At 44.8% G+C, this 144,179-nt stretch overlaps 1 long non-coding RNA gene across 1 annotated transcript; it reads left to right on the forward strand.

Moving 5' to 3' along the window:
• The first annotated feature begins 29,087 nt into the window (after positions 1-29,087).
• Positions 29,088-119,500, forward strand: LOC138266555 (uncharacterized). Its single transcript, XR_011199563.1, has 2 exons — positions 29,088-31,016; positions 117,901-119,500. It is a non-coding gene; the product is annotated as an uncharacterized lncRNA (long non-coding RNA).
• Positions 119,501-144,179: the final 24,679 nt, after the last annotated feature.

Here is a 144,179-nt window from a genome sequence, read left to right on the forward strand (position 1 = left end):
CAAGACAACAATAATACAAGCTATAAGGATGGAAACACATGGACCCTCTTGGAGCCACTTAGTGGATGCTGAGGTGGTGAGATTCTGGCTTCACCTAACAACAGGTGATAGACAAATGGTAGCAACACACTTTAAAATGAGATCACATGCAGTAAACTAAATTGGGCCAAGGGAGTTAGAGAAAATTTGGGAAACATATGTAGGAGTTTAGGACAGAATTTAGACAGGCAAGCTTTGATAATCAAGACTGCAAAGAATGAAGTTTGCACTTTAACAATAAGTGTAACCAGAGAACAAGGAATGGGGTATTTAAGGGGTAAGACAGCCACCCAGTTTTTATGACTCAAGGCAAAATGAAGAATGGTTGCCGTATATGGAGGCATTACCCAAACCTAAGCTTAGATATGAGGTGCTAAGCTGTAGTAAAAATAGATGTGTTTGACCACTGACTTTGTGTTCCACCACTGTGAATATTAGTTGTTCAGTGTTCACCAGTTACAGATTACATTTTGTATTCAGTTTAGCTGCCTATTGGCTTTATCGTGGCGTTAGACATTGAAGTTGAGACATTGCAGTTGCATACCTGTAACAACATCTCTGTATGTCCTGGATTCCACTGAATTCCCAGAAACTGCACATTTTGCGACAGTACCTGTGTCTTGTCTGAATTAATTATACACATCGTACTCTGCAAAGTGGTCTGAATATACCGGTAACATAGTCAACTTCTTGCTCAGTGTAATCTTTTAAAGAATGCATTATAACTCCTTCCAAAAACTGTGGGCTGCTCTGCGCACAAAGATCTACTCTCTGTTCATGAGGCTCACACTGGCCCCCACCTTTTTTAACCTCCTCATTACTGGAATGTGAAAGGCCAGATTCTCCTGTACCAGCTTGGTAGATTTCAGCTTTATCTTGCAATAATTTGTTCTGGCTAATTTGTTCACATAAATTCTTATTTTCATGTTCTAACTGTTTACAAGAGCTGTTGTGTGCTTTTGATTTGGCAAATGAAATAATTCAACAGACTTCAGACTTGTGTACAGTGCAAGAGGTAAACATTGATTTACATGTAAGTGTTCAGGCACAATATGCAAACTGGAATATGTGGCAGAAAGAGGGGAGGACGAGGGTGCCCCTGGGGCTTTGAATTCGAAAATTACCTGACTCTGGGGGGCGCTATACTCCTTTTGAAAAACAGCTTTTGGCTTGTTACTGGGCTCTAGTGGATACTGAGCAAATTACACTAGGTTATAATGTAATTCTGAAATCTGAACTACCAATCACGCAGTGGATAATGAGTTCACCTAAATCTCACCGTATAGGACATGCACAAGAGATTAGTATCATACACTGGATCTCGTACATACAAGACTGGGCTTGAGTGGGACTGACAGGCCCTGCAGCCCTACAATGAACAGGTGTCACAAGCCCCTGTTCAGGATGATGAGAGAGTGCAGGAGGTACCACAGGTAAAAGAGTCACCAGTGAAATGGAGTGCACCATTTGAATTCTTGTCCCCTGAGGATAGAAAGCATATTTGTTTTACTAAAGATTCATTCAAATACGTGGGTACTAAAAGACATTGGAAAGCAGTGTCATACAGTCCAGTTACTGAAAAGTCATTGTCTACCACAGGAGAAGGAAAAAGTAGCCAATCTACAGAGTTGTACAGTGTGTATCAGACTTTAAAGCAAGAGCTACCTGGGACTTGTCATTTTCACACTGATTCTTGGTTCACTATCAATGGATTAGCCATTTGGCTTTCACATAGCATGCACATAACTAGTTCATTCATTCAAAGGAGGTGAGGAGCAAAGAGTTGTGGTCGGAAATTTGGGAAATGTTAAAACAGAGTAAAGTCATAGATGCTCATTGTCCCATTGACTCATTAGAACGCTGGTTCAATTCCCTTGCAGACGTCAAAGACAAAAGTTCAGAGGCAGAAGTGTCAACCAAGAATTCTGACTTGGTGGGGATGGCTAAGTGGGCGCACCAGAAATTTGGACACCTGGGAGAAAAAGCCACTTACAGGTGGGAAGGGATTAAAAGGATGCACATTCCCCTAGATTTGATAAAAACTGTGATTTTGCAATGTCCTATTTGTCGGCACACTCAACAGAGATCTGTCCCACAAACAGTCAAAGATCAATTGGGGAGAGGAAAGTTACCAGGACAGATATGGCAAATTGATTACATTGGACCACTACCGATTAATACCGTAGTGGACACTTATTCTGGATACTTGATTGCTGTCCCTTGCAAACGTGCTACTCAGCACAATACTATTAGAATTCTGTACTTGTTAATGTTATACTATGAAGTACCACTCCAGATCCAGAGTGACAATGGGTCACACTTCAAAGGCAAATTGGTACAGGACTACTGTTCTCAGCACAATATTGAGTGGATATATCTTATTCCTTATTATCCACAGGCCTCAGGACTGATTGAGAGAATGAATGGTTTACTGAAAGCTCAATTGCGAACATTATCTGATGGAACTTTGAAAAATTGGAGAGAGCATTTAAATGAAGCCCTCCAGATTCTGAACAACAGACCAATAACAAATACTGAAACACCTTTGATGTGAATGTTAACTCCAGCTCTGCAAATATACCCACATGTGGCCACCTATACCATCACATACTGGGAAATAAAACCTGGAGCGTTAGCTCCTTACAGAGCTGCACCCGAATCTGCAGATCTTGACTTAAATGCTTCACAAGCTTACAGACTAAAACTCCTAGACATAGCGTTGTGTGAAACAAGTCTTGGATTAAAGATTCCCCCAGAGCATTTTGGATTGATTGCTCCCAGATATGTGTTGGCCCTTAAAGGTATTCAGGTTTTAGGGGGGGGGTGACTAATGCAGATTACCAAGGAGAAATCAAAGTTATTCTGTTAAATAGTGGAGAAGTTGACTTATTTATTTAAATTGGAGACAGAATTGCCCAACTTGTCATAAGTGCAGTGTATGGAGGTTTGGTAAGGAAGGGGGCTGCCCCAGCCCTCTGACAGTGCAAGGAAAGGGAAGTTCAGCAGATAAAAACCTCAGTGCTAAGGTGTGGGTTGAATCCCCAAATGGCCCTCCAGAATCTGCAGAGATTATAGCAAAGGGCCCTAATAACGTCCTGCTGATTATAAAACAAGGAAAGGAAAAAGGAGAGCACATTTCAGATGACAAATGTTATTTGCAAGAAAAGTCACACTTGTTTCTTTTGCAGATCTTACAGTGATGATTTTTTTTACTTTATTCTTTGCTTTGCAGTTATGCTATAATATAATCACATATATTTGCTGTGTGCATTGTAGTTGACAATCATTTTGATATATTTTCCTTTCATTGCTGTGACTATTTTTAAACGTGTGCTTTCGACTTACTAATCGCCTTCATTTTTTAGGAACTTCATTGTGAAGTATTAATAAATGTCTTCTTTGAACTAGGGAGTGCATTCCAGAGATTTTTTTTGTCAGCTCGGTCATTAGTGAAAGCAAAACATAAGGTTAAGAACTGGCCTAAATCCCAGCTATATAAACAATAAGGTAAAAATTGCAATGGTAGATGCACAGAGAAACTGCACTTGTGGGCTAAATGTGAGTGTCTGCATATCCTTTTTGACTGTTTAAAGGTGATGCTGATACGAAAAAATGTTTTCAAGCCACTCTTTAAAGCATGACATCCGGGATTGCACACAAGCAGCTGTTTTTCTCACTGACATGAGATTCCTGGATGTAACTTGTGCTTAGGGAGATTTGTGGCAGCTGTGAGGGGATTTTTATCTCAGTTTTAGGATGTATACTAAGGTATTTAGGGGTAGCATTTTTAGGAATCCTTGGTATTTGTGGCACAATTGTATTTATTGTTATATGAAGTAACTTTTATCATTTTTAAAGTATTTTATAAAGTATTTTTCAGAATTGTGGTATTACGTACTTATGGTGCATTTGGCATTGTCTCTATTTTAATGTAAGCAAATCATCGTTTTTATAATTTAATATTGCGTACACTGCTAAATATTATGTTTTGATTGATTGACTGATTGACTGACTGGAACCTTATTCACTTCAGCAGAATTTCAGAATCAATTAAAACAAACTCCAGGATCAAACAAAACCCTACCAGTTGACCTTGTAACAGTACTCTGTGAGGACTAGGGGCTTGGCTACAACCTTGGTGGAGGGGATTACTCCATCACAAACGTGACCGACATCGCTTCCATCGTATTACAAGCCCCATAGGATTTAATGGAACTTGTAATACAGCGGATGGGATATCCGTCATGTTTATGATGGAATAGTCCCACCCACCAACGTCGTAGTCAGGCCCAATATGTTGAGGGAGCCACGCATAATAGAATGCGTGTATACCGGGAAACAATTTCAAACCCTGAGACATGCACACTAGTAGTACAGCCATCATATTTTCATGTTGAATCATATTATGCATACACCCATGTAGAACAAGCACATTAGGTGCCTTAGAGGGAGCCATAATCATAGGACTCACTCCAGGATCCCCTTTCATAACCTGGTGTTCTAACAGCGCTTTGTTTGCGAAGACCTTGCAAGTGTTCACAATGTTTAATCCATCTTTATTCACAAAGGGAATGCCATCCACCGGACCTCTGCATTTAAACCTGCAGCTGGATCATAAATTCCCATGGTTTCCAAAGTCAAATCCCAGGTGATCAGAAAGTGCATGTGATTCTATACATATGTGCTTGCTAATAGAATTTTGTTCAGGTTTTGCAGGTGCATGGTTTACATATGGATTATCACACCTAGGCTATTTATGAGTACTACAAGCACATGTCTGGTTTAGGTTTGATGGTTGATATAAAACATGATGCAAGGTCTAACATGTTGACAGCAGTAGTTGGTAGCTGGCAGGTTTGAAGAAGGCTGAGAAAACAACTGGTAAAAGTGCTGATGTCAACAAATAGTCCCTCTAGGACTTGTTTGTTCAAAGTGCTTCTAAAACACCTCTCTAAACAGTTCTCTTGACTGAATACACTGTGATTAAAACTTCTTTGTATGGTATTTAAACAATATATTTGACAGTATATAGTTTCTGATTTGTAATTACCCAAAACAGGCCTTGACTTGTGAATTTAACAAAAATAGGAACTCTTAGGGGACCCTGGTTGGAACAGTTCCTAAAATGTATTTTATATGTTGTGCATATCTCTATTATTTTTTACCTGCTTAACCCGCAGCTGGACTAATATATTTATCCTCTTACCCCTGCATCCTTCTATACCAGTAAATTGTCGATTGCTCATATGCTTCATTAATGCACACTAATTATGACAAACTTTAACCTTGCATTTTTAAATTACGTCGGTGACACAAAATGTGTCAGGTATCCTTCTCGTTTAAGAAGACAATCAAGTCTAATTAATAATCACATTTTGAATGTTGTTATGTAGGGGTTCCAAAAGCTATTGGTTGAGTTTAGGATGGTTCCTCAGTATTCTGATGTACAGCCTGATCTAGGCAGGCCTCTGTGAATAAACCAGTTTTTTTTTTCCTAGAGATTGTTAGTGATCTGTTTTTCACAAATAAATGAATCAATTTGTTCATCCAATTAGCTAAAAAGGCCATAGGGAATGTAAAGTGGAGCATATTGAAAGGTTGATGACATTTCGGCAAGATAGCCTTCGGGACTCATTTTTGGGCTCCTGCTTTTATTTCTCCTCAACAAACTTTGATGCAGGGCAAGAGAGAGAAAAAGACAACAGGCAGAAAGAAAGAGGAAGACAAAAAAACCTCAACAAAGGGAGAAAGCAGAGATAAAGAAACATACATCCGTTAGATAAAGACACAGGGAGTTTCTGGTGGTGGATTAAACAGACATGAGGTGGAATAACGAGTATGCGGCCTTGGTATTCGCCACCCTGACCTTTCATAGCTTCTACCACGGCTTCTGAGCAAAACCTAGGACCCCCGCACTTATTCTTTTACAAATAGCCATGAAAAGTATTTCTCAAACCCATGAGAGTCCTTTAGCTGCCAATCACTATCGCCCCATGGAAATATAAGTACCGCCAAAAGGCTGGGTATTTTTGCCATCTCTGTTCAATAAAGAAGGGGCCCAAGATCATGGTGTTGAAGATAAGTTGAAAAAAGAAGCAGTATCAAGAGAGGGAGGAAGCACTCTCCGTTGCAATCCTGCCCCTCCCGAAAAGCTTGTTGCATAGGCACTGTGGCAGGACCACGATTCCTGATTAGGTGCATGTTATGGGAGGGCATTAATGCCCTCCTGAAAGGATTCCTTCGAAAGGATCAGAGATCTGCCGCAATCTTAGACCTGGAATCCTTCTGAGAGGGACACTGTTGGAAATGGGGAGCAGATTAGAGGTGTTACCTGTGAGGTGGAATATTCAGTGTTGCCTTGATAAATTCCCTGCCCTACTCTAGCACTGAGGAGACCAGGAGCCTGTGTGTGATTATCGCCCACCCACTATTTTGGAGGTCAGGGCACTCTGCACTTTATCAGCATTGTGCGATAAATTGTTGACAATTTGGAACAAATCAACATTGATTGGCTTTCTTGGGGAGTGACCAGCTAGTGGCCACCACTGGAAACAGTCTATATCAGCATCTTCCTGTACCTTTTACAAGGAAGTGTCCTAGAAAACAGCAGCCACCGCATCTTGTCTGTAGCCTGTGCAACAATATCTGCTTGTGGGTGTTGCACAAAGATCACATTGCTAGTGAGAAACGCCACGTGGAGTTCACACTTCAGATGCTTCCTCAAGAAGAAGTTCAGAGCTCTAATCAACAGGTAGAGCAGCAGTTGTGGACGCTCCTTCTCTCACCTCGCTACAAAGTCCTGGAACAACCTCCCCCTACATCTCAGGGCCTCTCTTCAAGAATTCAGTAAAGGACTCAAGACCTGGCTGTTCAACAGAACCAACCCCTTCTCCCCTCAAGCAGCATAGCTCTCAGTGCCTGGATGCCCTTAAGGTTGATTTGCTCCACTTTACAAATCCTGATTGATTGAATCTTCTTAGCGAACCCATTTATGATTTTCACATAATGCCCGCAGGGAGTATCAGCGGGCAAGTCCCTATTTCATTACGCATCATGCCGTGTCACACAAATATAAAATGCTGCATTGTCGTCCAACATTGTCTAATTAAATGCCAATTTGTATTGTTTTCTCTTTCGAAGAAATATCTTTTTTACCTCGATTAGCTCTGACTGGAGATGCTAAACTTTTTTTCACAACCTTAATTGTTTTGCTTTCAGCGCCACGCGAACAAAGGGAGTTTTCATTAAAGCTTATCGGACCCGCGGCTTCCTTCCCGGCATGCATCGGTGGTGGCACGAGGCGGCCCTCGCGATGAGTATCAGGCGAAGCACGTGCTTTCTGTGCCGCCCGTGGCAAGCTGCAAAGATAGGAAATGTGATGCTCTATCGGTCGATCTGTCTCTACAGCAGAACGGACACCGCGGGCTTCACACAGAGAAATGAGACGGAGAGAAAACAGAGCCATCTTTTTTTTTATGTAAAGCCTGGCCTTGGGTCAATATCTGAGTTTCACATAGAGAGGGGAGTGATAAAAACACTGGAGTCGCATGCTTGGGGCAAACTATTTTCCTGTGCTTTTCAATAAAGGCTTATAAAATACATATTGTGGTGTGTGCACGCGTGCGTTTGTGTGCAGACGCAGAGAGTGCTTTAAATGGCAGGTACTGTCCAGTACTGAGTACCTGTAATTCTTTAATTTGAAGGGAAGTGTACCTACAATCAGTGCTTTAAATGGTAAAATAGAAGTGCAGGTACTCTGTACCAGTGTACCTGCTTGTTTCTGAGAAGTGCCGGTACTCTCCAATTAAAAGTATTACGTTTTTCTTGAGATGTGCCGGTACTCTCCCTCTCAAAATAAAAAAGTGCCGGTACTCAGTACCGGAGAGTACCGGCCCATTTAAAGCACTGCCTACAATTCACACCACTGCTGCGTTACCCTTAATGGGAGAGTACTGGCACTTCTTTGTAGCAAATAGGTACTCCAGTAGTGAGTACCTGCACTTCTATATTTCCATTTGAAGCACTGTACATAGATGTACACAAAAGAATCTCTTGCAGCAGAAAGTTTTTATTGAGTATTTTGTTTACGGAGATGTAGTGAAGATTATATCCTCTCTCCTTATTACAATATGCAATAAATAGCGCATAGAATAATAGATTAAATCCACTATACTGCGTGCGTCTATCTATAGCAATATCAAATACAATTTATTAATCACAATACATAGTTAAAAGAAGAGTCATAAACAAATTGCACTTTCCTGCTGTCAACCCGGATTACCAAACTGAGTTACCAAAATAAATCTTTAAAGTCCAAATAGTGATGCGAGGCAGTGCGTGGACCATCCAATTATAGTCAGGGCTGAACTGGGAATTTAAAACAGCCCTGGCAAAATTATAGATTCAATCCCCATGTGCAGATGCTATATTGCGCGTTAGAACTAGAGCAACTCTTTCAAGTTGCCGGCGGGCTTGTGTAAGGTGCACAACCACTCCTGGAGGCCGAAACCAGCCTCCAAGTGTCAAAAACCGCCACCCACGGCTCCAGCCTCCGCGGGGATTGCCCGGCTGGCCAGTCCGGCCATGTATATAGTCCTCCTTATAATTCATGAAATATTGCCTTGAAGCAAGGTACTTGCGACTCCTTTAGATTTAGTAATTGTGTTGATCACTATGTCGACGTTTCAGTCTTCATTCATCTAATAAGTACACAAGACCTTCCTCAGGACAAAGTGTCTGACTTTTGTACAGGTGTGTAAACCATTGTAAAGGAATAAAACAATGAGTATCACATATGCAGTGAGAGCAGCAAATCCTAGAAGGGTCAGTAGATTGGAAGCATACCAGTCACAATGATTGCTCCAATTAGTCCAGAGAGCAGCAAATCATGAAATACGAAACAAAACAGAAAAACCAGCACAAGGATGCATCAATGAGATACTTCTCCGTGTAAGAAATACACACGGGAGAGGTGCAGGTGTCACCAAGCTCAATCCACCACATACAAAGAGCACGGGTTACTATGATCTTATATTGCCATCAAGAGATTTTAGTCATATATAAATCCTTGAAGTCCAGTACCAAGTGGTTGGTACATGTGAATAAAACTGAAAGATGCCAATACAAGACCATATCATCCATGTTCCCTGTTATGTTTTCTATTACAATACATTTTTTTAATTCTTTTTTTTAGAAACTTGGCAAGAATACATGGTACGGTGCAAATATTTTTCGGCACAGAGCAGTATAAACAGGACACCACCATGGCCCTCACCCCCACCTCCCTCCCTGGAAGTCCCAAACCCAGTCCTGGCTCTTTGGAGGTTTTCTTCAGGAGCATGATGTCCATGCAAGGTGGGCACATAGTTGGATCGTGTGGGGGGTAGAGTGCACAATTCACCCCTATATTCATTTTATCTCCCCCACACCTTTCCCCATTTCTTTGGGCACCCGACTAACATAAGTTACCTTCTCTGCTAGCATACAGCAGTCCATGTCCTTTTTCCTGTCTCTCAACGCTGGTGCCACCGGGGAGCCCCATAATCTGGTGATATTTCTCTTTGTGACCACCATGCCCAAATGTTTTTTTTTATAAACAATTTTTTATTAATTTAAAGGCATTACATTACATTAAAAAATCCTGAAATGACGCACCTGTCGTAGGATAGGTTATGCATAAATGCAATCAATGGTATTGATCAAGTATATACAAAAGTTGCATTGGCACATTTACGACTGCCCATCACAAAATCATTTCTAATATTTCACCCTGCCATTTCCCCCAGATCTTAGCAAACTTATGGGGGCAACCCTGTGCCTCGTAAACAGTTTTCTCTTGCCTAGCACACCAGTCCACCCCTCTCCTCGAAGCTCGAGAGGGTCGGCGGGACTGCAGCCTTCCACTTCACTGTTATGTCTCTTCAGGGTACTATAAGAGCAGCGCCCAGGAAGTTCCGATCCAGTCTGGTACCTCCTATACCTTCCATGACTCCCAACAGCACAGCCAAACGGGATAGTGGAACCTCCCAACGCAGGAGATCAGACAGCTCCTTCAGCAGCTTGGTCCAGTAACTTTTTATGTGGGGACATGACCAAATCATATGGTAGAAGTCTGCTCACTTTGCATCGCATTTGGGACAGGCTGGGTTGCTCAGAGATCTAACTCAGTGCAGCCTTGTGGGGGAGGGATATACTCCATATAGATAGTATGTTTGAATAATTCTCAGCCAGGATGATATGGAGATAAGCCGCGGTTCCATTAGGGCATCCTGCCAGTCTTCCTCCGCTAATGGTCCCAGCCAGCCCTCCCATCTCGCCCAAAAATGGATCAGATCCCCTAGAGCATTGTTGATCAGCATTTTATATAACTGAGACACTCCACCCTTCCCCAGGGGTAATTTAGCCTCAAGCGGGCTATGTTCTGGTAGTGGGATGGTGTCCGTGATGTGTACCTGGAGTGCATGGGGAAGCTGCAGATATTTATAGAATTGTGTTTGTGAAAGCTGATCGGTCGTCTGTAACTCTTAGAAGGAACACATATGTATCCCCGGCCATACATCTACCAGTTGTGAAATTCCTATTTGATTCCATTTAGTGAACCCTTGTAGTGCTGTCGTATCCCTTAGCCAAGTATCTCTCCATAGAGGGGTTTGCTGAGTCAGAGTGGCCACCTACGGATTGTGCCTCAAAGCCACCCACCATGCCAGGAACACCCACCATGCCCAATGTTACCAGCAGTCTTTCTGATGTTCCAGGATCCATGGGTTCCCATATATTTAGTAGACACCATTTCATTGATGGAAACAGTTATTCCTCCAGAACATCACTGAGGCATGGAAGCACTGAGGACCAGTAGTGTCTTATTTCCAGGCACTCCCAGAAAATATGTATGAAGGACCCTTCCAGCCCGCATCTCCTTAGGCACAAGCCATCTGGTGCGCTGCTCATTTTGAACCCAAGTCTGCATGGTAGGTATGCTCTAAGAAGTATTTTCAACTGAATCAAACAGAACTTGGAGCGAATTCCCACCTCCCTCTGGGACATCAGTGCCTCCTCCCATTCATCATCCACCAGATCCTGCTCCCACTCCCACTGGTGTTTCAGGTGTTTGAGTGTATCTTGCAAATTATTCATACATAACATTTTTATATTGCATCTACATTTGCCTGATAACGTGCATATTCGTCTTAAAAGAATTGCAGTTCAGTGCCATGGTTGGTAGGCCAATACTTTACTTTGTTAATGCCTTTTTTCTTATCATTTTTTTAATGCTTTTTTCTTATATTTTGTTATTGTTTTAAAATCATTATGTTTAAACGATACCTGCATCTTACAGTAGTCCAAACTTCTTTGTACTTTTGCTTTGCATCAATTATAATCATATTTTTTCAGTGGTGTGCATTAACACTAAAAAAACTGTTTCTATATCTGTTCTTAGTACATCTGCCTTCTAAGAAGCATCCATACTGTTATATTGAAGTTATCCGCCATGGTTATTTTTCCAATACAAATTGTTCATTGCATGCATATGGCCACCAAAGTGTTTGAAAAACATGATTAAAATTTATCAGCTTGCCAAGGTCAAACCTATTGGCTTCACCATTGCTTTTTTTTTTTTTTAAATAGGAAGGTATTTATTGAAATGTCTGTGGTACAAATGAGAGAAAATATTTCTGTAAATTTGACTGCAAAGTAGGCCTTTAAGAGCATTTGTGGTCTAATTCTGATATTGCACCCTCAGCTAATCAGACACCATTCTGACTTGCAGAGAAATACCAGGAGCTGGTGCTTCAGAAATGTTGCATGCTCATGGTTTTTCTTAATTTGAATTTCTAGTGATAACTGGCAGAATTTTGGATTAATGGAATGAGAGGGGGTGCCTGTGTGAAAATCAAGATGTGAAAACTAAGATTCCTCATTTTGAAGAGGAAACCTCAGAATTGTACATCACTTTGACCCCAGAGAAAGGGTGCTATAACATGATTTTCCAAATGTGTAATTACAACACATTAAATGCAACCTACTCAGGATGAGGTCCTTTCTCACTAAGCATCACAATTGATTTACACAACGAAAACTCGACTGGCTTCGCTGAGCTTTAATATTGTCCACACATCATGGAAGGTAAAAATAAATCTAAGCTTTCCATTTGCAACCAGGGCCAATTTTTAGAGGACCCTTGCAGAGAGCAGCTTCAAAATCTCTCAGTATAGACAGGATATGTTTTTAAAACAGCACAACATGTTTTCAGAAAACTCAGTCAAAAACAAATAGAAGAGTCTAGTTGTCAAGCACCAGATGCAGGGCTGCTGCATAGATCATAAAGGGTTCTGGACCTGATTTAGATTTATGACTAGAATAAGAACGGAGCACACCCCAAATAGTGTTCTTGTATTATTAGTTGTATCCATGGATCCTTCAATTCTACTGAAGAGTTACAAAAGTAAATATAATATATTCAAATGTGATATCAATGGTGTATGATAGTTCCAAGACTATAATATTCAATTAACAAATGTAATACAAATAATACCAATATACCATAAATACATACATACAAATTATTAGAAGAAAGATTGATCCAAAACAAAATCAAATTACAAACATAAGTAACAGAAGTTTGACACAGATCATATAGTTCAATCAAAAACAATTCATCTCCAAAACAATCAAAGTCAATACACCCTAGTCCAATTAATCCATGGAACGAGTGTGCAATGTCCAATTTGTTGACTTGGGGCAATGAAAGTTCTTGTCATCCAATGCGAAAATTGATTGCAAGATCCAGACCAGATTCAGCCGACACGTGTTTCGTCCTATAAAGGACTTTATCAAGGCTTATCTTTCTGTATTTGATGTAAGCTGTTCAGGCTATAATTTGCCAATTTTGTACGAGATCAGGACACATCTGTACTTGTTTATCTCCAATAGAACAATTCCAAATTGAATATACGTTTTAAAGTCGCAAAGCGACCTATATCTCCCAAAAGTTGCTCAAAAATCCAAAAAATGTGTTTTGTCTTATTAATGATGGCCTCAACGCAAAAAACGCCCTTCCATGTCAACATCGAGAAAAGTAGATTTAGATCTAGGCAGGAGAGTTACTCCATCACAACGGTTACGCATATCCCATCCTCTGAAATATCAATTCCATTATATCCTATGGAATTTATATTTTGACGGACGGGATATCTGTCACCGTTGTGACGGAGTTACTTGTCCACCAAGATCTAAATCAGACCCTCTGTCTTCTGCCATTAGCAGCCAGGGCGTGCTCCAGAGAGGTGCAACACGTGCCACCCTACCGGGCGTTGACGTCGGGTGGGGGCGTCGTGTTTGCAAGTATATTAAGGTTTTAAAAGCACCTGCTGCTGTTCCTTGCTTCCAGCAATTTTCAGACAACAATAAAAGCATCAAGATAACTGCAGTGTTTAATGTTCTTCTTGGAGAGAGATGAGTTTTGTCCAGGGGAAGTTTTGACTCATTGCAAGGTAGCGCAGACATTTAATATGGCTGCTGCAAAGAATGTGTACCATGCAGATCACAAAAATGCATATATCATAAATAGATCAGTTGCTTATTTCTTTTGTCAGATAAATCCTTTTGTTACTTGCAGTTTCTAAGTTAAAATCCTATATAGAACAGTGAGCTATTAACTGTCATCAAAGAGCTGCATGCAAACAGCAAGGTAAGGATTGGAGCATTATGATTTTCCAGTCTTTCATTATTGTAAAGTTGCAAAAGGGTTAATTTCGGTAAAAATGAGTTTTTATTATTAAGGAGAACCCTCAACCATGTTGTTATGTTTTACATTCTGAGTTTGTGCTTCTCCAGAGCAAGCACTCTTGAACTATACAGTCTATCAGTATGGCTACACCTTGCAGTCCTCTATCTTAAGTAACATTTCCTATACACTGATTCACATATGATTGATTGTCTCTGTGTAATGTGTGTGACGTAAGGCGCTCGGCACCCTACACTTGTATGAGTGGCGCTATAAAAATATTCAAATGCATCCATTAGAAAGTGGTTATGGAGACTTGAGGAGCACTGTTAAAGGGTGGTAGTGAGGGAGTCCGTGGCAGAGGTGGTCAGTGAGGTGCGCCAACAGACATTCTCGCACAGGGCACCACCAGCGCTAAAACCGGCCCTGTGAGCAGCTGAACGTGGCATTTGGCTTTGCCCGTCTACTGCATGAACCTTGATTGTGACAGAGGGTCCTGGGCCAGGCAATGTCAGCAATCCTTTATTTACAGTGTCAGCAGCCAAATTGTTTGTGGCTTTATTGATATCATTGATTATGTGAATGGATATTTAATATCGCATGTCACCAGTGATATCACTGCAGATAGCATACCTAGTGTCAATAGTCAGTCTACAAATCTTTATTCAGCTTAAAAGAAAACCATAAAAGAACACATAACAAAGATTACACCTATACAGATGACAATTACACATACCTGGTGTCAATACTGCATACGTGAAGAGGCTTCTGTACATACACTCTGTACCAATACATGTACATAGTCACATGAATAGCTGCATGCCACTTTGGGCATCGGATGTTTTCATTTTGAGAAAACCGGTGTGAAAAAGGAGAGTCATTTGTGGCTTTTGGTGATGTAATTGATGATGCAAGGGGTGTAATGCCACTGTGCTGTTACTATGGGCTGCTGCAATTACAATCACTGTTAACATATATACTCATTTGTAACTGTGACGTTGTGGAGATTTACGAAGGCACAGATTGTCACCTTGCATGAAGTTTGGAAGTTTACAGTTTTTCTATATTTGCTAAATCAAAAATTATTTTCTTTGGGTCTCAATTTGATTTGCAACATGACTTTTGCTTTGCAGTGAGGTGATGTCCCTAAAGGTTTTATCTCGGCATTCCCTGAAAACAGATGTATGTGAATATATTGTCATGGAATATGTGCAGAATAAGTCAATTGCTGCATGAAGTCTGACTGACACAAGATTAAGCATCACAGAGCACTATTTTACATTTTTGTCCTTTTGAATGTTCTCCAGTTTCCTTTCCCTTTAGATTTGTAGGCCCACCTTCTCACCAGGGGTGAGTGAATGTACCTGCAGGGAGTGGAGTGACTGCAAGAAGTGCTTTGGCAGCTGAACACAATCGAGTCACCTATTAGGAGACCTTGTTAGAGCTGCCTTTTTATCTCCTACGAGAAGGACCAATGAGGAAGATGGTACAAATGTAAAGATTTGCTGCAGGAGTGACAGGCACCACCGATGTCTGATTGACCTGATGGTGTGAGCTTTGGATTGTATAAGTGGTACTTTTCAGAAGGAAAAGGAGTGAAGAGCTGGTTCTCTGAGGAGAGAGGAATAGTGCTGAGGGGCACTCCCATTGGGCAGCGCTGAAGGACCCCTGCCCTGCCACCCTCACTTGAGCAGCAGGGCACCGGAGGGATGGATAACCAGGTATTAGTTTAATGGTGGGCAGATTCTGTGGCGCTCTCCATGTCATGAACCCACGCTGGCACGACACAGAGAACAGCGAGGCGTTACTTGACCCAGCCACACCAATTTCTCCTGAAGATGGCAAGAGGACAGTGCGCAGCGAGTCACCCTGAAGAGCTACCAACCCTTTCGGTGATTCACATGGCTTCAGGTGGGAGAGTAAGATGTTCCTTTCCACAGCCATTTTCAAGTACCAAACAGGGATTTGAGGGTTAACCCGTCATGTAGATGGTTCTTCTGAAAGGGACATATCATGGACCCGACCTCGCACCTGATCACTCAGTGGCATCTTTACCTTCCTATTTATAGAGCTACCTCTCATCAGGTTTAGGATACTTCTGGGCACCATACCCTCAAGGATGGAAGATGTGGCCCAGTCCATCATGAGGTTGAGATAAGGGATGTTTTCTTCAATGTGAGCCACTTAAGACGATACCAAAAGGTGAAGAGAGAATGTTTATATGGATTTCTACCAGGGAAAGGAGAGTCGGATATCGATTTGTCAATAAACCATGACCAAAATGTCAGCAACCAGAATAATGCAAAGGTAGGAGTTGCATATCAGGCAGAGTAGCTCAGTGGTGTGGAAGCGCAGTCTCAAACTGTTTATTTCCTCATTCAGACCTTCATTGCAATGGTTTCCTTTGGCCAAGCTGGCTAGGGGTTCAACGGACAACATAAATACCAGCTTTAATATCAGGCATCTCCAATGAGTACATCTAAGTTCCATAAACCTGTGTATTGGGTATGTCAGAATCTTGGAGCACCTTGTCAATTGACTTCACAAACTCATCGAGTTCTTTGTGTCTAATCACTGAATGCTTTATCTAATGTTGAGGTTGCTCCTTCAGGAAGGGTGTTCGAAGACTTCCTGTCTACCAGATCCCTGTGTTTATTGAACCTGATTGCTCCATATTCCATCCTGCTCAAGCACTTGCTTTTTGGAATTGACCTCTAGGTCATCCAAGCTGGATGTTGTTGAATAGTTTGGCTACCAAGTCAGAGATGCCTTATTTTAAAGGGCTAGATCGCTTTTCCATTTTTCCAGCAGTGCTTCCCAGTTGCTTTTAGTCACATTGTTGCCCAGATCAGTGGCCTGTGTCACACCCACCAGCTTGTAGTGGTAGTGGATGAAACTTTGAATTAGCTTGTTGGGTGTTCTTATCATACAAGAAATGTGCCTTGCGCTAAACAACCAGCGGCAACAAAAAACACATAACATTTGAAGCCTGACGCAGTATCACACCACCGCCTGTAGAGCTATTTTACACCCAATATGGCACACAAGTCCCCAACTGATTAGGAAGAGCCATGGGCTTGGTCCTCGGCCAATAGTTTATTTCGGTGGCCACTCCAGATGTTCAGCTACTCCTTTGGCTGTTTACTATACCCTTATGTCGATCTGTAGTTGCCAAGCATATGACATCTGCATGAGGTCAGCAGCTCTTGGCACATATGTTCTTCTGCATTGCTGCATGCTGGACTCCAAAATGTACATACATTTTTTATAGAGATTTTTATATAGCCATAATCATTTTGGGCCACAGGACTCAAGTTATACCATATTGACGAGGCTTAAGTAGATTGTAGCTGGTATGGGGTTACTGTTCAGAGGAGAGCATGTTTGGTTGTTTGGGCTGAACTATCTCTTTCAGAACAGGGCCGTGGTTGAGTTGCATAGAGCTGGATGCTGTTTGCGGTGCCTCAAGCAATCCATCCACCACTTTTTGTTTTCTCAATGTGGGACGCCCTAAGTGCGAGGGTGATGCCACACATGGGGTCTTGTGTGCACTGTGCCACAGAACTCAAGGTATACCTCACTGACAAGGCCAACATAGGCCAAAAGTGGTCTGGGGTTGTGTGAATTCCCCAGTTCAGGCTGGACTGTTCTGACTGCAGCGGGACCAGGGCTGATTTGAAAATGACTGACTATAGTCTGAGGTGGCATGATGAGCAAAAAAACAATGGACTGGAATACATCCCAAGTAATTACCACTGACGGCCAAGTATTCCACCCATCACTTTTTTGCTTATTGTAATAATTATGAAGGCATTATCACTTTAATATATAGGTATACAATATATATATATATATATATATATATATATATATATATATATATATATATATATAGAGAGAGAGAGATAGATAGATAGATAGATAGATAGATAGATAGATAGATAGATAGATAGATAGATAGATAGATAGATAGATAGATAGAAATGTAGTATATAGGTGCTCAGCCCCTAGAGATTGGAATGTGCACCCACTCCTATGCAGGTTAGAGCCAATCAGGCCTGTGTATCATCAGTGTCATCTGAAGGGAGGTGTATCGTGCACCAGCGGGGAATCAAGGACTACAAACTTCCTGTCAGTGTGTCTGCTCACCCTTTAGTTGCCACATGCCTGGTAACTAGTCATCAGATGCCAGGAAAACAAATGGAGAGGCACACAGCTGCTAGATGACCGCTCCACCCTGAGACTGCTCTGCACCCGTAGTCAGCCCATCACGAGACTACTGCAAGAGCAGCTCATTTAAGGACTTCCACTGAAGGCCACACCCAGTGCTCCACAATGCGTTCCTTTGTAGCTGCATATTACGTCACATCAGTGTTGTGATGTCACTGTCCCTTGTTCGGCCATGTCTTCTCAATGCCTTGCGCCCACTTCTCATATCACACTCCCATTCCCTGCTTGCACAAAACTTGCTTGTAGGTTTTACTTGTAGCATGTCACCTTCTCTAAATATATTTGATTGACAACGCCTGTTACAATTCTACACAGCTGCAAAAAGTGAAAAATCTGCATTAAAAAATTATGGTGACTATTTAGGTGGCTTCTGGGGTAAAGAAAACCAACAAATGATTTGCTATTTAGCCATCCAAATAGTAAGGATACCGTATTATTTGATTGTAGGTGTTAGAAGTGGGGTCTCTAGTTGGCAGTGGTTTGCACCCTTCCCAAGTAGGGATCCTCACTCTAACCAGGGTAAGGGAATCACACAGCTAAGTTAACCCCTGCTCACCCCGTTGGTAGCTTTTCATGAGCAGTCTGGCTTATCTCAGAAGCAATGTATAAAGTATTTGTACACAAACACAGTAACACAGTGAAAACACCACAAATGTACTCCACACAAGTTTAGAAACATAGCCTGTATTTATGAGTAAAACAAGACCAAAACAACAAAAATCATATATAAGCAAAGATACAAATATTAAATCTTAGAAAAGCGTATAGAAACACAATGGGGGTCATTACAACATTGGCGGTAAAAGCCGCTTACCGCCGTGCAGAAGACCGCCAACATACCGCCACGGCCGCGGAATTCCGCCACAGCTATTATGACACACATCTTGGAATCCGCCGAAATTCAGACACCCACACAAGTCCGCCACACCAAAGGTCAGTGATAAACTGGCAAAAACAAATCCTCCACGTCACGCCAACAGAAACACGCCCATGCTATCACGACCCACGAATCCACGCAGCGGTCTTTCAACCACGGTATTCAATTGGCGGTACACACCGCCGCGCTCAAAATACACACACATCTCCAAAACACCACCACATTGGACACTTCAAAATACCCACACCTGATACACATACAAACCCCACTCCCACACACCCAACACAATATAAAACACACACCCACATCACCCACAAACCCCTACGACCAAAAATTAGAGACGAAGGCCAGAGAGAGAGGACAGCACCCCCACCACACAGAGGCACACAACACCATCACCCACACAACATCCACGCACAAAACACCACACACCACTACACATCACCACACTCATCACCACATACACCACCCCACACATCACCTACACCACCCAATGGCACGCCAAAGACAGCCCAGGTTTTCGGAGGAGGAGCTCAGGGTCATGGTGAAGGAAATCGTATGGGTAGAGCCACAGCTATTTGGATCACAGGTGCAGCACACCTCCATAGCTAGGAAGATGGAGCTATAGCGAAGAATCGTGGACAGGGTCAACGCAGTGGGACAGCACCCAAGAAAATGGGAGGACATCAGGTAGAGGTGGAACGACCTACGGGGGAAGGTGCGTTCCGTGGTCTCCAGGCACAACATCGCGGTTCAGCGGACTGGTGGCGGACCCCCACCTCCTCCCCCACAACTAACAACATGGGAGGAGCAGGTCTTGACCATCATGCATCCGGAGGGCCTCAGAGGAGTCAGTGGAGGAATGGACACTGGTAAGTCAAATCCTAACTATCATATCCCCCACCCTGCCTGCATGCTATCACACACCCCCACCCTCGCCCCATCCCCTATCACTCCAACTCCTCACTAATGTACTAATAACACAAACCACCCATTCCCAACACCAAGCCCTGCATGACACAACAAAGCATGGACACCCATCACTAAATCATGCCCACTGCACATACCCATAACAACCCCTAACCATCATCACACAAGCCCCCACACAGGAATGCTAGCACTGGGGTACACGCTCACCCACCCATTGCACACCATGACACACACAGATGCAATAATCATGCTTTTATACCCCTGCAGGACCACTACCTAACGTCACCAGACAGGAGGGTCCAGACATCTCTACCCCACCCACAGAAGAGGCCCACAGTGATGACAGCAGCTCTGGCCAACTGGATCCAGATGACCAGCCCGGACCATCGTGGGCCTCGGGACAGTCGGTTCCCCTCGCACAGGCACAGCCCAACACTGACCTTCCACCCTCTGGAAACACCAGTTCAGCACCCACCCGGCGGGTCCATGCCTCTGTACCCAGGACATGTCAATCAGCTGTGTGTCCACCACTACAGGGAACCCAGGATAACCCACCACCCCAACAACAATAGGGACCTGGGGGCAGTGGTAGTGGGCACACGGTCCAGGGGACGGAAACACAGAAACACAGGGGACCTGGGAGGGCTGCTGTGCGACGGGCGGACAGGCCAAAGGAACCCACTCTCCACGATGCCCTCTCCTCCATCATGGGAGCATACCACCACTCCCAGGAGACGATGGCTACGGTCCGGGCCAAGTTTCAGGAGACCCAGCGCCTGCAGGAGGACCAGTATTTGGGCTTCAGGGAGGAACTCAGAACCATCAGCTCTGCCCTGGGCACCATCGTAGGGGTGCTGAAAGACATACAGAACACCATGAGGGACACCGTGGCACTCCAAGGGGCCCATGACACTAGCCTGGACGATGAACTGCCCACCACCTCCGCCAGAGCTAGTGGACAGGACGCCCCGCCACAGGACCACCACACCAGCACCCCACCCCCTGCAGACGGAGAACCACCCCGCAAGCGGTCCCTGAGATCCAGTAACAGGACAGAGCACAATGGCAAGACCCCCACCAAGAAATGAGACCATCCTGATTGTCATCCCACTGTCCCACTTTGTAACCCTGTCCATATTGGAACTGTCCCAACTCCACTTCCTATGCCCATATGGGCAGTGCACCTGTGAGACTAATAGACTGGACTCTGCCATGGACATTCCTCCATCACCCATCCCCATTTTACCACCCCCTCCAATAATTAGCACTTCAATAAACACCCTTGAACCACAAAACAATCTGGAGTCAGTCTGTGATTTTGAAAATGTGTATTAGCTATAACAATGACAAAATCCGTTCACAATAGTAATGTCAACATACCTATGTCACACAGCACAAGTCCATGAAGGATGCAAGCAGATGACACACGTTGGTAACCACACCTGTGAAACCGTAATGGAAATGTACAACTCAGTTACCAAATACCGCTTGAAATTGACAGACAGGATAGAGGTAGAAGTGTGAAAGTAAAAGTATTAGTAAAGAAAGTGTTCTGTCCTGTGTGTCACTGAAAATATTGCTGTATGACTGAGTCCCTGTTGTCAATGACTTCTTTCTCTGCTTCCTCCTCATCACTGTCCACAGGCTCCACAGCTGCCACAACACCGTCATCTGGACCATCCTCCTGCAGAAAAGGCACCTGGCGTCTCAAAGCAAGACTGTGAAGCATAGAGCAGGCGATGATGATCTGGCACACCTTCCTTGGTGAGTAGAATAGGGAACCACCTGTCATATGGAGGCACTTGAACCTGGCCTTCAGGAGGCCGAAGGTGCGTTCGATCACCCTCCTAGTCCGCCCATGGGCATCATTGTAGCGTTCCTCTGCCCTGGTCCTGGGATTCGTCACTGGGGTCAGTAGACAGGTTGGGGTAACCAGAGTCCCCTAATAGCCCCACCCGGTGCCTTTGGAGTTGACCCATCACATAAGGGATGCTGCTATTCTGCAGGATGTAAGCGTCATGCACAGAGCCAGGGAACATAGCATTTACCTGGGAGATGTACTGGTTGGCCAAACATACCATCTATACATTCATGGAATGATAACTCTTCCGGTTCCTGTACACCTGTTCACTCCTGTGGTGGGGGACCAGAGCTACATGGGTCCCATCAATGGCACCTATGATGTTAGGGATATGTCTCAGGGCATAGAAGTCACCTTTAACTGTAGCCAAATCCTCCACCTGAGGGAAAACGATGTAGCTCCTCTTGATGATACGCACCCCTGCGGACGTCACCGCCGCAGACGTGACTGCCATTTTCTATCTGTGCAATCACTCGATACCTGATCTTCAACAGGAGAGGACCTACACTGCAAGTGCTGCTGTGACCTCGGTCTGGAGGAGACAATGGCACGTGCGTCTGGGGAAAGGGCTCCTGCCTTCACTGCACAGGAGTTGGAGAAGCTTGTGGACGGGGTCCTCCCCCAGTACACGCTACTCTACGGTCCTCCAGACCAACAGGTGAGTACATAGGGTGCAAGTTGTATGGGCTATGCCTGGGTGGAGAGGGCTGGATGTAAGAAAGAAGGGGGCAGAGTTCTGCGACCATGAATGAGTGTGAATGCATGTGCCACATGGCAAGGGCAGGGATGTGGGCCACTCACTTCGACGGTGCAGCTGGTAATAACTTCTCTTCTTCCCCTGTACATGTCATGTAGGTCAGCGCCCACCAGAAGAAGGATATTTGGCGTGCCATCGCCAAGGACATCCGGACCCTGGGGGTCCACCAGAGACGGAGCACCCACTGCCGTAAAAGATGGGAGGACATTCGCCGCTGGAGCAAGAGGACGGCGGAGGCTCAGCTGGGGATGGCCTCCCAACGTGGGAGGGGTGCCCTTCGCACCATGACCCCCCTGATGTTCCGGATCCTGGCGGTGGCCTACCCTGAGTTGGATGGGCGCATGAGGGCATCACAGCAGACACAAGGGGGTGAGTACAGACTCATTCTGCTGACTTTGCGTGCTGTGGAGGGGTTTGGGTGGGGGAGGAGGGCTGTGGGTTTCCCTAGGCCAGGGCGAGTTCCGTAGGCTAGGCCCCTCTGTAATGCAGGCCATGTGCCACTCCACCCCACCTCTGTAGAGTGCCAAGTACAGGTATACATGCCCCTGTGTCATCTATGTGTGCAGATGTCCACCATAGCCATGTCGGCCATATCCCAGGAACTGCGTCTGTAGAGGCCAAGAGAGCGGCGTAGTGCAGGGGGCTGCTGTGTCTGTATTGTCCACCAACGGTAGCGGTAAGTGGTAAGCCATGCACTCAACCTGTCTTTCTTCTGTTTCCCACCCCCTTTTTGTGCTCTCCTTGTTCTTTTGTGCATCAGCATCATCAGGCGGAGGTACAGTGGCACCGGAGCATGAGGGGGCTGCATCCCACATGGCCATGGAGGGCCACACCACGGACTCTGAGTACACCAGTGGGACGGAGGGCGAGAGGAGCTTCACGGCGGTCACCGGATCAGCAAACAGCGACACGGACTCGTCCTCTGATGGGAGCTCCCTTGTGGTGGCGGCACCATCTGTGCCCCCCACTTCAACAGGTACAGCCGCCACCCCCCCTACCAGCACCGCCTTCCCAGCAGCCCCTCAGCCTTCGCCCCGTGCCCGCTCACCCAGGAGGGTGGGCATCACCTTCGCCCCAGGCACCTCAGCCCCTTCCACTGTCACCTCTGCTGCCCTCAGTGAGGAGGCCATTGACCTCCTCAGTTCACTCACTGTTGGGCAGTCTACCATTGTGAATGCCATCCAGGGTGTAGAGAGGGAGTTGCAACACACTAATGCATTCCTGGAGGGCATTCATTCTGGTCAGGCTGCCAATCATCGAACCCTGCAATCTCTGGCCTCAGCACTGATGGCAGCCATTGTCCCTGTGTCTAGCCTCCCCCCTCCAACTTCCTCCACCCAGACCCAATCCCCTGTACCTCTGCCTATCCCAAGCATATCATCAGACCAGCCTGCACACACCTCAACACACAAGGGAAGCTCAGGCAAACATAGGCACCACACATCCCACGGGCACTCACACAAGCATCACTCACATACAGACACAGCAACATCCACTGCCTCCACTGTGTCCCCCTCCTCGTCGTCTCCCTCCTCCCTCCCAGTGTCGTCTACACTCTCACCTGCATGCACTACCACTACAGCCACTAGGACTCGCACCAGAACACCCAGCACCACACCCCGCTCACCTGCACTCACCACCCCCACTACCATTTACACGTCCCCTGTGTCCTCTCCCAGTGTGTCGGTGATGCCCCCTCCCAAAGTACACAAACGCGGGCACACACACACCAAACATCCATCCACCTCCTCTTCCTCCACTCCCAGACCCCCTCCAGCTACCCGTCCCAGTGTTCGTCAGAAACTTTTCCTGAGCAACGTTGACCTCTTTCCCACCACCCCCCCTCCAATTCATAGGTCCCGTAGTAGCACCTCAGCCAAAAAAAGTCTGCTAACAGTGGTGCCTGTTAGAGGTATGTGGAGTGCACCGCTCACAAGGGTCCCGGGGGGAGTGTTGAGTCAGCTGTGACTCCTCCCAAGGTGGGGAAGGGGCAGAAGAAAGCGCCAAAGTCTGGGAAGAGCAGCACGGCGGAGAAGGCTGCCATCATCCCCGCTGCCCAGGACGCCACCGCCAGCCCCATCGTCACTGGTCAGGAGACCACCGCCAGAGTCAGTGCCCAGGAGGGCAGCACAATTGTCACTGGTCAGGAGACCACCGCCAGATTCGGTGCCCAGGAGGGCAGCACAATCGTCACCGGTCAGGAGACCACTGCCAGAGTCAGTGCCCAGGAGGGCCCCGGCAGCCACAGCCCCGCTGGGCAATGAGGGACCGCCATGGCACACACCGCTGCACAGGTCAGAGACAGCAAAGTCAAGCACCGCTGAACAGGGCAAGCACCGCTGATCAGGGCAAAAACCGCCAAATCAAGCACCGCTGAACAGGGCAAGCACCGCTGAACAGGGCAAAGACCGCCATGGCAAGCACCGCTGAACAGGGCAAAGACCGCCATGGCAAGCACTGCTGAACAGGTCAGAAACTGCAAAGTCAAGCACCGCTGAACAGGGCAAAGACCGCCATGGCAGGCACCGCTGAACAGGTCAGAAACTGCAAAGTCAAGCACTGCTGAACAGGGCAAAGACCGCCATGGCAAGCACTGCTAAACAGGGCAAGCACCGCTGAACAGGGCAAAGACCGCCATGGCAGGCACCGCTGAACAGGGCAAGCACCGCTGAACAGGGCAAAGACCGCCATGGCAAGCACGTCAGAAACTGCAAAGTCAAGCACCGCTGAACAGGGCAAAGACCGCTGAACAGGGCAAAAACCGCCATGGCAAGCACCGCTGAACAGGGCAAGCACCGCCAACTCAAGCATCGCTAGCCCATGTGCGGCAGGGGCAGTGACGGAACTGGGACCTTCACGGGGAGAGTGATGCACTCTGGGCACCAGTCCCCCTCCAGAACCAGTGGAGAACAGCATCCACTACCTCAGTCCTTAACAGGATGAAGCACTCTGGGCACCAGTCCCCCTCCAGAACCAGTGGAGAAAGGCATCCACTTGAGAGACTGTGGCTTTGCACTCCCCAGGATGGTACAGTGGGCAAACCACCCACTGGAGAGACTTGAGAGACTGTGGATTTGCACTCCCCAGGATGGTACAGTGGGAAAACCACCCACTGTAGAGACTTGTGAGACTGTGGCTTTGCACTCCCCAGGATGGTACAGGGGCAAACCACCCACTGTAGAGACTTGTGAGACTGTGGCTTTGCAAACTACCCACTGGAGAGACTTGAGAGACTGTGGCTTTGCACTCCCCAGGATGGTACAGTGGGCAAACCACCCACTGTAGAGACTTGTGAGACTGTGGCTTTGCACTCCCCAGGATGGTACAGTGGACAAACCACCCACTGGAGAGACTTGTGAGACTGTGGCTTTGCACTCCCCAGGATGGTACAGTGGGCAAACCACCCACTGGAGAGACTTGAGAGACTGTGGCTTTGCACTCCCCAGGATGCTACAGTGGGCAAACCACCCACTGTAGAGACTTGAGAGACTGTGGCTTTGCACTCCCCAGGATACATCAATGGGCATGGAGCCCCGTTGTGGATCTGGCGTGGTGCTGTCATCCGGCTGAGTTGCCCCCCCCTTCCCTTTCCCCTGAGGTGCCTGTTGTATTTCGATCTGATGCCCCTGCAGTGTTCTCTCCGTTTCAGGACAGGTATCGTGTGAGGGCCTCGCCCATGCATTTTGGACCCAGTGGTCCACGGACATTGGATGGTGCATACCTGCACTAATGATTGTGATGTATATTTTTGGCATTTGTATATATTTCTGTATATTATAGCTTACTGTATTGTGCTACATTACAATGGTTGTACTCATTTCCTTTTGTCTTTGCTTTCTTCCGGGGGGGTTGGGGTTTGTTACTGTGATGTTTCGAAATGCATTGGTGTGTGTGTTGTAGTGTGCGAGGGTCGGGTGGGGGTGGGGGTGTTGCGTGTGTGTGTCCCTGACTTTTGCCTCCCCTATGTCGTAGGTGCAGTATTCACCTTTGTCTTCGGCGCCGCCGTTGCTGATGTTCGTAGAGGAGCAGGAACACTATCGCAGGGAGTATTTGGAGTTCTGGCTCCATGGGGCTCCCTCCTTCCTCGTGGAGTGTGTTAAGGTGAGCGTTTTCCCATTGAAATGGCTGTTTCCGCCGTGTTTTTATCCACAGTGAATCCGCCCAAGAAAAGGTGGCGGATTGGCCTGTTGTAATACTGTGGGTGGTACTTTGTCTTCCGCCTGTCTGTTGGCGGTGACCGCCGCGCTGTTTGTCTGTACCGCCGTGGCGGTTGGTGTGTTAAAGTGGCTGTCTATGTTGGCAGTTTCCGCCACGGTCATAATTCCCTTTTTTTGCCACCGGCCTGTTTGCGGTATTACCGCCGCTTTAACACCGTCCGCCAGGGTTGTAATGACCCCCAATAGGTCTAACTGAGGCTATCACAACGTCTTGATGGAGTTGTTTCCCACAGTCTGATGTCACTCACGGGGAGTGCGGGTCGGTCATGGAGTCGTATGGACCCCAGGTACAGTAGCTTGGAAAACGATTTGAAAACAGACGTTGCATGGGGAGGTGAGGTATTGCTGGAGCCAGTGTGGCATTGGTTCCTTACTGCTACCGGGGAGGTGAGGCTTCAGTTCCTTAAAGCTAGGCAGGGGAGTGAAAGTGTCAGTTTCTTGTGGTTGCAGGGGAAGGGATGCGGTATTGGCGACGAGGCATCGGTCCCTTACGACAAGGTGGGGTTGATTCATCCACCAGGTCAAGATGCGAGCTTGCTGTGTTGCAATTACACCAAGGGCTGTGGCAGAGTCAGAGTTAGGTGTCACGGATGTTGGTAACACAGCACTCTGGACTCACGTTGTGGCAGGACTTAGAATGGGCGGCATTGGGTGTCAGTTGTGGTTGTTGCACTCAGCGGGGACCACTGCTTTGGTGCAGGCAGCAGCGCAAAGACGGACAGTGGCAATGGTTCTGAAGTCGCTATGGAGTTGATGTACTTACCTCTTCGTTGGTACACTAGACTTCACTCCCAAGGGCCCAGGAACTGGATTTGGCACCACTTGGGAAATCAGGATTCTCAGCAAGAGAGCCCAAGTGCTGGCAGATGAAGTCTTTAATGTCCCTTGGGTACCTTGGAAAGCAGGATGTAGAAAGCAAACTCCACTCCTTTCCCTCCCAAAACAGAAGCAGCAGGCCAGCACAAGCAAGTAACAGGCAGCTCTTCTTCCTAGCAGAATGGCCTCAGTCCAGAAGTGTTCTATCTCTGTGGGGTCAGATGTCCAGTACTTATTCTCCTTTATGTCATTGAAGTAGGCAAACTTCAAAGAGTATTATTTGTAGTGCAAAAGACCCTGCCTTTCCCTGCCCTGGCCCCAGACACACTCTAGGGATTGGAGATGATTTGTGTGAGGACAGGCACAACCCTATTCAGGTGCAAGTGTCAGCTCCTCCCACCACTCTAGCTCAGGAAGATCCATCAGCATGGTGATGGGCCATCAGGATATGCAGGGGACACTTCAGCTTCTTTTTGTGAGATTGTCTAGAGTGAATGCACAAACATCCCAACTGTCATCCTGACCCAGACGTGTATTCAGCAGACAGGCAGAGGCACAGAATGGTTAAGCAAGAAAATGCCCACTTTCTAAAAGTCCCATTTTCAAACTTACAATTCAAAAACCAACTTCACCAAGTGATGTAATTTTAAATTTTGAGTTCAGAGACACCAAACTCCAAACCTCTACCTGCTTCCAATGGGAAATTACACTTAAAATATTTTTCAAGGCAATCCACATGTTACCCTATGTGAGAGATAGGCCTTCCAATAGTGAAAAACTAAATTAGCAGTGCTTCACTATCAGGATTTATAAAACACGCCGTTACATGTCCAACCTTTTAAATACCCAGGGCCCTGTCCAAGGGGCTACTTTGATCCTAATTTAGGGGTAACTTACAGGTAATAAAAGGGAAGGTTAGGGCTTGGCAAGTGGGTGCACTTGCCAGATCGAAATGGCAGTTTAAAACTGCACCCGCAGACACTGCAGTGGCAGGTCTGAGACATGTTTTAAGGGATAATCATATGTGGCACAATCTGTGCTGCAGGCCCTCTAGTAGCATTTGATTTACAGTCCCTGGGCACACATGGTGCACTTTACTAGGGACTTACTAGTAAATCAAATATGCCAATCATGGATAAGACAATCACCAGTACAATTTAAACAGGGAGCACTTGCACTTTAGCACTGGTCAGCAGAGTCCTAAAGCCAACAAAACAGGTAAAAAAATAGGAGGAAGCAGGTAAAAATTTGAGGATGAGCCTGCAAAAAAAGGCCATTTGCAACAGTCGACTAGGCGTGCTGCAAATAAATCGCTATTGATACAGCATCTACCCAAGAGCTGAGATTTACAGCACAGCAGGCAGTCACTCAATGACTAGAAACTTCAATAAAACTAGTATTTAAATCTATAGGCATTTCAGTAACGTGGCCATATTATGGGCCCTGGGCGGCAGGTGGCAGCGAAGCTGTGGGAGAGGCTGACTGTAGACAGCTCGATCTGCGGCCACTACCTTGGCAGCATGGTCTGAAAAACAGCAGTCTGTGAGGATGAGATGACCAGCCGGGAAGAGCCAATCCGGGCCAAGGGGGCGGGGCTTTATGCGAGCTAAGGCAGGAGCATGCTTCTGCATTCTGGCAGTGTGTGCGAGCGCCTTGACAGCCTGCACGGTGTCTCCATCGCAGACCAGACCAGCAGCGGGCAGGAGGCAGCTCAGACCACCACAGCAGGGAGCGCGGACCAGCAGCAGGAAAGGTGCAGCTCAGATCACCACAGCAGGGAGCGCGGACCAGCAGCAGGAAAGGTGCAGCTCAGATCCCCACAGCAGGGAGCGCGGACCAGCAGCAGGAAAGGTGCAGCTCAGATCCCCACAGCAGGGAGCGCGGACCAGCAGCGGGAAGGAGGCAGCTCAGATCCCCACAGCAGGGAGCGCGGACCAGCAGCAGGAAAGGTGCAGCTCAGATCACCACAGCAGGGAGCGCGGACCAGCAGCAGGAAAGGTGCAGCTCAGATCACCACAGCAGGGAGCGCGGACCAGCAGCAGGAAAGGTGCAGCTCAGATCACCACAACAGGTGGACGGTTACCTCCAGACGCTGAATTATTGAGGTGCTGCGACACACGAGCCTTTAAATAACTTTATACTCACCTGCTGGAGTAACCGGAGGTTCCTGCGAGCGGAGGTAGCGCACTCATCTGCAGCAGGCAGGGCCCTGGCACTGGGCAGAGCAGGGAGAATGGGAACATGGTGCTTAGTTTAGGGGCTTCTTTTTCATCCATCCTTGGAGCCGAGTGGACCAGAAGACGAGAAATAAATAGAGTTTTCTCATCCGGGCTCTGCCCCTCGTGGCTGCAGCTCGCCCTGAGAAGGGGGCGGGTAAAGTTAGTGTTCAGGCTTGTTTTGTGTTGCAACTGTACAAAAACGAGGAGATGGACCCGGGGAGGGCGCTGGTTCCGACCCGTCCCTTCAATAAACGTCCAGCCGAGCAATCTCAGCGGCCGAACCCAGAGTTCTGAAGACCAGGACACCGGACCGAACGGCGCCCGGCTGCGCGCAAAGACGCATTTTGCGCAAGACATGTACACCAGCGCCGGACCGTTCTCCCAGGGCAGCTCACAGACATCCCAAAGTGCACAGAATTAACTGGGAGAAACACAGCGTTGGGTAGCCGGGATTTAATCACAAAAGAAACAACGAAACACAAAATTCGCTACAACCCGAAACATCTAAGCAACTTTTAGTGGGTCTTTTTATACAGCCCATAGGGTTGCTTTCAGACTGTCTGCCAAGAGATGCCACAAAATAATCTCGGGGACATTTTGGCGCAGCAGTTTATTGGGTTTCTGTGATCCTGCGCACATGTTCCTGGTGCGGTGAGGGTGTGTGAGGGCACACAGCTGCCCAGGCGGGCAGGGCTCCCCCGGAGAGAGAGAGGGTGGGCACAGCTGGGGGATGTTGTCAACTCAGTGCCCAAGGTCCCTGCAGATCTCCCAGGGGAGGGAGAGCAGGCTGTACACCACCTTGACGGTTCTCCGACCCCCTCTAGGCTTTCATGAAGTGCACGTCTAGTAACACTCCGATGTCGGGCAGATGCCGTATCTGAGACTCGGGGAGGCGCAGCGAATTGTCCACGATCACACAATGCTCTCTAATGTGGAAAACCATAGGATCTCTGGTCTCAGGCTTCCAAGCTGACAACTTAACTGGGGAGGCGGTGATGTAGGAGGGGCGCAGTGCTCCACACTAGGGGTGTGTCCCCTGGCCCAGGGAGCCTGGGAAACTCTCCATCCTCTCTCCGGCATCCGTGTTGCTCGGCCCTCCCTCGTCCCCTGGGCCTGTTTACAAGTTTCAGACGGAGACACGCGGCCCTGAGCCAGGGCAGCTCTGGCTTCACTTGGGCCGTGTGTGCTGACGTCAGGGGCCGGATACTACTTTCACGAAGCACTATCCTGGTGTGGAGGAAAGGCCTCGAGGGATCACCGACGGGATAAGATGGAGGGTGGACACCGCCAGCAGCATCACAAGCTATCTGTGCACCGATGTTTACTCTTCACGGCGTCCTTAAAAAGGTAACTGGAATGCTTTCCATTTAAAGAACACAAAAGCTGGTTATTTTTATTTTTTAGGGCGTTACTTGCAGTTATTTTAATTTTGTGTGTTAGGGAAAAAACTAACATTCTACATCCCTTCCTTTCACGCTCCTTGTGCACCAGCAAATATTTTACTTTACAAAAACCTCTCACTTTGCAGCCAGAGAAAAAAACAATAAAACCAATCACCATGTTATAAGAATAAACTGCAGTTTGTCAGAAAGCCTTGCCTGATATTTGACCTCTATCTTTGAAGGTCTAGCAAATGTGCCTACTTAAATACACAATTTAAAGGCGTTTATTGCTCATTCACGTTCTGAACTCTAGCCTGGATATTTTGGGGGTGCTGTTCTCTCCCCCCTCCCCCCCCCCCCCCGGCGAACCTCTACTTCCAGCACCTGTGAGCCAGTAGATACAGTTTGTGCAAATCTCCAATTCTCTCTGTTTAGTGCTTAATAGTGCAGTCACTATTCCCCCTCATCGAAGTTTTGCTGGAGTTGCCAGGAGCACACGTTTTATTTGGTAGTAGCCGGGATCTCAGACGAGTTTGGATGAACGCGTCTGCTTTTATAACTCATGCTGCGAACCCCGTCAGCTCTTGGCACTCTAAAATTTGATAGATGAAAGGAAACTCGGGCCACAAGGAGCCGAAATGAATTGCGCAGGATCACAATGATTAGCCTAATGGGGAAGCCGGGATCCGAAATCTGCCACTGGCGCACATCGCCTGATGCATTTACAACCTGGCTCCACGAAGCTCCTAGGAGTTTCTGAAACACAAGCCTGCTCCTGTGTTCGATGTCCCTGCTGGGGGGCAGGAAGCGCCCCGCCCCCATCAGCCCTCAGCTGAGCCCAAAGATGCAATACCCATGTTTGCACGGACCTCTGTTCCCCACTCAAACCCCCAAACCAGGACGATTCTCTAATAAGAACAAAACCATCTATTTTTATCTTATGGAGATTTGTCTTGAAGCAGAAAAGTGGCCACAAAGTGTTTACATTGTGTGTATCAGGGGTGGCTGCACATAGGGACCCCCCCTCCACGTGAAGTATGGAGCATATATGTATCACAATAACAGAATGTTTCTCAGTACAAATCTAAAGATAACGCACTCATTTAGATGTCTGACATACCCTGGACTGCGAAATATGATAGTAAACTACTGTAGCGCTTAGAGGCTATCACAGAAGCACATGAGTCAGACAAAACACCGATGCTCAACTCTGCAATTTTTTCTTCATAATTTTCGTGGAAGGTTAATGAAAGGCTTTACTGCTTGTAGATGCATTTTTTACATTTAATAACTCACAGACACCCCATGCGCACCACAGCAGTGCAGCTGTACCGCTGAGTAACAACAAGCAGTTGGCATGCAGCGCCAAGGTGTCCCAATGGGTGAGCACGCTGTAGAGCACATCCCACCCCTCAGGAAGCATCCCTCACAGGGCCAGCACAACGTGCCAATCAGATCAGACCACCAGCCTCACATGCACAGCACTGCACCAAAGCCAATTCGTGGGCAATTAGATCAATGCAACAAAACACAACTGCCTGGGCAGGTAATATCCTGTTGTGCACAAGGTCTCGCGGGATTCTACGCAGGCAAACTATGAAGGTCACGTGACAGGCTCCGTCACTGTGATTTACTCAGCAGAGAGGACACTGTAGCGCCTCACCCACACACACGTGCATCTGGGCTGCAGGTGGCAATGGCCCACTCGCCAAAACACAGGAAAAGCCCAGTACCACAAACAGCATCTCTCTGTACCATACTGACACGGTGATGAGCGCCTCCTGCACTTACTGTGAAGAAAAGCGCTATGGGCCAAGTTACTTGTGGAAATGTGCGGAAAAGGCCCATCGTTACACAGGCCAGGCACAACGACTCTAGCTCATCTCTACTCTGATCAGAGAGACTGTACTGTGCAGAGGGCCTCCCTTGGAAAGCCCCCCCCCCACGCACCACGGGGGCCTTTGTTATGCCACTGCATAGGACATCGTGATGGGACTGTAACTGGCGAAAGGTATGAAGTCAGAAGCTAGGGAGTGGCCACAAAAATAAAATACCCCTCCCCCCACCCACACTGAACTGTACCCCACATTACACTGAGTGAGCACGTGAGGCGAGAGAGGTCAGCACTCATCTGGGGCCTTGCTCCTTCTGTGGTAATTCTGAAGTTTGAACATTCCCTCCTTTCTCCTCCATCATTATTTCTGCCCTTTTCCATCTTCCTTTCCTTCCGTCTTATTTGCTTTCTGTATTATTTGCTTTCGTTCTAACACCCATCCACCCTTCTCTTATCCATCTTTTGTAGTCATCTACCTTCCTTCTCTCTATCCTCGTATTTTCCTTCTTTCCCTCCTTTATCCATCCACCCATCTTTTTGAGGACCCGTTCCTCCATCTATCCAACCACCCACCCATCCATCCACGATCCATCCTTTCACCCAACCATCTTTCCTCTCAATCACTAATCTTTGCATCTATCCCACATCCATCCTATGTTCCATCCATTAATCCCTCTATTCATCCATCACCCACCATCCATCCTTCTCTCCATTCATTCCTCCTTTCTGTCCATTGCAAGAGTTGGCATTATGAACTTCTGGTCAAAGGAACCATAAACGCCAATGTAAATGTTTCATGTTACACAAAACTACACAGTAGCATTGACCACAACTCAAGCAGATAAACAGGGGGTGCGGGGGGTGCTCATGACACCCCTGATCAGCAGCTGAAACTGTCACGGACAAGGGAGATGTCGGTGGGGAAAGCAGCGCATCTCTGTGGTGCATGGCATCAGCCCTGTGCGGTGCATGGCATCAGCCCCGTGCTGTAGATGGCATCAGCCCTGTGCGGTGCATGGCATCAGCCCCGTGCTGTAGATGGCATCAGCCCTCTGCGGTGCATGGCATCAGCCCTCTGCGGTGCATGGCATCAGCGCCGTGCTGTAGATGGCATCAGACCTGTGCGGTGCATGGCATCAGCGCCGTGCTGTAGATGGCATCAGACCTGTGCGGTGCATGGCATCAGCCCCGTGCTGTAGATGGCATCAGCCCTCTGCGGTGCATGGCATCAGCCCTCTGCGGTGCATGGCATCAGCCCTCTGCGGTGCATGGCATCAGCGCCGTGCTGTAGATGGCATCAGACCTGTGCGGTGGCTGAGAGGGTAGTTGATTGGTTCCAGTGTGCCCTGCAGCAGGACCCCTGACCATGGGGGCACAGGATGGAGCTTCAGGTGGCCTCTTGCCTTGTGAAAACTGCGCGAGATTTCCGCCACTGACACCTACGGTAAACCATGTTTATCAGCCACTCAATGTTTGTAAATAGCTTCTTGTTTTCATTGTTTTCAAAAGAAAGCCACCTCTCCCAGGATGGTTGTAAAATCCTCCTGCTCTTCACTAGCCTGTTCCTGTCTGTGCTGGAAGAGGGATTCTTGAGGCCGGAGTGTTCAGGAACAAACTCACGTAAGCCTGCTTTGGCCAAGGGCCTTGCAGTGATAGGACAGACACACTGCTCAATGTGTATAGGGGCCTGCTTTCCCCACTGGCCTTGACAGAATAAGGCAGATACACTGCTGATTGTGTATAGGGGCTCGCCTTCTCCACCGCCTTACCAGGATAGGGCAGATACACTGCTCAGTGTCTATAGGGGCTCGCCTTCTCCACCGGCCTTACCAGGATAGGGCAGATACACTGCTCAATGTCTATAGGGGCTCGCCTTCTCCACTGGCCTTACTAGGATAGGGCAGACACACTGCTCAGTGTCTATAGGGGCTCGCCTTCTCCTCCGCTTTACCAGGATAGGGCAGAAACACTGCTCAATGTGTATAGGGGGCTGCTTTCCCCGCTTGCCTTGACAGGATAAGGCAGACACACTGCTGATTGTGTATAGGGGCTCAACTTCTCCACCGCCTTACCAGGATAGGGCAGATACACTGCTCAATGTCTATAGGGGCTCGCCTTCTCCACCGGCCTTACCAGGATAGGGCAGATACACTGCTCAATGTCTATAGGGGCTCGCCTTCTCCACTGGCCTTGACAGAGCAGGGCAGATAAACTGCTCAGTGTCTATAGGGGCTCGCCTTCTCCCCTGACCTTACCAGGATAGGGCAGATACACTGCTCAATGTCTATAGGGGCTCGCCTTCTCCACTGGCCTTGACAGAGCAGGGCAGATACACTGCTCAGTGTCTATAGGGGCTCGCCTTCTCCCCTGACCTTACCAGGATAGGGCAGGCACACTGCTCAATGTCTATAGGGGCTCGCCTTCTCCACTGGCCTTGAGACAGCAGGGAAGACACACTGCTCAATGTGTATAGGGGCCTGCTTTCCCCACTGGCCTTGACAGAATAAGGCAGATACACTGCTCAGTGTCTATAGGGGCTCGCCTTCTCCACCGCCTTACCAGCATAGGGCAGACACACTGCTCAATGTCTATAGGGGCTCGCCTTCTCCACCGCCTTACCATGATAGGGCAGGCACACTACTCAGTGTCTATAGGGGCTCGCCTTCTCCACCGCCTTACCATGATAGGGCAGGCACACTACTCAGTGTCTATAGGGGCTCGCCTTCTCCACCGCCTTACCAGGATAGGGCAGACACACTGCTCAGTGTGTATGAGGACTCGTCTTCTCCACTGGCCTTGAGACAGCAGGGAAGACACACTGCTCAATGTGTATAGGGGGCTCGCCTTCTCCACTGTTTGCTTGTTGAGCATTAGGTTTAAGTCACCCAAGATCAAGATGTTGTAGGCTGTAGTCTGTAGATGGAATATTATTTCCAGGAACTTGCTCCATGAAGGTGAGCGTGTGTCCAGTAGGTGGTAAACCACTGCGCTGATGAGAAAACTGCTGGTGTTGACGGAACCGTAGGCAGGTATGCACTTGAATAATGAATAACATATCTCAGGGATATTTTTTACAGGATACGTCTTTGAGTATAATAGTGCTGCAACTAGGGGTGGGCAGAACTCATGGAATTGGACTTTTGCAGAATTCCCCGGAGTTACGAAAAACTCAGCAAGATTCCGCGGAGTTCCACCAACGGGGAGGAATAGTTAGGTGTGATATATCTCTGGGAACTCATTCTGCGCTAACAAATCAATGCAAATCTCACCATGCTGTGCACAAGAGGGCACGCCTACTCAAGTTGATTTTGCTGTCACTAGAGTAGATTTTTTACTTGAGCAGCAGCCTTCTGACCACAAATGGTCACAACCGCCTGTGTTAGAAAAATCTCTCCTGATGTCCTCCTAGTGACGGAAATCATGCTAGGAGACACCAAATCATACTCATGGTCGTCAACTTACTGTCATGGACTTTCACATGAGAAAAAATTCCACCATGCAGTGATAAACAGAATTTAGCCGGAACGGTACTCCATGTTACAAGAGTAACACTGGGTCACCGAAATTCCACCTGAGGGATGGGATATTTGGTCCTCCCATTGCTACAACATCCTCTCTTGTGCCAGCTCTCTTCTCTTAGCAACATTTATGATTCAGGTTTTGGGGTGGTCAGAAGGTCATAAAGCTCACCGATAGGGGTGTCTACTAACCTGTTTCAATGAGACCAACTATATTGTAATTGTAATAGGCTTTCTATAGCGCTTACTACCCCCGACGAGGCATTGAAGCACTTTAAGGCAACTAGCACGCTACTCTGGAAACCAAGGTTAGTGATTAATCTAGTGGCTATTGTTGGTTATTGTAATTAGTTTCATGCTCTGAAGACAGAAAGTACGTCAAGTTTACTGGGTTTTAGGATTATAGTGGCTGGAAGAAGGCTTTCTGAGATAGCAAGCAATTGGAGAATGTAAGCTGTAGAAAGAAATAACTTTATACATAGTGCTCTATATCAAGGGCAAACTGCCTAAACATATAATCTAGAGTGCACACATTATGTAAACATTAACAGCCCTGGCCTGTTGTGTACCAAGTCTAGAACAGCTCTTTTAAACCTAGGTTAGAGTATCCCAACCTTAGTACAGGGACTGTTTGCTGCACAAGGGGAGATGATGCAGAAAAAAGAAAGGTCTCATTTAAAGATCTTACCTCACTATTTTTTAAATTAAAGGTTTTTTTTCCTCACTGACTAAACATGAGTTGCTTAGCGCAGGCTGAGTGTCTCGCCAATGCGGAGTCAGATTAATACCCCGTGCTACGACCTATTCCAAACCAAGTGTATGTTTTGTGTGTTTGTGTATATGACTTTTGAAGTACATGCATTGTATGTATAAGTGAAGCAGAGTGATGCTGGCCTGTTTGTTCCGTTTTGAACATCCTGGGCCTCGCCCTGTGCGTGGTTGTGGGTGGTGCTGTTCTCCCGGACGGTGGGGGTGTATCACGATGCAGGAGGATGAAACTTAGACAGTGAAGTGAGGTCAAGAGAGATAAGGCTCCTATTAGGCCCTTCCTGAGGCACTGCCAATTGGAAAATGGTGAAGTGAAGGGGCTCTCTTGTTCAGAGGGAGAAGGGTCTTATAGGTAAAACTCCAGTTTGTCTCTTTCCTGATCACTGTCTTTGGGGCTGTTCATAGCCAGGTGCAAATAGTTCACGCCTCTGTTGTGGGTGCTCCAGGCTAGAGACTGCCCTGCTGTGAGAAGCGGGAAACATCCTGAAACCCTAGGTCCTAAACAACTACTTGCCTAAACCACCACTGCCAAACAACTAAAAAGTCTCTACAACGAAGTACTGAAGAACTGCTGTCTAAACAACGATTTTGCCTGAATAACGATTGCCTGAACAGCAAATTTTGAGGTAAGTATTTCTTTTTAATGGTTTATTACTTCTTTAGAATTTGTATATATATATATATATATATATATATATATATATATATATATATATATAAATTATAAACAAGTAATAAACCTTTAGAATAGATATATAAATTCTAAATAACTAATAAACAACTAATAAACAACGATTTTGCCTGAATAACGATTGCCTGAACAACAAATTTTAGGGTATTTCTTTTTTTAAATGGTTTATTAGTTTTTTAGAATTTATATATATACATAAACATATATATATATATATATATATATATATATATATATATATTGTTTAGAATTATATATATATATATATATATATATATATATATATATATATATATATATATATATATATATATAAATTCTAAACAACTAATAAACCATAAAAAAAAGAAAAACTTACCTTAATTAGTTGTTCAGGCAATTGCTATTCTGGCAAAATCGTTGTTTAGAGAGTAGCTGTTCAGTACTTCGTTGTACACACTTTTTAGTTGCTTAGCAGTAGTGGTTTAGGCAAGTAGTTGTTAGGACCTATTTGTTCTATCACATATTCGTGAGGAGCAACACCTCACACAAAGGCTGTGTCTACAAAACTGCACGAAGAGGTGTTTGAAAATGAGGTCATACCAAACCAGTTCTCCTGCCTGCAGAATTCTGGAAATGAATTGCTTTCCTACATAATGCCATATGCAATCTGAAAATCTAAACTGCAAAGATTTCCTTGTGAAATTTAAAAAATCCCCTCTACAACCAATTTCTCTTGCTATTGATTTTGGAGCACATATTGAGGCCTATTAAGGAAGGATTCCCACCACAATCCTTATATTAGTAACTTCAGTCACTGGGAGAGGGACTGCGCACCGCAGGAAGCTGTACGTGGTTGCTATGAAGATCATTATTTTGGTCAGAGCATATTACTTAAGCCCTCCATGACCTCCTCCTCAGATTCCCTCACTACCACCTGGCAAAGTGGCTCTCATCTCTCCATAGCCCGTCTCCACATACATTGCATTTGTTTTAAAGCACTGGTAAAGGCTGGTTTATTAATAATAATGTACTTCTACCCAAACACACCCTTTCTAACAACATTAGGAATAGATAATGAAAGACTGGGGGGAAACATTTATGCAGTTAGCATGCAGCTCTTTCATGATAGTTGGTAACAGTCTCTCTTCTATATCAGAGTTGTATCTTATGAACTGCTGTGAGTAGAGGATCTCTGTGACAAAAGCAGAAATCTGCTCAGCTAGCCACATAAAGTACAGATTTGTGATCTGCACGGTATGCATTCTTTGCAGCAGGCATGTTAACCCCCTGCGCTACTTTATGGCAGGCAACAATGCCACTCGACAAAACTGATCTTTCTCTAGCACGAACATTAAGCACAAGAGTTGTCTCGGCATTTTTATTGCTGCCTGAAAGCTGGAGACACAAGGAACTCTGCAGCAAGTGTTTCTAAATCGTAAGTTATTGGTAAACACAGAGGTCAGCGCCCCTTTCCTCAGGTCAGCGCCGAGTGTAGCCGCACCAGTCCAGTTGCCCTGCATCTGGTAGGTCCCGTTGACACCACAGTTCTCAGCAGTGACCCTTTGCCCTCTCATTTCACCGGTCTGCAGCCCTCCCGGTCCTGGGTTACCACAGCCCCAGAACAGCGCACTCCCCACCTCTCCACGGGCACAACGCAGGCGCTCGCCAGATGCTGATGCTGTGTTGTGCGCTGTGGCGACGCTCTGTTGTGCGCTGTGGCGTTGCTCATCCTACCCTGGAAATGTTTTCCTGTTTGTCTGTGACATGTTTCTGTGGAAAACGCTAGAGACATTTGCACGCGAAAGACAAATGACCTCAACCCCGGATTCTGCTCTGTTCTTCATACTGTGAAGCCTCCAGCGCAGAGACGTTTTAAGACATGGCCAAAGTGGGCTCTGGCCCAGGGCGCCAGCCTATCAGGGGGCCCTTGCAAGATCCGGCCCGTCCTGCCCTGATGACCTTGAATGATTCTTAAATATAGATACCGTTTTCCTTTAATTTACGTTTAATCGTGTGGAAGTCTGTTGCAGACATTTTGCAGAGAAATGTTGCTTGTTTTTCCAGACCATGCAACATCCCTAAAAAAGTTAATTTTAGATCAAAACCGGAACTCATATATGAGAAATGGCTGTGGGTGTCAGAGGTTATTTACAATAATATCAGTGAGCTGCTGCCCTGTTACACTTTTGAAAATATGCATGGCAATCCCTGAAAAGTCGACAGAAACACATTCCGAATTTGGACCAGTGTCTCTGTGCACGATCGGTCACCTGGCCAAAGAGGGCATGAAAAAGCTGAAATTGGATCATAAATTCAAACTTTTCTGAACAAGGGGCCCATAAGGATGTTTGGCCCAGAGCCCCCAAAAATCCTTAAGATGTCCCTGGGCTCTTGCCTCCCTTCAATTTCCTGGAATACCATAGTTTTTAAGTGAAAGACTTGCTTAAGGGGCTAATGGCACAGGGAGGGTGCATACCCTGTGGGGTGGCATCGGGTACTGCTTTTCAGGGGGGTTGTTGCTCTTCAGGACATTGGGTCAGGGTCTTATGACAATCAGAGTTATTAGGGAGCAGGCTGACCCCTGCATGCTTCAAGCCCGACTTGGAGGCTACATTTTATGAAAGGACAGAGAGGATGGGGGGGGGGTGGAGGTCCAGATTAGCTAAAACGCCAGGAGGTTGCTGGAGGTGGTCCTGGGCTTTAGGGCTTTTGTGATGGGTGGCATGATGGGATACACTGGTGCCCGAAGTGTATTGAGAAAGGGTCCTTCACAGATGGACGGGTTTACAAAGGCCTGTGGACTTGTGGTCTGTGAAGGCTGAGCCTCGCCTGCAACGACATGGAGTTGCAGGGGTCCCTCTACCCCACTATACTGATGCGTAAACTTGCATTACACATGCCATTCTTTTATTTTATTTGTATACTTCAAATGCTCGTGAACTGAAAAGTAATCCAAGTATGTAAATACACTTTTATATATAAAAAGTTAAACAGTTACTTAATGTATGTGTGCCAAGAAATAGTAAATGTGAACTGCATTATATATGTACCCCTAGTGTTGCACATTAGGACATTGCAAGCCATTGAGGAATTCCAGGACATTTCGAAGGTCACAGACCCCCGAGGTGTCTTGTACCATCCTTTGTAATGGTACACTTAGGGGTACGGTGCTCCCGATCATGCTCTGCAGGGGGGAGCAAGCGAAACTGAAAGGTAGCAGGACTTTAACGAATGGCATTGCTACCCCGATGCCATATTTCACATTATTTATATTCAGGTAAACATCCGATGAAGAGGGAAATCGAACTGAAAATATCCAGTGTCACAGAAAAATAGGGCACTGCAGCACTGATGAAGTCGAAAAAACACCCTCAGATGCAGCAGCTTGCATCCTGGACAGTGGCCGAGCAAGGGTGCCAGGGGCCATTGCTCAGGGTAGAAGATGGGCCTCACACCCTAGCTCAGAAAAGTAAGATAACTGTGTTTGGGGCGCAGCCTACATCCCTGTGCACCTGACCTGCAATTGACAGCTCAGACCCGCAGCACACTGCTGCAGTAATCTGAAGGCCGACACCCGAGTCCTTCCTGTTTTTTGTTTTCTTGTATGCTGGACTGAGAGCTAAAAGCAGCCATGAAAATGTGCTCATAAAAGCCCCATAGTAACTTAGCCTGATTATGTCCAGGAGAAGTTATGGGGATGGAGGGGGTCAAGATTACGCACGTGTGCAAGAATATTCTGTGTCCTCTCAAGGCCATTTGACGTGATATTAACCCTCCCCTAAAAGCAGCCCCCGGTCCTCAGCCTAGCACAGGGTTTCCCTGGATCCCAGATAGTTAATCAAGCCCTATTTTTGCTGCCAGGGCTTACAGGCCAGGCTCCTGCATGGCCTTGAGAAGGGAGGTGCACACAGGCCCCACCGTGGGCCGGGTGCTCTTGGCCCACTATAGGCAGGGTGTTCTTAACCTGTTGTAGGTGGGTGCTTTGGACCCCTTGTGGGCGGGGTGCTCTCAAGCCCAGCTGTAGGTGGGGTGGTCACAGCCCACTGTAGGCAGGGTGCTCTTTGCCCCACTGTAGGCAGGGTGTTGGCGGCCCCACTATAGGCGGGGTGCTGTCATCCTGCTGTTGGCGGGGTATCTCTAGGCCCGCTGTGACCAGGGTGCTTTCAGCCCGCGATAGGCGTGGTGATCTCAGCCCACTGTAGGCGTGGTGATCACAGCCCGCTGTAGGCGTGGTGATCACAGCCCGCTGTAGGCGTGGTGATCTCAGCCCGCTGTAGGCGTGGTGATCTCAGCCCGCTGTAGGTGGGGTGCTCTTGGCCCGCAGTGAGCAGGGTGTTCTCAACCTGTTGTAGGTGGGTGCTTTGGGCCCCTTATTGGCGGAGCTCTCTCAGACCCAGCTGTAGGTGGGGGGTTCTCAGCCCACTGTAGGCAGGGTGCTGTCGGCCCCACTGTTTATTATCATTTGATTTTTCTGCTGCCCTGCTTCCTTTTTTCAGCTGGCGGGGGCGACACTCCTCCGCCATAGTGAAGGAGCCACCCCTGGACTGCTGCGCCTTTTCTCGCCATCTATTGAATTGATGAGGACAGTGCCACCCTAACAGGCCCCCCAGCTACCACTTTGGTATCCCTAAAAGCAGTCTTTCACTCCACAGCCCACTAATCACAGAGGAAGGAACGTACAACCACATCTCCCCATTCCTGAGGGGCCTTCAATGCTCCCTCTACAGGCGTCAACACAAACTATGCTGCCCCTCATACAAATCCCTCCACACAGGCAGACTTAACAACCTAGCTGAACTATCTCTGCTAGGTCTGGAGAATCTTGTAGCAATAATTCTCTCATCCTCAAACCCTGAAATTCAGAACATCGCAAACCTTCTCAGGATCCACCCCTGCCATTTGGTACACTCGTCCGACTCAACAAAGAATAACCCCCAAATTCTGTTCTTCTGAAAAAGGATCAAGATTTTCCTGTTCACAAGATATATTACTGATGGAAACCCTGGATCATTCAAAACCTCCTCTAGAACTAATATCACTTACAACTCTCGCCCACTCCATCTAATGTCAAGTTTTGTGCTTTGTGCAGAACTCTTCTTCCCACCTCCTAACCCTGCACCCTCCCCTTCGCTCAATTGTTTTCTAGTTTGCATTTTTATGTAAGCATATCTTGCTTATGTTGCCAAAGTGCATTTTACATCAGTCTCAATACCTTCTGTTGATGTGGCCCTATAGAAAAAGTAAATGCGTACATAAATAAGTTTATATGATGAGGACAGAACACATTGGGCCTGATTACAACTTTGGAGGAGGTGTTAATCCGTCCCAAATGTGACGGATTTACCACCAGCCGTATTACGAGTTCCATAGGATATAATGGACTCGTAATACGGCTGATGGTATATCCGTCACATTTGGGACGGATTAACACCTTCCTCCAAAGTTGTAATCAGGCCCTTTATCTTAGCGGAGGAACCGGGTGGCTGAGAAGATGCTGTAGATGTAAATGTAATTTCAAAGAAAGACTGAAGAAACTATACAAATGGGGGGGGGGGGATATCCCAAATACTCTCGTATTTAGTAGGACTGTAAGGAGAAACATGTCTGTACTTTGAAAATATTGCTGTGTGGGGAAAATAAAAACAATAGTTGATGTTCAAAAGCACACTCCTGCCCCACGTCCAGCAGTGGGTGATGTTCAGAAGCACACTCCTGCCCCACGTCCAGCAGTGGGTGATGTTCAGATGCACACTCCTGCCCCACGTCCAGCAGTGGGTGATGTTCAGAAGCACACTCCTGCCCCACGTCCAGCAGTGGGTGATGTTCAGATGCACACTCCTGCCCCACGTCCAGCAGTGGGTGATGTTCAGATGCACACTCCTGCCCCACGTCCAGCAGTGGGTGATGTTCAGAAGCACACTCCTGCCCCACGTCCAGCAGTGGGTGATGTTCAGAAGCACACTCCTGCCCCACGTCCAGCAGCGGGTGATGTTCAGAAGCACACCCTTGCCCCACGTCCAGCAGCGGGTGATGTTCAGAAGCACACTCCTGCCCCACGTCCAGCAGCGGGTGATGTTCAGAAGCACACTCCTGCCCCACGTCCAGCAGCGGGTGATGTTCAGAAGCACACTCCTGCCCCACGTCCAGCAGTGGCTGGTGTTCAGAAGCACACTCCTGCCCCACGTCCAGCAGTGGGTGATGTTCAGATGCACACTCCTGCCCCACGTCCAGCAGTGGGTGATGTTCAGAAGCACACTCCTGCCCCACGTCCAGCAGTGGGTGATGTTCAGATGCACACTCCTGCCCCACGTCCAGCAGTGGGTGATGTTCAGAAGCACACTCCTGCCCCACGTACAGCAACGGGTGATGTTCAGATGCACACTCCTGCCCCACGTCCAGCAGTGGGTGATGTTCAGAAGCACACTCCTGCCCCACGTACAGCAACGGGTGATGTTCAGATGCACACTCCTGCCCCACGTCCAGCAGTGGGTGATGTTCAGATGCACACTCCTGCCCCACGTCCAGCAGCGGGTGATGTTCAGAAGCACACCCTTGCCCCACGTCCAGCAGTGGCTGGTGTTCAGAAGCACACTCCTGCCCCACGTCCAGCAGCGGGTGATGTTCAGAAGCACACTCCTGCCCCACGTCCAGCAGTGGGTGATGTTCAGATGCACACTCCTGCCCCACGTCCAGCAGTGGGTGATGTTCAGATGCACACTCCTGCCCCACGTCCAGCAGTGGGTGATGTTCAGAAGCACACTCCTGCCCCACGTCCAGCAGCGGGTGATGTTCAGATGCACACTCCTGCCCCACGTACAGCAACGGGTGATGTTCAGAAGCACACTCCTGCCCCACGTCCAGCAGTGGCTGGTGTTCAGAAGCACACTCCTGCCCCACGTCCAGCAGTGGGTGATGTTCAGAAGCACACTCCTGCCCCACGTCCAGCAGTGGGTGATGTTCAGAAGCACACTCCTGCCCCACGTCCAGCAGTGGGTGATGTTCAGAAGCACACTCCTGCCCCACGTACAGCAACGGGTGATGTTCAGAAGCACACTCCTGCCCCACGTCCAGCAGCGGGTGATGTTCAGAAGCACACTCCTGCCCCACGTACAGCAACGGGTGATGTTCAGAAGCACACTCCTGCCCCACGTCCAGCAGCGGGTGATGTTCAGAAGCACACCCTTGCCCCACGTCCAGCAGTGGGTGATGTTCAGATGCACACTCCTGCCCCACGTCCAGCAGTGGGTGATGTTCAGAAGCACACTCCTGCCCCACGTCCAGCAGTGGCTGGTGTTCAGAAGCACACTCCTGCCCCACGTCCAGCAGTGGGTGATGTTCAGAAGCACACTCCTGCCCCACGCCCAAAAGTGGACAATGGGGCCAGAAACATAAATGCAATGGGTGAGGAGTTTGCACAGATGTCCATGAAGGGCCTGCATCTAGATTTGGGGGTAGGTTTGTAGTTCACCGGTGATCAGCAGCAAGTTCTTCATTGCACTTATGTATATATAACGTCTTGAAAGAGATTAGTTTGCTAAGAGTGTAAATATCAAGTGGAAAATGTACCCAAATCATAAGTTTAAAACTACGAGGAGTAGATTTCAAACTTTTAATACAGAGTTGTGTGGTTGTGTGGCCCATAAAATGTCTTTACTTGTGCTGCCACATTTAATGCAAATACTTAGAGTTGAAATTTGCTGATTATCAAAGTCCATTGGCCTCTCTGGATAGGAGGAAATATGAACTTCCTCATTCTGCATTTTTTCTACATTAAGTATTACAGAGTTTGAATATGCTTTGCATTTGCTTCACATACATTGTCTAAAACCCTGAAGGTAATTTGGCACTCAATATTGTCACTCATTTCAAAGTACAAGGATGCTGTCAGTCTATTTTTTCATTGGTCTACGCAGTCTTAGGTACAATGAGCTCTATCAAAGGTGTGAGTGTCTATGTTCCCACTAATCAGGGGATTGGCTAGGTGGCATAAGGTTTATCTGGGGTATAAAACTCATAGATGAAATAAAGATGTGACTCTTTGCCTTTCATAAATGCACAGCACTTTAATAGTATCCCAAGGCATATACAAATACATTTTTAGGAGAAATGGTAATCAAGCAGTAAAAAACAAGCAGAACATTATGCATTGTAAATCAGACAGCTGTACACTACCAAAAATACTACTTTTTTAATTGGCTCCGGGCTGCTCAATGTCTGCCGAGGAGATTGATAGCTACTATCTGAGACAAACCTCATTAGAGTTCCAATCCACATATCACCACACCTTCTTCTCAAAACAGCTGCCTGTGAACATCACAGAGTTCTAATAAAAAACTAGTGTTCACCTCACAGAATGTTCCTGTACTGAGAAGACAGCTTTAGATTCATTCAACTTCCTGTGCTGAAGGCTAAATATATACATGAAAATGTTTCTCATCTCTGCTGCTATAATTTACCAGAATAACCCGGTACCCAAAAATGTCAGTTTCCATTTGTTTATATTACATACTTAAATTTGTCTGAGTTTATATTACCTATTCAAATTGGTCAGAGTCTGTGAAAATTGTGTAGCCCAAAAAAGTTTTCACTATGTTTTTAAATAGGAGCCTCATATTTGTGTCTGATTTGCAATGTTACCTTTAAAAAAAATATGTTTTAATTAATTAAAATTTAATTCAGTAATTTATAAGTTATAGAGATCATTAGTTTTCATAGACAATACATATTAATTTTGAAGGTGTTTTATAATTTCCTCATATGCAGCTCATAATAATTATCATTTTGTATATAGTGCATATTCATGCAAGTAGGTGCAACTACTGACAAGAGGAAGTGGGAAGAACTAAAAAAAGGCGTGGCTCCCTACCCATTGAAGCATAAATCTACATATTTTAAATATGAGATCTGTTGGTAAATAGCTTACCGCACCTCTAAACAAAAATCTATTCACATACATTTAAATGGAAGATTTAAAAAAAAAAACTTTGTCTACCAAAAAATGTAAAATTATGGAGAAAATAAGTGACAGAAGATGGGCACCCTGAGTAAGGAGAAGTGGAAATTGACCATAATGTCTATGACAAAATGAGCAATTTTGTTCAATTGCTGCAGTCTCCGCTATATGAAATGCTTTGAGTTCTGCAGCTCTAAATCCAGCAACATGGTGTTCATGAGTGTCTCATGTCTGTCAGGGAATCAATGGACAGGCTGCTACTGGTGTTGGAAGTGCATGTTTTACTCAGCATGTTTAACATTTTTCTTGTATGGCTAAGGAAGATAGTTAGAAGATATTTGTGAATTTATAGAAAGAGTGCCCTCATTTTAGCTTCTGGATCACCTTTCATAATTTCAATGAGAGCACCCTCAGAGAAAACAGTTTTTTCTGAAACATGGTTCACAAAATCCCAACAGAGGATCAGCATTTTTCACAGGTTAAAATTCACCTTAGAACCCATCACAATTCCTAAAATGTATATGGTACCATCAACAAATGATTCATAGTGTGTCTAAAATCTGTTGTCACCCTTTCTGTATGCTCCTTTTTGTAAATCCAGGCATTCACTACAATGCATTTCAATTGGCCTAAACTGGCCGAGTCCTATCACCCAAAAAATCCAGGAGGTATGCTTTTTGTAACCTTCCACCTAAATGGTCCCATGAAAAACACACCTTCTAAAAACGATAGTGTGAATTTCACCCCAAATGTTAAGGCTATGATTTGCAATAGCAAAATATTCCAAGGGGAGAGCATTCTTAGGTAGTTATGAATTGGTGTGGAGTAGAGCCAGATGTGAAGAGTCCACTCAGTCCAATATGTAGCTGGGCATGCCCTCCCCTTTGAGCCATATTGGTTAATTATAAAAAAAGTAATTCTATAAACCCTACACACTGCAAACACTGGGCCACTCCTCAAAATGAGGAAAGTCAACATAATACCAATGCAGTTACTATAATTATGAAATCGGTCAAGCAGGTTTTGCAAACATATACCACTTAGACTCTCTCCTTGGGACAGTAAAATGAAGGTTCACAATCCTACCACCAAAAACAAGCTTCAAACAAAGGTAAACACAGTCCCAATCAAAATACAATGCAACTGTAAGCTCAGGAAAACGAGTTACAATGTCTGTGAAAATATGCCTGTCGCCTGATTTGGAGACTAAGGGGGTCATTCTGACCCTGGCGGCCGGTGACCGCCAGGGTCACCGACCACGGGAGAACCGCCAACAGGCTGGCGGTGCTCCCTCGAGTATTCTGACCACGGCGGTTCAGCCGCGGTCAGAAACGGAAAGTCGGCGGTCTCCCGCCGACTTTCCGCTGCTCGGGAGAATCCTCCATGGCGGCGGAGCACGCTCCGCCGCCATGGGGATTCTGACACCCCCTACCGCCATCCTGTTCCTGGCGGGTCTCCCGCCAGGAACAGGATGGCGGTAGGGGGTGCCGCGGGGCCCCTGGGGGCCCCTGCAGTGCCCATGCCAATGGCATGGGCACTGCAGGGGCCCCCGTAAGAGGGCCCCACAAAGTATTTCAGTGTCTGCAAAGCAGACACTGAAATACCTGACGGGTGCAACTGCACCCGTCGCACCCCTGCAACTCCGCCGGCTCAATTCTGAGCCGGCATCCTCGTTGCAGGGGCATTTCCGCTGGGCCGGCGGGCGCTCTTTTGGAGAGCGCCCGCCGGCCCAGCGGAAATGTGTGAATGGCCGCCGCGGTCTTTTGACCGCGGTGCGGTCATTTGTCGGCGGGACCTTGGCGGATGGCCTCCGCCGCCCGCCAAGGTCTGAATCAGGCCCTAAGTGATGATGGCCCCTTAGGTAAGGAATACCTTATAACCAGAGGAACAAGGTGCTCTGGGTAGGTGGCTCCTTACTCCTGGGCGACCAACCTTGATCTGTGGGTAGCATCCATCTTCCATCTCTCAAACATCATCTTTCGAAATATACAGATGTATTAGAGCAGCTAAGACTAACTCTAACAGGTGGTGCACAGTTAGTGATCACAACATGTCTTTCATGCTCACGGCTGGTCCCCTGCCCCACAGGCAATGCTGGTTCTTCCAGCCATCCCAGGTGCAGACTTTTTTCCTCCACAACATCATTCTCATCCTCTGTGTGCTCACCAGCCTCCCTGGCTGCCAACCAGGCCCTCAGTGCCCTTTTCAGCACCTCCTTCCTAGTGGGGCCTTTAAAAGGACATTTGAACTTCTTGCTGAACTTTTTTATGTTGAGGCACCGTATAGGTTTCCAACCTCACCTGCTCAAACACCAGATCTGCTGCTTCAGATAATGGCTCACCCGACTTGGACTTGATTGTGGCCAAAACTCAAGAGTTGCAAAAACAGAAAGAGAATAACAATATGCTGGTATGTAATGGTCTGTGATATGGAAGTAGTGTACACCAATCATTGTATGTAAAGTACAAATACAAGTCATATCCCACCGCTGCCACCAATGTTAGAAATGGTGTCTCTAGATGGAGGTGGTTTGCACCCTGTCCAAGTAGGGACCCTCACTCTAGTCAGGGTAAGGGAGTTACACAGCTAAGATAACCCCTGCTCTCCCCTTTGGTAGTTTGGCTTATCTCAGAGGCAATGTATAAAGTATTTATACATTCACACACTCTAACACAGTGAAAACATCACAAAAGTACCCCACACCAATTTAAAAAAATAGCCAATATTTATCTGAGTGAACAACAAAAATCCAACATACACAAGCAAATATATCACTTAGTCTTAGTCTTTAGGAATCAATGGTTGTATCTTTTTAGCACAAAGTACCTGGGATGTGAAAAAACAAAGATGATGCAGGCTGCAGGGAGGTGGGGTGCCGAAAAAGCAAATCAATGCATTGGTTCCTTAATGTGCAGGGGAGGTGATGGTGTTGATTCTTTCGTTCATCAGCTCCTTACTGGCAGGGGAGGTGATGTGTCAATTCTTTCCATACAGGAAAGGCAATGCGTTGATTCTGGACATGCAGCCTCAGTTCCTTATTGCAGTGCGAGGTCAATGAAAAATTGAAGCCCAGGGACGATGTGTGGAAAATTCAGATGCGCTGTGATGATGGAACCACGGTTAAACAGGCGTGGCGTTGATTCTGCAGGAGCTGCATCAGTTTTTCAACTGTGAGACAGGCGCTGTGTTGATTCTGCAGGTGTTGTGTTGATTTTCCAGCCGCAGCACATTGGTGTGTACATTTTTTCCTTCAGGTCACCAGCTTATGTTTCCAAAGGCCAAAGGCCCAGGGACTGGAGTTGGCACTACTTGGCAAGTCAGGACTCTCAACAGAAGTGTCCCAGCACTGGCAGATGATGCCTTTGATGGCCCTGAACTTCTTAACAGGAGGAAAGCTCAGTTCAAGCCCTTGGAGAACCTTGGAAAGCAGGAGTAGAAAGCAAAGTCCAGTCCTTTCACTCCTAGGACAGAAGCTGCAAGCAGCAGGCCAGCACAGCAACACCTGCCTGTGCAGAGTGGCAGTCCCTCCTACAGTATCCAGCTCTTCTTCCTGGCAGAATGTCCTCAGTCCAGCAGTGTTCTAACTATATCGTGAAACAAAAGAATTGGCAACACTAGGAAAAACAAACAATGCACAGTCCCATAATTCTCTACATGTGATGATAATTGAAGGTGCTCATACACTAAAGCACATTGTTGCCATAATGTGCATCCTGGAATTCCATAATAGAAGACCAGTAACATAGACAAAACAAAAGAGATTAGTGGAGCACACACAATATTCAGTAATATAAAAGTAGTAAGGGCCAATTAAGGCTTGGGAGAAATGCTATAAACACTCAAATTGTTCCTAAGATAATGTTCTTACATTGATAGCAATGGATTGGGTTCTCTTATTGACATATATATATATATCAATTTCTTTATTCATATAAAATTATATTGAAAACAAAATATACAATAAAAGACAAATTATAACATGACAAACTCATACAATGAAAATGTGCTACATTATGACTATCAGAAAAGACATTGTGTATTCTTATTGCATTGACTCCATTCCAAAATATAATGGGCCCAAAGATCATGCGTTAAGCCCACATGTAGAATCAGCCGACACGTGTTTCGTCCAAAGCTGGACTTCTTCAAGGCTGATAAATTATAATATAAAAATATTGTATTACTACTTTAAAATATTTAATATGCAAATCGCAATAATAATTAAACACTATAAATAGATGAAAAACACACATCCAATCTCCAAAAGTGTGTATAATAATAAAAAGTGTGAAAAAGAGAACCAACACCAGATGTCAAGTATCCTGAATATTCCAAAAGTATCTACTGATTAGCCAGAGGTGTACTCAAGTGCTCAAGTAATGAAAGTACAGTTTTTTTTAAATATAAAACAACCATACAAGAATTATAAATTTAAAGGAATTTTAGTAGTTCCTGAGATGAAGTAAACTCTATGTAACATGCCATCACCAGAGTGATCATGTTCACTGACCCCAAAAGAAAAGGTACCTTAATGATCCATATGTTAATGGGGTCCAAAGAATGTTGTCTATTGCTATACATATAAATTGGGACCTGGTCATAAACTTAGGCTTGAAACTTTGTAAATATATTGATTCTGGAAGTGATTGGATCTCGTACTAACCTTCATGTCAGTAGCCTCAATGCCAATATATTACGCTGGTCCTACCAAAGGTTTGCTTGTTGTAAAATTCTATCTTGTTTTGCCAGTCTCAACTAGAAAATGATAATATTTATACACACCTCATATGTAGGGAAAAACAAACGGTCACAAAAGCCTATTCTTCAAAACTCCTATCTGAAAATAAACTACACACATTATTACTGTGTGTCAGTTATGAATTGAAAAATATTGCTTCAAAGTGTTCACTAAAATGCAGTTTGAACTGTTAGACGGCAAGGTGAAGTCCATTTTAAACATATACAAGTATATGTATAGTTAGTGAAAATTATCCATAACTAAAATGAACTCGCTCCTACTTAGATAATTAGTCAATATCAGTGTGTAACCATAAGTATAAAGCAATACTATACAGCCAAAAGCTGGATAGCATATTACATAGGAAATTCTTATATGTCAAGCATTCTTTTTATACAGAAAACGAGTGTCAAAAGATTGTTAAAATTGTGGTGGCACTAGCCTAAACAAACGGAAAACAACAGAGTACAAGTCGATGTCCAGAAGTACCTGTGTGTTCGTATATCGAGCCTCGTAAAACCGTCTCCTGCTTGCCCCCGTCCAAAACAACGTCTAACCCACGCAATAAGGTAACTGTATTATAAAACCATTGCACGAGCCGGCATGTATCCAGTGCCGATATAGGATGTTAATACGTCCGCAAAGGGACGGAAACGAAATGCTGTAGAAAGCGATGAAGTCCTTGAAAATATTGAAAAAGCGTGGCGGCCATCTTAGAGTGTATTGTATTTGGCTATATATTAAACAACAATATAAAGAGTGAATCGTGACCTACCTAATTAGAGGGTCAATTTAATAAATTACTCTGATGTATGCCTACTGGCCCATATCAATTCAGAAATGGTTTGTCTCTAATGTGATATACCACTGTGGCAGTGGACCATCCATAGATAAATTATGATAGGTACAATAATAATCAAAAAAAGCGATGAAGTCCTTAAAAATAATGAAAAAGCGTGGCGGCCATCTTAGAGTGTATTGTATTTGGCTATATATTGAACAACAATATGAAGAGTGAATCATTACCTACCTAATTGGAGGGTCGATTTAATAAATTACTATAATGTATGCCTACTGGCCCATATCAATTCAGAAATGGTCTGTCTCTAATGCAATATACCACTGTGGCAATGGACCATCTATAGATAAGTTATGGTAGGTACAATAGAAAACCAATTCATCTACAAAAACTCCCAAAGATGTCCATGTAAGAGGAATAGGTTTAGAATAAGTGAGGGGGCAAAGCCAGAAGATGTTAAGGGTGTCAAGAAAGACAGACCCCATAATGGAAGAGCAAAGCTACAAGATGTTAAAAGTGTCTCGAAAAGACAATCCCCATATTAGAAGAGCAGAAGAGAAAGTTGTTAAAAGTATCTCGAAAAGGGACAGTCCCCACAATAAAAAAGATGTGTGTCATGCCCACATTGAATCACAGTATCCAATACATCTTGATCGAAAAATATTATTTACATATAGACCACAGTTCTAACCATATACAAAGCAATATAGTCTGTAACATTGATAAGTGACCTCCTTTTGAATGCACATCAATACAAACACAATTATAGAAAATGATACAGTTCATCATCCAGATTCATCCCCAGTTCTGTAGTCCTTAACTTAATAATCCACTTTGCCTCATTCCTTCTTAGATCCAAAGTCCTGTTTCCACCCCTCGGATTTACTGGAGTGTGGCTAATGCCCATATATTTTATTATTGAAACTTCTGTGCCTGGATGTCTTTTATTCATATGACGTACCACTGGTGATGCCATATTATTATTTCTAATTGCACAACTGTGCTCCTGAATATGTTCCTTCAAGGGCCTGATGGAAATGCCCACATAGATTTGGCCACATTCACATTCCAAAATGTATACAATAAATTTAGTAATGCAATTAATGAAAGTTGTGATTTTATATATTTCACTTCCATTGAAGCTAAATTCTAAAGTCCTGTGCAATGCTAAATTACACACATTACAGTGACCACACCTGTAAAAGCCATTAATTTTTTCGGGAAGCCATGTGAATTTATTTTCCTTTAAGGGAGGCAAAAAGCTTTTACATACAAAATCTTTAATGTTTTTTCCTCTTTTGTGAAACATTTTCGGCCTTTTAGGTAGTATTGCTGCAAGCGTGCAGTCTGTCTGTAATATATTCCAATGTTTGCATAAGATGCGATGTATGTTCTGAGTATTCTGGCTATAAGCCGTCCAGAAATTGACAGTTGTGCGTGGCGAACGGTCTCGAGATTTGATATGTTCATTCAGTAGGGTAGTTCTACATGTTTGATTGATCTTGTTCCTTGCTGCCCCTATAATGCGTTTGGAATAACCTCTTTGTAGAAATCTTTTTTCCAGACCATCTAATTCCACATCATATGTGTTTGGTTCACTACAATTCCTTTTAAGTTTAGTCATTTCCCCGAAGGGAATGGCTGAAATCTGATTTTGGGGATGAGCACTTTCAGCATGCAATATTGCATTGCAGGCTGTCGGTTTATGATAAATTGTGGTATGGATCATATTATTTTTGATGAATATATTAAGATCTAAAAAGCAAATGCTGTTTTTGCTATATTCGTAAGTCATTTTTATATTATACGTGTTCAAATTAATGTAGTCATAGAAGTCAACCAATAATTGTTCAGACCCTATCCAAATCATAATCACATCATCAATGTATCTCCCCCCGAAAAAGATGTTTTCATTCAAATGGGGGGACCTTCTTTCCAAATATGCATTGCCTCAAATAGAGCCATATACAAATTTGCATAAGATGGTGAGAACCGTGAGCCCACAGCTACTCCTTGTGCTTGTTTAAACCACTGGCCCTCATGCATGAAAACATTGTTATCTAATGTAAATTCCATCATGTATAATAACATTTCCGTATGCTCATAATGTGATGTAGAACTTCCAGATAGAAAGTGCCGTACCGCTTGTAGGCCCTTGTCTTTAGGTATACAAGTATATAAAGAGGATACATATAATGTAACCCAGATCACTTCTGGTGTCCATGTTATGTCCTCTAATTTTGCAAGGACATCTTTTGTATCCTGTAAATTTGAAGGTATGTTCTTAACAATGGGTTGTAAATAGCTATCAACAAAGTCAGAAAGCCTTTCAGTAGGTGCTCCTATCCCTAATATAATAGGTCTACTAGGTGGTGATGTCTTACTCTTATGTAATTTAGGCAAAATGTATATACATGGTGATGTGGGATACGGGTTGAAATATATTTGAATTCTAAATCAGAAATCAGACAATTTTCCTGCCAAAGTAGTAACAATTTTTTCCAGATTATTGACAATTTTTTCTATAGGATTGGTTTGTAATCTTATATATGCAACACTATCCTTTAATTGTCTATTAATTTCCCTGACATAATCCGTTCTGTTTAAGATGACAATATTGCCTTCCTGATCAGCCTCCTTGATGACTATATCTTGATTATCACCTAGGGCCAAATGTAGCAAAGGGTTTTTCCCATTCTGTGTCAATGGGAAAATGTGTTTGTACATATGGCCCCTAGTTCTTTCAGGGCTAATTTCTGTTTAGAGGTTATATTATATGATTTACAGAAGTAACCCCTCTTAATCTGGTTCTCCAATTTGTAAAGATCTTCTTTAACCATTTTTCCAAAAATGTCTGTTATGTTATTACTTAGTAAATTGGGAATAAACCAAGACCTGGGTTTGAGGCCCCTGTCTAATGTTAAATCCTGGATGATTTTTAGATCATCTAACAATTTCTGTCTATCAAAATTATTTTGATCCATATCATCTAAGGTTAACAGGAGTTCAATATCCATAATGTCTTTTATCGTATAGGCACTTAATGCAGTCTCTGTTGTAACTACGGTTTGTATGTCAGTCCTCTCTGCAAAATACTTTTTAAGTTTGTGTTGTGGTAAAAACTTAAACAGATCTATATGTACTTGTGTCATGTTACAGAGATTAGACACACAAAAACCTGGTCCTTTGCTCAACCCATTTATTTGTTCATCAGTAAGTATGCAGTCAGATAGTTTAACAATGGAAATGTTATTATTGCATTCTGTATTTTCAATTGCCTTTCCATTCTGCAGATCAATATTTTTATATTATAATTTATCAGCCTTGAAGAAGTACAACTTTGGACGAAACAGGTGTCGGCTGCTTCTAACTATATTGTGTCAGAGGTCCAGTACTTATACCCATTTCTGTCTTTGAAGTAGGCAAACTTCATAGAGAAGTCTTTACAGTGCACAAGACCCTGTCTTTTCCTACCCTGGCCCCAGACGCTGTCAAGGGTGTTGGAGACTGCATTGTGTGAGAACAGGCGCAGCCCTGTTCAGGTGCAAGTGTCAGCTCCTCCCACCATTCTAGCTCGGGAAGACCCATCAGGAAATGGATGGCTCACCTCAGCTCCCTTTTTGTGACTGTCTAGAGTGAATTCACAAACAGCCAACTGTCATCCTGACCCAGACATGTATTCCACGGACAGGTAGGAGCACAGAATGGTTAAGCAGGAAAATGCCCACTTTTCTAAAAAGTGGCATTTTTAAATGTACAATTCAAAAAACAACTTCACCAAAAGTTGTATTTTTAAATTGTGAGTTCAGAGACCCCAATTTCCATATCTAGGTCTGCTGCTAATGGGAAATTGCACTTAAAATATATTTCAAGGCAATTCCCATGTTACTCTATGGGAGAGATAGTCCTTGCATTGTGAAAACCGAATTTAGTGGGATTTCACTATCAGGACATGTAAACCACACCAATACATGTCCTACCTTTTAAATACACTGCACCCTGCCCAGGGGGGCTGCCTTGGGCCTACCTGAGGGGTGACTTAATTCTAATAAGATGGAAGGTTTGGGCCTGGCAAGTGGGTGCACTTGCCAGGTCAAAACGGCAGTTTAAAACTGCCCACACATACACTGCAGTGGCAGGTCCGAGACATGTTTACAGGGCTTCTCGTGGGTGGCACAATCACTGCTGCAGGGCCCCTAGTAGCATTTGATTTAAAGACCTTGGGTACACATAGTGTACTGTACTAGGGACTTACTAGCAAATCAAATAAGCCAATCATGAAGAAGCCAATTACCAGTATATTTTAGACAGAGAGCATATGTCCTAAAGTCAACAAAATCAGGTCAGAAAAAATAGGAGAAAGAGGGCAAATGTTTGTGGATAACCCTTCAAAAAGGGACAGGTCTAACCATTATCATTAGTGAAAAACCCACAGACCTGTAGGCATCACTTCTGGATGCAGCTTCTGCACCTCAGGAACTCCAATACCGCCACCTGCTGGGGCCTGCGTTAGTGGCTTAACAAAGACTCCCAAAGCCCCAGCGGTGATGGGGGGGCTCGAGCTCCAGGGGGCCCCTCAGCACAGTACCCTGGGCTGAGAGCTCCTGAGTGAGTCCGGTGGGGGAGGGGGGCCTCCATGTACTCTGCAGAGGTGACCCCTCAAGTTTTCGTTACGCCACTGGCCTGAGTGTAGCGGGTAGAGGGCTCCTGGAGACTACCATAGGGCACCTGAGAGTATCTTTGAGGAGCAGGTCTGCTATTACATTCTGCCTTTGTGGACCTCCTCCACTACAGATGCATTCATTAAAATACCTCAAGCAGCACTTGTCTGTGCCTCTAACGCGTATACTTTAGCAGTAAAATGTAAGCACAGTAATTGCACCCATAGCAAGGCTTCCTTCCACAGCAGTGCCTCTCACCTTCCCCCAGGAGGAAACATTTTCTAGCAGCTTCCTAAATATTTAAATGCATGCAAATTGGGCTTGGAAATTCAACTTCCTTGTTTTCATGAGTTCTTCCTTCTTTATTTGTGTCGCCACTGTTGGCTTTTATATTTGAATGTTCAGTCTCCGTTGCTTTTACATCAGTGTGTGCTTCTTGTTTTAAAAAGATTAGGCCTTCTGCCCCTCCCACTGTTAGGAGTAAAACAAAAAGAATTGCGGAGGCGTACAACAGACCAGGAGACACATGTTAGTGAACACTGATGTCTTTGTAGATTGTCTCCCTCTGGAGACAATGGGGCGTATTTACAGGAAATTGGCGCATCAGCACCAGGGATGTGGCGTATTTACAATACAGCGCACCATGGTGGTTTCTAGGACAATAGTGTCAGAATGTTTCACGGTATTGTGGCACTTTGCTGCACAAGTGTCAAAAATGTTGACGCTAGTGCAGAAGTGCAAGGGGCCCCATAGGTTTGTATGGGTGCATCATTTAAACGCCTGATTCGAGTAGGCATTAAAAATGACACCAAAAAAGACACAGTGAAATGTTTTAAATTTCACTGTGCCATTTTTGCAGTCCTCGAACCGCTGGAACGCCCCCTTGCAAACAGTATGCCTGACGCAGGCATAATGTGGTGCAACGGGGTGAAAAGTGGCACAATGCATGCTTTGCACCACTTTGTAAATACAGTGCGGCAAAAATGCCTCCTTAACGCCACATTAGCGTAAAAACATTATTACGCTAATGTGGCACAAGGAGGCGCTAGGGGCTTGTATGCTGAAATGTGTTACATGCTGGCTGCACCTGCTCCCGCAGCAAACCACAGGCCGTGTGAATTGTGGAGGCTGATCTGTGGGAATTCTGCTGGTGGGAATGCCAATGAAATATTCAAGCTGAGGACTGATGGTAAACATTGCTGGGGACTTGGGTCTCTGCACCCTAAGCGCGAGGGGGGCACCCTAGCAATCAGGGAGACCCTCCCATACACTTGCCCCAAACTGTTTCACGCCGGTAAGGTGGCTGAGTGTGCTCTTTACAGAGGCGGTTGTGCAATGAACCACATGTGCAAGTAACACTACATGTGTGCTGCATGCCGCCGGGCAATCAGAAGAGCTATGCAGCTGGGCATTAACATACAGTTCAGAAGTTACAACCTGTGTGCATGCAGGCTTCGACTGAATGCACATTGACGGTGCAGTTGAGCAGATACAGCACTAGTCAGTACTTACCAGGGGTCATTGGCACATGTTACAGAGGGGGCCCTATTCTCGTGGACCCCCCCTCCCCCCCGGGCAGTGTTCTGCTGTTCAGGCTGATACTCCCAGCATCCTCAGAAAGACATCTTTGAGAGCCAGAAGCTGGTACCGAGGCTCGAGCCGGTCACCGCGGCCCTCCGCTGCGCCCGCTCACAAAAGGGCATATTTTCAATGCATCCCACGATAGACCCCCCTTTGTACGAGCTGCGATCAAGAGCTGGGCTGTAATGCAGCTGTTGTGCTGTCTTTCAACATTCAGGCTCTTTTTCTGCCAAGTGGATAAAAATCCTGCCAGGGAAACGCGGGAAGCTGCCAGTTTTAATCCCCAGACACAAGCACTGGCTGTCCATAAATTGGCGTAAGGCGGACTCCGTGGAAACCCTCGCAGGCCTCGGAAGAATGCTGTGTAGTGAGACTTTTAACACCAATTTCAGCCTCGCTAATGGGCATTCTTACTTAGTTATTGATTTTTAGAAATGTGATGGCCTTTCTCTCCAGCCCTCGTACCTGCTTCATTCGTGCGATGATTACTGAAGAATTGTGGGGTCTTCTTTTGTCCCCTTGTGCCAACAGTTGTGAGGGCATCTTTCAGGAAGTGACGCTTGTGTACTTTGTGCATTGGTGTTTGGGGACCTTGAAAGCGGAGGACTATAGCACCTTTCCCAAATCGGTGGCAAGACCGACCATTTTCTGAAGACAGTTATCCATACTAACAAAAAGTGTGAAAAACAGAGTTGGACCGTGTATGTTACAGCACATTTTCACATACATTTGCTAACAAAGCCAGAGGGCACTCATGAAATATTATTTCCTGTACTTTTATGTAGTGGCACCTAGGCCTGACAATTTCCAGGGGTGTTGCTTTAAGACAATTTTAATAAAATGGTGCATGTTTCAGAAACATCTCCCTGAAAAAAAGTCTAAAATGCCATAGGTGATACAGGCAGTTCAGAAAATGCAATTTCCTATGGGATATTAGTTAGTTTACTATATATCCACACTTCACTTCCATTCTGCATCTTCCATTTATTAATGAGTCAGAGTGTAAAAATGAAAGAAACACACAAATCTCATAGTCTCAGGCTGTGCCTACCAGGCCTTGGCGAAGTTCAAATCAGCAAAATTTACACACAAAAAAATAGATTATGCCATTACATCGTGTAATTTTGGGGAGAAATGTTTAGATATAGCATTCTGGTCATTTTGAATGCAAGCAGCATTTCAGGTATATTTTTAATCCGAGCGGATTTTAGCGTGCATAACTACAAATCCGAATTTGAGCAGCAATGTTTTGAACCTGAGATGACTAGTTCATTTAAAATATTCAGTCAACAAACATATCAGGTAGATCTGTTGCTCAAGAAGACTACCTTATATTTTTTAACGTAAAACTATAAATCTAAACGCCAGTGGTAGTGATTTCAATGTGTGCAACTAGAAATCAACTTGAAATTACATTTTTATGTTGAATTTTGACCTGAACGGACCATTTAGGTAATTTTTTGTGTGCAAGATGCATTTCACATAATTATGTGTAATTTTGTGGTAATTTTGCATAATTACACTACAGCAAATCACATATGTTTTGCACATAGCAAGACCAGGCATATTTTATAGATTTGTACAGCAGTTATATAAATCAAGTTACTGAGACCTTTAAGGTCCTGCCTTAAATATGAACTGGGAAATATTTTTCATATGAAATATCAATTTATTGTTTTCAGAAAATACTCCCATTTTGCTGTCAAATGCAAGCTTTTCATTTTGAAACAGTGAACTTGATTCCCCAAATCAAAGGCTTATAAATATCCTGAAACAGAACATAATATTTGTCTGAAATACCACCATATATATTTTTAGTAAACAGGTTTTTTATCCAAACATCAGTTTATCGGATTTATCAAGCGTTCACATGTCCTACTGCCACACACGGCTTGAATTCCCCCAAAGTACAATGAATCACATCTGATATGAAATGGCTCACATTATACCAAAGGTGCACATACCATGCAATGGATGGCACCAGTATGCAGAGCATCACTGTTAGAAATTGGTTCTCTAGTTGGCAAAGGTATGTACCCTGTCCAAGTAGGGACCGCAATCCTAGTCAGTATAAGTCAGATACACCATAAATTAACCTGTGAACAAATAAACAGGTAGTAGTGGTGTAGTTATCGCACGTCTATTCTCAGAGAAACAATAGCAATGGGTAGAGTAAATAATAGTATACTGTAAGTCAATATGGTGCATGTCAGTATTATTGACCTGCTACCAAAGGCATAGGAGTCTGTGGCACCAATAAGTTCTACTGAGGCTTATTAGTCCCAAGGATATCAGACACACTCTAGCCTTATATCGAACCGTAAATTTTATAATCCAGATAGTAAGGGTGCATAGGAACTGACTGAAGTCCACATCTTTTAATGGCGTGTAGCAAAATCAATTCTTGAAATACACGTATTTTCCACAAAAGCCAATACGTAGTGAATCTTTTGAGGCCGCTATATGAACATGGATTTGACCTGTATTTGGAAATCTTTTTAGTCTTGAAAAAGTCATGTTGGTGACGAAACATGTGTCGGCTGTTGTGGAAAGAACATGAGTAGTTCAAGAATTGATTTTGCTACATGCCAGTAAAAGATCTGGGCTCCCCTGCAGCCACCAGTGTATTGTTTGGTCAGTTTCTCTGGTCAGGCACGGGGGCACCCACTCAAAAGGTGCCCGCACTTTTAAAAATGTTTTTTCTCTGATTCGCTGATCCTCCACAAATTTGCCGCAACATTCTCTGAAACCCCACTACCAGGTCTAGGGGATCCGGGTATTCCTACCTGCCCCTTAAGTTGTTTTATCTTTTTTACTAGAACTAGGAACTGAGTCACAAGACCTAAGAATGCTGCAGTCACTTTCTTGTTGATGTGATGGCAGCCAATCACATGCCTGACAGGTCACCTCAAAACTTTCCAGGAAGGAGCTCAGGTAGATGAACTTTTTTTTAAGGAAAGTTTTGTGAAGATTTGTCAATTGATGCCAAAGTTATTAGTAAACCAAACGATCAATCTCCTATGGAAACCTGGAGCTATCTATAACTATGCAGTGGTGACCGCCACTCACTTTTATATCTCTCCCTCTCTCTCTCTCTCTCTCTTTCTCCCTCTCTATATATATATATATCAGATCTCACCATAAGATCTGTCAGTCCGCAGATCCTCTGTGGTGTGATTTATACAAAGGTGCAGAGGCCCCGGAAGATGGAGTCCACTGGGCCTATTAAGGCACGGGGGCTACACACCTCTCGCCCCTTTAATAATTCATTCGATCCTGGGGATGGGGTCCCCATGCCATGTTAAAACTCAGAGAGGGAGGCTGCCTGGTCCCCTCCCAAATGGAAATTGGCCTGGGAATGCCTCCAACTGTATACCACGCACAGATCCTGGCTGCATTCAGGTAGACTTACTGACTTTGCCAAAGAATCACAACTCCAAAATATAAACAGGTACCAGATTATCATCTTTCTCCAAAGATCACCAATAATTTTAATCTAGTGTACAAGTCCTAAAATAACTGCAGCCACATCCTTTTTGATGTGATGGCAGTCAATCAGATCCTCAGCGGCATGATGAATTCAAAGCTTTTGAGCATGAATTGCTCAACAACTTCTGAATGAATTTACAGTGAATCACAAAAACACTCTATGAATGACTATAACTGTTAAATAATTTGTGTGTATTTGTGAATCTAACTATAATGTACCTGAAACCTTTGATTTTCTCAGTGAATATATATATGTATGTATCAGCAGTAATTCTTTTTTAAAAGTTGGCTGCCGTCCTCTTTGAAAAAAAAAAAACAAGGGTGGACCAGGGGCTTGGGGGTATGCCTTAACTTAATCCTTAAGGTAGGGGGCATGTGCCCCCCCTTCCCGAACCCATCCCCTGGGACCGCTTTCAGTTTTATGGGAGGGGGATGCACAGCCCCCTCTCCTAGCCTTTTGGAAGCCCCAGGGGCCCCATCCACCAGGGCCGCATTCATTTTTAGGGGAGGAAGGGGACCTCATGGCTGCCAAACATTAAACTATTGCTGTGGGGGTCCCCATGCCGTAAAACAATTGCGGGCCCTGGGGATGGAGGAAGAGACCTTTGGTCCCATATGATGATTGCACCCTTTGTGGTGCAGCGGGAGCCGGCTTCATCTGTTTGCTCCCACCTGGTGGGAGCAGATTTTCTCTGCACCTGCTAGGTGGGACCAAACGTGTGTTCCCTACCTGCAAGGGCACGGGCAAGGAGTTTTAGTTATCCCTGCCTGCGGTATTGCAGTCAGGCAATAGCAGTGTCCCACAACTCTCCTAAAAATAAATTGGTCCCTGGGGATGTGGCTCAGATACAGTGGCACTATGCCCCCTCCCCTTTAAAAAAAACAAAAACAGGAGAGGTTACCATATTTTATTAAAGCACTCTGAGATGAAGCTATGTGCTCTTCAGCTGGAGTGCCGGACCTCTTGTGGATGATTATATGACTGTACTTTGTGGCCTGAAAAATGTGAAAAAAGACTCAAATATATGATCCTTTTTAAAAAAAAGATTCATTGAAAAATTTAAAATATTTTATGACGATCACTTATTAAAATTAGCTATATGTGAATTTATAAAATATACATTTGATTGTGGTTATTGGTGACTACTTGTCAAAGACAAAAGTCTGCTTTATATATGTTGATGTGCTGACCCCTTGATAAAGCCAGTAGGCCCGCTTTTCATATATTAATGCTCTCATTCTTTGACAAAGTCAGTAGGTCTGCCTTACTTAAAATGACACCCTCTATAATGTTACATCATACAATCAGCCGCTCATGTCCAGCCCCACACCGCTCATGGCTGTAGGCGGTGTGCAGCAGGATATAGGGCACCCAACCCCACACTGTGCACTACCCAAGGCGATTAACATGTTACTTTACATTACAAAGGACAGATGTTAGAACCAATTCCGTGCTGCAACCTGGCTTGAAATCCAGCGGCTTCTCCTCCACTATGGCGAAGGACTGTCGTCCCCTCACCAGCAGCTACAAAACTTTTACAATAAGATCATTATATACTGTGTTTATTATGGTTTTACCATAAAAGGGGTGGGGCCATGGACGGTCACAGGGATGGAGGGGGAGTGCACCATACTCCCTCAGTGCGCATGTATGTTTGGACGGCCGTCTCGGACGGCAGACTTTTAACACCAATTTCAGCCTCGCTAATGGGCATTCTTACTTAGTTATTGATTTTTAGAAATGTGATGGCCTTTCTCTCCAGCCCTCGTACCTGCTTCATTCGTGCGATGATTACTGTGGGATGATTACTAGTGGGAGCCTATGGCTGCTGTCTCCAACCCCTTGATGATTTGCATATGATATTTATTATATGCAAATCATTGAGGACAGATGTTAGAAGACGAAGGGGTCCTAACCTTATTTGACCTCACCGCTGCTTTTGATATTACTGACATCAAACTGCACTTGCAGAGGCTCAAGCAGACTGCTGTGAGAGGAACAATCTCAGGCTCAAGTTGTCCAAATGGGCAATTTCCATTCTCAAGTCAAACCCCTTTAACCAGGTCTGCCCTATGAAGGCTTCTTTGCACCACTCATGTTTGTTATTCCTGAGCCCTTTAGCACACATGCTGCTTAATTGTCTTCTTTTATTTACATTTCTTTATTGGGGATTTGGTGGTATGAAACAACAGTACATTCCAAGAACAAGATTGGTGCATTAATAACACTTAGCAAAGAACATTCCCATTTCGCCCTTGGTGAAAAGCAGAACAGAATATGATGTGCATGGGGCCAAGAGCAAAGGCCAGAACTCTAAGGACGGAAGAGAGAGCCAGCCACGAATCCCACGGGGTATACACCCACAGGCACACTCGTATGTGCAATTGTTCATCTGAAAACTTTGTGGAGTCCAGTATTAGTCTTGGACAATCTTAAAGAGTCAAAGTTTCATCTAGGATTCGTGGGTCCCCTTGTCCGGTTTCCCTTTCAGTTCCACCCAATCCTGCTTCTCGTACAATGCGGAAAGTAGTCTCAGCCACTTTGTGCGCAGAAGAGTCAGGAGGGGGGCGCAAATGCAGATGTTGGACAATAAGGTTTTAGAAGTCAGAAGCGGCCACCTTGAAGGAGCAAAAGCATGCCACTACTAGAGTGGGTGAGGGACTAACAAACTTAAAGGAATCTTTTCCTTTTCTCTAATACCAACAAGGTACTGTTTACAATGAAAGCCTTATATTCAGGCAGGGGATTCCCATTTGTATTTTTTGTGGTTGTAATAGGGAGGCTGTATCCTTTGGCCTGCTGTTTCAAGGTCTCTCTTCCCTCCCTTAGAACAGGGCCCTGATGGGGGCCCTACTTCAGGTCTCTTGTTTTGGGAAAACCCCTTGAAGGAGCCTCAGATCTTCAGATATTGTATGATAGGTGAGGCAGGGAGGTGCATTGGCCGGGCCACAACGATGCCACATAAACAATGATGTAGTTGCACATATCTCCCTTTCTAGGACTAGGCAAGGTGAATTTCCTCCCAGAGGGCCTTAAACATTTTCATCTCACCTGCCGATTGAAGTCATTCAGAGAGTGACACCGGTGGTTTACCATGTGCCACAGGGCAATGTTTCACCACTTATCAGTCTGGCAGTTTTGTTACAGAGGGGGACATGGAAGTGAAGTCATGCAGGACACTGCAGCAGATTCCAGAGTCTCACCATAGTCTGAATAATGGGGTTGGAGGTAAACATGGAGGGAGCATTGTAGTGATAGAGGAGATCAAGGCCAGAGCCACAGTGGGCAATGTCACATTCCAGTTTCACAGACAGAGGAGGATCAGCCGCACTAGGCCACATGAAGGACAACTGGGACGGTGTAGGGCCATGTGGTAGTGTTCAATGCAAGGTAGGCCCAGGCCCTCACTCTGGGGGAGAGTGTTCAATTTAGAGGCGTTCGGGAGGGGTCATAGAGTGCCTGAAACAAAGTATCGTATGCCCCTGGAGTGGAGAACAGTGAGCCACACTAGGATGGGTAACATGCCCAGAACATAAGAGAAACAGGGAGCCCCTACCATTTTTAGGTATACTTCTTATTGCTTAAAGCGATTTCATTTGTTGGTTGCCGTGTCCTTTAAAAATTCTTGCTCACTAGTGGTCAATTCTGCCTTTTTCTCCCTTCTTTTTCTGTTTCAGAGCAGCGACCAACTACTGTATCATTCCACTTTGGTTTCTTTATCTGTTGCCTTGACAGACTATTTTTGTTATTTCTTTGCTGCTCCCCTTTCACTGCAGGTGTTTTAGGCTGGTAGCTGCCTGCGTTTTATTGCAGCATTCTGTTCCTCCCATCGCCTCCCATATAGCTGACATATGTTTTGGCTTTATTCCAGTGCTGTCCTTGTTTACCTCTGGCTCCTAAAATAAGCTTATTTTACAAAATAAACACCTGGTTGATTAGCTCACCAGAGCCACAATATTCCCTTTCTGGTAGCCTGTAGCTAAACCTAGAAGCAATGATGTGAAACTTGCTTAGCCTTGCATTGCATCTTGAGTCTCTCTCTCCAGGGCCCCTCCCTGCCAGCACTCACGACATCGCACAGAGGGCAGTGCTTATCTCTTTTACTGGGGCCATAAACTTCTCAGGCTGCTCTGCTTGTTGAAATGCAAGGCAAGAATGCTTGCAAGACTTTTCATTCTGTTCTAATTCTAATTTTTGTTTAGCTGTTTCCACAATGCGAGGTAGTGCGAGCATCTTCTCGTCTCTACAAAATGGCCTGTGATTTCTGAAGTCACTAGCCGTCAGTGACCACCAAAACTTGGCAGGAAACGATAAAATTATGAGACAGCGTTGACCAATTTATTTGGCAAGAAAAGTTTATTTCTGAATTTACAATGCCAATAGCTCTAGCTCAAGAAAATGCGAGACCTATCGAATTGCAAATGCTTGTTACCACCCGGAGGCACCCCCACAATGATAGATTGTGATGGTTCCATTTTATGTAGCCAACAACAGTCTTAGCTATTAGCAAATCAAGATTAAGTGAGACTATTCGTCTAGGCCTCTGGACACTAGTGTGACCAAGTCCTTCGGGTGTTGTGGAGCCCATCAGAAGGGGAAGTCAGCTATCACCTCTCTGGTCGTGAGCTGTGACATAGATAAAGCTTCTCTCTTGTCCATATTGATTTTATATCCTGAGACCCCTGAGAAGTCTGCAGTGAGTTACAAAAGGATAAAAGAAAGTTGTCTAGGTCAGTAAGGGGGAGCAGGATATCATCTACATACAGAAAAAGTGTGGATGTACTAGTGGTGATGAGGATATCTGTGATGTGCGAAGTGTAGCAGATGGCTGCTACTAAAGATGCCACCACCAGAAAGAACAACAGCGGAGAGAGGGGGTAGCCCTATGAAGTACATCTATGAACCGGGAACGTGTCCGATAGAAAACCCCTGCAGTTGACTTCAGCTGTTGGTGTAGTATACAGCCACCTAACGTTTTCAATGACGTACTCACCCATTCTCACATATTCCATGTTGTTGCAGGGTACGGAACATATAGTCCCATTCAATGTGGTCAGACATTTTTTTGCCACCTAGTAAGAGGGCCAGAGCTGCCTCCGGTGAATCCTCTGACAACCAAAGAAGCTGTATGACAGATCATAGGTACTCTTGGGATGAACGCCGTAGAACAAACCCTACTTGAGAATGGTGAATCAGAGTGGGAATGACTTGCAAGTATCTTCATGTTGGAGTTAAGGAGGGAAATAGGGTGAAAGATACTGCAGAGTAGGACATCCCTGCCTGGTTTTGGGAGTAAAATAATCACTGCTTTATTAGACAGGCATAAAAGAGGTCCAGTGCTGCCAGCCTTCTGAAAGGCCACATGGAAGCAGTTCAGTCTCCTTCTTGAGCAATGGGTAAAATTCTTCTGGGAAGCTATCCTCCCCTGGTGCCCCATTATACAGAAGTCAGGTAAGGGCTTGCACTATTTCCTTCTTAGAAATCCTGCTTTCTAGCAGTGCCCTGCCATCCTTATTGAGGCTTGGCAGGGCATCCAGGTAGGAATTCACCCTGTCTGCATAAGGGTTTGAGTCAGAGCTGTACAGTCATGTGAAGTAGGTCTCGAAGGCCTCTGCAATCTGATGTGGGGTGTGTTTCATCTCTGATAGTTGGGATGACCGTGTGTCTGCTCGCTGCCTAAGTTGGGCATCTAAGAGACTCTCCCTTTTCTCCCCATGCTCATAGTGGTGGGAGTTCAGCTTACAATGCATTTATTCTGCTTGAGATGTATAAAGTTAATTGATCTCCATTTTTGCCTTCCCCCACCATGTCTCTATTCTCAGGGGAGGGTACTCTGGTAAATGTTTAAGGGTTGGTGCGCCCCCCACTTTCTAGGGCTGTCTGCTGTTGCACCCTGAGCTTGTGTGCCAGTGCAGCATCTTGCATTAACTGACTCAGAGGTTGGCTTTGTCCTCCTACCAGAGAGGCTGTATCAAATGTATGGAACTTCATTGTCAGAGAGATAAGTGGCCTTATAGGACTTCATTTGTGCCTTCTCCTGGGGGAGCTTGTAACCTTATCAAAGGCTTTGGGTCATCATTGCACCATGCAAGGGGACAAAGAGCAGTGCAAAACCTAGAATTTGATTTACTAAGCCATGCAAGTCCACCTTGCTTAGTCCTGCTTGGATTGTTAAATCTGGTGTAGTGCCTTGTGTTACTCTGCCCCAGGGAGATGTTCGATGGGTGGAAGGTTGGTGTTCCCACGCATTCACCTATGGATTTTGGCACATTCCCAGATTTACCATTAGTGGTAGACCTGGGAATGGTACCACAATGCTCATCCTTACCATGGTAGGTGTAACAAGGAGAAATATATTTATTTCAGTTTTTTCCTCTTTCTATGTTCCTTCTGTAGCACAGTAGAAAGAGGAAAAGTCCTTAGAGAAATGTTTTTGTTCAAGACAATTGTATTTGTCCCTTCCTGCAGAAAAACAATCCTGCCTGCAATGCTGACACCCTTGTACCACGGTGCAGGAGTGCCTGTGATAGCGCTAGGCAGCCAAAGGTGCATGTGCAAGGAGAGACCAGGAAGAGATGTGGTGCATTCCTGCCATCTCCTTTTCATACAGCGGAGCAAGAGCTAGATATCTTGTTGCATTGTGTTAAAAAATGAGAAATATAGCCCACAGTGTTTAGTCATCAGGGTTTTCAAATGGACTTCCAGAGGTTCCAGTCAATAGCTAGGCAAACTGATGCATGGTCTTACAGCAAAGGAGCCGGGGAGAATTTTTCAGTCCCGAATTATAGGGGTTCCTGGATGAGAAAGGAGGAAGTAATCCAGGAGGTAATGTGTGCCATTAACTGCGGAGAGGAATAAATGTTCTATCTTTGCTGGGTGAGGGAGGCTCCAGATATTCGTGCAGCCTTGATCATCAAAGAGATGACAGAGGAGCACCCTGCCCCTATTGGTATGGGTAATGAAGAGGCCAGTCAAGGATGGCATCTAGAGCTAGGTTCTAGTCTCCTCCCAATGTGATGTGGGATGTGCGAAGTTCCGTAATGGGCAATTGAAGTGGGGAAAGAAAGAAGATTTGTCACCGTTGGTGACATAGACAGAGCCCATACTAAACATATTAGTGTTGACCCTAAGTTTGATGAATAAGTAATGGCCCTCTTCATCTGAACAAGTCTTGAGAACTGTACAGGGGAGGGATTTATGAATAAGTATTGCCAATCTGTATTTCATGGAGTCAGCTATGGCGTCATTGAGCCTTGCAAATGTGGAGCCAGACAATGTCCGACAGCTTAAGACAACTATCCACACCTAGTTCCTCCTGAGGTTCTCCAACTCCATGAGCCAACCCCAGTAGGAAGGCCCTGAAGCACTGGGGTACTACCAGCACACGGGCTGACCCAGGCTCAGGAACCTTAGGCTCGCTATACAGGAGGTCATCCTCCCAGTAAATCAGGTGTGATCCTGGCTCCTTGACAGCTGCGTGATATGCAGCCTGCTGCTGCAAACCCTCCAGAGTAGGGCATGTCTTCTGTGCTGCACAGACTGCTTCCCTGGTGGGTCCCCCTTCCTGCTGCCATTGGACAGCTCAGGGACCTCCCCCAGTTCAGCCACCTGTTTCCCTGTAGGCTCTGGGGCGTCACCCTCAGTCTCCGCCTCCTTCCGGACCTTGGGAACTTCTGGGGCTGTTTTCCCGTGCCCCCTACCCTTCCTCTTCTTGGCAGTCCCCTGGGCCACTGTTTCAGGCTCCAGGGTCTCTTGATTACCCTGACGGGCTGCCATTGACTGGGTGGATACACATACCTACCCAGGCATACCCACATCTTCAAGTGAGACCTGTGTTCCACTTCCTTCCAAGGGAAATCCTCCAGGTCATTACCTAGCAAACAATCAACAGGCATGGTTGGACTCACAGCTACCTTTAAGGATCCTGAGACCCCCCCCCCCCCATTTAAAGGGAACCTGCGCCACTCTGCACAGGTGCTCTGAGTTGTCCACTGCAACTACTTGGTGAAGTACTCGGGGATCAATCTGCTCTTCAGACACCAGCTGACTCCTCACTATAGTCACACTGGCTCCTGTGTCTCTCAGATCCTCCACCGTCTGTCCATTAATGTTCACCCACTGCCTGTACTTCTTAGTGTTTTCAGGCACACGGGTTCTCTGGACCGTCTCACTGTCCCCTAGTGAGACAAGAGTCATCTCAGCTGGCTCCCACCCACCTGGGACCAACTCCTCCCCAAGCGCTACACTAGCCAAACCCTGGGACGGCGCACCAGTGGGTGCTGGTGTACTTTTGGGGCATTTGGGGTCCCCCCTTACATGACCTACCTGGTCACATGCATAGCACTTACGTAGGGGACCACCTGCCACTGCCTTCCCTTTGGAAAACAATGGCTTCTTCTCACTGGGGAGTTGGGAATCATTACCATAGGAATCAGTTTGGGGCCCTTTAGAGAACTCCCCCTGTTACCCTTACCCCCACCTTTCTTTTGAGAGGGACCCTGCCCACCCTTGGCATGGTCCCCCCATACCTCTTTTGGACCCTGGTGATCTCCCAGCTGTCCGCTTCCTGCGTAAGCTTCCTGCGGTCAGTCAGTTATCTGTCAATTAGGCGCTGGCGCAGCTCTGGAAAACATAAACTGTACAAGCGCTCCCAAGCAATCATATTGTAAAGCCCCTCATACGTAGTTACCTTACTGCCCTTCACGCAACCATCCAGTGACCTGCAATAAGAATAAACACATTCCAACCATGTTTGGGATTCCTTTTTCTTGTAGGACCTAAACTTATCCTTGTACTGCTCAGGGGTGAGACCATACCTTGTGAGCAAGGCATCTTTCATGCTAGAGTAGGGGAGATTCTGAGCATCCCCTAGGGCGGTCAGTGTATCCCTCCCCTCTACCTCAAATTGCTTCCACAGACCCGCCCCCAATGAGCTTCAGGGACCAGATTCAAATGGAGAGCAGACTCATACCCCTTAAACCACAAGTATATGTCGTCCTCCCTTTCATAATCCTTCACAAGATCTTTAGGAATGTGCACCCTCCTTTCAGGCTGCCACCATCCCTACTAGACTGGCTCCTCTGATCCAGCTCCCTCAAGCTGAGCTCATGAGCCAACAACAACTTTTTCTCTTCAATGTCCATCCTCATTTTCTCCAACTCCCTCTGGTGCTCCCTCTCTGCCTGTCTGTCCTGCAATTCCTCAGGGGTCAGACCCTTAGATGAGACACTGCTACCTGCCCTGGATACCCTCTCCCTAGACATAACCGGCCCACCCACAATACCATTGTGTATGGACTGCCCTTCCTCCTCCTCATCCTCTGTGTGCCCTTCAGTGCTCTTGGCTGAAACCCAGGCCCTCAGCGCCTTTTGCAGCTCCTCCTTCGTGGATGAGCTCTTAATGGGACAGTCAAAACTTTTACAGAACTGCTTTAACTGAGCTTTGGTATAGCTATCCAATTTCTCCAAGTCAAAAGCAGCTCCAAATGATGCATCTCCAGATTGGGACATGATGAAAAGTCAACAAAAGTGCAAAGTTCCAAAAAGCAGAAAACAAGTTCCCAAATATAGTTTACAAGTCAATCAAAGATTACCACAAAAAAGTGGTCTGGAAAAATCGAAGCAAAAGGGAAAAATCAAAGATCACCAAACAAGTAGTATGTGGTCACGTAGTGGTCTGCACTCAAAACAGTAGTGTACACTTAATTACTGTATGTCAAGTACAAATACAAGTCCAAATCCCACCGCTGCCACCAATGTTAGAAATGGGGTCTTTGATTGGCAGTCAGGTTACCCCCTGTCCAAGCAAGGATCCTCAGGGTAAAAGAGAAACACCCTCAGCTAACCCATGGCCACCCTCTTGGTAGCTTGGCATGAGCAAGCAGGCTTAACTTCAGAGTGCTAGGTGTAAAGTTTTTGTACCAACACACACAGTAACTTAATGAAAGCACTACAAAATGACACAACACAGGTTTAGAAAAATTTGGAAAAATGTATCTAAACAAAACAAGACCAAAATGACAAAAATCCACATTACACAAGTCAAGTTATCAATGAAAAAGCAAAAAGAGTCTTTATGTAGTTTAAAACACACATTAACACTAATAGCGTGAAAATGTACCTTGGGTGCGTCAAAAATGACCCCGCACAGGCGAGTGTGCGTCAAAAATGACTTGTGGTGCATCGATTTCACTTACGAGCGAGTCCTTGTGTCATTTCTCTTTTCCTCTGGTCGAGGCGCGTCATTTCTTCTCTCGGCAGGAGAGCGACGTGTCGATCCGGTCAGCACTCTCGGGTCCGGGCAGGCCTTGCGTTGTTTTTACATGCCTAGCGGTGTTTGCTTAAGAAATCCAGCTGCACGCTGATCCAAAAACCACGCAGCGCGGGTTGCGATGTCCCAGCCTCCATCAGCAATGCTGCGCATCATTTCTCCAGCTCCGTTCGTCAATTCTTCGGTCGCGTTTCCGGCGAGCGTCGATTTTTAGCTGCAGAGCAGGCGGTGTGTCGTTTCTTCAGCCGCAGATCGAAGTTGTGTCGATCTTTTCCCTGCACGGCACTCTGTGTGTGGATTTCCTCCTTTTAGGCTGCCAGCTTCTCCTTTCAGGGTCCCAGGAACAGGATGGGCACCACTTGGCAGAGTAGGAGTCTCTCCAAAGACTGCAGGTACTGGCAGAGAGAAGTCTTTGCTGTCCCTGAGACTTCAAACAACAGGAGGCAAGCTCTAAATCAAGCCCTTGGAGATCTTCACAAGATGGAAGGCATACAAATTTCAGTCTTTGCCCTCTTACTCTGGCAGAAGCAGCAACTACAGGATACCTCCACAAAGCACACTCACAGGCAGGGCAGCTATTCTTCCTCAGCTCTTCTCCAGGCAGAGGTTCCTCTTGGTTTCCAGAAGTGTTGTCTAGTCTGTGGTTCTGGGTGCCCTTCTTATACCCAATTTCTCCTTTGAAGTAGGCCTACTTCAAAGCAAAGTCTCTCTTGAATGTGAAATCAGGCCCCAGACACTCACCAGGGATTTGGAGACTGCATTGTGTGAGGGCAGGCACAGCCCTTTCAGGTGTGAGTGACCACTCCTCCCCTCCCTCCTACTAGAGACGACTCATCAGGAAATGCAGACTACACCCTAGCTCCCTTTGTGTCACTGTCTAGTGTGAGGTGCAACCAGCCCAACTGTCAAAATGACCCAGACAGGGAATCCACAAACAGGCAGAGTCACAGAAATGGTATAAGCAAGAAAATGATTACCTTCTAAAAGTGGCATTTTCAAACACACAATCTCAAAATCAACTTTACTAAAAGATGTATTTTTAAATTGTGAGCTCAGACCCCAAACTCCACATGTCCATCAGCTCCAAAAGGGAATCTACACTTTAATCAGATTTAAAGGTAGCCCCCATGTTAACCTATGAGAGGGACAGGCCCTGCAACAGTGAAAAACGAATTTAGCAATATTTCACTGTCAGGACATATAAAACACATTACTATATGTCCTACCTTAACCATACACTGCACCCTGCCCTTGGGGCTACCTAGGGCCTACCTTAGGGGTGTCTGACATGTAAGAAAAGGGAAGGTTTAGGCCTGGAAAGTGGGTAGACTTGCCAAGTCGAATTTACAGTTAAAAACTGCACACACAGACACTGCAGTGGCAGGTCTGAGACATGATTACATAGCTACTTATGTGGGTGGCACAATCGGTGCTGCAGGCCCACTAGTAGCATTTGATTTACAGGCCTTGGGCACCTCTAGTGCACTGTACTAGGGACTTACTAGTAAATCGAATATGCCAATCATGGATAAGCCAATTACATATACATTTTGTAAAGGAGCACTTGCACTTTAGCACTGGTTAGCAGTGGTAAAGTGCCCAGAGTAACAAAAACAGCAAAATCAGAGTCCAGCACACATCAACAACCTGGGGAACAGAGGCAAAAAGTTAAGGGTGACCATGCCAAGGATGAAAAGTCTAACACAGGGTTAAAATGTCACATTACATGCAGAGGATAGCCATTGCACAAGTATTACTCAACATGCACTTAACACATAGGTACTTCTCCACGTGACACAGAGGGCCATATTTATACTTTTTGACGCACAACTGCGCCAACGCAGTTGTGCGTCAAAAATTTTACCGCCGGCTAGCGCCATTCCAACGCGCCATGCGGGCGCCTTATTTATGGAATGACGTTAGCCGGCGTTGCGGACTGGTGTGCGTCAAAAAAAATTACTCACACCAGGCAGCGCCGGCGTATGGGAAAATGGGGGTTGTGTGTCAAAAAATGGGGCAAGTCAGGTCTGAGGCAAAATTCAGGCCTCAAACCGGATTTGCGCCTTTTTTTTTTACGCCCAACCTCCATTAACATGACTCCTGTCTTAGCAAAGACAGGAGTCATGCCCCCTTGCCCAATGGCCATGCCCAGGGGACTTATGTCCCCTGGGCATGGTCATTGGGCATAGTGGCATGTAGGGGGGCCCAAACCAGGCCCCCCTATGCCATAAAAAAATTCGGAAAAAAATACTTACCCGAACTTACCTTTCCTTCCCTGGGATGGGTCCTGGGGATGGCTCCTGGGGTGGGCAAGGGTGGCAGGGAGTGTCCCTGGGGGCAGGGGAGGTCACCTCTGGGCTCCTTCCGAGCCCACAGGTCCCTTAACGCCTGCCCTGACCCAGGCGTTAAAAAACGGCACCCATCAGGCTGTGCGTCTTTTTTTAAGGCCCACCCCCTCTTGTGCGTCAAAATGACGTCAGAGTATAAAAATGGGGCACAGGCCTTAAAGTCATTTTTTGGAAGGGAACGCCTACCTTGCATATAATTAACGCAAGGCTGGTTCCCCCTTCCAAAAAATGACGCACATGGTGGAATTTTGACGCCTGTGGGGTCGGACGTCAAAGTATAAATATGGGGCAGGGTTTACGCCGATTGTGCGTCAAAATTTTTGACACACATTCGGTGCAAACAGAGTATAAATATGCCCCAGTATCTTTTAGAAACAGTCACCTACATGGTATAAATATCACATGAAATGCATATACCCCGGTCCTAAGGTAAAATGCTGGGCTTAGCAGCCCTTCCTATCCATGGGTCGCAAAACAGCACAAATCCCAGCAGTGCTGAGTGAGGAGGTTCATCCCTGTAGTTTTGTGGCCCCTAGGACAGGATTTAAAGATAAGGAGTGTTTGCGGGAACACCTGTGGCTTGAGGCTATGCACGGCTTCTCCCACCGTGTCTCATAGCGGTCGGCCTTCACTCGGGGCTCATCATTGAGGCAGACTGACGAGGTAAAGGGTGCTTCTCAGGCACTGCAGTGGGGAAGCATAGATACTTTCCCCATGGCTTCACACCAGTCTTAAAAGCACCATACCGTACATATGCGTGCTGAAGCAGGAATTGGGTGAGGGTGCAACAGTCTTCCCCTCTGAGGCAGAGGCGGGGCCCAGCATTGCCCAGCAACTCAGCCACCTGGAGAAGTGGCAACTCCACAGCTTGTGCCAGGCCCAGGCTTGGGATGGCGGCAGGCACTCGATTTTCCCTCTCGCTCCGCAGTGGTGAGTGCAGGGAGAAATCATGCAGCAAAGTGATTAGGCTGGTTCTCGACATTCAGTACTCCTCCGAGACTGATCAGGAGACGCAGGTCTCTTGAGATACTAGCACTCTGACCAGTACTACGGTAGTCTTAGCAATATTCTGGGGCTTGGCAATGGGGGACCACTTGCACTCCAATAATTCCAATACACTAGGGAACAGGCAATTCTAACTTGCTATCGGGCAACGATTGTAGTCAGGCTACCGGATTCACGAGTCCCACAGTCGGTTTTAGGTTGCCTAATGGAATCTGTTAGGCCCCTGAGATTCCAAAAGAATGAGGATGGGGGCCAGCCAACTAGCCCTTGGATAACACTTGGGGACACACAGGAAGCATAAGGCAGGCCAGCAAATAAAGTCACTTTGAAGAGTGGCAGTCTCTCTAATAGCCCAGCAGACAGCAGGTCAGCACAACAAAGCAAGTAGTCTACATTGCGGTTCCTCCTGGCTGCACAGCAGTCCTCTGGCAATTTGTAGTTTGTAGAGCCATTAGTGTCTGGTTACAAGCCCCATGCAGCATCTAAAACATGGGGTCAGAGACCCAGTACCTATACTCAAAATGTCTTTGATGAAGGGATGACTTCAAAGGAACCCTCAGAAGTGCAGAACAATACCTTTCAGCCCAGTCCTGGCTTCGGATGATCAGTAAAGGGTTAATCAGCCCTTTGTGTGAGGGCAGGCCACAGCCCATTGACATTTAACCACCTCTCCCTCTTCCAGTTCAGGAAGACTATCAGTATGCACATGAAATGCAGATGTATCCCTTTTCACACCCAGCCCTTCCTGTGATGTGGCTGTCTGGAAAGTATGCACCTGGTGTAGCTATCAACTAGGTCAGATGTGGATTGAAGGCAGACTGCAAAGCACAGAGAAAACCACACTTTCTAAAAGTGGCATTTCTGAAATAGTAATGTGAAATCCAACTACACCAGTAAGCAGGATTTATGACCGCTATTCTAAAAATACCAAACATGACAAAGCTACTCCTTTTTTATCAGGAATTACCACTTAAATGTGTACATGGGAATTCACAATGCTACTCTACGAGAGGAGCGGGCCTCACAGTAGTGAAAAACAAAATAGACTGTTTGTCACTACTAGGACATGCAAAACCTAAAAGTACATATCCTACCTTTTAGTTATACAGCACCCTGCCCATAGGACTACCTAGGGCCTACCTTAGAGGTGACCTATGTATAGTAAAAGGGGAGTTTAAGGGTTGGCAAGTCGTTTTAAGTGCCAAGTCAAAGTGGCAGTAAACTGCACACACAGGCACAGCTTTGGCAGGCCTGAAACAGGTTTGAAAGGCAACATCTGTGGGTGGCACAATCAGTGCTGCAGGCCCATTAGCACCATTTAATTTACAGGCTCTTGGTATATGGTATACCACTTTACAAGGGACTTACAAGTAAATGAAATATGACAACCAGGTGTAAACCAATTATACTATCTTAAGAGGGGAGAGCACATGCACTCTAGCACTGGTTACCAGTGGTAAAATGCCCAGAGTCCTACCACCAACAAAAAGAAGGTCAGAAAAATAGGAGGAGGAAGTCAAAAAGTTTTGTGTATCGCTGCAAAAAGGACTAGGCCCAACACCCGGTATCCCCCACTGATGCGGGGGCACCGGGCAGCATGTGGCCTCTGCAGTGATGCATGGGCCGTAAGCCCCTGGCTCTGTCTGGTAGATGCTGAGGCAAGTTGAGGAACATCCCGCAGGAGAGGCCTATGTCCCAAATGGGTCCTCTGTGTTCACAGCCTCCCTGCGTTTAGTACTCTCCTCAGGGTTGCATCTGGTTTCAGGGGTGGGTCACAATGGCACGGGCCACAGCGGGCCAAACCTGTATCCAGAATGGGCAAGCAGGAGGCCCAGGAGGTGTTTCAGTGGCCCCTCTAAGTGCCTGCTCCAGGCACTTCGATATCTGGTCAGGTAGGGGAAATGATGCTCTCAGCTGCCTCAGGGCCTCCAGGCAGAGCTCAGTCTGGTTGGGGTGTGGGAGCTCCAGAAGCAGCTCAATATGTGCCTTGGTATTTGTGGAGTAATACCCCACCAGCGATTATCACTGAGGATGGGAAGAGGAGGGCACACCCAAAAACGAATAATATCTAAGACCCCAGGAGAAGAAATATCCCAAGTGCTCCTGGAATATGGTTGAGCACATCCTGGTCTTTATGAGACCCAATGATGAGGTGTGCCACTAACATAGTGGGTGAGGGTGTATCAAAACAACTTGGAGAAGTGTCTAAGAGTTATTCTGAACGGTTACTTACAGGCTGCGGGATACCCTTTAGTGTAATGAGTGGTTTTGGCAAGGGAGAATAGATCCTTTAGCCCTAAAAATCCTTCTCCTTTTCTGTTACTGATGTCCTGAGTACCTGAGGTTTGGTGGGTTCAGATCTTGAACTGCCAATCAAGTCACTCCAGAGAGGAGATGAATAATAAAGTGGTTTTTGCGGGTTTGCAGTCCAGAGAGCCTGCTGGTAAACAAAGAACTCAGCAGGACGTTGACTATGGTAATCCTGAAAACGATTTAAGAGAGTAACCATGGGTCTGGCCTTAAGGAGGTGCTGCAACATATCAGAGAAAATCTGCCTTCCTCTATATCTTTTCCTGCCAGTGAAGACTGTGTTTTCCACAGTTCCAGAATAATAACCATGAGAAGCTACATTTACATGATACTACCTGTAAGCTGCTTTCAAAATAATGGAATAAGGAGGTGAAACTAGACTTCCAGAGATTACATTCTCACAGATACCCTCTGCTGGGATTTAATGAGGAGTTCTTCTCCCTTGGAAGAAGACTTCTTGATAGTGAGCTTTTTATCCAAGGGTCCAATTATATTTGATGATACTGTCTTCCAAGATGGTAGATAAGAAAGCTGAAGTGGATGTAAATCGATCCGACCCAGCTTTGAACTTTGCAGATCACCTATTCTTCCTAAATCTTGAATTCAATGCTGAGAGACTTCCAGGGCTTGGCAGACGCCATACAGCATAGTATGATTGCAAGGGAATCCTATAAATGATGGAGCACCAGCTCCAGTTTCTCTCCGGCATTTCTTTTGATTCTCTAACCTTTGTGGCGGGGCTTCACAGAGATCTGTGGAAAAGATCCTGGAAGGTGGACATTAACCAGAACTCTATTTTAATGTGCATCCCATTTTCAGGAAGAAAATAATTCAGGCTCATGGTAGACAAGATGATAAAGAAGTTGGCAGAGGGCCAAAAACGTATGGACCCTGTTTGTTCTTTGTTTAGCATGAAGAGGGCTTAGGGCAAGAAGAGCTTCTGGTCACCCCTCATTGTCCAGGAGCCAGATGCAGCCCTTTCAAGGCATGGGCCATAGCCTAGGGACCACTATCGCTGAGAAGTTTCCAGTCCTCTGCCTCACTCTCCACAAACTAGTCATGGTTATATGCTTGTGAAAGACGCACCAGAGGGAGGCCATCTTAAAGATTTTTTAAGTCTGACACAGCTTGATTTCAGATTCCTGAGTGTGTAGGTAGTGCCTTAGTGATTAAAGATTACAAGATATGTTTTTCTAGCACTCTACCACATACTGTCATATGAACACCACAACTCAACTGTCACCCCGCTGTTCTTCAGGATAGACAGGACTTGCTGGAAAAGGCTGTGATCATCCAGGTGCCACTGAAAGAGAAAAGGGTTTGCATGTTATTCCATGATCTTCCTGGTCAAAAAAAGTCTGGCGTGTTACGCTCTGTCCTAGACTTGAAGGACATCATCTTCTTTATTCCCCCTCTGAGTTTCAAGATGGTGACCCTCAATCCATCTCAGAGAGCATGAGCAAAAGATGCTGTATCACTCTCCTGGTCTTGAGAATGTCTGTATGTTTTTTCCCTCCTTTCCTATAATTGCCTGGGTTCCTCGCGACAAGTATGGCAGGATGTTGATGTTAGTGCCCTGTTGGCCAAGACGTCAGTGGTACCCTCTTGTGGTTAAGTTAGCATGCTGTCCTCCCTAGATCTTTTCTCTAGAACCATCTCTACTTCTGTTTCTGTCCCTATCTTTAATGACTCATAGGGGGTTATTACAACTTTGGAGGAGGTGTTAATCTGTCCCAAAAGTGACGGTAAAGTGACGAATATACCACCAGCCGTATTACGAGTTTCATAGGATATAATGGACTCGTAATACGGCTGGTGGTATATCCGTCACTTTACCGTCACTTTTGGGACGGATTAATACCTCCTCCAAAGTTGTAATAACCCCCATAGTCTCCTTTATCTGGTGGAGTCTTGCTGTTGAGAGGTCAACTTTAGATGAAGGTTGTTTGGTTTATGTAGCTTTGTGCATAGAACAGTCTAGGAGACCAGAGCCTCTTGAAGTCTATGCAAGACAGTGGCAAAGTTTTAAGGAGTGGTGTCAAGGCAAAAGTGTACACATACCCTCCTAGATGTTTTTAAAGGATAGATTTCTATGGAGCTTAGCAGTGTCAACATTTAAAAGACAGTGGGCAAACATGAATGCCTTTAAAGGCGCATATGAGTTGTCTGTTGATGAGTTAGCTGCCAGACTCTTTAAGAAAAGAGTTTCTTCTTTAAGCATACGTTATGCACTCCTGTTCTTTCATGGGATCTAGTCTTAGGCCCATATTTATACTCTGCGCCTAATTTGCGTCATTTTTTTAAGCAAATTCAGCGCAAACTTAACTCCATATTTATATTTTGACGCTAGACCAGTGCTTAATTTGTGTTTGTTGTTTCCAGTGCTGAGCACCGGCACTTATTTGTGAGGGACGGGGCTTATTCTTATGCCGAAAGCATTTGCTGCTAGCAAAAGACACATATGAGAAAGACAGAAGAAGGAGAAACTAAAGAGCGTCATAAAGGGAGAAAGTAGAAAGTTGCATGATGAGTTGAAGGGGCAGGGGTGGCCGTAAATGGATTGAAGAGGCCCGAGATGGCTTCAGGATTAAGCTGCCTCAGTATTCAGTACTGGCAGATTTAATTACAGCAGCCTCGTGTTTAAGAGAAGGGCTTTGAGCACCGGCACCTCTTTATTTACAAATTAAGCACTGCGCTAGACACGCCTAGCGTCAAAATATTGGAGTTTGCACCATTTTTAGATGCGTGAACCTACCTTGCATCAATGAGATGCAAGGTATGCGTTCCCATCCAAACAATGGTGCTACCCCATAGCCCCATATTTAGCCCCCTGTGCTAAAATGACGCACTGGTGGGATGAGGAGCTAAATAATGGTGCAAAGCTTGCTCTGCACCATTATCTAACGCCAGGGTCAGACCAGTCGTTAAGGAACCTGTGGACCCATTCCATGGTGTTAATCACTATGGAATGGGTCCACAGGTGCCCACCCCAAGCCCCAGGAACACCCCCACCCCCACCAGAAGGACACCGGAAGATGGGGGACCCAATCCCAGGTAAGTAGGGTATTTTTTAATGTATTTATTTATTTTGCCATTGGGAGCCCTAACTTGGGGCCCCCTGCATGGCACAGGGTGCAACGGCCATGCCCAGGGGACACAAGTCTGCTGTGCTGGCCATTGGGTTGGTGGGCATGACTACTGTCTTTCCTAAGACAGGAGTCATGTTTTTGGTGGTTGTGCACCAGGAAATGGCGCTATTCTGATTAGAGGCATTTTTTTTGCCTCTAACCAGGCTAGCGTCGTTTTCTGACGCTCAACCTCCTCCTTCCCCACCACCATCCCCCTCCCGGCTAGCGTCTCCTTCTTGAGAAGCTAGCCCAAGTTTAGTGCTGGCTTGCACCATTCCTTTAATATGGTGCCCGGCTGCCGCTGTGAAATGGCGCAAGCCGGCGCTATACTTTTTTCTGCAAAACTGCGTTTGTGCAGTTTTGCAGCAAAAAGTATAAATTTGGGCATTTGTTTTTAAAGCCTTCTAGGGCCCACCTTCACAACGCCTTCATTCTGTATAGCTCAGCTTTCTTTCTTTAAAGTCCTATTTCACGTCACCATTTGTTCTCGCAATGGATTGTTGGAGTAGGGGGCTCTATTGTGCAAATACAAGGTTCCTTCAGTCTCATTGTTCTCAGGACATGGTAATTCCGTCTTCTATCCTGAACCTTCCTCCAAGGTTCAGCGAGATTTACATTGTCTCGAGACAAGGTAAGTGACCTTCTTTTTATGTAAATGGATTCATTCTCCAATTATCTCAGTCTAACAGCCAGAAGGTATCCAACTGCTAGGGTCAACCCAGGGGTGCTCAACATGGGATATGCTCACTTCTTGAATGCCATTTAAATCAGCATCTTTAAAGGACATTTATAATGATGCTACATGGCTACCATTTACACCTTCATGTGCCATTATCATTTCCAGGTGAGGGTGAGGGGCTGTTACTCAAAGGACTTTGCACCTCATGTTTTCAGTGCTGCTAATACATATGTTCTGTTATCTTTCTTTTCCATTAATAAACTCAAAATGCATTCATTATAGCATCAAGACTTTTCCTGAGACAACGTTGATAGGACAGTGACGAGAAGGTAATGCCCTGGTTGCTTATCAGTTATCTTCATTACTTGGAGTCTAGGGTTTCCTCCTCAGAGCTCTAAGTTCCCACCCTCACCTCCTTGTCAGTTACCGGTAGGTAGCAGGGCCCTCTGCAGCCATTGGGCAGTATGATATGTGCTGCAGGAAGTAGCATTCTCAGGTCCCTGTTCTTACCTGTGCAATTCAGTGTCCATCCTCAGTGGTAGGGGCACTCCCAGCAGTGCCATAACTAAACTTGAGAGCTCCCCCCACTCCTGCAAAGTACGTGGAGGGCCGGCCCTCCCCCCCACCACTTTGGCTCAGAGGGCCAGTGGCGTAACAAATGGCCCCGCACCCTGTGTGTGTGTGGGTGGTGGGGGGAGGGCGAGATTGAGCTCCGGGGTTAAGGTGACCAGATTCTGAAAAGAAAAAACCGGGACAGGTCAGACATAAAAGTAGGACTAAAGTCTCACCTTTATATCTGGCCTTTCCTGTAAATGTCCGTGAGACGCACACGGGCAGAAACACATAAACTACTTAAATTATTTAAGACTCTAGAGCTCCATATGAAACTAGTGCGTACCTTTCACATCCGCTCGCAGGTTGACCTGACCTTTGTCCCAAAAACCGGGCCATTTATTTAAAATTAACAAAAGGTTTACAGGTTGACCTGACCTGTGCCCCAAAAACCGGGACATTTCTTTAAAATGAACAAAAGCGTCAGAACAGTCCTCTAAAAACGGGGACTGTCGGGGGAAATCCGGCACGCCTGGTCACCCTATCAAGGTGCCCCCTTAGCATACCACCCTGGCCGGAGAGATCCAGAGTGACTCCAGAGGGGGGGGCTGCGTGTGGGGGCCCTCAAGATTTGTTACGCCACTGCAGAGGGTCCCCTGTAGTTCGGGCCCCGCATCCCCCGCACCGCGGGGGTTTATGTTAGGCCACTGCCTTCCAGAAGTATATAATCTGCTGGAGGCGAGGCGAGGCAGCCAGGCTCATTCTCGTTTTAGCGGACGCTGCAGCCAAGATGCCTTCGCACGCTGCGCGTGAGCTGAGTCAGGGCCCGTGGTGGCCGCTGCAGCGTCAGGTTCCCGTCTCCATGGTGCACTGGAGGGAGGAAGTGATGCTCTGTGTTCCGCGCTGATGCACAGCGGACGGCCGGAGTGCGAGGAGCAGGTGCATGCATGTCTCAGTCTTACCATCTTTTTTCTCTTCATAGCTGTGTCTGTGGTTATTTCTATGCATATATTATATTTCAGTTTATTTTTCTCCATTCCTTCCTTTATGAGTTTCTCCTACATCATAACGAGTTATTTACTTATTTCGCTCTTTCGCTCCTTCCTTGAATTCAACATTTTATCTTTCCTACTTTCCGCTCTTCCTTGCTTTGTTTTGTTCTTTCTTTTTTCCAATTTTCTTCTGTTAATTTTCTACGTATTTTCCTTCTTTTCAACTTTTCCTCGCTCCTGGCTCCTTTCCTGTCTTCCACATATCATTCCTTTTTACATTTCTACCCATTTCTGTATCCCTGACTTCCTGCCTTCCCTCCCCCCTCTATTTTCCTGAGTCCCTTTCTTTCTTCCTTCCGTCAAATCTTCATTCCTTCCTCTCTCTCGTTCTTCTTTATCCCCCCTCCCTTCCTTCATCCCTTCCTCCCGCTACAGCATAACATTCACTTGTTTCTTTTATTTTGATTGGTTTACATAAGTTCCTTCTTGTCCTAATGTATTATTCCATCGGTATAGTCATTCTTGAGGCGTTTCTGTTTTTGTTTCCTTTTATTGTGCACTGTGTTATGGTAGCGGTGCTCCTACTGCACTCAGTGCTTAATTTGTAAATAAAAACGTGCTGGTGCACAAAGCTCTCCTCTGAAACACGCGGCTGCTGCAATTCAATTTGCGAACACGGAATACCAGGACAGCGTAGTCCTGAAGACACCTCTGGCCTCTTTAATCCATTTACATCCACTCCCTGCCCCTTCAGCTCACTCTTGCAGCTTTCTGTTTTCTTCCTTCGTGGCGCTTTTTAGCTTTTCTCTTCCTCCGTCTTTCCCATGTGTGACTTTTGCTCGCAGTAAATGCTTGAGGCAGAAAAATAAGAGCCGCGCTTAAAAAATAAGTCCCTGTGCTCTGCACCAGAAACAGAAAGCACAAACTAAGCACTGACTGCACTAAATCCCATTGGTACTCAGGCCCTGCAAGGAAGCCTGAATGGGTTTCTTTCATACACCCATGTTTCCCAGCAGGAAAAGAGACCTGATCTTGCAGAGAGAAAATAACTTTATGCGCATTTTCTCCTCCTAGCGTTGTTGGACAAGTGAGGAGTCTCCAGCTTCGGGGAGTGTAAATCGTTTATGTTGGAAGATACACATTTTGCTCTTCAAATCTAAGTTGTTTGCCTCGCATTGCCACATCATGGGCACTTCAATGGCATTTTTTCAAAGTAGGGGGTCTTGCCAATTGAGACCCTTCCTGTCTGCCAAGAATCCCTCCATGGCTCAAGTCTGCCAGTGAAGGACAGCATGTTCCCTCACTTGCCTCCTGCTGCCATTTTAGGTCTGGCGTTCACTAAGACCTTTTGATTTTACAAAAATGATATGTATAATGTACTTCGGAGGCTTTCTGCTAGCCCTCTTCATCCACTGGTCTGTTATTGTCACACGCTTACGTTTCTCTTCCATCCACTAAGGCATACGTCGTAGTGCAGGGGACCAGCCTTCTTCAGCCAGGGGCTAACTTCACTGTCACAGCATTTTGCCATTTCACAAGGAGCACATCCACACGTTGCCTGGTCTACGTGTGCTTTTTGAGGCTAATCGAGTTTTTTTTTTTGCTTTTAGCCAGTGTGTTTTTTGGTTAGATTGAGGAGGGTCCGGCGGCTTCTCCATCAATAAAGTTCTGAAAAAAACATGACAAAAGCATCAAGAAGTCAATGGCGGACCTATTGGCCTTGTCAATGCTTGTTTGGAACTGTGTTGGTGTCGTGCTTGCTGGAAAACCCAAAGAGCAGTGCTTACTAGTGTTAAAATCCTATCTCTTCTAGGTATGTGGATAGAACAATTTGCTAGGTATGAACCTAGATAATTGGTGGCACTGTCTCTTGGTGGGATATTTGAAATATTATTTGTCCTGGAGTTTGACATCAACTGAGTTTGCTCTAGAGTACGTCATTGTATGGCTTTTGTCATTTTGCTGAATATTCCAGCCAAATACCAAAGTCTGTCAAGGTCAGCAGAACTCAGTCCAACTTGGATAGATGCACTTTGCCTTTGTCCAACTCCAAGGCTCATTTAAGATTCACAAAAGAGCACTGAAAGCAACAACCAGACGTCCAGTACCAGCCTAGTCCTGTATCGCGATCACCTGCTGCTGATCTGAGATTCTGCAAATCTCTGTGAATCCCACCAGTTAACTGCTTACCTACCTGTGCATAAGTGGACTTTGCTACAGAGATTTGTGTGTAGCGAACCAGGTGGAGGAACCCTGGCACTTTAATGGGAGGACTGAGTAACCTGCCTTCGAAATCAGCAACACCTTTTTTTCACCTCTAACTTTGTCTCTTCACTGCTTCACCAAGAGCTCTTGTCAAGCTGATCACAGCTGCGGAATCATCTTCGGTCATCGCCCAGTTTAAATTACGTACATAGGGATCAGTCAGGAAGAGCTGACCATGAGGGAGTTTCCGAATTTGGAATGATATTAGGCATGGTCAACAGAGACAAGACATCTCGAAATTACCAAAAGCTTCACACAAAATATGACTAAAGGAAAAAAAATGGCCCATGAAGAAGAGTTCAATAGGCCTTTGCTTAAGGAGGAGGTGAGTGATAACCACATAGTTGGCAATAGCATGGATTAAATTGCAAAGAAGAATTTAAAGTTATATGGTAGGAGTTAAGTGACATAATCAGCTGCCTTTCTGCTCTGAACCAGAGCTGTGTCAGGTAGAGAAGGGATACTGGAAAGTTACCCTCATTGGGGGAAGCAGAAACACATAGGATCAGAGTTAAGGAGACTGTGTATACATAAGTAAATTAATATTGTTATACTTTCTACAGTGGGACATCAGGTTATGGAGGAGGGAACAGGAGAGAAGATGCATGATGGTGAACCAAAGAATAAATGTACAAGATGCTGACAAAATCATGCTAGAACAGGAGGGCGAGAGAAGCTGATGGAGAGCAAGAGGAAGTAATGAGAGCTGTGATGGACTGCTAGAAAGAGGGACCTCTGAGCACCACTAGAAGCAGTAACTAAGGGCCAGATGTAGCAAGCCGTTTGCAAACGGCCTCCCGCGATGCTCATTCCCAAATTGCGAGTCGGTACCGACTCGCAATTTGGGAATGCGACTTGCAAATAGCAAGGGGTGTTCCCTTTCTATGTGCGACTCGCATCGCAATTCAGACTTGCTTTGTGACCGGGAATGCGGTCGCAAAGCAACTCGCAGTTACCACCAGTGTCACACTGGTGGTAACTCATTCGCAAAAGGGAAGGGGTCCCCATGGGACCCCTTCCCCTTTGTGAATGTCGACAAAAATATTTTTTCAGAGCAGGCAGTGGTCCTATGGACCACTGCCTACTCTGAAAAAATGAAACCAAATGCTTTCGGTATTTTTTTCATTTTGCAACTCGTTTTCCTTTAAGGAAAACGGGCTGCAAAATGAAAAAAAAAAAACTGCGTTATTTAAAAAGCAGTCACAGACATGGAGGTCTGCTGACTTCAGCAGGCCACCATCCCTGTGAGTGCAGGGACTCACTATGGGGTCGCAAAAAGTGACCCACCTCATTAATATTAATGAGGTGGGTCTTTACGACCCCATAGCGAGTCGCAGAAGGTGTCTGAGACACCATTCTGAATATGTTTTTGCAAGTCTGAAATTGCGAGTCGCACCGACGTGCAATTTCAGACACGTAAAAGCATATCTTGCTACATCTGGCCCTAGGTCCTCACTGGTAGAAAAGTGGAAGACAACCAAACGTGAATTTCTTCATTTTCATACTGCCTGACATTTGCATTTGATAGATTTGTCGGCTACGTCTCCTTCTGAATCATATCAGCATCTACAAAAGAGCTGTTGTGGTAGACCAACACATTGATCTGAGGACTTACATTCTGCATCAGCCTTTGAGAGCGCCTGACCCCGCTCAAATTTATTTTTCTCAACGTTTTCTCCTGCGCCGTATTTACAAAATGCTTGCATTGCACCTCTATTTAAACCCTTGCACCACATTATGGCTGCGTCAGACAAGGGGGCATTCCGACACAGGGAGGCCTTAAACAAATGGTGCAGTGAAATCCACAACATTTTACTGCACCATTTTTTTCTGTCATTTTTAACACATGTTCAGAACAAGCATTAAAATGACGCACCCATTTTTATCAATGGGCCTCCCTATGCTTTGTTGCACTAGTGTCAACAATTTTGATACTAGTGCAGCAAAGCGCCACAATAGCATCAAAAATGTTGACGCTGTTGTCCTAATGACTGCTATGGTGTGCCTTATTATAAATACAGCGTAACCATGGTGTCGTTAGGTGGGGCGACGCAAGAAAAATAACGCATCGGGACCGATGCAACAGTTTCTTGTAAAGATGTCCCTTCAACTTTATGGGACACCATTGTGATGGATAACGCAAGAAAGTGTTGCACTTGCTAACTCTTGTTGGAGAGGTTTGAGCAAGGCTAGGCAGTTTCTTGCACACTGTATGCCAAGGATAGGTGTCAGAGTAGTACGGTACGGTATGTAGTTTTGAATGCTGGAGATAGATCCAGTAGGATCAGAGGGCAAACTGTCCCTTTCTGACTCTCAGACTGAAAGTCTTGCAAACCTGGGGATGTGGCAGAACAACACGTTTTCTGATGCCTTTGCCATGCATGGACGGCAACCAGCGGCACAAGAGGGGCACATGGGGTTAAAGTCTGCATATGGTTTGATCAGTAGATTACATTGCGGGGGTGCAAGAATCATCTTTGAATGCTGACGGGACATTTGTGGTATCCCGAGATTGTGGCTGGGGGTACTGTTCTAGGCACATTCCTGTCATAGGTAGTCACAGAATGTGGTGGAGGTCTGTGCTTAATTTGTAAAAGAAGTGCCAGAACCTAAGCATTTGCTTAGAAGCCTGCTTCTAGTGCTATCAAATGCCAAATACCAAGGCTGCATCGTCTTGATTCTACCTCATTCCTTGTTAATTCTCCTCCAGACACTTCCAAACTGTGGCAGCGTCTTTTTCTTCCCTGCTTTCTCCCTTTGTTTCTGTTTTTCTGTCTTTCACTTCCTCCTTCTTTCCCCTTTTGAGTTTTTCTCTCTCTTGCTCAGAGTGAAATTCTAAGGAGGCAAAATCCCTAAAAATTAATGCCCTTGGGCCACTTCTGTAAATCCCAGCTCAAATTAAGCAGCCGTGGATAGGCCAGTGCCTGCTGTGCAGATGTAGGCAACGTTTTCCTTATACATAGGGTTGACAGGTCCTCTATCTTGCATTGTAAATATGCATTCTTGACCTTTATGCACCGGGCTTGTACACTTAAGAGTGCATCTGGAAGGCTTTGTCACTTGCCAGAGATTGGGATTTGGTCCAGTGCCTTTCAAGGGCGCTGCTTTCTAGTTTAAGTAGGTGGGATGTCATGAGCGATCCAGCTGTTCATCCAGTGCACCATCTAGGTTTAAGTGGTTATTGATGGGATGATGAACATCAGCATAGGTTATTAATTTGACAAGTGTTAACAGGTATTCAAAAGATTTGAAGGTTAGGCTGTGGGTTTCCTTGCTTGTGATAATCCGATGCCTCAGTGAATCAGGTCTGAGCATAGATTAGGAAGTGCAATGTCAGGAGATGTGAAGGGATGTACTCTAGTAAGAGATGGATGATGGACCAATGTTTTATGGCAGACCATGTACTAATGAGTACAGACACCAGGGAGTTTATGGGAGGGGCTCGGATGATTACTTGAATTTGAGAATCCCAATACCTTGTGGTGTTATGGTGAGTCAGGAGTGTAAGGCAAGGGAACTGGTTGGACGCTAAGGGTTTTTGTTCTGGTCATGGAGTGGTGGGAGGGTGAAATCTATTTCTGGTCTCACGTGGCAGATACTTGGAGGGAGCATATCGGGTGTACCGGAGTGGTTGCCTATTCTCGCACATTGTGAAATGCTGTTTTGGAGGGTACATCAGGACCATTGTAAGCATTGATCTCAGAAAGGATTTGGAGATGCTCTTGCTAGATTTGAGTATGTGGTTGACAGCATGATTACTTTTTAGCAAGGCATAGATAGCTCTTAGTTTACTGAATCTTTGTTCAAATGTGATTGCATGTCACATGCCATTATTCCAAATATCATCTGCCACACATATTGTGCTACAAAAGGTGTAGAGTTTCTAATATGAACTCCAGCGAGAGATGTTTTTCTAAAATATATTTAGGACATAATATTGTTGTCAGACAATGTCCTGAATACAACAGTACGGTACCATGCCTAAAACATACGTCATTGGCTTGTATCTCTAGTATCTCATCGTGATAAGTGTTTATAGTAAGGAACCTTCGAGGCTGCACTAGGACTCGGTGCCAGTTTGCAAGTTCCACCAATACTTGTTGTGAGGGCGATCAGAGTAGGTTATGAAGGTCTTGGTCTACAAAAGCAATCCATGATCATAGAGCTGAACGTGGGTGGTGGTGCCACTTTTGGTGAGCACTTGTCAATGGTCAACCTCTGCATTACTAATGTGTGTGTTGACCATAAACATATTTCTTCTCCACTTTAGTGACACTGATGGTGGATATGTGATTTAAAGCCAGCGCTAATGTGGCACTTGGCAGATATGGTCTGAGATTCCATGATCAGGTGGCAAGACGGGGTAAAGGAAGCGATTGCCAAGGGGCGGGTGCCCGGGAATGCATATGGGAGGGTGGGGGGGCACTGTGTATCCACAAAGTGTAGGTTTCACAAATTTTGCAACACACCTCAGCTATGGCTGTTGTGCTCTACTTTTGGGTGTGGGTTTGATAAATATTTTGGCAATTTTGAATGTATGCGTGAGATTAGGATTGATAGGTTTTAAATTCTTGTTATGTTAAGAGTTGGAATTTCTATATATATTCTTAATTTTTAGTTAGACGCCAGTTGTGTGTACTTAACATAATATATTTTAAAATTTGCAGTTGTTCCTAGATTCTCGCAGGCATATAGGAAGAGTCTAGGGGAAATTCCTCAAGTGGTATGGAATAATGGCAAAGGTATCATAGCCCTCTCTACTTCGATGGTGATTGCATTTACGGACCTTGAAGCTATTCTAACATGGCCACTGTTTTAGAAAGGGTTGAGCTAGATGAACTTGATTGAGCCATTTACGGGGTCGATAGCACCTAGTGGAAGACATTTTTCTAGTTCTATCTGAAACACAGCGAGGATGCATAGGAGAACACTGCATATTAATTATAGGAATGCTTAGAAGCTCAGTTGAAGTGTAGTCTTGCGAATTACAGGTTAACCTAAATTCCATCTGTGGTGGACACAGGGTGTGTAAGGCCTGACCATGTGCAAGCTAGAGGCAGAGGTCATCTCTGATATCATCAGTGCTCAATGAAGGTGGTCATTGTTCAGGGCCACAGAACAGAGACCCCTTAGCCAGTCATTTTCAGCCAGGTGATGGCAAGTGGCAGGACCCCGGCATTATGACTGGTTTGGATGGTAGGAATAGTGTGAGTTTGGAGGGTGAAGGCTGTGCCATGAAACCCCACCTTGATGTGGTTGTCAGTGGTCTCGAATAGAAGTAGAGTCCATGGTAAGAAGGCCGAGGTTACAGATTTGGCTGTTAGATCACACAGAGAGGTGACAAAAGTGGGGTCAGAGCGAGCATTTGATCCTCCACTGGGCAGAGGGAGTGTAATCCTGCCGGCTTCTGGAAGACCTGGTGTCGAACCTGCATGGACTATATCTGTGAATAGGAATAGCTGGTACCCTGAGGAGCGGCTGTTGCAGGGGAGCCTGCAAGGATGCTCTGCACCTCGATTGTGTTTCGCTATTAGCTCTTGAGAGGCACTGGCGATATGTGGCACATTTCAGCTCCCAAGGTGGGCAGCTGGTCAGAGGGCAGCCATGAACTTTGTCTTTGGGAAGCAACAGACATCTTCAAGGTGCAGTTTAAAAAAAGGAGATGACGACCAGATGACATTCCCGCCACGGTTCAAGTTTCTGGTATTTTGGTGTCTCCAGAGGTGGGAATTTGTAGGGGGAAGGATGTCTGGGTCTAGTGGGACCCTTTTGATGCTATCTCAGGACAGGAAGCTCCATAGAGAAAATCCTCACCATCCCTAACCTCTGCAGCATGATGTAGAGACCAGATGTTTCTTCCAGTGAGGTTCCCGGAAGTACCATTTTAACATGAGTTGTTTAATCTGCAGTACAAAGTCAAGGCTGCAGTATAGTAATAGTGCTTGCAAGAGATGCACACAGACATCTACTGCAGCCAGAAAAATATAAAATCACACTTCTACAAGACCATTGAAGGTGTCTTTGATCAACAGCAAACATCTGAAAACAAAACACCAAGGGGGAAGTTGCAATTTGCAAAGGTGTGTGTGGTGGAACTCTGAGCTTTTCACTCCTTGCAAACAGCTCTCATTTCAGAGCTGTGTATCCTCGACCCACACAACAATCTGATTAATGTCTTAGTAAGACTCCGTCGAATATCAGTCACCTCTGACTGTGAGTAAATCCGCAGCAAACTAGATTCTTCAAAGCAGAGAGTCAGGAAATGAAGGGTTTTTCCAATGATAGGCTGCTGGCAGCCGCCGCTCTGCGATTTCTTCGTATAATTCGAGGGAGCTACTATTTTTCTATTTTCTTTTCCCCCGTCTTACTTCTTTATATGTATTGGGCATTATTCACTCTTCGGACGTCAGCGACTCGTTTTTCACGTACGGAACCACCCTGCGCCTTGACGCACGATTCCTTACTCCACCCGCTACGTTTCCTGACTCCACTGTCCTCTCTCCTGGGTCTACGATCCACGCTCAAGACTCTAAACTCCACTCTCCTGACTCAAACGTCCCCTCTCGTGACTTCAAGTTCCCCTCTCCGGAGATCACTTTCCCTCTCCTTACTACATGCTCCTCTCCCGGATTTCACGCTCCACATTTCCTGAGTCCACGTTCCACTGTCATGACATCACATCCACCATCCTGACTTCACATCCGTTCTCCTGACTCCTTACTGCACTTTCTGTGTTCCATGCTCCCCTCTTCTGACTTCACATCCACTCTCCTGTCCACTATTCTCAGTCGATTCTTCACTCTCTGTTACTCCACACGTCACTCTCCTGACTCCTTTGCCCCCTATCCTCAGTCCATTCTTCCCTGCCTGTGCTCCACGCTTCACTCTCCTGACTCCACTGCCCCCATCCTAAGTCCTTTCTTTACTGTCTGTACTCCACGCTCCACTCTCCTGACTCCACTGCCCACTATCCTCAGTCCCTTCTTCACTGTCTGTCCTCCACGCTTCACTCTCCTGACTCCACTGCCCCCATCCTCAGTCCATTCATCACTTCCTGTCCTCCACGCTTCACTTTCCTGACTCCACTGCCCCTATCTTCAGTCCTTTCTTCACTCTCTGTACTCCACGCTACACTCTCCTGACTCCACTTCCCCCTATCATCAGTCCTTTCTTCATTGTCTGTGCTCCACGCTCTACTCTCCTGACTCCACTGCCCCCATCCTCAGTCCTTTATTCACTGCCTGTGCTCCACGCTTCACTCTCCTGACTCCACTGCCCCCATCCTCAGTCCTTTCTTCACTGTCTGTACTCCACGCTTCACTCTCCTGACTCCACTGCCCACCATCCACAGTCCATTCTTCACTGTCTGTGCTCCACGCTTCACTCTCCTGACTCCACTGCCCCTATCCTCAGTCCTTATTTCACTCTCTGCACTGCATGCTACACTCTCCTGACTCCACTGCCTCCAATCCTCAGTCCTTTCGTCACTCTCTGTACTCCACACTTCACTGTACTGACTCCACTGCCCACCATCCTAAGTCATTTCTTCACTGTCTGTACTCCACGCTCCACTCTCTTGACTCCACTGCCCCACCCTCAGTCCATTCTTCACTGTTTATACTCCATGCTCCACTCTCTTGACTCCACTGCCCCTATCCTCAGCCCTTTCTTCACTCTCTGTACTCCATGCTACACTCTCCTGACTCCACTGCCCCATCCTCAGTCCTTTCTTCACTCTCTGTACTTAATGCTACACTCTCCTGACTCCACTGTCCCCTATCCTCAGTCCATTCTTCACTGTCTGTACTCCACATTTCACTCTCCTGACTCCACTGCCTCTATCCTCAGCCAATTCTTCACTGTCTGTACTCCACGCTTCACTCTCCTGACTCCACTGCCCACCATCCTAAGTCATTTCTTCACTGTCTGTTCTCCACGCTCCACTCTCTTGACTCCACTGCCCCCATCCTCAGTCCATTCTTCACTGTCTGTGCTCCACGCTCCACTCTCCTGACTCTACTGCCCCTATCCTCAGTCCATTCTTCACTGTCTGTGCTCCCCGCTTCATTCTCCTGACTCCACTGCCCACCATCCTGAGTCCATTCATCACTGCCTGTACTCCACGCTTCACTCTCCTGACTCCACTGCCCCTATCCTCAGTCCTTTCTTCACTCTCTGTACTCCATGCTTCACTCTCCTGACTCCACTGCCCCCTATCCTCAGTCCATTCTTCACTGTCTGTACTCCAAGCTTCACTCTCCTGACTCCACTGCCCCATCCTCAGTCCTTTCTTCACTCTCTGTACTTAATGCTACACTCTCCTGACTCCACTGCCCCCTATCCTCAGTCCATTCTTCACTGTCTGTACTCCACGCTTCACTCTCCTGACTCCACTGCCCCTATCCTCATTCCTTTCTTCACTCTCTGTACTCCACACTTCACTCTCCTGACTCCACTGCCCCTATCCTTAGTCCATTTTTCATTTTCAGTACTCCACGCTCCTCTCTCCTGACTCGACCTTCGATTCTAACTTCACACTTCACTCTCATGACACTCAAATAGCAGCAAAGCACACCAAGGGAATCATTAGAACATAACTGGAGGAAATTGGGGACAGGGCTGGGGTTTAGGGCAGTGCGACCGGAGCAGCAGCACCTGGCTCTGACCTTGAAGGGAAGAGTGGTCTGTGTTTAGAAATAACTTATAGTTTTAGAAGCACTTGCTGGAAAGTTCCCTGTGTGCATAAGGGATTTAGGCATCGATAAAAATGTCAAGTTAACGCTGGTGACTAATGATCCTGCTGGAGAGAGCAATCCTGAGTGTGTGCTTCTGAAGACCAAACGCTCTTAAAATATTCTGCCTACGAGTATGGATGATAGTGATTCCTACACCTTGGAATCCATATTGTCTTATGCAACATTTCTAATAGACTCATTGATGCTCGTATGATTTATCCTCACTATATAATGTGCATATGATGTAAAGTGCTGTGACACCAAAGGGTGTATGACACAACCATGAGTGCAAAAAACAACACATGCCTGAACAATGAAGTCAGAACCACGACCGCGTCTTTACCACGCATGGCTTTACCACGTATGCTTTTATAATTAATTTTGTTGTGAAGCGTATGTGATAAAGTAATACGCACAGTAAATCCCCCCTTGCCCTAACACGCCCCTGTACTTAAAACTACCCCACTACCGTGCTCCCCCACCCTGAGCCCTAAACCTAAAAAACTACCCCATCCCCGTCCTCCTCTGCTTTCAAAACTACCCCTAGTCCTAAATCCACAAAACTACCCCGATCCCCTACCTTTAAATCTAACCCACCCCTGAGCCGTAAAACACCAGCAATCACCCCGCCCCTGCCCATAAAACTACCCCGTCTGAGGTCCAAATCTACAAAACTACTCCTTCGTCCCCGCCCCCAAATCCATCCAACCCCCTGGCCCTGAGCCCTGAATTCCAATTATCTGGCTCCCAAACCCCAGACATGATCATTCAGGGCATGGGTACTCGCAAACATTTTCCTAGGGACCACAAAACATGGTCTGTGGTGTGTCCGGCAAGCACACTGATGCCAGCATGGTAGCTTTGTGACAGGAGGGGTTAAGGTGGGCACTATCGCTAGCTTGGGAGATTCAAGTGTAAAAAGGAAGTACCTTAATTATTGAATTGGAATGAAATAGAATTGCACAACATGAAATGAAAAAAACTGGAATCAATGCTGGCATCCCCCACTTGACCAAATTTTGTGATCCTATACAGTTGTCTAATTTCACTTTGACTCCTTTTTGTTCATTATTACTATCACATTGTGTTTTGTCTGTATTTATCTCTAAAAAGTCAGTAAAAACGTAAAACTGGGAGCCTTAATATTGAGATACAAGAGCACCTTGAAATACAGGACTTCAGAATATGCACTGTACAAAACCTTCACTTCTATTTGATTTATTAAACTATAATGTTGCTGATGTATAATAACAGTCCAGACCACCCAGAAGGTTTTATGTGACAAAACTGTAAGTTTTAAAAATACTTCTGAATGCACTGATATAATCTGATGTACTAAGGTGAAACGCATTGACATGTTAATGTAATACACTTTTAGGAATTTTGAATAAACTTTATCTTATTTTTCCACACTTGTTGTAAAATGTCTTATAAAAAGAATGCATTCCTAAATTTAAGTGGTGCAGGACACCTTATGTGCTTCTCTTTTACTTCAGTTAGTTTAATTAAACACTTGTCATTTATTTAAATATTTCTGAATGGTGTCTTGGGGGGCAGCTGAGTGTAGTGAGGTCTGCCCCTGGGCGGTTTTGGGAAATGAGCTACAGTCAGTATTGACTGCCCCTTTAAAGATATCCTGGGTGCTTGGGGCTACACTGAAGCCCAATGTAGCCCAATCTGCATATATGTGGGCTCTTTTGGGCGTTACCTCCACCATTTTTGGGATTGGTGTCCTGGTGACTGGTGACCCGCATAGTGTAGGATTATTTTTCCCCTCCCTGCCATTCCTTGAGCCCCTTATTAGGTTGTGGCATGTTACATATTTTTTGGCAGGTAAATATATTTGTTGTCCTGTTTTTGTGGGACAGGTGCACATAGAGTGTTATTTTTGTTTATAGTTTGTCGTTTGAGATAGATGCGTAGCAGTGGCATGGAAAGTATTTTACAGAAGGTTACAGAACGGTATGTGAACTTTTCATTGGCAAAACGGAGGAAGTTTAAGGTTAAGAGGTATTTCATTAGAGGTTAGATGTTTATAGTTAAGATTTACAGTTTTGAGATTGAAAGGATATGATAAAAGTTGGACATGTGATAGAGCGGAACGGGGTAACAATTTACCTGCGTTCGGATGCTCTTTAGGTCGATGAATCTTTTGACTAAGTGGGAACTCTCTGTACTCTTAATCGATCAATCCCCCCTTATCGATAATCAATAACGAACATAAGCAACACCTTGAACAACATAACACTTAACAATTAATCCAGAATACATTTCGGCGAACCCTGACCTTCCAGCCAGGAATAACCACACCAGTTTATTGCAAAGTTAGTGAATTTATTTCCCTATATTAACAAAGCTAGCACAATATAGATGTGTCTCAACACCAAATGATAAACATAAATGAACATTAATAGCTGTCCATATCGTCGAAACAAATGTAATCTATGTAGCATTTGAATCACAAGGCATTCGATAGTGGCAATGCAGAGCACTAATACGATAATCTGTAATGGGCTAATTGCGTACATTTAGTCAGCATAACAAGATCTCCAATTGCATCGTGCGACATATGGAATCCTCATCTAACCTCAAATTAGCATCAGCATGTGGGACTTCATGCAAAAACAATTTGGCAACATCAATTTAGAAAACTCCTAGCTAGGGTCCTTATCAAAATCAGCAGTTGGTTACCTAAAAGAAACACAATGCAATTTTACAATTTCCTTTCATAATTACCAATTCCAATCAGCAATCAATGAAGTCTTCGTCTCACAGGTACCGTTTCTCGACCAGCATGGGACGGGACAAAGGGGCAGGGGTGAACGGGGCAATTGCCTCACGGCGGCAAAGTAAGGCTACTACTTCATGCAAAGGGGCAAATCAAAGTTAAAGTCTCTAGGGCAAGAATCATTAAAGTCTCTTTCTCTCGACTAGAGAAAGCATCAAAAGTCTCTCAAAATGGCGTCGCAGCAAAATGGGTCATAGTAGCTACGAAGTCAAAATGGCGGGATGTCCGAAGATAGAGAGCTTCCCTCTCGTGCACCTGGGTTTTATAGACAACAGTTCAAGTCCTGTAGGGTCTCCATTGGAGGGTTCATAGGTTAGCTTCAAATTGACCAATCAAAAACGACAGTTCTCAAGCTTTTACTTAAGCATACATTATCCTTGGAGATGGGTACACAAGTTGCAACATTGTTTCTCGGTTAGCTTACTCTCAGAGCCTCCATTGTCCGCACCTGCAAGTCGACCTTGAATTAGAGAGAAAATATGCCATGCTGGCACCAACTTTAAGATAAGCATGTGAACAGTCTCTGTGGAAAAGTACAGCTTCAAGCAGAAATACACGTTTAATAGCACAGTGGAAAAATACGAACATTTAAACCGTGAGACCAGGCAACTAGGCCAAAGCCTCCGCTAAAGTAATGCTAAGCTAAGACATTTCAAATAAGCAAATCGTAGCACATGTTTATGATTATGTTGGATTAGTGCAATTCTAATACACCACGTTATAAAGCACGCATATAAATGATGGCAAACTACTCTGAGGGCACATTTTGTCCCCGTACAATCTTCATTAATTCGGTTAATGTCACACACGATTATGTCAGCACTACGTTTATGCGTTAATAAATCAAAACCTTCATTTTCTGCTTCATCAATCCCTCCTCTGATGACTACTTGTCATCACACAAATTTAGCCCACAAATTTTATCCCATTAAAATTCTGTCAGCTCCCTTTTCCTTTTAGTTCCCCTAGTTTGCTCTTTGTATTCTTCTGCCATTCTTTTCATTATTTTCTCCTCCTTTCTTCTTTTAATTTTCTCCATAATCATTATTATTCCCCTTTTTATTCCCCAAATTCCAAATACACAAATTATCACTATTAATATCCCTTCTATTATTTTCAATAATATTCCATTCCAAATTTCCCCAATCCAACGTCCCACTGAAGCAAGTCCCTTTCCAACCTTCTCCCACACTCCTGGTTCTTTCAGTTCTTTCAAATCTGCACTTTCTTTTGTTAGATTAGCAAGCATAGTTTTAATCTTCACACTATTATCAGGTATATAGGTGCAGCAGTGACGTGCACCAATCATTTTGCAAACGCCTCCATCCTTTGCTAAAAGAATGTCTAAAGCAAGCCTATTTTGAAGAGTCATAGCTCTTTCCGCTGCAAGTTCAGCATCCATCAGGATTATAGCACCTGAAAACTTTGTCAACATGTTATCCACTATAGTAGACAACTTTCTTATTTTGATGGAATTCAGCACAACTCCTAATGAAGGAATCATGGCTCCAAATATATCACCTACCACAGCAGCTGCGGTCTCTCTTTTCTGGATACGATGGGATCCAGGTGTCTTTTCAATCATCGATATGTCATCCAGCTGATAAACCTTTGGAAACACTATACCCAAATAACATCTTCCCCACCATCCCTTTGGAAGACGATAATAGGCATTATGCCCACAAATGTAATACACCCCTGGAATGACAGGGTCAAGTCCGTCCATCATGAATGTCCATTTGGCCTTAAAGATAAACGTATGTTTGCATTCACTCGCTCCTACAAAAATATTATCATAGTAAGATTCACCTCGATATATACAAAATTTCCCTACATGCCAAGCATCTAAAGCAATTTTCCCTTGTGTCTTTATAGCAGCAAAGTCATAGTTATCTACTGAAGTCCTCTTATGTAACTCCTTTTCTAATTTCGCATTCATTTGTGCCCTTCTATCATCTGTGCGATCTAAAAAGCTTATTTCTACAGCAGAGACGGAGCAAGTAAGGTTCTCCCTATGAGCATGAGCGTTTCAAAAGGTTGCATTGGCTCGAAAAAATCCCTCATAATTTTGTAATCCCAATATTTTGCAGTCTCGCTTAGCTGTGCTATTATAGGAACATAAGCAAAGGTAACATCATAATTTGAGAAAAAATACTGTATATTAGATTGACCATAAAACCTAGACATTACTATACTACATGTAATCCCATATGTAAGAGGCATGTGGTGATAAGTCACCCCTTCCTTTACTGATGTCAGTATCTGGGTACACACATAACAATCTTTCGCATCCATAGTCTCAACATATTCTGTTAGTAAGCGATAGAAAACGTTATACGAAAGCTCTTTCTTATCATGCAAGAGCCTCTCATCCATTGCTAGTCTTTTCAATGGTGTTAGTTCAGTGACAGTAACAGGAACAATAGTGGAAGCAGCAATAGTTTCCTTCTCACCTTTCCCATGCATTCCAAACACAATTGCCATTATTATTAGTACACATGTTAGTACCAAGCCTATACACACGTATTTACAATATTTCTTTCTATTATTCTGCATAGCGTACCCAGGCATGATCTGTATAGAATCAGAAAGCTAGAAGCACTTATAAATGAAACTACTTAGCAATTCAGTTACAAAGCTTGAACGAGCACAATGTTCACACCGTCTTCTTCAAAAGGCCAGTCACTTATCGTTTAGCAGCATTTGTCTCAATTCGGTTTAGCAATGTCTCAGCTGGTTGTTTGTCTCACGTTAGATTGCAGCAAGCAATGCCATTTACTACCGTTTCAATCAACAGAGTCTATGAAACTTTTCTTTTCTATTGGTATCTCTTCTTCGTTCTCGATGCTTAGAGATACAAACTCATCAGTCCAATCATCGTTTACTGCATATGCCCATTCAGGACCGGAATACCTCTTGTTTGGTATCCTTTTCCTTTTCAATTTTGCTTCTCTCTTCGATTCTGCTTCGCTGGTACTTTCCTCCTTCGCCAAGTCTTTTTCCTCACTTGACGATTGTTCCACGACAGTCACTTCCTTTCTTTTCTCTTTCACTTTCGGCCTTCCTCCTTCGTTCAAACCTTCTTTACCCTTTTCTTTTATCGGTGAGATACTTAGTCTTCTTTTTGCACCGTGTCCATTTGATGGACCTGCACCCTTTTCTGTAGAGGTTTGAACTCTTTCGTTCTGCTCTTCTTTGTCCCCACCTTCAGGGGAATCAGTCACGTTTTCCTTTTCTTTTTCTGTATCGTCTGTTTCTGGGAAAGCCCCCTCCTGCTCGGGCTCTCCTGCCTTCTCACTCTCTTCGAGCCCTTCGTCACCGTTACTTTCTTCAGGCTCTGTATCACTTTCAGCTGCTTCAGGTTCCTTGTCACCTTCAGCTGCTTCAGGCTTTTTGCTACCCTCAGCTGCCTCAGGTTCTTTGTCACCTGCAGCTTCGTCGTCGCTGTCTGAACTTTCTCCTTGGCCTTCCCCAAGTGAGTCGGACCCTTCGTTCTCCAATAATATCTCCTTTTCTCCTGCTGTTGCTTGTTCGCTTTCAGTTCGCTTTTGTTCTGTCCCAGCACTCGACACCGTTTTATCAGGCACTGGTAGTTTCAGCGCTTCAACTTCCTTATCTGTGGGACACAGCACCTTCTTTGTATGACTGGCGTGAATCCAGTTGGGAACCCCCGCACACTTCACAGCGGTAGTTGTCGTCAGGATCACTTGGAAAGGGCCTTTCCAACGGGGTTCCAGACACGACTTCCTCACGTGCTTCTTTATCACGACCCAGTCACCTGCTTTCAGTGCGTGTCCTGGACCTTGGATCGGTGGCAAGGTGGTCGCCTCCACCTGGTGAGAGAAAGAGCGAACCACGTCAGCCAGACCTTTGCAGTAGTCTAACACCATATCATCTGTAATATTCAAAAGCATGTTTGCGGGAACTGCAGGAAGTCTCATAGCCCTGCCCATGAGAATTTCGTGCGGAGACAATCCAGTTTTTCTATCCGGAGTGTTTCTCATTGACATTAGCACTAAGGGCAATGCGTCAGGCCATTTCAAATTTGTTGATGCACATATTTTTGCCATTCTGAACTTCAGCGTACCATTCATCTGCTCCACCAGTCCTGATGCTTCAGGGCGATAGCTACAGTGCAGCTTTTGCTCAATGTTCAGTGCTTCGCAAAGTAACTTCATCACCTCGTTATTGAAGTGACTTCCCCTATCTGATTCTAAAGAGATCGGGAATCCGAAACGTGGTATTAACTCCCTCAATAATAGCTTGGCAACTGTAAGGCTGTCATTTCTACGTGTGGGGTATGCCTCAATCCAATGACTAAAAATGCACACAATCACCAACACATATTTTAAACCTCCATGCACAGGCATCTCAATGAAGTCCATCTGCATACGACTAAAAGGACCGCTTGCCCTACCAATGTGGCTCGCATTCACAACTGTTCCCTTTCCTGGGTTCATCTGTTGGCAAGTGACACATCGATGGCAAACTGCTTCTGCAGCTTGACGAAATCTGGGGTTAAACCAATCAGTTTTGAACAATCTTATCATGGCATCTCTCCCTAGGTGAGCTTGCCCATGATAGAACCGCGCAAGCTGTGATAAGAGACTATTTGGCAGAACAAGTTTTCCCTCATGTGAAACCCATAGCTCGTCTTGTCTCTTTAAACATTGTGATTTAATCCAGGAATCTCTTTCATCCTCCCTGACATTACTTTGTAGTGCTTTTAGTTCTTCTATTGTATCTACGACCTTCAAGGCAAATGCTTCGGCTGGTTCGAGTTCTGGTTCACTTATTGTATTCCAATCATCCCTTAACAATATACTGTTCAAGGCACAAAATCTTGCGACTTGATCTGCATAGGCGTTTCCCAGAGACACATAGTCCTGTCCTTTCGTGTGAGCACTGCACTTTACCACTGCAACTTCAGCTGGCACTTGAATGGCATGTAACAACTCCCTTATTCTCTCCCCATTTTTCACTGGGGATCCTGAAGAAGTCAGGAAACCTCTCTGTGACCACAGTTGTCCGAAGTCATGCACAATCCCAAACCCGTATTGGCTATCAGTGTAAATGGTGACTTTCATCAATGCAGACAATTGACATGCTCTAGTAAGGGCTACAAGTTCTGCTACTTGTGCAGAATAGACTCCTTGGAGCCATCCCGCTTCCAAGACCCCTGTCACAGTACATACAGCATATCCTGCTTTCAAAATTCCCACCCCATCTCTTAGACATGAACCATCAACAAAAAGAATTTGGTCATTTTCATCAAGTTTTGTATCCTTGATATCCGGTCGGGGTTTTGTGCAAAATTCAGTCACCTGAAGGCAGTCATGCTCGACGTCTTCAGCGTTCTCAATTTCAGCATGTTCTCCAGGAAGCAAGGTAGCTGGATTCAACGTAGTGCACCTTTTCAGCTGCACATTCGGTGAGCCCAGAATAGTCGTTTCATACCTTGTGAGTCTTGCTCCAGTCATGTGCTGCGTTCGGGAGTGGGTCAAAAGTATCTCAACTGAGTGAGGGACCATGACTGTTACTGGGTGTCCCATCACTATTCCTTCACTCTGAGTGAGGCTGATACCAACTGCTGCTACGGCACGCAAACACCCTGGGAGTGCTGCTGCAACCGGATCCAGAGTAGCTGAAAAATACGCTACTGGTCTGTTTACGCCACCATGGGCTTGAGTCAAGACAGACAAAGAACATGCATCACGTTCATGGCAAAACAATGTGAAAGGCTTCGTGTAATCAGGCATACCTAAAGCTGGAGCCCTGCACATGCACTCCTTTAATTCAACAAAAGCATCCATCTCATCCCCTTTCAGTTCGATCTGATCCAAGGCATCCTTCTGGGTCAATTTCAGTAGAGGCTTTGCTAGAGACGAGAAGTTGGGAATCCACTGGCGACAGTATCCCACCATTCCCAAAAACTTCCTCACCTCCTTCCTTGTCTTTGGTGGACTCATTTGAAGTACACTGGTAATTCTTTCCTTCATTATTTTCCGTGACCCTTTCTCTATCTGGTGACCCAAGTATTTCACTTTCTTCTGACAGAACTGCAGTTTGGAAGGAGACACCTTGTGTCCATTCCCTCCCAAATGGTTCAACAGAGCAATGGTATCGGCTGTGCAGCCACTTTCTGTTTTTGATGCAACCAGTAAGTCATCAATGTACTGTACTAGGGTTGACTCGAATGGCAACTCTAACTCTTCCAAGTCTTTCTTTAGAACCTGATTGAATATGGACGGTGACTCAGAGAACCCTTGAGGAATTCGACACCAACTGTATACTCTGTCTAGGAATTTGAAACAAAAAAGGAATTGGCTGTCCTCATGAAGAGGCACAGAAAAGAATGCTTGTGACAAATCGATGACTGAGAACCACTCAGCTTCGCAAGGGATCTGAAACATTATCACAGCTGGATTCGGTACGACAGGGCAGCACTTGATTATGATGTCATTTATTTTCCTCAAATCCTGCACAAGTCGGACTTTCCCACTTGGCTTTATTAGTCCCATTATCGGTGAATTACATGGGCTGCTTAATACTTCTTTTAGTACTCCCTGCTTTACGAATTCGTCTATAAGTTGGGCAACTTTCATGAGGGTATCTTGTGGCATGTGGTATTGTGGGGTCTGGGGAAAGATCGCATTGGGCTTTACCATCACTTTTACTGGTTCCACTCCTTTCATCAATCCCACCTCTTTCCCTGTCATGTCCCACACTTCCTTTCCGACTGTCTCCCGTAATTCTGCTGGGATATCTTCTTCAGTTATCATTGGTAAAAGACAGATCAGAGGATACTCTTCGTCAACTGTTTCTATCTCATCACCCCCTTCACTGTCTCCTTCTTCCCCATCACTGCTCGTCTGTATTGTTATTCCCTCGTTCGAGCACATTATCGAACAACCCAACTTGCACAATAGGTCTCTTCCTAACAGTGCAATCGGGCTTGAGTCACATACTACAAACTGATGTACCCCTTGATAGTTACCAATGTTGACTGGTATCGGATCTGTTATTGGGTTCGTCAGATGCCTGTTTGCTACTCCCACCACTTGAACTGTCCTCCCTGAGAGTGGCAAATTTGGTATTTCACTGCTCTTAACAGTTGAACGTGTAGCTCCCGTGTCAACCAGGAATGAGACGCGATGACCCATTACTCTTCCTTCTACGTACGGACCCCTTTGATCAACTTCTAGAGATGCCGCAAGCACACAATCTCCTTCCTCTTCTGAGCTTTCACTCTCCCATACATTGTTTATTCCACTCTCACTGTGTAATGGGAACTGTTGTACTGTGCCGTTTGTGCTCATTACCTGACCCGTTACCTGTGGAGGAACCATCATTTGCTGCTGACTCATTGGTGCCAAAGGTATTTGCATTTGCTGATTAGGTACCATAGGTAACTGCTGTTGCATCGGCTGCATTTGCGTCATCTGCACACGGGGCATCTGCATCTGCTGCGGCTGCATAGGTTGTAATCCCTGCAATTGGTTTATGGTCTGAAAATTTGGGTTTAGACCTCTCATTTTTGGTCCTCTCATTGTCTGAAATGCATTGACATCATTGTTTTGCTGACCAACACCTACACCTGCACCTGCACCTTCCTGCACCACCATCGGGCACTCGCGTTTCCAATGACCTACGTTTCCGCACGCGTGACACGGCATCACCTTTTTCATTGCCTGCACACCCGTCACAACAGTGTTCAAATCTGGACCATTATTCACAAAACCTCCTCTACCTCTGCCTCTGCCCTGTGGCTGAAACGCCATGTTTCCTTGCAACTGCGGCTGCTGTTGCTGAAACACCATGTTTCCCTGCAACTGCGGCTGCTGTTGCGGTACCTGCTGTTGGAACCCTTGCATCCCTGGCAACCCTTGCAAGCCTGTCTGAGCCGCCTTAAGCTGCATCATCATCACCTTCTCTTTCAGCCTTTTCTGTTTCACCTCAATTTCGTCGCTACAGTATTTCGCATAAGTCAAGACTTCATCAATCGGTTTCGACTGCCAGCAGATCAAATGCCATTTTATCATCTGACTTATCTCTGGTCTCAGCCCTTCCACAAATCTGAACACAAAATGAAGCATATCCTTCGCCTCGATTGCTTCCGTGCCACTGTAATTCTTGAACGCCTTCAACAACCTCTCATAGTAACTATGAATCGACTCTTTAGCCTCTTGGGCAGTTCGATCAATTTTCTGCCAATCCACATTTTTCGCGGCAACCTTCGTCTTCAAATGTTCAATCACCTTATAGTACAGACACATCACCATAGGTGATGGTGCGCCCGTCTCTCTGTCTCTCTCTGGTTCACTTGTCGGCCAACCTACAGCTCTTTTGCAATCCTCCCACAAATCTGCCGGAACCACAATCTCAAATAAAGTGTTCAGGTCTTCCCAGAGACATTTTGCAAGCTTCACAAACCTATCAGTCTGTTGATACCATTCGATCGGCTTCTCTCTCAGTTTGGGAAAATCATTCGTAAAGGACTGAATATCGCTCCTGTGCCATGGTACATGTACTAATTTTCCCCCTGCTGTCTCCCTCATTGGTAACATAGTTACTGTATCATTACTCTGCGGTCCTTTCTCATTGTGCTCTGTGGCACTGTCCCTCCTCTTATCCTTCCTCTTTACCCATCTGCTTTCCCACTTGTCTAAGCACCTCCACACTTGGGCACTTTGCAACAATTCTCTAAGGTGTGCCTTCATGCCTGCTGATCTCATGTGTTCAAAATCTGTGGTCCCAAAATCCAACCTATAGCTCCTGCTCAAGTGTTTCGTCTTGCCTATGTCAATCCCGTTCCTGTCTGCTACTTCCTGCAAACTTTTATGTACCTTGTTTACCTCTTTCGTGATCTTTGGACATAGATACCTCAATTCCTCTTCCGTGTAGGATTCTAACCTGTTCACACCCATATTCCCTTCCACCAATTCTTGTGCTTCCATGTTCAGCCTCATCCTGCTCAAGTAATCGTCTCCTTTCCCACTGTCTGAACTTTGTGTGGAATTTAGACTGTTGAACCACTGTGTCAGCTGTTGCGCATTTACCCCCATCAGTGTGGCATTCACATCGACTGCCATCGATGGTTGCGGCAACTTTTCAGTGTTCGATGTTAATGGTATTATCAGTGGGGGGCTCGACCTCACCAGTGTTGATTGAGCGCATACGGGACTAAACTCCATCAAGGACCCAGACCCAGTTGGCTGAGCCACTATCGGGGTTATCCCTGGAGTGTTTTCTATGCACCTTCTTTCTGTCCCATTCTGCAGCATTTGTCCCTGGCTGCTCATACCTAAGTTAGGCTGACTATACAAAGGTACCACTGGACCTACAGTAATGGGCAGTGATATCGCATCTGGATTTTGTCCATTTCCCATATTCTGAGGCATGTTCATCCCCATATTATGGGCCATCATTGCCGGCATGCCCATCTGACTCCCCGTCATTTGAGCATGAACATTTCCTCCCTGCATCTGCTTTTGAGGCATCATAAACTGAGTTGATTCAGCTTGTGCCATTGTTGGGTTGTAACCATTCTGTACGCCCCTTACGGTTGGATCTAGAATCATCCCTCCATTGTTGTCACTGCTGTAGTACCCTGGCATCTGCGGCTGATAATGTTCTGCTGGTTTCAACACGGGCACATCTGGATACATTCTCCTGACCTGCGGTATCTGTGGGGTGAGCAGTAAGCTCGGATCCTTAGATCCCAATGGTACTCCTGTATTCTGCGTTTCACTGTTCTGTACCGATGCCGGAGGGGCAGAACTGGTACTTGGACCTTGTCCATTCTCTGCATAAGGTGGTGGACGGTCGTTCAGCAATTGCATTATCAACTCCTCATCCTCTAACTCCTCTTCTCTTCTCAACTTTTCCTCGTCCTCTCTGTCCTTGGAACACTTCCTGTCTGTCTTACCGGTAGCTTTCTTACCTGTCTCCTCTTCATCCTTAGTAATTGCGGGGAACAATTTTATTCCCTGCAATACATCTGACCTCCACACCTTCTGCGCATTATCCCACCTAGCATCCGCTAGTGTCTTTTCTACCTTCCTCATCCTTGTTTCAAACTTGTTTTTCTGTTGCTGTCTAGCCATGAGTTCCCAGATTGCTAGAGCCTCAAACTGTGCTGGCCTTGGAGGCACCTTCATGTCATACATCGTGAATCTCAAGTTCTCTAGGACCCTTATATTGAATGTCCCATGTATCGGGAATGCTACGCTCCCATGTTTCTCTGTCCACTTGTGCCATTGCTTTAGCCAAAGACACGGAGCTACCCCTTTTTCCTCCATTACAATGTAAGCTGGTGTACCCTCGGGCGGCGTTTCCTCTCCTACGCTCGCTTTAATGTATGACTCTCCCTTCATCGCGCTCCTGAATGCTTTAAGGAATTTCATTTCTCGTCTTTTAATTCACAAAGTTTATACTCAATAGGTCACTTTTATTCCACAAAATTTGTAATCAATAGGTGACTTTAATTCCCGGAATACTCTTCACCTGCCTTTCCCCTTCCAATCGAGTGCCACGGACTGCGTCCAATCCGTGCGCGACCCTTCTCTCCAACCAACCTATCCCAGCGCGGCTCTTAGTGACGTCACACTCACACACACTGCGGCTGACAAAGCCTCGCGGCTAATCCTCCTTCACTCAGTTCCTCCCGTAACAACTTTTTGCATATATCGCGAGCTACCAAAACTAAAACAGATCTGTCGGTTTACTACAGGAAGGGTAACACAGTCGCTTCAGGACCTTAGAGACCTTTCACTAACCTCGGCCACTATTCGATCTCTTTCACCAGCCTCGGCCGCTATTCCGTCTTTCTCAGTCCCCACATTCGCAAGCAAATCTGACCCGCAGACCTACTCTCAACTTGTCAATGATCTGTTCTAGTGCACTTAGAATCTTGTCAAAGCCCGAAGTCGAAGTTTCTTTCACTCTGTAACACACGTACCCACTCGTTGACCACGCCCGATCATCCTACTAAACCGCCCAGACCACAACATGGATCAACATACTCCGGAGTCTCTTGACCTCGCAGGGCCCGCCTCAACAACAACAACCACGTGGACCTTTTTATGCACAAAGCGCCAGACGCACATGAAGTTCGACGACTTCCCTACTCTCACACTCGGAGCCGCACCTCCGCTAACTCTATGAAGTTCGACGACTTCTCTACTTCTACACTCGGAGTCGCACCTCCGCTATCCTTAAAAAGAAAATCCTCGCAACCTTTTCACACACCCTGCGGCAATAAGCTGTGCAAGCGCAAAACCCTAACTTCACTCATACCATCACTAGTACTGCCGACGCTGTTTCCACATCTCCTTTCTCTCCATTCGCAAGCTCCGAGATCCCGGGAAAGTCGCGGTGGACCTAGCCCATCATCATCTTGTCAATTATTTTCATCCAAAAATCTAATTCAACTTTTCGAATGTGGCCTCAAAATGCGTAACCGTTAATTCGACACCATGTACTCTAATGGTACAGGGTCCCAAAAGGCGTAACCGTCCGCTGCTACCATCTACTGATAGAGCGGAACGGGTAACAATTTACCTGCGTTCGGATGCTCTTTAGGTCGATGAATCTTTTGACTAAGTGGGAACTCTCTGTACTCTTAATCGATCAATCCCCCCTTATCGATAATCAATAACGAACATAAGCAACACCTTGAACAACATAACACTTAACAATTAATCCAGAATACATTTCGGCGAACCCTGACCTTCCAGCCAGGAATAACCACACCAGTTTATTGCAAAGTTAGTGAATTTATTTCCCTATATTAACAAAGCTAGCACAATATAGATGTGTCTCAAAACCAAATGATAAACATAAATGAACATTAATAGCTGTCCATATCGTCGAAACAAATGTAATCTATGTAGCATTTGAATCACAAGGCATTCGATAGTGGCAATGCAGAGCACTAATACGATAATCTGTAATGGGCTAATTGCGTACATTTAGTCAGCATAACAAGATCTCCAATTGCATCGTGCGACATATGGAATCCTCATCTAACCTCAAATTAGCATCAGCATGTGGGACTTCATGCAAAAACAATTTGGCAACATCAATTTAGAAAACTCCTAGCTAGGGTCCTTATCAAAATCAGCAGTTGGTTACCTAAAAGAAACACAATGCAATTTTACAATTTCCTTTCATAATTACCAATTCCAATCAGCAATCAATGAAGTCTTCGTCTCACAGGTACCGTTTCTCGACCAGCATGGGACGGGACAAAGGGGCAGGGGTGAACGGGGCAATTGCCTCACGGCGGCAAAGTAAGGCTACTACTTCATGCAAAGGGGCAAATCAAAGTTAAAGTCTCTAGGGCAAGAATCATTAAAGTCTCTTTCTCTCGACTAGAGAAAGCATCAAAAGTCTCTCAAAATGGCGTCGCAGCAAAATGGGTCATAGTAGCTACGAAGTCAAAATGGCGGGATGTCCGAAGATAGAGAGCTTCCCTCTCGTGCACCTGGGTTTTATAGACAACAGTTCAAGTCCTGTAGGGTCTCCATTGGAGGGTTCATAGGTTAGCTTCAAATTGACCAATCAAAAACGACAGTTCTCAAGCTTTTACTTAAGCATACATTATCCTTGGAGATGGGTACACAAGTTGCAACATTGTTTCTCAGTTAGCTTACTCTCAGAGCCTCCATTGTCCGCACCTGCAAGTCGACCTTGAATTAGAGAGAAAATATGCCATGCTGGCACCAACTTTAAGATAAGCATGTGAACAGTCTCTGTGGAAAAGTACAGCTTCAAGCAGAAATACACGTTTAATAGCACAGTGGAAAAATACGAACATTTAAACCGTGAGACCAGGCAACTAGGCCAAAGCCTCCGCTAAAGTAATGCTAAGCTAAGACATTTCAAATAAGCAAATCGTAGCACATGTTTATGATTATGTTGGATTAGTGCAATTCTAATACACCACGTTATAAAGCACGCATATAAATGATGGCAAACTACTCTGAGGGCACATTTTGTCCCCGTACAATCTTCATTAATTCGGTTAATGTCACACACGATTATGTCAGCACTACGTTTATGCGTTAATAAATCAAAACCTTCATTTTCTGCTTCATCACATGGGGATATAACAATGAGGGGCTTAGCGGGTTGGGCTTTTTGTGGGTGGGATAGTTGGGATAGGGGGTAGGTTTTGGTTAGTAAGTTAGTGAGAAGTTAGTTTTGTAAGTTCATAGGCCTGGCTTGTGATTGTTAATTTTCACTTGTTTCAATAAAAGTGTCTTTTTCCACACTACTAGTTCTCAATGTTACTGTTGGATCAAGCAGCCTAGTGCAGTTGTTGTGCTGGTTGGCCCCATGCGAAGGCCAGGAGGTCCGCATGCGGCCCCCAGGCCGTACTTTGAGTATCACCGATTCAGGGCATGGGACAACAGGCCTGGACTCATGTACGTGGGCTGCGGAGCAGTTTCCGTGCCAGTTGAAATTAAACCTGCTCTGTTGTGCTGCCACTTTGCTCCAGTCACCTTCGCTACTGCCGAAGAGGCGCCCCAGGCACATTTACCATCTGCTCCAAGCAGGTGGCAACAAAGTGCAGATTCGTCCTAGTTATTTCTCACAAAACGGCCAAAAACACACTGGACTGGACCTAATATTCCTGGGGTTTTGTATTTTTTTCCTATTATTTGAGTATATTCATCACCAGAAAAGTGTGATTTTGTTTCAGCAATTTTCGTAGCTACTGATTCCCCATTGGGAAACAAGTTCCTGTGAATATTTCTCAAACATTGAAGACCAAACATTTTAACATTGAAAGAAGGCATGCACAATTAAAATGATTCTATGCCGAAATCAAATGAAAATATCAGCGTTGTCTAAAGAGCAGCTCAAGTCATGCACATAGATGTAATTCCTTCTCAGCACATATTACTAAATTCGAGTTAATCTGGAACTTTATTCAAGGTGTATTTTCACACCTTCCACTCATATTCTTCAGAATTCTCTCACCATCATACTTCTTAGTTTTGATATTTCCTGCATGATTAAACTCAGTATTATGGAGTCTACTTTTTTAATACAGTAAACTTGACCACTTTTAGAATCCAGTATTAATATTTCCAATTCTGGTCTATACCAATACTTTCAAGGAGTCAGTTGTCTCAAAATGACTGACAATTGCAGATAAACTAACACCATGTACACATTATTCTCTAGTCCTATCCAAAAACAGATGTTGTCTTCAAACTTTCTCCCTTCTAATTGTATCCCACCATATTGGTTCCTGGTAATTTCATATCAAAGCTGATCTTCAAAATATAGTTTCCAATCTAAACCCATAATTGGTGTAGCCAATTAATATATTAATAATGCTGCAAACAAATTGTAATCAATGTAAATGTCTATGCGCTGCCTTGTCCATTTGCTGCTGATCATCCAACTTTCAAATTGTTATAATTTCATTTGCATCTTTGCTAGTTATGTCAGATCTTATAGGTTACTGACTAGAAACCATAATATATGTACATATTGGGACATATTTCCATAGAAAACATGCCAATCTGAAAGGTTCATTTATTTTTTAAGGTGCCATGTAGGCAGTTGTTTCACCCACCACATTTCTCCCTAGATATCTCCCACAGTCTTCCTCTTTGTGGTTGTAAACCAGAACTCAAGGTTTGAAAGCAAACAAGATCAATGATATGCTGATGAGTATAAAAATTACATGCCACTGAGGAGGCTTGGTTATTGGTTCTAATATGTTGCATGTTCAATCAATCTCTGCCATCCTTGTGGTTTCCACAGTATTTTCCCCTACATAGATGGCTGACTGATTTGTCCAAGGCAAAGGAAGCTACAATTTCGGTGTGTCAGGCACTGCCAGATTTCAGATTCCCGGACAATGCCTAGAAGTCACCCCTGCTGCCCTCACAAGATTTGATGTTCACCAGGACCCACTTCTTATTTGACTTGGAGGTGGTGTGCCTGGCAGAAGGTCAGGTAGTGCACCTCCAGGCTCAGTTGAGATTCTTGTTGCACATGGCTCTTGCCCTGGTATGCGCCTGGGTACTTCATCGTGGTTTCACGGCACCCACAATTCGATTCCATCTGAAGGTCCGGGTGATTTACATCCTGGCTCATTGCTATTCAGCTTCTCAAGACTGCGAGAGCTCTCCGAGCATCTCTCTCTTGGTATCTGACTTACTGATTTGACAAAGAAAATATGTTTGAAGGGAACTCATCTTTCCCAATTACCTCTGGTTTTCTCAAGAAATGCCACTTTGATATGGTAGGGAGTTACTTAGGAGGATCTGACAACTAAAAATCAGTAGTCACTTTCAGAGACTCTGAGCTCTTCCAGCTGGAGAGAATTGTGTGCAATTCTGAGGGTCTTCCAGTTCTTAGTTCTCCATTTGGGGGAGTCCTCATCTGATAGCGAGGATAGTCAATCATGTGTCCCGGGTCTACATCAACCATCAGAAATGATCAATGGCTCGGAAAAGTCTCCTATGAGCAGAGTCTCATCTGTATCACAGAAGACACTTTGGGCCTGATTACGACCTTGGTGGATGGGATACCCCGTCACAAGCGTGATGGATATTCCATTCACCGTATTACAGGTTCCATTATATGCTATGCAACTTGTAAAACAGCGGGTGTGATATCTGTCACATTTGTGACAGAGAATCCCATCCATCAAGGTCGTAATCAGGCCCTTTATCTTTTGATGAAGGATAATGGGCATGCTGACCGCCTCCGTCACACAGTATACTCTTAAGTTTATTTCTATCAGCACCAGAAGTTAATTATTAAAATAAGTGCAAGTTCATGGTCTTCTCTTTTAGATCTGTTTGCTATCCCGGGGGATGTTCTTCTTCCTCTGTTTTGCTTAGTATGTCCTTGTCCCCAAGCTTGGAGAGTGTATGCACTGCCTCTAGCTTGGCCACAAAGGATCCTGCATGCCTTTTTCACCATTCCTTCCATATCTAAAGTATTGAAAAAATGCAATGAAAAAAGCCAGAAGTGAATTTGGTAGCTCGAGTTTGACTTAGGGGTCAATTCCTGCTGGAACGAGTTGTGTGCCCCTTGTTTCTGCACCTTTCTCACCCCCTGATCCAGACTCTGCATCATCTTCTTCTAGAGGTCTGGAGGTTAGCTTGCTGTGGTTAAGCTTCTCTGACCTGGTTGTGCCTGCTCTTCAACTGGATTGTCATCTATCTACCTTACAATCTTATGTCAAGCACTGTATTACTTATGTTTATTCGGGTTATGTCTCAACCTGGGAGATTGTGAGCTGTGGGAAATTCTTGAGTTTTTAATGGATGGATTCCTCTTGGGTTTAACATCTTTCACTTTCAGGGTACAGTGAACTGCTGCTTGGGCTTTCCATTCTCCTATGTGTGATCTCTTCTAGCTTGCTCCTTTAGTGTCTTGCTTTCTGCTGAGGTTTTCCAATCGCAGGCCTGTGCTTCATTCCTCTGTTCTATATTGGATATCCCATTAGCCTTGCATGCTGTGCAGTAAGCTCCTTTTGACCCTTTGGAGTTCACCATTTTAGCTGTCTCATATGTTAAGATTCCTTTCTGTAGTGATTACTGCACCTCAGCCCATACCTACAGCATTTTCCAGAAAAAGTGGTTAATAGCCTGGTCCTTCGTTTTGTCCAGAGGTTTTTTTTCTACATTTCTCATTTTGCGGAAATGTGTGAATATTCTTTCATGTCCTGTGTCGATTGACAACACTGTATTGCGCTAGTTAGATGTTCAGATATTTGTGTATCTCAAATGCTCCTCTGTTTTTCATTCTAGTGATGCTGACTTTGTAAAGTTTGGTCAGTGAAGGATGGGAGGGAAGCCTTCTGTCTCCAGGCTGCATTGCCACCTGGGATGTGCCTGATACATTTTTATCATTATAAATTGGCTGTTGAAGATCCCCCTTTTTCATTCCCTGTCCTTCCTTAGATTTGACTTTTTGTCATTTTGGTATTTCAGGAAGTAGTCAGGGACAGGTTGGAAGTTCTAGCCGTATGCTGGGGGTTGGGTAGAAGGAGGCAAGTGAATTGTGTGTTACCCAGGACCCCACCACTGGGCACCAGGATATAGAGAGCCAGCCAACCCTGCATGCGTCTGCCCGCAGGAGCGGGAAGACACAAAGAAAGATTGCCGGCCGCACGCAGGAGTGTGGGCCATGCAGGGAGTCGGCGAGGGCAGCCATGGGTGCGCTCTACGGGCTGCCATCCAACAACAGGCACCCCTCTCTCTTCAAAGAAAAAGGAAAGACGTGGTGCAAGGCTGCATTTCAGGCCAAAACTTAAAGAAAAACCTCAGAGTGGTTCTCCCCGGCTCAGCTGGAGACTCGCTACTATAATATTCACTGCATTCGGGAAACTCGCCCCATAATACATTGCATGGCCTTTCATTTAGTTTACATGTTTGCCCATAAATCAGCGTATGGTGGTCCTAGGACGATGGGACCACCACCAAAATGTTCACTACAACATCCTCTTTCAATCCAAGGTATCTTTTGGATCCCCACCCTCAGTTGGGGAGGGGGCACAATCATCATCTTTCCCTCTTTTCAAGGCACATCTAAGTTCTCTCAAGTCTGGAGCTTTTGCTTTACAGCTGAGGGTAGTTTGTCTGCTGGAGGCCTGGTGTATGTTAACATTTTGAGAGGCTTAGAAGGCCTGAAAATGTGGGCCCTGCATCCTCCAGAGGTTGAATACATGGTTACACTGTAATGCCTTTTAAAATAATTACATTGCAATGGTATTGCATGGGGTTATGCTCTCTAAGGGCTGAATGTTCAATTACACTGCAATGTTTTTCCCCATATTGCTTTCATGTGGTTATGCCCCCTAGGGGCTGATTGTATGGGTACATTACTATGCTGTTCCGACCATTACAGTCTAATGTCAAGTATATCAAAGAATGCACAAACACAAAGTTTATTTCTGATAAATGTTTTTATTGGGTTTACATGATGACTGCATATGTTTTATTGATCCCCCATTATTGCAATTACAGCAATGATTCAAGCCAAAGTAATATTCTTATTACTCCATGACTGTTTGAACACACTTGATATGTTTGTGTGACCACGCTAGGGGGTCACCCGTGTATGTACAATGTCAGCTGTAGTATGTGCCAGCTGCCATGTATATTTGTAAATTATTGCATAGTATTTAGTAGTGTGTGCATAATAAATGTACTTCTCCTTTTCCAAAGAAATATTACTGATTGGACAATCATTTGAGAGTTAATATTGTGTGCCAATGATTGGTGATTCCTAGCCTACACCACTTCTCTTGAGTAGACCTTAGACTGCACCCCCTTGCTCCCCAGTAAGAGTCAAGCGTTACAATAGGGTGTTTGGTTCCCACTGAGGACAGTTGAGGAGCTATTATTTGAGGTGACCACACAACTAATAGCCCACTTTCCAACACTGCCCGTTTGGCGACTGCACATATCGCTTATTTCTCCTTGGTCTTTGCATGCACTGCTGTAGGCCGGTGCACTCTGCAGGGGCAATGGTATAAACTCAAAATCAACAGCTCTATACCACTGCACCCATGCAATGTGAAGAGACAGAAAGAAAAGGGGGGAGAAAAAGAGAAACAAAGATAGAATCAAAGGCAGAGCAAAACATGAACAGACAAGGTTAAAAAGAAAGGGCTCAAATTTGTGATGGTAATCCTCTTGAATATTTTGTATCTGAGTGTACACTTTCTTTATTTTTTTGTGATTGAGTAACACTGTGTAGGCAAGCTTTTCCATCTCGAGTGACTCAGTACAAATTATTCTCTCGTACCAAGACTCATTAAACTCCGATTTTCATGCGAAAATCCACCTTGCGTGGGCATCCTGGCATTTGGGTAAAAACAAATAAAAGGGAAGACAAAAGAAAGGGATAGGGATAGATAAAAGAAAATAAGAAATGAAGAGCAAGGGAAAAAGGGAAACAGATCTAGGAAAATGGATTAGAAAATGATAAAGTAGAGAGAAAAGAAGAAAAAAACAAGCATTGGCAATGCCTATAGGTCTGACTTTAAAGGAATGTTGTATGATAATGCAAGGCATTACCAATGAATAGCATAGGAATGGATATCTATTTGGTTAAAGAAATGTAGAATAATATTGATTAAGATTAAAAGGTCAGGTGACAATTGAACTTTCAAGCCAGACCTAAACATCTATGTGGATTAATGACTGCCCAACTCCGATTTGTGCTGCAGCCAGAGAAAAGCACTATAATTTTTCTAGTTATCTAATACACTTGAATAGCTTTACAGTGCCTGGTGTGTGCTCCTAAAAGTTCAAGTTCAGACAGCTGTATAAATAAAATTATCACAGCTGGGTGGCTAGAATTTTTTTGTGGAAGCACACAACTTCTTCCCACTCAAAACATGTACTCCTGTTTCCTATCATGTCGGCGGAGTCAAAGCCCCTCTCTAGTGATGCTCACATAGTAGTCTGGTGGCAGTTGCGCGGTCAAGCCAGACCATAAGAAGGAGAAAAGGTGAAGAAAGAAGAGTCTGCAGGCAAGAAGACTAAAACTCAGTGCTTAATTTGTAAATAAAAACGTGCCGGTGCCCAAAGCTCTCCTCTGAAACACGCAGCTGCTACAATTAAATATGTGAGCACGGAATACTGAGGCAGCGTAATCCGAAGCGATCTTGGGCCTCTTTAACCAATTTACAACCACTCCCTGCCCCTTCAGCTCACTCTTGCAGCTTTCTGCTTACTCCCATTGTGATGCTTTTTTGTTTTTCTCTTCCTCCGTCTTTCCCATATGTATCTTTTGCTCTTACTAACTGCTTGAGGCAGAAAAATAAGTGCTGCCCCTCAAAAATAAGTGTCGGTGCCCCACAGCACTGCTAAAACTAGAGCTCGAATCGACGGACAGAGAGTAACAGTAAAGGAATGAACACGGAAAGGAAAAAAAACAGTAAATAAGCAGTTTTATGTTGGAAATATAAATGTGAATGAAATAACTGTACTTACTTCGGAGATCTAGGTGTAGCGTGCAAAGCACATCTTCTAGTCTGAACCCGAAAACTCAGTAGGTCAATGCACCTACTGCAGATGCAGACTCTAATACCAGGGGAATGACTCACCTACTGCAGGAAGGTACACAAACTAGTGATCTTGTTCTTCTGGTACCATACTCAGTAGTCGCTGCTGTCCTGCTGTGTGGCAAGCAGCTCTGTGCGACTAGACTGAAGCACCGGCACTATTCTTAGCAGCAAGAACAGCGTCGAAGCTAGGGAGGGTCTCAGTAGGGAGGAGGCATGTGGGGAGGAGGGGAGTACTGATTCCACAATGGTGGGTAACCGAGGAATACGGAGTGTTCATTGCTGGGGATGGTCCCTGGCTCTTGCTTTCATTAGAGCATTTGACAACATTGCTACATCACTGAATTTTTCAATTAAAATCTAGAGATTATTGGGTGGAGATTGAAAAGAAAATTTGCTAGGGTATGTTATCAACAGTGCAGTATAAAGTGCCCCTCATAAATGCTAACTAGGCAGCCCTGCCAAGTTTTCCAGGTCCATTTGTGATCTGCTATTCCAGGCCAGGTTTTTTCTTTGAATTCTTGGACGGGTACTCTTGTTTATTCCATTACAAAGAAGGACTACAAGTCCCAGAACTCAAATTAAAAAAACCTGGATTGGAGCAGCACATCACGCATGGACTGGGGAACTTGGCAGCTGAGACTATGAATCTGATAAGACTTTTGATTCAACCCCTAATCCCTGGAATGTTTGTTTTTCTCCTCGTATAGGTTTATACATCCAAGCGAGTACAGACCACTTCTCCCTGGGAACTGTGTCTGAAGACCTGAGAATCATCACCCCTGCCCTTCAGTCAATAAGATTACTTCTTGCGTGAGACGGCAGCAAAGAAGTGCAACTTGACCTTCGATCTCTGGAGACTGTTCATTGCTGTCTCTTAGCAACGAAACAGCATCAGCATCATTTGCCTCCTTGTTGCCATTTGTGAACCTTCTGTGAATTTGGGAACACCCCAGGACACATTTAGAGGCAAGAGGCGGCAATGGGAGTTTAACTAATGTGTCACATGTTTAACAGGCGGGGTGGATTTCAGTGGAAACATTCCTGAACACTGACTGGTCTTGGCAGAGCCTGGACTGCACTGGCACTGAAAGCTGGGAGAATGCTGGGCAAAAAGGAGATTTTATGTCACATTCTTCAATTAAAAAAAAAAATCGATTAAACTATTGCTCCTAATAAATTTTGTTTCCTCCTGTCACTGACCACATGGAAGTGTGATGCGCCCTTTCTCACGCCCTCTCTGTTGACCGTTCATGCAGATGCGCATTGTTTCGAACATTCTGTTGGAGTGATGGAGAATGTATTTTTACCATAGAGAACAACAGCAATGAATTCTTTGTGATCAGGTCACCCTCTGGGGGGGGGAGAAAGGGAGCCCCTCTTTCTCAGGGCTACCGGTGATGTGCGATGGGTTCTGGCCTGTCAACTGGAGCAGTGGTGGCCATTGTCTTCAACTGTGCCATCGCCTTCCTGATCCTCGTCTTGGTAGTCATCCTCTGTAAAGCCTGCAGGACCCCGTCCTGCCCACCATCCAGCCCTTCCTCCGACGGAGAGCAGACTAAAAATGAGGGGAAGTACCTCCTTCAGCCTTGAGGTGGAGTGGCCACAGCGGGGATAGACCACAACATTTACCTTGGGCCACAGAGAGGCAAAACCTACTACTAAGTTCTACGTGTAACTGAAGGGTTTTGTAAACTGCAAGTTTTCAAAGTCCTATGGAGTCACTGATGGGATTTCAGAAAGGGGTCATATTTTTGCTGTGACATGTAAAGCGTGCCCCATAGCTGGAAGGCATAATTGCATCTTGGATGTGACAGACCTTACACCATTTGATCTTCTATCCCCATGCAGTATGTTTTATTTTTTTAAGAAACAACACGTCATATTTTTTAGGGTTGAACCATGGCCTCAACAGCATGGCCATCCTGCGCCTCCAGCTAGTAGAAGGATGGAAGGAAAACGAAGAGGAGAATTATTTGTTATTTTGTCCTCAGAAGTGACATAGCCCCTCACACTCTTCTTCCCAAATTCAGTGGTCTCAAATTCAAACTATTCAGAGATGAGTTTGATCCACAGAGAATCTTTTTTAAACAACTCTAGTACTGTACCGTCGCAGAGAGCCACCATGAATTCAACTAGCGATGTATGTCTGTCGATGTTCATTGAGTGTAAGGATTTAGGCACTTTCTGGAAGCCTGATGAACTGGAGACATTGTATGTAAATACATTGTTCGTATGTCCTTTTAAATGTCGTCCACCTAACTACTGTTGTTATTTTCACTAAAGTTGAGAACTTCACATTGTAAAGTTCTTGTTGGTACAGAGTCAGTTCATATTCTCTAAAGAGGTAAGGCTACGCCGTGCAATAGAAATTTGTATATCTGTTGAGTGAGTGAGAGGGAGTCGTGGAGTGAATGAATGAGTGGATTAGAGAGTGACTACTTGTGAGTGAGGGCACTTACATTAATTCCTTTATGATATGGACTTTCCACTAGTTCTGACTTAATGTAGCAAAAATCTTACAGAATTCTCACTTTCTCACTGTTAATGTGTGTTCTCCGCACCTTTAGGCTTTCAATTGTTTCCTTTACAGTGGATCCCTGATTTCTAGCTGGAGAATATGCAGCAGAACTAATTAGAGGCTTTAGGAAGCGGCTTGAACCTCAAGAATAGGTCTTCGAAGAGGGTTTGTGAGTCCGAAGGGAGGTCTCAATTCTGGATGAATTGACAGTCACACACCCAACAGGCCTGTCCCTTTTAGAAAGTAGTCAAAGTAAGGCTATTGTGATCTGTAATGCCCAAGTCTCCTATGCATGCCAGGTCTTCCACCAGCTTCACACTCAGAAGGTGATTTGAAGAATCACATTTTATACTTTATATTCCCCCTTTGCCTGGGCCATTTTGAAGAAAATAAGACAGCATAGCCAATAAGTGAGCTGGCTCACATACCATGTAATGCATTAAATAAGTGACATACTTGATATGAGGTAGATGATTGGCCTCTGATTGACCTTCAACCCAATGACCTACATACTTGATATATACATACTTGATATGAGGTAGATGATTGGCCTCTGATTGACCTTCAACCCAATGACCTAAATCCTGTGTCTCTCATATTTAGGAGCAAGTAGACACCTCTCTCCATCACAGGTAGAAGCAATGAGCAATGGAGCTGGTTTGTTTTGTGAAAGATGCCAACCTTTCTCTTGTCTCTGGTGACTGTTGGCTGCCTTATTCAACCTGTTCATGTGTTCCACTATAACTTAGGAGAGTTTGATGCAGCAAATAAGTGCAGTTCATACATTTACTATCTGTTTTTCATAACCACAAGAGCATCTACCTACAGTATAAAGACAGTAATAGCAAATAATGAAAATAAAAAACTCTTTAATCCCACGCCATACAACTAACAGGATCTGGGAACCATGGATAATTTAGTTCTTGACATCCTGTTCACATTCGTGTTGAGGAGGAGACTAGGCGGTCTAAAACAATAGAACGATAATGATAATGCAAGGTGGTTCGATGAAGCGGGGAGAGGAACATTATAATTGGTCCCATTCTTTTATTTCCAAGTACTTTGTCAAGTTAAAAAAAAGCCTGTAATTTTACCATCTTAGGTTCATCTGGCAAGGTATAATCAAAATGTCAAAGGTAACAGGCAAAATGCAAAAAGGTACCCCTAAATTTTTTTGGAACACAATCTTTGAGGGAGTGGTAGCGGCTGTGGATAACACAGGGAAAATCTAGATCGACAGCCTATGGATTTCGTGTTTGGATAATATTGTAGGTATAGCCTCTGGATCACGGGTGTCTGAGGCTGAACCAGACGAACTTGATCCAGGTCATACTTTCAGCGTAACCATATTTATTGTATGTCAATATAATTCACGTGGATATCCTGAAAATCTATCATGGATCAATTCTGAACACTGCTGCTTCAAATCTAGGACATGATAAACACACAAGGCATTTGTTTGATTATATATCTTTTCTGTGGGTTCATGGTAAACTGTACAGTGGTGAAAATAAATTGCACTAACATTCCAGAACACATTAACATTATGAGCTGTGAGGCAAAACAAGGCCATGGCCAAGTGATGCTGGAAGGCAGCAAACACATCCATAGAGTGGCAATGGCATTTTTACTTCCAGTCTAATCATCTGCTGATTTGGTCTGCATTCTCTTTTTAGGAAAACGTCCTAAAACGTTTAGCCTTGGTATTGGCAAAAATGAATTAAATGATAGGTTTCTGAATATATTAATTTATGAGCAAAGCACCTACTTCTTATAAACACTCAAGTCTCAGCATAACTAGTTGACATAGTTACATAATCTATTCAACGCGTTGCAGAGTTCAAACACTTTCAATGAAATGAAAAAATAAAGAAAAGCAAAGTTAAACTGAATGGGGTAAGAACTGAACATAGCCCTACCTCAGAAAGGGGGAATAGAGTCCAGTGGTGTAAGGAATAAAAATTGAAGTCACTCAAACTCCATCACACTCATACAGCGCCAGGGAGAAGAACACGTTTTTGGAGTGCAGGTGGCCGTGTCTGCAACAGAGAAAAGCTACTTTTCCTCTCATCCTGACAAACAGTAGTAGAGATTAGGTAGATTTTTCAGTGGTAGCACTGCAAGGAAGTTAGTTGCCAGTAGCTTAATATACTTTATTTGGTGAATTTAAATCTGGACCAGAATGTCAGGGCTCCCTTCTAGGTTGTTACATCCATACAGGTTACCTGAGGCACCAAATATTGAGAAGGAGATGGTGCGCTCATCGCTCTTTAATGCAGAGCATCTCTGGACTTCACACTGGGTGCATGGCTGGGTGTTCTCATGCCTAAACCATGTTCATGCTTTTGTGGCTGCTTTCGTGGCTGTGGTCACCCAGAGGGGTGGTCTGCTACTTGCTGGATCATTGGCAGGGAAGAACATTGTGCCTTTTCAATGCCACGTGTTGGAAGAAAGGGGTGTAGATAAGACTTATAAAGTGCCTTTTGCAAGATGGAGGTCTGTTGAAGGATTGCTGACAGTGAGGTGCAATTCAAGATAAAGTAGAATCCTGTTCTGTGATGTCCCTTCATAAATAAAGCAGTCATTAGCATGTGACAAATGCATCACAACACATTCCATCCCTTTTTACCACAATCATCACCCTTTAGCTTCTATTTTTGATCCTCGTTTTCACTCCTTTTAGTGAAATTCCCTGTGGATTTTCTTCTGGAAAGACTCTGCTTGGCTTTTTTCTCTTCTCAGATACCAGGGAGCATTTGGTACCTTCTGCATAAATCCTCTTTTTCTGTCTTGTAGTTTCTCAGTATCCTAATGAGGCTATTGGATTTGGGCGGCAGAATACCCTGAATTGTGGAGTCCTGGATACAACTCCACGCCATGGGACACCTGTCGGCCGAATCCGGGTTGTCCAGCCAACTAGTAGTGCCTCATCTCCGCCCGAGAGCAGGGATGATTGTGGAAACCGGGTGACAGAGAGGACTCGCAGTTGATGAGATCTCATCCCTTTCTCTCAGTTAAATTTGTCTCACACGGGCAGAGACAAACAGAAGCAGAGTATAGTTCAATAAGGTTTATTGAAGTAACTGCATTGTAGATAAAATGGCATGTATCGCAATAACTAGGATGATAAAACATGCTAGAAGCAAAATTGTGAAATACAAAAAAGGTCCCACCATACTGTCACTAGGAATACTTTTTCTACCTAAACTATGTTAGAGCACAGCATAATAAGCCCTAATCCGCCCTTCAGGTTTCCCCCCTGGGAAGAGATCATCCCTTATACCTGAACAAGGAAGTCTTTTGTCTAAAAAGACACCGTCCCCATATAGGCCAGGGATTCTACAGTCTAAGCAAGCAGCTGTAGGGAAGATGTTCATCCGTCAGCATGCAGTATTGGTAATCTGGCTGGAATCTCCCTCTAACATGTATAGGACAGAGAAGTGATTTTATAATAAAACTGTTGATGTTCTAAGAAAAGGTCCCCATGTAAGAATATGTATGTTTCTGTGAATGTCTGAGACACAGGGTACCACTTTTGCTGGCAACCCTATCTGACTGCTTCTTCAAGGAAAGCACACAGTGAAATGAATGCTGTGCTAAGAACGTAATGCTTTCCTAGGTTAAAGAACAACCAGATAGAAAACATACCAAAAACAATACCACAAATGTGGCTAATGCTACTAGAAAAACAAAGCGATGCTGAATAAAATGTAACTGGGCTAACGTGCACAGCGGCAGGCGTAGTTTGCTAAAATAACGTGTCTAAAACATGGCTAGAATAGCTATACAACACCCTCCCCTTGCCTATTCCAAGGTGATTTAAAGCCTAAAATAAAATATGAAAGCTACTAAAATCTATTCATGAAGCATATAAACATGAATGTCAATAATGACAAGTTAGAAGACACTTGAGCATGGAGTAAAAAGGGGCAATTTAAAACATCAAAAGTGGCGCAAATAAAATCGAATTAAAAAGTAAATGTCATTTTTAAAATAACCAATTATATCCGGGACAATTGAAGCCAGGAAATGTTCCACTTTGGCAGGTGGTAGAATAGCCAAATCGTTTCCAAGGACAACCAAGGAGCACTCATGTTCCAAAGCCTGAGCTCCAGCTGAGGCAGCAGTATTCCGTGTTGTGCCCAATGTTGAGTTAAGAGCTGCATAATCCATGAAATGCAACTCATAGACAGCTTCCCGTAGCAAACGCACCATTGACGCTCATGTCTGGTAATGAGCCCTCAGCGAGAACGTCAACATATCAGCGTCCAATGAAAGGAAGCGCTGCATAGAAAGACAACATTTCAGTGCACATTTGAAAAGGCACCAAAGGCTTCGAAACACGGGCTGCACACAATCCAAAACCGGTCTAAATGACAGAGACCAGTCGCACTCCAGTTCTTCCAGGAGTGGTGCTTCAAAATACTTCATCATGCATTCACGACACAGTTGCGCTGGTGGAAGCACTTTCAGTTCTCCTTGTTGTGAAGGGACAGCCACTGTGCAGAAAAAATAGCAACAGCAGAATGCCACTTTCTATAGCGAAAGTAATCAGAAATCCCCCGAAAACACTTGAAAATATCGAGTGTATGGCTGAAGGTATTAAGCCAAATATAGAGGAAAAGGTGTGAACGAAACCAGAACCAACAGCCTTAAAGAAATGTGCGACCCCAGTAGAACTGGATGCATTAAATATTTGTCCCACAAGTTCACCAAAGTGTCTCAGAAAGTTTGTACTTAAAAGGGACTGAGGGCCTCATTATGAACTTGGCAGGAAAACTCACCGAGTTCGGTGCTGGCAGTCTACGAAAGACCACCAGTGCATTGAAGACCCCGCTGGCCACATTACTAACAGTCCGCTGGGCCGGCAGGCGAAAACAGTGTTCTCGCGGAATGCATGGCCTGTACATTGAGCCTGCGGCTATGTAGCAGTGCGGCAGGTGCGCATGTCACTGCCAGTAAATCAGGCAGTGACATGCGCGATGGGAGTGTGCACGGGGGCCCGAGGCATCCATTCCGCCAGCCTTTCCCTGGCGGGGTAAACCGCCAGGGAAAGGCTGATGGAATCAGGTGCAGCACTGCCCTGTCGGATATGTAACTCCACCATCGCCAGGCTGCCTGGCGGCAGTAGCTATGCCAGTGGCGGTTCTACCACGTATATTATATGGCGGTCTGGGCCACAATGCCGGTGGCAGTAATTACCACCACCGCCGGTATGGCAGCCTAGACCGGCATGTTCATAATGAGGGCTTGAATCTCTGCAGATGACCTCGCAACTTGAAGCGCACAAATCTCTCTCCCGGATGTAAGCGCCACATATTTCTGAAACAATAAAGCCTTGAGTCTGCTCAACTTGTCAAAATTCACTTCTCTAATAGCAATATGAGGCCAAATCTCTGCTACTTCCCTTTGTTGTGGAGAGGGGAAAAAGACATTCCTGCAACAGGTGACAATTTGGAAGACCCAAACAACATAAGCTATTCCAGCTCGCATTCCACAACAACTGTCACTGTAAAGGAGCACATAGCTTGCATTTGAGAGCACCTAGAACACAGGTCTAATCAAGGGGACTGAAACTCCCTTCAGATAGCAAGCCTAGTTCGCTGCCGAGGCATTACACGCCCCATGCAAAGACAGCAGTTTACAAACAATCGAATGGCTCACAGAAATCTTTCATTGACTCTCGCTAAGAAAGACCTCTTTCATGCCATTGAAACATTTGTACAAAAAGTGAAGCTCATACACCTCGTGTGTATAACTATCTCCCGGCCTTGCTGTCTGCCTACTAGAATGTGTGTCAAGCAGGATGTGAATTGAAGTGTTGAAATAGGCAGATTAATAACCCTGTATAGTATCCATTCAACTGATTGTATTTGAACCACAGTAAGGGGCAACTTTTCTAGTTTCTCAATGTTTAGCATGACATAAGTCACTTCCTTTTTAGCCATTATTTTTGCTGCTGTGTTAAATTAGATGTTGAAAATATGTCCCTCATGCTAACGTGTTGCCAAGGAACACAACCTGCTTTCAGTGTTTGTAGTGCCCAGCCTAACTGCATAATGGACCTTAGTTGACTCTGCCCATGGTGTAAAGATGACATGTCACTCTGTACTATGTCTATTGCAGAAGAGACAATGTTGTTTAAAGTGTATATCTGGTTAGACAAGGTGTTAATCCCATTATCTACAACGGCAAATGCTTTCTGTAAATTTTCCTGATCTATTTGCCTTTACCGGGCAGCAGCTTCTTGTTGATAAAGTTTCCAAATTTCATTATATACTGTATATAAGAAGTGCTTTCTCCGTTCCCTTGTGGGGCCAACAGGAAATCCTGCAAATCTGTATTGTTAGACAGATGACTGAGGTGTGCTTTAACAGCATTAAGTGAGGAACTTTTCAACCATTGCTGGCATAATTTCCTTACACGTTATCGCTATACCCAGGTGTTCCAATGACACATAGCGAGGGTCTGACCTATTTGTTCTAAAACCCCCCTTGGAGTTTACAAAACATGTATGGCACCCATTGGTGTCTACTGGCCACAATAGCCACCCACCTGGACGTGAAAGTGATGTGTTAAATGGTCTATTCTGGACCCACTCATCGGGCTGATCTTTAGTTGCATTTATGTACTTTTGCCATTTGTAAAATTTTGCAGGGACAGGAAATGAATACTGGGCACAATCAAATCCTTAATTTTTGCCAACCCTAAACAACTTGTCTGTTGTACAGTTTCATAAAAAAAAAAAATTGAACAGGTATCAGGCATGCTCTAAATAAAGCTTCCTTTTCCCTTATTTGCCAGTTTTTTAGTTCCCCACACAATGTTAAAGTCTATCGACTTCAATCAATACTCATAGCCTTCTATAGCTAACCAGGAAACAAAGGAATCAGAATAAGTAAATTTTGTATCAGTCAATAACATGTGTTGATTTTACATTACTGGCAATTAAAAATAATATGACGCAGCATTTTTAACACTGTGCCCAGAGAAATATGTAAACTTTTCTGAATATGTTTTCGAACGCCCCACTGGTGGAGTTGCACAGTGTTCCCACTGCGCATCATTTAAAATAGTCTTTGGGGTGCTTGCTGTGTGAATGAAATTATGTCCATAATAATTATAACAAAACATATCTCCATAATTTTCTTTGGATTGATAAACATCCTTACTTTCAAAAACAGTGAAATACTGCAAATCAGACATCATAGAATCACCTGTTTTCACATCCCAAACATCAGAAACTACGCCAGGTGTTATAACATCGTTCATGGAATGTTTAAATACATAAGGAATTTGGATGCCCTCCATCGGGGCAGATATATCAAATGATACTTTATCCTAAACAATCCCTTCAGGGATTGGTATAGCGGAAATGTTCACTAGGGACAAGTCCCTGCGGATTTTGTGAGAGGAAAAATGTGATTTTAGGACCTCCTCTACCAGTTCAACTGTAGAGCATTCGGGAAGGTAATGACATGTGTCAGTAAAAAGAAAACAATGACAAACCCAATCCAAAGGAGGACCGCAAGTACAATTAATAAGAGCCACAGATAGTTCCAATGAAGAATAAAATAGTTAATTTTGAGCCAAATTATCAGCTTAGGTGCTCTTGACAGTTCTGTTTCAGTAGAGGCAGATGAGTCGGTGAAAGTGTTGTTGATGTCGGCAAAATATCCAGAAGCAGTTTGTGCGAAAACTGGAGTTGTGTTTGGAAGAGGAGAGCTGGCAGAAGCCTCTCGCAGTGGGTTATAGTAAACTATACCATCCGTTTGTGTAGAATTTGAGTAGAATCGCTCAATGTTGTTTACGTTACTTGTCGCAGAAGTTGTTAAGGGAACTAATGAAAGATCATTTTACACCCTCCCCAAGCTCAGAGAGTTGTCAGGATTGCTGCTTAAAACCTGTAGAGGAACATCCTGGTCTGTAGTTCGAGGAATTCGGGTACTACCCAGGAGTCCTCTAGGACTTCTGTGCAGGATTGGCCATATGGTATAGCTTGACATTGTTCATGGAGACAAAACAATTTTCTTTAGAACCAGGCAGCGGTGGTAGAATGACAGTTCTGGTACTGTGTATTCCCAGGACTGGAGCCGATGCTTGATAGGAAGGACCGAACTCCTTTTGGAATCCAGCCGGTGGATGTTATTGGTACATCCCTTATTCCCAAGGAGACGGTACTGGCACATGTGTTGTCATCAGGGAACCGTTGTAAGTCCTGCAAGACAGTGATACATTCATTTATGCCAAATGGTGTATTTGCTACCTCTGTGCCAGGCCCATCAAGATCTGGAACATACATTTGTGTTCCGAACAGGCATTCGTAGGAGGGACGCGCCCCCAGCGGTATTCTGGGCGGATTATTAGGTGCTCTCTGGACTCCATACAGGTGCGTAAGCCAACTACGACCCGTGCCTAATACTCTGACTGTTAAGGATTGCTTTAAATCCTGGTTTCTTCACTCCACAATACTATTTCCCTTGGGATGACATGGAGACAAATAATGCAGTTGGACCCCGATCAAAGCCAGGGCGTCCCTTAAAGCCCTTGAGGTAAAGGCAGGGCCCTGGTCCCGAGTGGAAAGCCGCAACAGCATATGTGCCGATAAAGAGTTGAAAACTTTAATAACAGTATGAGTGTCAGCCGAGCTTTGTGGCTAAATCCATAGAAATCTGGAGCATGAGTCAACAGCGACTAGAATGTATTTGTATGCACTGTCAGGTGTCAAGGGTCCACAATGGTCCAAGTACACACATTGTAACGTTTGTTAGACATTAGGAGGGGTGCCTGGAGTGGGCGTATGACGGTGGGCCCCTTTATTTGCTGATAATAGTCACAACAAAGGACATACTGCTTGGTCTGTTTAGAGAGACCTGGCCACCAGTAGCGTGCTTGGAAAAATGATATTGTTGCCACTACACCAGCATGGGCAGAAGCAACTCCCTCATGCGCTGCTTTGATCAATTCTGGTCTTTGATCTTTGTTGGGAATCACACAATTACCCAGCCTTGGTATTACGACTAGGGCAGTATTGAGGCATGATATACAGTAGGAATATTTGGCAGGATATGCCTTTGGCATGGGCATGCCGTCAGCTGAAGCTTTCACAGCAGCCAGTGTTTCATCATCCAATTTCATTCTAGAACGAGTTCCTGCAGCAAGAGAAGCCATAGCTACGGTTGATTTGGCTGCTTCATCAGCCACGGTATTGCTAGCAATGTGTATTCAAACATGCTGGTGTCCTAGTGTATTGTCATCATGGACATTAGGTAGCGTTTCCTTCAGATCCGCTACCTTCCCCTACAGAAGTCTGTGTTTGATGGTGTTTCCTTTGAACCTCTGAACCCATTCTGGTGCCAGTAATGAAATATTCATGAAGGACTGAACACAATAATACAAATCACAGACAGTCAACGTCAGCTGTTCTGGATCCGTGTGTTCCAGTGATATCACCAGAGGTTTAAGCTCTGCCCATTGAGCAGTGCAGTTCCCTAAGGTATGCATATAAGTATGGTGTGGATTTAATTCACCATCCTTCATGTAGCCACTCCCGACTGTGCAAGCGGCGAAGTATTGATGTTTTGTGCCTATAGCTGGTTGGGCTGAGCTATCAGTGTACATAATCATTTGATATTGTTCGGGACAGTCTTACTCTCATTGAACGTTACATAGGTGAAACCAGTGGCACCAGCAATCTATCTGATGACCATGTGTTTTTGTTGTCCATTGTGGGTAAGTGTTTAGCTGCAAGCATGTCTTGTTGTAATGCTCTGAGAATGCACGTGTATTCGACTGTCCAGTACTTACTGGAAAAATCAGGACGTATGAAGTCATATAAATGTTTAATGCGTTGTGCCTAATCTAGAATGTATGTTCTGCCAAAGTGAACCAAGAATAAAATGTTTCTGTTCTGTAGGCCAGATGAGCCTCAACAACAAATATGACAGGACCTCCCTGGCTTGTGAGGCCATTTGTCAATAAATGTGCAGTGAGGGGTGGTCGCATTTTTGCCCCAATTACTACCTGTTGTGGCTTCCCCATGGTAATGGTAAAGATATTTGTTCAGAGATAAGGACACCAAATGGGTATTGATCCTTTTAAGGTTCAAGCTTGAACAACCTACAGCATTGGATAGGTACTGCCTACTTAGCTGAAGAGGAAATCCTCAATACCACGGACGTCTCCGTATATAGCATTGAGGTGCCTTTAGCAGATAGTGAGACAGAGATACTTAGGAGGATCCGAAAATTAGTGCCTGATCAAACGTTGGCGGTGCCATGTCGCATAGGTTCTCATTATAATTATGAGACTACTGGATTTGGATGGCAGAATCACCTGAATTGTGGGGTACTGAGTACAATTCCACACCGTGTCGGCCCAATCCGGGTTTGCTAGCCAACTAGCAGTGTTTCAGCTCCACCCGAGAGCGGGGATCAATGTGCCAACCGGACGCTTGACAGAGAGGACTCCTCAGGGGAATTGTGGTCAGTCAGATCTCATCCCTTTCTCTCAGTGATATTCACACTGGCAAAGACAAACAAAAGCAGAGTATAGTTCAATACGGTTTATTGAAATAACTGCATCTTAGTTAAAATGACACATATCGCAATGTATAGGATGATAAAACACGTTAGAAACAAAATTGTGACAAGAAGAGTGAAAAACAATAACAGCCCCACCATACTGTCACTAGGTATAATATATATATATACCTATATATGTAGATACATACATATCCTACCTAAGCTATGATAGAGCACAGCATGATAAGCCCTAATCTGCCCTACAGGTTTCCCCCCTGGGAAGGCATCATCCCCCCATATCTAAATAAGGAAGCCTGTTTTCTAAAAAGACAGAGTCCCCATATAGGCCAGGTATTCTGCAGTCTAAGCAAGTAGCTGTAGTGAAGACGTTCAGCAGTCAGCATGCAGTCGTAGTCATCTGGCTGGAATCCCCCTCTAACGTGTATGGGACAGAGAAGTGTTTTTATAATAAAATAGTTGATGTTCTAAGAAAAGGTCCCAGTATATCTATGTTTCTGTGAATGTTGGAGACACAGCGTACCACTTTTGCTGGCAACTCTATCTGACTGCAGCCTTGAGGAAAGCACAAAGTGAAATGAATGCTGCGCTAAGAACGTATTGCTTTCCTAGGTGAAAGAACAACTAGATAGAGAAAATAAAAACAATACCACAAATGTGGCTAATGCTAGAAAAACAAAGCGATGCTGAATAAAATGGAACTGGGCTAAAGTGCACAACGGCAGGACTAGTTTACTAAAATAACTAGTCTAAAACATAGCTAGAATAGCTTTACAACACTTTCACCAAGAGTTACAAGATTGTCTAGGAGGTTTGTTGTACTTTGTGGCTTTTTTCTCCTACCTGGGATTAACTCAAGGACACACTGTCAAGTGTACTTTTAAGTGCAAGTTAGCCCTGTGGCTTATTGGGGTGAATTCCTCTTTCTGTGGCCAACCAAGAAGGAAACTTGAGAGACCGTCAAAGTGCCCTGTCCTTGATGAAGCTTCCTCTTGAGTTCAAGAGTTAATTTAAATACATTGTAGTGATCATATGATGCAGTGCTATATCACACTACTCAAAAATGGGTGGCTTCCTCGGTTCAATGCACAACCCTCCTAATTCTTCACAGTAGATTCCAGTGTACCTGACTGAGAGAGTCCTGCATGTCGGATTGATAATTGAAGCTTGTCATTGTGTAAGGGCCACAATGAATAAACACAACTTCATCCTTCACAGCTCCCATAGATGAAAAGCTAAACAATGCCTTAAACTGTGTATGTGAAAGAATGGGATTGAATTTAAGGTGAACTGAACCCATCCCAAATCTGTCCCAACAAAATCAGCTTGAAACCCAGGTATTTACACTGACACTGATGTCTGCTTGGAAACTCAAATTTTTATGGTAGCTAGCACGTTTCTGACAGATCAAAATACTGCAAAAAATGTTGACCTACATTTCAATAGGATACCACACATCTGTATATATGTACTTATAGCCCATATACATTTGAGGCTGGACTAAGCAAATGTTAGCTATCAATCAATCAAGATTTATAAAGCACGGCTAATCACCCAATAGGGTATCCAGGCGCTTGCAGGTCCCCGAGGCTTATTCGAACAGCCAGGTCTCGAAGGCCATTCAGAATTCCAGAAGTGAGGTGATGGTCTGAAGGTGTGTGTGGAGGCTGTTTCAGGTTTTTTCTGCAATATGAGAGAAGGAGCGTTCTCTACTCCTGCTTCGATAGATGTAGGGAATATGGGCAAATAAAAGGGAGACAGATTGTAGTCTTCTCGACGGTTGGTGGACGTTCAGGCAGTGGTTAATGTACTTGGGTCCTTGGTTGTGTAGAGCTTAGTGGCGTGGGTAAGTAGCTTGAATTGACATCTTTTCTGTATGGGGAGCCAGTGGAGTTGCCTGAGGTGGGTTGTGATATGGAGCTATCCTCGGCTTCTTGAGAAACTTTATAGAAGACTCTATTTGGTGCAAAATACCGTATTGACCTGGAGCAGCTGCAGGACCATTTTAGCACTATTGGTCGGTCATGCCACTGGCTTCCGATAAAGAAGAGAGAACAACTCAAAAGCTCTGATCAGAGTGCACATGATTATTTATAAGTAGAGTGTAATCTGCATATACACCCGTTCTACTGGACAATTTCTGTTGGAAAACCCCAAAAAGAAAACAGCTGCTTATGATACTAGAGTGTTTTTGGTGGCAGCAGCTAGCAAATGTAACAGACTCCCTCTGAGTTACATTCAGATCCATCACTTAGCGCTGGGGGCTTGTGAATAGGCCCCTTAATCTTCAAAGGCGTCACAGTAACAGATACTTCTTGTGCAATTCTTGACAACATGGTTGTTTGATTGTCTTGTTGACTTCTGTGTGTTCTTGGCTCAATCAGTAATGCATTGATTACGGACTGAATGGCTTCAACTGGATGTTGAGTGAAATATTGGAATTCAAATAACTTGTTTTAAGACTATTCAATGAGCAATGCAGACCACCATAAAGCAAATTCTGTATTTAAATGCAGCCCATGCTAGATTTGGCTCTTGAATGAAGTGTTGCTGAGTGCCCTACACCAGCTGCAATATAGGGGTATACATGTGAGATGGAGAACAAAGGAGTTGCTATAATTCAATCTGAAGCTTATTGAAATAAAGAAATTAACAAGCAGAGAGATCTCAGCTAGTTACGTTTTATAGAACCTTCAAGGATAAGTGATGACCCCAGTGGGGAATATTGCATATGGATAATTCCTCAACTGCTGACTGCTATTCCGTGTTCTACTATCTCGAACTGTAGAAATTGTAGAATGACCCCATGTTATCTCAGTGGCACAGCTGTAGTCTTCAGGTTTACTCTGCTGGTGCACGTGTGTTTATGTGGTCCTTTGGTGTAGGAGCACTGTGTACTATTGCTAAACTGTACTGTGGTTTCATATCACTTGGATGCAGACTCTTGTTTACTTTAATACAGCTCTAAAAAAACAACTGTCAAAACCATGTTATAATCAGAGTGGTAGACACTTTATGATCATTTTTCTTATAATTTCAGTCTGGTTGACCAAAAATGGTCTGTATTTCTTAGTAGTCTTCCTGGCTCAATGTTGAATTAAAATGCTCCTGAATTATAGCAATAAGAAATTTACAAGATAAAATTAATGCGCATGCTGTGCAATAAATAATTTTTATCTATGAGTAGTAGCTCTGCAATATATTTTTTAGTTCCAGAAGAAAGCACCTTAAATGCCTAGACCATAAAATATATTAGATGAATTGTTATTACCCAGTTATAGCTGCTTTCATTGCTTTCATTTTAACTACCTCCTAAGGATGACCATTTGAGTTGACCATTCTGTAATTAAGCCTGATCACATTACTTGCATTGTCAATCCTAACTGATGTATGGTAAAAGCAATGTAACAATAAAATAACAAAATGAGAATAACACAACCTTTGCTCAACATCTATTTTATTTCCCAAGCAGAAAAGTGTGCAAGAGCAGCGTCATTCATTTGCAGTTCCTCCTTCAGCCATCCTGGCCAATATCTTACGTAATCCCTATCCATTACATGCTACCTGCCCATCTCTCTCTTTGCTCTTTATAATAATAAAAAACAAGTACTATTTTCCTTGAAAACAATTTAAAACTGTAATTGTACAGTCAATGAGGGAATTGTAAAAAACAGCGTAGTTATGTAGTATAATTGTAGTTTTTGACTATTTCTGTGGGAAACCCTTTACCATTTAATGCTTTAATCATTAACCCAGCAGACACAAGAGTCATCTGTAAAAAGTTTAATGTAGTTTAATGATAAAGCATTGGGGAAAGGAGAGCAAAAAATGGGTTGTAGTAGGGTGCTAATAAGAAGTTTCATTTACAAAACAGGAAAGGACCTAAAATATTTAGAGAGGGGATTTTCTACCAGCATTTTGAAATTAGGCTATTAATTTAGTTATAAGACAATTATTTCCGTTCTGGTAATTCAATTTCTTTATTGTTTATATATCAGGATATTTCATAATAAAAAGAAGAGATGATGGACGGAATGCTGAACAGTGCAAATATTCACCCCCAGTCACAAAGACCTGGGTTTAATCCATTGTTTTTTTGCCCACCACGCCACCCCAGTTTTCATCCAACCATATGCAAATCAGTCTTGACCCTGTTCCTCATGGGAACAGTCCAGCCCGAACTGCTAAGCCTGGTGCTCCCTGGACCGGAAACAAACATCCTCGGACTGGTTTCAGTGTATCACCCTTCATCAGCCAGGCTAACTTGAATCCAGTGGTGCAGTGAGCATGGAACCCACCACTGGGCATGCCCATTCCACTTAGGGCAACAAAAGCAAAAAGAACAGGTGATGGACAGAATGCTAAACAATGCAAACATTCATCCTCAGTCACAAAGATCTGGGTTTAATCCATTGTTTTTTTGCCCACCATGCCACCCCAGTTTGGACCCAGCCACATGCAAATCAGTCTTGATCCTGCTCCCATGAGAGCCTGAAATGCCAAGCTAGGTCCTCCCTGGACTGGAAACAACCATCCTGGGACCGGTTTCAGGGTATCACCCTTCATCATCCAGGCTTGAATCCAGTGGCACAGTGAGCACAGGACCCACGTCTGGGCATACGCTTCCCACTTAGGGAAATAAAAGCAGGTCCAGGGACGACCTGGCCTGGCAGTTCAGGCTGGTCTGTGTCCATGGGGAGCAGGGTGAAGACTGATTTGCATATGGCTGGGTCCAAATTAAGGTGGCATGGTGAGCAAAAAAACAATGGATTAAACCCAGATCTATGACTGGGGTTGAGTGTTTGAAAAGTTTCAGCACTCCGTCGATCATCCTTTTGTGTTGCTATTTCATAATAAAAACTGCATTTCCGTTACACTAATTTTGCTCCTTTTTTAGATACTTTATTTTTAACTAGGATAATTTTACATAGAACACAAATATGGCTTCATTACTGTGAAAATAGAACATCTTCCACATAGAGGACGAAGTGTGAAATCTGGTAGATTGTCTGCTAATAGTATTTCCTTCATCAACTGTCTTGTGCGACTATATAGATTTACCAATTCCTACACAAATTTGAGATCTATTTGCTAACATGAATCCAAATTTTAGGAACTTCTCCACAAATTGGAGGTTTGTCTAACACACATTCCTAAATTTGGGCATTTACTTATGTTTTCCAAAGAAAAAGAGACACCCAATTTCCTCAAGTTGGTATCTGTAATCATATTACTTCCATAGTAAGAGGGGAACACTTAGCCTTGACAAGCCCAAGAAGGAGTGCCAAAAGCCATGAAGAAGAATGAGTACTGGCATTGATGTAGATTGTAAAATGGCAGATTGCGCCAATAACTGACTTTACAGTCTACATTGACCGTCTTTGGTGTTACATTTGCTGTTTCTTAAGTTTTTGTAATACTGGTCAATTCGCTGTGTCCTTTTGTTTGACAAAATATCATGGACCTTGATTGTACTTTGCGTTGACCCCACCTCAACGAAGGGGAAACATGACTTCCTTTGGCAGGAGCACCTGGACCAAAAGTAATAGATTATTAAAACACATTCAAATGAAGGCAATGGTATAAATATTTTACCTTTTCATATTTTCTATTGTACAGAAAACATTAATTTAATCTGTATTATGTGCTAATAGTTGAAATGATATTTAAGTAATTCGGGATACCAAAAGTGTTATAATTTTTAACCAGTAGAAAATGATCTATGTATCTGCATGTATAAAAATATTTACTAAATTTTATATTTTTTAACACTTGCCCAATTCATGTGTTCTTTTTTCTTCACCAACCGTTCTATGAACACAAAACAGAGGTTTCAATTTTCACTAACATGCTTTTTTCCCACAGAAGGGAGTATTAATATAATGCATTGTTCAACAAAAATGAAATGCTTCATCAAGTAAAAACAAAGGAAAAAAGTAGACCTTGCAGCAGAACTAGGACAACAAAGGACTTTAAAAGCTGCTACATTTCGGAGGGTGTAGTCTTTAGAACATCCATTACCTCAGTAGTAGGTGCATGTGATGTACTCTCTAAGATTAGACGTACAGCCTGTGAGGACTACTGATAGAAGTTCACAGCCATCTGTGATAGGATTGCAAATGGCATGACACAAAACAATGCAGGCGTTTGGAAATCTTCAAGGCTTGCTAGAGTACTTACTGCAGATTGCATAGAATATGGGTTACATGCTGAGACCAAAAGGCATGTCTCAACAGCCAAGCTGCATGGTTCTGCACTACCTGGTGCTTCCTAGGTAGCTGTATGGGATATTACCCATGTTAGGCATTGAAATGGGCCAGTTGCTTTGACACAAAGTGAAGACATAGTTATTCAAGATCTGAAGATACACACAGGGTGCAGACTATTTTAGTTACAAAAAATCAGAGAAAACCAACCTAGACAGGTGACTAACTAATTTAGTGAATTATCAAAATGATGAATCATTATCAAAATTATTTTTTTCAGGCTGAATATTAGGCATTGACAATCACCTCCAAAAGCAGTAAGCATCAACTACAAAGCTCTTCCCACCACTATAAGTGCACTAAGTAGACAACTATATACATACATTGTTAAGTACATATGTGTGACTGTGCCTATTCCACTCTGTGCAACACCTCGTGCTTATGCACTTTGACATGCCATGTTCAAAGCATATCATTAAACTTCACGTACCTCAATCTACAGAGGTCTCCCATACAAGATGTAGTACCCCACCTTTCCAACTTCACACCTCCATAAGCGTGTTAAGAAATGTTAGTGGTAACAATTCCATGATGTTGTGGCAGACTCTGCGATATGTATTTCTTGAACCTCATAAGACAATACCTTCCTGAGTAATAGGCATCTTTCTCATTTTTAATTTTCTGATATTCACTGTCATTTGTAAGAGGTCGAGTGTGCTGTTTCCAGGACTGATGTGCAATAATGTCTTTAAGTATCAACATATATCTACCTGTGCTTGTGGCAGTAATGATTTGTTCCAACGAAATAGCAGCAGGTGTACTGGACTTTACTATGAAGTTAATATATGATTTAGCTGCTTCGCAAGTGGTACTAGCACACTGTACTGGCATTTATGAGAAATAGTCAGTAGAGATTTGATTGTTCCCTGCTTCGTGCACAATAATGTAGTCATATTCCTGCAATGGCAAACTCCAAAGTTCAATACGACGGGGCATCTTAGCCTTAGGATTAGTAAAGATGGTAAGCAATGCTTGATGATCTGTGATAAGAGTGAAATGCTTGCCATATAAAAATACGTGGAAATGTTCACAAGCCCACACCACTGTTAACATTTCTTTTTCAGGTTGTGATTAGGCATATGCCACAATACGCCTTTGAGCCTTTGGGTGTCCACTGTGTTGGGCAAAAATCACACCTAACCCGACTGGGCTTGCATCAACAACAACTTCTGTATGAAGCCTCAGATCAAAGCAGGCCATTTCAGTGGCATTCTTAATTGCATGTTTGATTTTCCTAAAGCTTTGTTTCCACTCAGACGACAAATAAAATGAAACATTTAATTTTGTTATGTCTCTGTAGGGAGCACTTACTGTGGCAAAGGTACTTAGAACAGTAACTGGCCATGTCAAGAAAAGAACATAACATGGTAACATCTTGTGGTGGACAGGTGGCTGACAACGCCTAGCCATATCGGTAGCCATTCCTCCATCAGAGAAAATATGGCCAAAGAATTTGAGTTTTGTGTCCATTTTGTTTTCTTGTGTGACACACCTAGGCCCATATTTATACTTTTTTTGCGCTGCATTTGCGTCATTCTTTGACGCAAAAAGGGTGCAAACTTACAAAATATAATTGTACTTTGTAAGTTTGTGCGCTTTAGCATCAAAAGTGATGCACATGCGGCGCAAAAAAAGTATAAATATGGGCCATAGCTTTTTATTCGCTTTGCAAACCGTTACAAAATGGTTCTCTTTCCTGCAGCCCTTGCATGCTTGTCCGATGGCAGGGCATTCATCTTCATGTGGAAATGAATGTCCAAATCTGAAGCACAGTTTCTTTTTCTTTAGAGACATCACCTTGTGTCCTTCAGCCTTGTATTTCTTCTTAATTTTCATATTCATGACTGACTCACTTAGGGCACCTCCGGCCTCCATGTCAGCAGCTTCTCAGTGTGCATGTTCCTCAGCACTGGCAGCCATGAGATCTCGCTCCAGACTAAGGGCCTGATTACGATCTTGCAGATGGAATACTCCACCACAAATGTGATGGATATTCTGTTTGCCGTATTATGATTTCCATAGGATAAAATGGAATCGTAATACGGAGGACGAGATATCCATCACATCTGTGACAGAGTAACAACCATCCACCAAGATCGTAATTAGGCACTAAGGGGGTCATTATGACCTGGTGGCGGTAGTACAATCTCCAGCCCGGTGGCCGCTATAGTACCGCCGGCAGCGTTTTGAGCCAGCCTACTTCCATGGTTTTCGTGGCATTAGCAACGCCACGAAAACCATGGGAGTAGGCCCCACCAGTGACAGGAAATTCCTTCCCTGTCACTGGTAGGAGGCTCACCCAACTCCCCAGACACCCCTCACCCCCATCCACCCCCCACTTCCAATACCATACACCCCCATACACGCACACACTTGCAGACACGCACCACGCATATACCCCCTCACTCACACTGGCATACACGCATTCATTCACGCATACATCCATTCATGCTCGCACACATCCGTACACACATTCACACTGACATGCAGACATGCATTCACATTTCCATTCTTACACGCATTCACACACATGCATACACCCACGTAAACAACACTACACACACAGAAGCATCCACGCACACACTCACACATTCATGCACACAACCCCACACACACAACACCCCCCATCCCCCTCCCCGTCGGAAGCCCAACTTACCTGCATCCAGGTGGTCTTCCGTCAGGGAACGGGACGGGTGCCCTGCTACTGCCAGCAGCACTCGCCATCAGAACACCGCCAGGCCTTATCATATGTCATGATACAGCTGGCGGCAGTCTACTGGCGTGGCGGTGCTGGTGGTTGCAGTGCCACCTTATCACCATCTGCCAGTATGGCCACGGCCGGATTTCCGTCCTTCTAGTCTCGGAAGTCCGGCTGTGGTCATAATCTGGCGAATGGATGGTAGCTGCGGTGACGGTCTTTTGGTAGCCGTCACCGTGGCGCTAGCCAGGTTATACTGCTAATGTCTTAATGTGGGCCTAAGTGTTTCTCTCAGCATTCGTCGTCTGAATGAATCTGACAAACAACCATTTTATAACTCTGAGACGTAAGGCTTCTTCATCATTGACCTCATTTAACTAACAATGTTTGATAAATGTATCAAGTCTCTCAACAAATTTGTTGATCATTTTATCAGCTCTGTCGTTCCTGGTTGAAAATATACCTTTAGTAATCAGCATTCGCCATTAGATTTGACTTGATATTTAGCGCTTCTCTGATTTGAAGGTATGAGACTTCATCAGCATGTGGTATTTTCTTTATTACTTCTTTTACTCCTTCACCTGCAAAATTCTCAAGATATTTGATAATCTTTTTGTCATCGACTTCTTCCAGTGCATCGATAAAATCATTAAAAGTTTCAATCCAGGCCGTCCATCTGGTGCCAATATTCTGCTTCTTTGCAGTATCAAATGGAATTGGTGGTTTCAAGAAAACAGCAGCAGTATGACCTGTGGACCTTTCTGCTGTTGAGAGCGGAGCCTACTCCAGTGATGCTGGCTGCCTGCTGGGTCTCGTTCCATTCATGCCATCTCCAAGCCGCTGTGACATGCTTGCATCAGGGTCACCATGGTCTATCTGAGAATGTATGGCCTCTTTTGCATTAAGTACTTGTATTGCATCTTTCAGGTATTCATCACCATTTTCAGTCTTCTGCATTGTACCTAGTTTCCACTACCTTTAGCGCTGCTCTGTATCTGGCTATTTCTCTTCTAACGGTTACCACTGCCTTTTAGTGCTTCGCTGTACACGGTTGTCGATGACTTTAGTGTCATTGTTCCATATAGATTATGGCTCTGTGGTGCTTTGTGGTTCATTACGTCTTTCTCAGTCTCACAAGCGGGTTTCTGACCAATAATACATAGGTGGTCATTATGACCCTGGCGGTATTACAACCGCAGGGCCAAAACGACGGGAGCACCGTCAACAGGCTGGCGGTGCCTCCCGGCGTATTATGACCGCGGCGGTTGCTTGCAGCGCTGCCCAGGGGATTACGACTCCCCAACCGCCAGCCTTTTTCTGTCAGTCTGTACCGCCAGGAAAAGGCTGGCGGTACGGGGAGTCGTGGGGCCCCTGGGGGCCCCTGCACTGCCCATGCCACTGGCATGGGCAGTGCAGGGGCCCCCTGACAGGGCCCCATGCGGCTTTTCACTGTCTGCTGTGCAGACAGTGAAAAGTGCGACGGGTGCAACTGCACCCGTCGCACGACCCCAACACCGCCGGCTCCATTTGGAGCCGGCTCCTATGTTGCGGCCGTGATCCCCGCCGGCCCAGCAGGGATCTCCAAATGGCCACGGCGGGGGTGCCGCTGCATTGGCGGCCGCATGGCGGTCAGATCTTGGCGGGCGGCTGATGCCACCTGCCAAGGTCGTAATGACCCCCATAATTTCTCTTCAATAGCTTTGCACTGGCTGATGTGGCGCTTTGACTCCACATACGCAGATCGCTGATCTTTACTTCGACTGAGGCGTGTGTGACCTGCACGAGCAGTTTGGTGGACCACAATAAATTCTCTGGGAAAGCACTGTTGGTTCTTTGGGTTATGTATTCCATCTGCGTTGCCATTGTAGTGCCCTCCCCAGCTTCAGTACTTGTAAATGATTACACCACACATGGAGCTTGGAATTCTATATGTCTTTATTCCTCAATGTGTAACTGCAAACTCAACGTTCTAAATCAACGTTTTCCAACCTGTGGTCCGCGGAACCCCAGGGGTCCGTGACACAATCCCAGGGGGTCCACAGGCCTGGACTGGCAGGAAGGCACTTCTCCAGCTGGGACCTCTACAGAAACATGTGCGTGTTTTTATATTTGTTAATTCATTTGTGCAGCAGCTTTAAAATCACTGCAACGTTCATTATTAGCTTTCCGACAAAAATAAAAGCGTCAGGGTGACTCTGGTGATGAATGTACCTGCTGGAGAGATGGGAGTTTGTCTAGTGGCAGTTTTGACCCATCGGAGGTAGCAGGTAGTGTAGATGGTTGATATGCCTGCTGCAAAGAACGTATATCATGCAAAGAACAGTATTTTATGTGCAAGGCACAGAGGGTTATCGCTTTTGTCACAGAGTTTCTTTTTGTTACTGTGCGGTTCATAAGGTACAATCATATTCTAGCACAGTGAGTTATGAACTGCTAACAAAGAACTACATGGAACAAATTAGAAAGTTATGTATTTTTCCCCGTCTTTCATTATCCTTATGCTGCTAAAAAAGGGTTTGCTTGCATAGGAATACACTATTATTGAAGTCAACTCTAGCCACTGTTATGTTCTGAATCCCAAGTTTGTGTTTCTCCAGACCAAGCACTCTTAGAAAATGCCTACCAGTATGGATGACATGTGAATCCTACACCTTGTAGTCACCTGTAAAAAGTTTTCCGAAACCCGAGAGGTGCTATAAATCAAATGAAATAGATGTGACAGAGAGGCTATGAGAGGTGCTATAAATCAAATGAAATACACGTGACTAGAGGCTATGGAGAGATGAGAGACCCTTATGGTTTGACATCCTTACCCTACCACATTTTATATGAAAAATCTTTCTCAGATCTTAGGTACCTAAAAAATAAAAACAAAAATTGCTTGGGAAATGCAGAATCTGACTTGAGGATTCAGCTTTCATAAATAAAAGCAAATATTTAAAAGTTAGTTGCCGAGATGCAGCACCAACCTCCCAATTAAACATTTTACATTTTTCCATATTTTTTCAATATAAAATAAGTATATCTTTACTAATTTGAGTATTTGCTTAGTGTGTACTTGTATGTGTATTTTTTGCAAATTACTGTTTTAATGTTTGAAATTTAAATCATACAAATTTCTCGGAGGTCTCCATCTTCCAGTAGTGATTCAGTGGGGGTCCCAAGGAGTCAAAAGGTTGGGAACAACTGTTTCAGAACAACAGGTCCCTGTGTGCAAACAATATTGGTTTCCATTCAGGTGGTCAATTCTTTGCTCATTGCAACCTGCTATGCTAGGTTTCTGTGCTCCTGGACTGTTAGTATCTTTATTTACATTGTAGATTTGTAGAGAACCACCCACATCACATATGGGGTTTGATGCCACTAACTAGCAAATTGAAGCTGTGTCCAGAATAAGGATAGCATGTGAGAGTAGAGGGCCAGGCAATTTTCAACATTCCATGTATTCTGCAAAAGAGAGAGTTCAGAGAAGAGTGATGAGGACAAAAAAACAAAAAAGGAATGTCTTCTGGCTTAAGGCTTTTTGTAATTGGAGGAAGTGCAATGTAAGTTGGCTGAAGAGTAGAGAGATATGGGATGATTAGAGTTTGAACGTCAGAATAATAAATGGCAGGCCTAGTTGGTGAAAGGCTCAGTACATGAGGGACCTAAAATGTGACTCACTTGACAATGGAGAGCTAATGGAAGTTGTCAAGAAATGTGTCAGTTTCTCTGGAATCTCATAGAAGGCAAGAACCAAAGAGCTGGCTTCTTAAGACTTTACAGAAAACTAAATGTGAATGTTATGGTACAACTGTAAACTAGGAGGATGATGGCCACTGTTCCTACAAATGGCAACATTAGGTAAGGCAGACTCTTTCCACATGAGTAGCACTAGGAAGGAGGAACAAACTATCTTGTTGGTCTGAGATAGCTGTTGATGTCAAAGGAAAAACAGGATTTAACATTCGGTGAGGGGTATTAGAGAAATCATGCAGTGACAAAGGAAGGTCTTCAGGAGTTGGACAAGGTGCTGGTCGTTACTACTTTGGATTTGTCTCTAATAATTGTAAGGCTCCTTTCTTGCATCAAGGTATGCATGAACAGCCCTCCTGTTCTGCAAGTAATTGATCGCTGTGGTGTGTGCATTTGCCATTGAGCCTGAGAAAAATGTAAATGTTAGCAACATTAGTGGAGAACAGTGGTTCCCAACCTGTGGTCCGCGGACCCCTAGGGGTCTGTGACACATTCCCAGGGGGTCCATAGGCCTGGGCCTGGAGGAAGGCACATCTCCAGCTGGGGCCTCTGACAAACATGTATGTGTTATAATATTTATTACTTCCTTTGTGCAGCAGTTTTAAAAGCACTGTAAAGTTCCCTGTACATCCATCAGCTTTCGGGCAAAAATAAAAGCGTCAAGATAACCCTAGTGATTAATCCTCCTCCTGGAGAGAGATGGGAGTTTTGTCTAGTGGCAGTTTTGACTCAAAGGTAGTGCAAATGGTTAAAATGCCTGCTACAAAGAACTTGTATCATGCAAATAACAGAATTTTATGTACCTAGCACAGTGGGTTATCGCTTTTGTCACAGGCATTTTTTTATTGCTGTGCAGTTCATAAGTTACAATCATAATCTAGCACAGTGAGTTATGAACTGCCATTAAAGAGCTGCATGCAAACTGCGTGGCACAAATTAGAATGTTTTTTTTCAAGTCTTTCATTTTCCTTATGCTGCTATAAAGGTTTGCTTGCACAGAAACACATTCTTATTATTAAAGTAAACGCTAACCACTGTGTTGTGTTGTGCTTCTCTAGACCAAGCACTCTTAGAAAATGCCTACCTGTATGGATGACATGTGAAATAGAGGCTATAAAGAGATGAGAGACCCTTATGGTTTTACTTCCTTTCTCTACCACATATTTATGTGAAAAAGCTTTATCAGATCTTATGTACCTAAAAAATAAAAACAGAAATCTGGCATGAG

This window comes from Pleurodeles waltl, chromosome 1_1 (assembly GCF_031143425.1).
Source record: "Pleurodeles waltl isolate 20211129_DDA chromosome 1_1, aPleWal1.hap1.20221129, whole genome shotgun sequence".
Classification (NCBI taxonomy): Eukaryota; Metazoa; Chordata; class Amphibia; order Caudata; family Salamandridae; genus Pleurodeles; species Pleurodeles waltl.